The sequence below is a fragment of the Budorcas taxicolor genome, chromosome 22 (assembly GCF_023091745.1).
Source record: "Budorcas taxicolor isolate Tak-1 chromosome 22, Takin1.1, whole genome shotgun sequence".
Taxonomy (NCBI): domain Eukaryota; kingdom Metazoa; phylum Chordata; class Mammalia; order Artiodactyla; family Bovidae; genus Budorcas; species Budorcas taxicolor.
Genome location: NC_068931.1, coordinates 6,361,247 through 6,505,425, shown reverse-complemented (window position 1 = coordinate 6,505,425; position 144,179 = coordinate 6,361,247).

Here is a 144,179-nt window from a genome sequence, read left to right as displayed (position 1 = left end):
AAGTTCTTTGATTGCCTTTTCTCTTGGTTCCAATAGCACATTCCTCCTTTCTATCTGAAACCTCAAAGGAATGGTCTTTACATTCCTCATTTATACCAACATTCTGTTTACAGTCACTCAAGTATTCTTTAGAAGATAAACAGCTGTCCTCTTTTCCTTCTGAACTCTCAACAGAATCACCCTTAACAGACTATTGATGACAATGTAGGCTTTCCCAGTATGTACCTATAAACTCTTCCATCATCTACCCATGACCCAGTTCCAAAGTCACGTCTATCTGTTTGGTATTTGTTATAGCAGCATCTCACTCTTGGTACCAATTTCTTATAAGTCCATTAGTAGTACTATATCAAACTACCATAGGTTGGGTAGCTTATATTTGTGCTGTGTTGTGCTTAGTTGCTCAGCCTTGTCTGACTGTTTGTGATGCCATGGACTATAGCCTGTTAGGCTACTCTGTTCATGAGATTTCCTGGGATTTTCTTGGATTTCCTCCTCCAGAGCATTTTCCTGACCCAGGGATCGAACTTGTGTCTCCTGTATTGGCAGGTGGATTATTTACCTGCTGAGCCGTCACAAAGCCCAGGTAATTTAAATAAGAAACATTTATTTCTTACAATTCTGAAGTCTAGTCAACTCAAGATGAGATTTAGTGTCTGATGAGAACTGCTTCCTGGTTCATAGACAGCTATGTCCTCCCTGTGTCCTCACTTGGCAGGAGGGATGAGCCAGCCCTCTGGAATCTCCTTTCTCAGGGCACTAATTTCATTCATGAGGAGTCTCAGTTCCCAAAGTCTTCTCTTCCAAAACCAATCAAATTGAGTATTAGGATTTCTAGATATGTATTGGGAGCCAGGGCAGTACAAACCTGCACTCCAAAGTAGTATCTTTTATCATGTTGAGAAAGTTCTGTAAGGCACTAAAAATAAAGAAGTTGTGTAAGAAATATTCCAAGCTCTTTATTTTGGTACCAATGGGAAGGTTTACTAACCAAGATGAAGACTACAATGGTAATATATTTTAAGTAAATTTTACTTAAAAATTAAGATTCCCTGGTGGCTCAGCAGTAAAGAAGCCATCTGCCAAAGCAGAATATGTGGGTTCTATCCCTGGGTTGGGAAGATTCCCTGGAGAAGGAAATGGCAAACCACTCTGGCAGGAAGGAAATTTCTTGCCTGGGAAATCCCATGTACAGGGGAACCTGGCAGTCTACAGTCCATGGAATTGCAGAACCAACTGAGCAACTAAACAGCAACAACATCTTTAAAGTACTAGACGTTTTAGTGACATTGATTACAAATTTGTCCATCTCTTAGAATTACATCTCTCCATCTCCTTCTGCCCTTTACCTTACTCAGTCTTACTCATGACCAGAAAAGAGCTCAAAAGTAATATTTTCCTGGCTGTTACATTGAATGTGGCATGCCTACAGACAGAGGGGAAAAAAAAAACACACTAATGTGAGTTTCGAGTGAGCCCTCTCTTTATGTCAGCACTTAAACTACTGAATTGCAAATGGAATTCCAGGCAAGATGTGATACCTCTATTTTCATTTAACAAGATTTCTTTAATACTCATGAGATTCATAAGAAATTGGATATTATCCGAAGAGCAAGGATTTCTAATAATGGCCCAGGTATTATGAGGATTAGAAGAATCTGAAGGAACAATCCCTTAGCTCATGAAGAAAATGATAAAGGATAAAAGGTACCATTAACTATTCAGTGATGTGGGACATTCACTGTATGTACAGCTGCATTAAATTAAAAGTCACTTACTTGATTATAAGCTATTTTCTTTAGTTGACTATTTTGCACCTACATAAACAATTTTGTAAATCACTAAGGGCCTATGTATTGAGTTAAGTTTTAATGTAGTCATAATCTTTATTGGAAAATATTATTTAATATGTTTTCCTATAATTGCCCCTTATTCATTTTTAAAGAATTTCACTAAAGACTTGTGTGTTAGGGCTTCCCTAGTAGCTCAGATGGTAAAGAATCTACCTGCAATGCAGGAGACCTGGGCACAATCCCTTGGTAGGAAGATCCCCTGGAGAAGGACATGACTACCCAACTCCAGTATTCTAACCCAGGAAAGTCAAATCTTTGGTCAAAACTTTATTTGCAGAGATATATTTGAAAAAATATATATTTATCATTGTCAGTGGGAAATGGGAAGTTTTAACTAGGTCATCCAAAAATCTCTTCAAGGTTTCCCCAGTTGCCTTTCTTAGGGAAGTGCCTTAAGCTGGTGGATGAAAACCTAAATTACTCATCATTCTTGTAATTTGACCAATTCTACTTAAAAATGCCAGTTATTTATTTTGCCTGGTTTTTGAAGGAATAGTTTCTCTGAATAACCACCGTTTCCCTGTGTAATTAATTACCCCTCAACTCCAAAGTCTGTGGGTGGAAAGAGATACTTCTGACACTGCAACATTATTATCTTTCTCCACAGAACACCCAAGAGCTCTACCAGATGAGCCAAGATGGCTGAAGACCTGTGTGTTCTTCATTTTCAGAAGACAGTTGCTCAGTCTGTCTTGGCACTTGAGGTTTGCATTCATTTCACTGCCACTCTAGAAGAATAACACAAAGCCTGGTGTGGAGAAGTATTGAAAGGACGAAGGAACATCAACTGCTAACCAGTAAGGTCCCATCAACTGCTAACCAGGTAAGGTGCCTAGGCAGGTCGGTGGGATATGCCAGGCATTACTGAATAGCCCAGAAGTCTCTGGATTCTGGGTGTATTGTGTTCTTTGTTTCAGAGGAAAACATCATTTCAGTGTTTCTCCGGGAGACACACAAATCTCCAGTTTGCCTTATGGGCAACAATACATGAAAAGCATCATGCTCTTTTCAGAAAGTTCTACACACTAACACACTGGAAACGTGTCAAAGCAGAAGTATGATAGCTTGCCCTAGATCATTAAATTCAGTAGTTAGATGGAAACACTTCCCCTCTCCCACATTAGCTCCTCATTCTCTATTTGATATAGGAAAATTGGACATCCAACAAATTAAATGTGTTCTCAGAGTCACAAAACTAGTAAATGGCACAGCTGGCTTACTAAGCAGTATAGAAGTTGGTTATTAACTGTTGGAGTCACCATATCACAACTGCCTCAAAGACACTGGAAAATTTTTCTCTACGTGGATTCTAAATGCATGTGTGTTTCAGTTTCAGTGCAACACTAAGTAAAAAAAAAACAAGGTACAAGAAAAATCAACTGAAAACAGTGATCAAAAGTATCTCTCTCTTTATACATAGACAGATAAATCTATAGAGACTAATATCTATCTTAGATCTAACAATAGATACTAAGCACATTCTTAAGACTATACATAAGTTCTATAATTTCAACTTGTTCTAATTCATGCTGAAAATTCTTATCCATCCATTGCAAATTGGTTGAGCTTTTTAGAATGCCTTAACTCTGTCCATTTTATTCAAATTCTAGGCTTCTATTTTAAATTCCCTATTTTCAAGGTAATAGAATAAGATATTAGAAATTCTAATATTCGCTGAAATGTTTTTCAAGGCATGAAAATCAAATCTGAAAAGAAATTGTTCTTAATTTATTTTCTCAATCTTTTCAGTATAGGTGATAAAGCTATGAACTTGTTTGCCAGGTATTGGAAGGCTGAAAAAAGTGTTGAATAGTAGCACAGAATCCAAATTAAGGTATGAAGAGGATAATAATTAACTATAAAACCACTTAGGAGAGACTCTTCCCAGCAGTATCAAAGTGTTACATAGAAACAGCAGCACATTTGAGCCCAAACTGCCGTCATTAGCATATATTAAAAAGAAACGTTCTCACCTGCACTCTCCTTAGTTTAATAACCAGTTCAGTATGCACAACATAAAGACAAAAAAAGTAGCTAAATTCAGAAAATACATTCTGCTCAAGACTCTCTGCATTTTCCAGTTTGCAAATATCTCAGAGACTAATGAATCTGGAGATAGAGAAAAACCTGTAGTTATGAGCGAGTAAGCCTAGGTTGAAGGAAAACAGCTAAAATTAAAATCCCAGGAATTTCAACGAGTTTATCAGCAGTCTCTGGATAGTATGAGGGAATAAGGCTTCCTTCTTTTGCACCCCTCAACACAGCTATAAGTTTTCTGAATGCACCACATCACAGGTTACTAAGATGGGCTATCTGCTTATCAATACATGAGGGGAGAGTCTTCGAACTGTAAGGAGAATATAGTCTCTCCTCTGGAATCATCTCAATTTATCAGTTATGTTATCTTCTGAATAGATATTTTGCATTGATCCTGAGAAAGCCATTCTAGTATCAATCTTCGAAGAATACAACTGGTATCATTGCTTTATGAAGAGATACAAACCAATAAAAGCAACTTTAAAGAGTACAGATTCTTTAATGGCTTTTTATTTTTTCCTTTTCAGAAGGTTTTCTTCAGTGATACACTGGCTAGTTTTAAACAAGTCATGGAATGCTATCCACATCTTTCCTAACCCACAGTCAAATAAAAATACATACTGCCCTCAGGGTTCAACTAATCTTAAAACAATCTCAACAGTGTGGGGAGAAAAGGTTACTAAAAACAGAAATATGGCAATCTTTTTTACAAATGCCTTACATTGTGAAAGCTAATATGTAATAAATACCAGTAAGCAGCTTTGACTTTCTACTTCTGTCTACCTGGTCAGTGTGGCTAAATCAACCTTGTCCCTGTGGAGAAAAACAACTCTGAAGTTATATTTTACTCATACTCAGGAGTATATTGATGTGGATTCCAAATGGAGAGAAGTCGGTTTTACTAGAATCTTTATGTTTTGGTTTATTATCCCCCTTTTGCTAAGCACAAGCACTTTAAATTATATTTCCTTTCAAGTTGGATAAAAGCAGTTAACATAACCTCATACACTTCTTATCAAGTGAACTTAATTACAATCTCAATTTTAATAAGATATTTTTCCTTCTTGCTTTTCACTCAATCTGAGGTGCCCCTGATCAAATATGACATATACTCCTACCATCTTTAATACACTCTACTGTCACTGTTAAACACCTTTTTTATCTTTCTTAATCACCTCAGTTCAGTTTAGTCACTCAGTCGTGTCCGACTCTTGGCGACCCCATGAACTGCAGCACGCCAAGCCAACCTGTCCATCGCCAACTCCCGGAGTTTACTCAAACTCATGTCCATTGAGTCAGTGATGCCATCCAGCCATCTCATCCTCTGTCATCCCCTTCTCTTCCCATCTTCAATCTTTCCCAGCATCAGATTCTTTTCCAATGAGTCAGCTCTTCACATCAGGTGGCCAAAGGATTGGCATTTCAGCTTCAACATCAGTCCTTCCAATGAATATTCAGGACTGATTTCCTTTGGATGGACTGGTTGGATCTCCTTGCAGTTCAAGGGACTCTCAAGAGTCTTCTCCAAAACCACAGTTCAAAAGTATCAATTCTTCGGTACTCAGCTTTCTTCACAGTCCAACTCTCAAATCCATACATGACCACTGGAAAAAACAGCCTTGACTAGACGGACCTTTGCTGGCAAAGCAATGACTCTGATTTTTAATATGCTGTCTAGGTTGGTCATAAACTACCTTCCAAAGAGTAAGTGTCTTTTAATTTCATGGCTGCAGTCACCATCTGCAGTGATTTTGGAGCCCAAATAAAGTCTGCCACTGTTCTCACTGTTTCTCCATCTATTTGCCATGAAGTGATGGGATCGGATGCCATGATCTTTGTTTTCTGAATGTTGAGCCAGCTTTTTCACTCTCCTCTTTTACTTTCATCATGAGACTTTTTAGTTCTTCACTTTCTGCCATTAAGTGTGTTGCCATCTGCGTATCTGAGGTTATTGACATTTCTCCTAGCAATCTTGATTCCAGCTTGTGCTTCATCCATCCCAGCATTTCTCATGATGTACTCTGCATGTAAGTTAAATAATCAGGGTGACAATATACTGCCTTGACATACTCCTTTTCCTATTTGGAAACAGTCTGTTGTTTCATGTCCAGTTCTAACTGTTGCTTCCTGACCTGCATATAGGTTTCCCAAGAGGCAGGTCAGGTGGCCTGGTTATCCCATCTCTTTCAGAATTTTCCACAGTTTATTGTGATCCACACAGTCAAAGGCTTTGGCATAGTCAATAAAGAAGAAATAGATGTTTTTCTGAAACTCTGTTGCTTCTTCGATGATCCAATGGATTTTGGCAATTTGTTCTCTGGTTCCCCTGCCTTTTCTAAAATCATCTTGAACATCTTAATCACCTAGGAGTAGGTAATAGGTATTTTTTACTTAATATTCCCAGTAATTAGCACCTTCTTTGCACATAATATTAAACGGAGCTTTAAAAATAAACGCTTGAGTGAGCTTATTAATTGGTATTTTTAAACATTAACTTCTCGAGATTATTTATTACCTTGCACAGTACATTTAAGACAATTACACTATTGGGAGTGAAATGTATATAGCAAAGGCTTCAGTGACAAAAGCAAACATTTATGCACAAACTACTTTGCTTTCTCAGAAATTATTTAATTGCACTTTAATTTTCTGAATAATATCCTGGTCACCAATAAATCACAAATTCATAAGGACATACTGTATTCTAAAATAATTCCAACAAATAAATGTTAAAGGTGTTCTTACTGTTGTGTTTTTTGAATGAGTTAAATTACTAAAATAAAGCTTTAACTGAAGTGAAAAACTAAAATGATAAAACATAGAATAATAAATAATAAAAAACATAGAGCTGCAAAAGATAAAATATAACTAGCTGCACATTCAACTGTAGATAGTTATATGCAAAAGGACAAATCAAAACAAAGGATCATATGATGAAAACATCACTGCCAGTGGTTTATAGGACTTTGTAATTAACATTGAGCAAAGGGCTACAGGGACCAGACTTATCCTACCACAGCCAATGAAGCAATAAGCTATGCACAGAATAGAGAGACTGATATTTAATTCTGTGGCAAATCTTATCTGTATTTTTATGTATCATTGTATATAATCTTACATATATGATAAACATTTTATTGTATGCCTATATTTGCACTTCTATTTGATATGTAGAAATATTTTGTGTGTGTGTTTAGCTGAGGACAGATAACAATGAATGACCACAAACATACTCTGTTATTGTTAAAAGTTGTAATTCAGTTATTTCAGTTAGCAAGAAACAAAGCTCTTTATGTACAAAGAATGAGTGCTGAAGAGGCAGCAGATACGGTGCATAATGATGTATCAATATACTCATCAGTATCAGTTCAGTTCAGTCTCTCAGTCGTGTCCGACTCTTTGCGACCCCATGAATCACAGCACACCAGGCCTCCCTGTCCATCACCAAATCCCGAGGTTCACTCAGACTCATGTCCATCGAGTCAGTGATGCCATCTAGCCATCTCATCCTATGTTGTCCCCTCCTCCTCCTGCCCCCAATCCCTCCCAGCATCAGGATCTTTTCCAATGAGTCAACTCTTCTCATGAGGTGGCCAAAGTAGTGGAGTTTCAGTTTTAGCATCATTCCTTCCAAAGAAATCCCAGGGTTGATCTTCTTCAGAATGGATTGGTTGGATCTCCTTGCAGTCCAAGGGACTCTCAAGAGTCTCCAACACTACAGTTCAAACACGTCAATTCTTCGGCACTCAACTTGCTTCACAGTCCAACTCCCAAATCCATACACGACTACTGGAAAAATCATAGCCTTGACTAGACGGACCTTAGTTGGCAAAGTAATGTCTCCGCTTTTGAATATGCTATCTAGGTTGGTCATAACTTTTCCTCCAAGGAGTAAGCGTCTTTTAATTTCATGGCTGCAGTCACCAATCTGCAGTGATTTTGGAGCCCCCCAAAAATAAAGTCTGACACTGTTTCCACTGTTTCCCATCTATTTCCCATGAAGTTATGGGACCAGATGCCATGATCTTTGTTTTCTGAATGTTGAGCTTTAAGCCAGATTTTTCACTCTCCTCTTTCACTTTCATCAAGAGGCTTTTTACTTACTCTTCACTTTTTGTCATAAGGGTGGTGTCATCTGCATATCTGAGGTTATTGATATTTCTCCCAGCAATCTTGATTCCAGCTTGTTTCTTCCAGTCCAGCATTTCTCATGATGTACTCTGCATATAAGTTACATAAGCAGGGTGACAACATACAGCCTTGACGTACTCCTTTTCCTATTTGGAACCAGTCTGTTGTTCCATGTCCAGTTCTAACTGTTGCTTCCTGACCAGCATACAGATTTCTCAAGAGGCAGGTCAGGTGGTCTGGTATTCCTATCACTCTCAGAATTTTCCACAGTTTATTGTGATCCACACAGTCAAAGGCTTTGGCATAGTCAATAAAGCAGAAATAGATGTTTTTCTGGAACTCTCTTGCTTTTTCCATGATCTAGCAGATGTTGGCAAGTTGATCTCTGGTTCCTCTTCCTTTTCTAAAATCAGCTTGAACATCAAGAAGTTCACTGTTCACGCATTGCTGAAGCCTGGCTTGGAGAGTTTTGAGCATTACTTTACTAGCGTGTGAGATGAGTGCAATTGTTCGGTAGTTTGAGCATTCTTTGGCATTGCATTTCTTTGGGATTGGAATGAAAACTGACCTTTTCCAGCCCTGTGGCAACTGCTGAGTTTTCCAAATTTGCTGGCATATTGAGTGTAGCACTTTCACAGTATCATCCTTCAGGATTTGAAAGAGCTCAACTGGAATTCCATCACCTCCACTAGCTTTGTTCGTAGTGATGCTTTCTAAGGCCCACTTGACTTCACAATTAAGGATGTCTGGCTCTAGATGAGTGACCACACCATCGTGATTATCCATGTTGTGAAGATCTTTTTTGTACAGTTCTTCTGTGTATTCTTGCCACCTCTTCTTAATATCTTTTTCTTCTGTTAAGTCCAGACCATTTCTGTCCTTTATTGAGCCCATCTTTGCATGAAATGTTCCCTTGGTATCTCTAATTTTCTTGAAGAGATCTCTAGTCTTTCCCCATTCTGTTGTTTTCCCCTATTTCTTTGCATTGATTGCTGAAGAAGGCTTCCTTGTCTCTTTTTGCTATTCTTTGCAACTCTGTATTCAGATGCTTATATCTTTCCTTTTCTCCTTTGCTTTTTGCCTCTCTTCTTTTCACAGCTATTTGTATGGCCTCCCCAGACAGCTGTTTTGCTTTTTTGCATTTCTTTTCCATGGGGATGGCCTTGATCCCTGTCTCCTGTACAATGTCACGAACCTCATTCCATAGTTCATCAGGCACTCTATCTATCAGATCTAGGCCCTTAAATCTATTTCTCACTTCCACTGTATAATCAGAAGGGGTTTGATTTAGGTCATACCTGAATGGTCTAGTGGTTTTCCCTACTTTCTTAAATTTATGTCTGAATTTGGTAATAAGGAGTTCATGATCTGAGCCACAGTCAGCTCCTGGTGTTGTTTTTGCTGACTGTATAGAGCTTCTCCATCTTTGGCTGCAAAGAATATAATCAATTGGATTTCGGTGTTGACCATCTGTTGATGTCCATGTGTAGAGTCTTCTCTTGTGTTGTTGGAAGAGGGTGTTTGCTATGGCCAGTGCATTTTCTTGGCAAAACTCTATTAGTTTTGCCCTGCTTCATTCCACATTCCAAGGTCAAATTTGCCTGTTACTTCAGGTGTTTCTTGACTTCCTGCTTTTGCATTCCAGTCCCCTATAATGAAAAGGACATCTTTCTTGGGTGTTAGTTCTAAAAGGTCTTGTATTTCTTGATAGAACCGTTCAACTTCAGTTTCTTCAGCGTTACTGGTTGGGGCATAGACTTGGATAACTGTGATATTGAATGGTTTGCCTTGGAGACAAACAGAGATCATTCTGTCATTTTTGAGATTGCATTCAAGTACTGCATTTCAGACTCTTTTGTTGACCATGATAGTTACTCCATTTCTTCTGAGGGATTCCTGCCTGCAGTAGTAGATATAATGGTCATCTGAATTAAATTCACCCATTCCAGTCCATTTTAGTTCGCTGATTTCTAGAATGTTGACGTTCACTCTTGCCATCTGTTTGACCACTTCCAATTTGCCTTGATTCATGGACCTGACCTCCAGGTTCCTATGCAATATTGCTCTTTAAGCATCGGACCGTTCTATCACCAGTCATATCCACAGTGGGGTATTGTTTTTGCTTTGGCTCCATCCCTTTATTCTTTCTGGACTTATTTCTCCACTGATCTCCAGTAGCATATTGGGCACCTACTGACCTGGGGAGTTCGTCTTTCAGTATCCTATCATTTTGCCTTTCATACTGTTCATGGGGTTCTCAAGGGAAGAATACTGAAGTGGTTTGCCATTCCCTTCTCCAGTGGACCACATTCTGTCAGACTTCTCTACCATGACTCGCCTGTCTTGGGTTGCCCCACAGGCATGGCTTAGTTTCTTTAAGTTATACAAGGCTGTGGTCCTAATGTGATTAGATTGACTAGTTTTCTGTGAGTATGGTTTCAGTATGATTTCATCTGCCCTCTGATGCCCTCTTGCAACACCTACCATCTTATTTGGGTTTCTCTTACCTTGGGTGTGGGATATCTCTTCACAGCTGCTCCAGCAAAGTACAGCTGCTGCTCCTTACCTTGGATGAGGGCTATCTCCTTACCGCCGCCCTTCCTGATTTTCAATGTGAGATAGCTCCTCTAGGCCCTCCTGCGCCCATGAAGCCACTGCTCCTTGCACATGGGGTAGCTCCCAGCCACCCCCGACCTTGGATGCGGGGTGGCTCCTCCCGGCCGCTGCTCCTGACCTTGGTCGCTGGGTAGCTCCTCTCGGCTGTTCCTGCGCCATCGCAGCCTGGCACTCTCGGCCACTGCCCCTGACCTCGGACGCAGGGTAACTCCTCTTGGCTGCTGCCCTTCCGGCATGGGGTCCTCCTGGCCTCTGCCCCTGACCTTGGACGTGGGGTAGCTCCTCTCAGCCGTGCTTGGTTCACCGGTCGCAGCCGCCTGCGCTTAGTGCGCTAGTCGCAGCAGCCGACTGCGCTTAGGAACTACTGTAATTTACTATCATCAGGTAAATCATGTTTGAAGAAATCCTCATTTTTCAAATCCTTTACAGTTGGGTCCATGCTTCCTTTGTGCATGCTGTGACTGTATTTCAGAATGTATTCTCAATAATATTTGAAACAAAAATCATGATTGGTTTTAGACCTATGACAGCTAATAGCTAAAATGAGCTAGAACTTTCTAAGTTCCTACAATAGAATCTCAGTTGCTATTATTATATAATCATCTGATTATAGTTTTATCACTATCAATATTCTTGAAATTAGGTACTACTAAGGTTCTGGAAGTATTTCAAAGTGATTTGTAATCCACCTTACATTGTGAAACAGCTGAGTCCTAATACAGCTGAAGGAATTTTAAATGATCTTTATGCAACCCTCACATTTAGGAACAATAGAAGTATGCATCCATCTCATAGAATAAAACTATTTTGACATTTTAATAATTGAATGTCTATATTTCTTTAAGGATTAAGGTAAGGTTAAATTTCATGAACACCTTATATAAAAAGCCATTTTTCCCTTCATATCTGATAAGGGCAGGAGGCCTGTGTAGTCATTCAGAACATCCCCTGCTTTGAGTTTAATGCCTGAGAAACAGCAATCTCACTACTGGGCATATACCCGGAGAAAAATCATAATTCAGAAAGATGCATGTACCCCAATATTCAGTGTAGCACTATCACAATAGTCAGGGTATGGCAACAACTTCGATGTCCATCCACAGATGAATGGATAAAGAAGATGTGGTCCATATATACAGTAGAATGTTACTCAGCCATAAAAAGGAACAAAACTGGGTCATTTGTAGTGATTTGGATAAACCTAGAATTTTTCATACAGAGTGAAGTGAGTCAGAAAAAGAAAAACAAATATCATACATTAAGGCTCAGACTGTAAAGAATCTGCCTTCAATGGAGGAGCCACGAGTTTGATCCCGGGGTCAGGAAGTTTCCTTGGAGAAGGGAATGGCAACCCACTCCAGATTCTTGCCTGGGAAACCCTATGGACAGAAGAGACTGGCGGGCTACACCCTATGGGATTACAAAGAGTCAGACATAACTGAGTGACTCACATTCATATATATATATATAATATTATATGTGTGTGTGTGTGTTTGTGCACACATATAAAATCTAGAAAAAAATGGTACTGATGTTCCTAGTTGCAGGGCAGGATTGGAGAAGCACACACAGAGAATGGGCTTGTGGACATAGCTGGGGAAAGAGGGGTGGGCTGAATTGAGGGAGTAGCTTCGACCTATATACACAGCCATGTGTATAGGTAGCAGGAGGCTGCTGTAGCATGCAGGGAGCTCAGCTCGGTGCTCTGTGATGCTCCAGCAGGGTGGGAAGCAGGGTGCCGGAGGCCCAAGAGGGCGGGGACCCATGGATACGTGGAGCTGACTCCCTTTGTCCTACTGCAGAAACTGACCCAACGTTGTAAAGCAATTATACTCCAACTAAAAATATATTAAGATGCCCTGGGCCACTGTCTCAAGCTCTGGAGGTGAGATCTAGTGGCACAGAGAAGCATCGTCTCATGCATGGACTCCGTGCTGCAGTCCCCCAGGGTGGTTCCTAGCGCCCCTCTCTGCTCCCTGGCTCCCAGTTTTCACCTGCCTTCCCCTCCTCTGCTTGACCCTCTTAACCACACCCATCTGCCATGTCTGGATGGAAGCAACCGGGTACCTGAGGGTTGGTGGACTCACGTTGTCTTCTGGCTGGACCTTGGACCCAGACAAGTTGGGTCTTGGATGTGCTCTGTATCGGAGGCAGGACAATGGTACCTGTCCCTGCCCCCGTGTGATGATGTTACAGACATCCAAGGAGATGATCTCATGGGCCTGCCTCCATCCCTGATACAGGGACTGAGCATTTCCACTGTGACTGTTGCCATCCCATGGGGTCCTGAGTCTACCCTGTGTTGGGAACATTGACCTCCTAGCTCTTGCCTGGGTTCTATATTATCATTTTGCTCTTGATTCTGCAAAATGTGTTGCTCGCTCCAACCCCATGTGAGAATAATGTGCAGTATAAAGTACAGGCATATAAAATCCTACCCGCACACTTGGAAGCATATTATGTTCTTATGGTGGGGGCGGGCATCAATTTTTGTTCAACTAACATGAAGCAAGATATTTTAAGGGTGTAGAAGATGTTTGACCAACTACTTAAGGAGGCAGAGAAAATGAGAAGAGTTAACTGAGCAGAGAAGATGAAATTTGAATTAGGCCTCTTAAACGATGAGTGAAGGTCGATAGGCAGAAATGAAACAGAAAAAAGTTATTCTAGATATTGGGAGCAAAGTGAGAATAACTAAGGAAGAGAGTGATTGAACAATATGTAATTTGTCCATGGAGTTGGAATTCAGAGCATCTGAAAGTGGGAGAAGATAAAACTTGGCAATTGTAGAAAGAAGGGATTATCATGTTGTTAGACTCTAGAATTTTTCATGAATAATAGTGACTATCAAATATTTTAGAGACATGAAGCTTATTTTAAAAGCAAAGATTTCAAAGCTGGAATATAACTGTTGGTCAAATTTCCCAACAGCATGGACATATTTCAGGTCGATTTCTTGTTACAAAACACTGAACCAGCGTTTTTCCCCTGAATATCAACCTCTTGGGAGCCTCAGGCCGAACAAATAGAACACAAATAGAATTTAGCAGATGAACTCTCTCTGGTCCATGGTAACTTTGAAATCAGGGAAACTCCTTCCTAGAAGTGAGATATACCAGACACGTTACTCTGTAGAAAGAATGCTACTCATTAGGGATTATCTTATATATACATATTTCTTAAATCAGTTAAGCTCTTCACTGTTTAAGTGGACTAAATTTTTAAGTATTATATACTTGATCCCTGGTGAATCTCGATGTAGGGGTTTTCATACACAATGGTTGCAAAGCAAACACTCAAACATTAAAATCACTAAGCGTATTTAACATGACAGCCACATGGTAATGAAGGGACAATAAAGCCTACCCTAATTACAGACAGTGACACAGGAATCCTGTGATTTATGAACTCAGTGACACTTAGATAGATCAGATTATTAATCAGTATTTAGATAATTGCTATTTAGATTCTGCTTAGCATTTCTTTAGAAATTTAGATTCTTAGTGGTAGTGTTTCTAAAGCTTATGGAGAGTTCTGAGGTATCCTCCATGTTCAGGAAGTCATTTGCTGTGTATGTGTTGTGTTTGTGTTTTATTTGTCCCTGCTGCTGCTGTTGCTAAGTCGCTTCAGTCGTGTCCATCTCTGTGCGACCCCATAGACGGCAGCCCACCAGCCTCCCCCATCCCTGGGATTCTCCAGGCAAGAACACTGGAGCGGGTTGCCATTTCCCTCTCCAATGCATGAAAGTGAAAAGTGAAAGTGAGGTCGCTCAGTTGTGTCTGACTCTCAGCAAGCCGACCCTCTCTGCTGCCTACCAGGCTCCTCTGTCCACAGGCTTTCCAGGCCAGAGTACTGGAATGGTATTTGTGTCTACCAGTATGCAAATGACAACACAAATAAGGAGTTATGGAAATAACTGGCTATTAGAAGACCAAAGAGAGCTCCTAGGTATATTCATTCAAGGTATTTCCTTCAACACAATGACTCCTTGAGTTAAAATGCAGATACTGACAAATGTCACATTGATTTTTAATGACAGTAAGCTTCATTTCTCAGTATAATCAGAGGACTTACTGTGTCGGAAAAATCCAGTAAGCACAATTCATTGACTCAAAATATTGATATAGATGCATGTGGTGTTACTTTATGAAACTATAAAATTTTAAAACAGTTGAATCATTCAAGCCTAAAAGAAGCCACGTACTAACTAGACTCTTGGCTCTTGGTTATCACATCTGGAGAAGTGGCTTAAGTCATAGGAAATAATTCAGATGATATAGAAATCTGACTTGGTATAAAACAGAATGGTTTCATTTGAGGCAGAAAATTCTCCCATAGATTCTGCTATTAAAATCTTCAAACATCACTTAAGCACTCTACCTAAGGAGTTATTTTACAGAGCACCTTAAAGGAAGCTATGACACTGTACAGTTCATTTATGTTCAAGAAAAAGGCAAATCAACCAGAACCTTAATTTGTGCATTCTGGCTCCCCGGGGTGGCTTGAGAAGCAGTTTTCTCTACCTGAAATACTCTTGTAGCTACCAAGATTTGATAAGGAAACCACTCTCTGGTCCAAGTGAGCAGTGTTTCAATCCTGGTAACTGGAGATTTATTACACAAATTAGGGTGTCTTTGGGGCTTCTCTGGTGGCCCAGATGGTAAAGAATCTGCCTACAATGCCGGAGACCTGGGTTCGATCCCTGGGTGGGGAAGATCCCCTGGAGAAGAGAATGGTAACCCACTCTACTATTCTTGCATGGAAAATTCCAAGGACAAAGGAACCTGGTGGGCTACAGTCCATGGGGTGTCAAAGAATCAGACACAACTGAGTGGCTAATTTTCTGGGTTTTTTTTTAAGGGTGTCTTTGAGCATAAGCAAAGGGAGAATATATTCAGACACTGTAAGTGTCTATAAAAAGACACTTTTGTAAAACTCAAGAATTTTGGCTTATGGTGGGATGACATCAAACTTAATGTCCTACACCCCCAAAGCTGGTATTCCCGATGATTTGCCAACTGCAAGTGTTGCCTGAAAATGAGTTCAGAGGATGGTGCCTTCTCTGTGTCTTCTGTTTGCCAAATCTCCTCTGAATCCCTCTCATTGGCAGACTCCGACCTAGAATTTTACTGGCAATGAGATATTGGGAGATGTTCTTCCTGGATTTCTCCCTGAGGAGTCAAAGAGACTCTCATAGGCGTGTTTTGAAAGCTCAGGTAAACCGAACCCAACCATCGTGTTGCTAACTCCACACCCATAGATGACATTCTAAAGAAGTTTAAACTGCTGGGCAATTAAAAATTCCATTCTGCATCTGCCTACCACGAAGAACGTTTTTCTCATAAAACCAAATTTGTACTCCTCCAAGCCATGATATCTTCCTCTGAGTCAACATTCTTTTTCTGGCTCAGCTACATGGTCTCTTTTGAATATCCAGGAATCTTTAGCAGTGCTTTGCAGAAAAGAATAGAGGAAGGTGATTAGGAAAACTGATTAGAATACAGTGTGGCTTAAATATGCTATCTACTTATAAATAAATATTTGTATGTATATGTGTGCACATAACTGCACGTGCCTGGAGGCATGCGTGTCTGGATAAAGGGAGCAAAACACACATAATGATTGCAATTCGGGAGTTCTCATATCTGAAACTTCCCTTGTGGTCATAGTTGGTTGGTGTATCTTATTTTCTCTCTACAGTCAACATTCCCTTAGTTTCAGAAAGTCATTCAGTGGACAATATTTCACCATTCTGCAGACTGACCTCAAAACTTTTGCTCCTGAATAGTCTACGTCCTTCTTGTTCCTACCTGTGTTAGTGTGTTGAAGTCTTCTAGCAAAATTTATAGTTAAGTATCAGGGTATCCTGGTGGCTCAGATGGTAAAGTGTCTGCCTACAATGTGGGAAACCCGAGTTCAATCCTTGGGTCAGGAAGATCCTCTGGAGAAGGAAATGGCAACCCACTCCAGTACTCTTGCCTGCAAAATCTTACAGATGGAGGAGCGTGGTAGGCGACAGTCTCTGGGGTCTCAAAGAGTCAGACACGACTGAGTGACTTCACTAGTGAATTTACTAGTGAACTATAGGGGTATCATGAGAACCCCACTCATCTTCTTAATGATATAATCAAGCACTTCAGTCTATACCGTAATCCCTCTCATTTTTACTTTTGATAAAACAGCATGAGGAGCCCAAAGGGTCAGTTAGCAGTGTTATCTTCTAAGGCTGCTGTATTATTTTGTGACCCCCAAGCAAAGCATTTCTTCTCCAGTCACCAGGTGGCTGGCCCAGCAAATAAAGATAAAAGCAATATTTTGCAAGTGGGAATGAGGGTTTGTTATAACAGAAGGAGCTATCCCTCCACCCTTTAATGTGCAAGGCCACGTACTCAGACTATAGGGAAAATGGCCCTGTACATGGATCTCAGGGAGAAAGCATATACATCAACTTGTAAGTCAACTCCTAAGACCTGCAAGTTGTCATCAGCGCATGGTGAATGGATCAGGGGTGACATGATTTAGAAGAAGGCTATATTATATGTCCAAGAGGAAGGGCTATCATGAGATGAGTTGTGAGTTGAGATAAATAAAATGGACACACTGAAGCCTAGAAAGAAAACAGAGGGAAAATAGGGAAGAGATTGTGTCTTGGACAACTGATATCCGGGGAGAGGAAAGGCAAGAGGTTATGGTAGGTTTGTTGAATGAAACTGATGCTTTTGTTCAGTGCCTGTTTACTGCAGGTGGTGACACCCTGTAGTCAGACACTAGCTTTTCATTCCTGATTATGTTCACACTCAAAAGTGGACCATTCCACCATTTAATTTTCCCCAGTACATAAATACATAATAGAAATTTCCAATGAAATATCATAAGTATTTCACAAAAAATACACTCCCCCTTTCACAGCTAGAAATAGTCTCTCTTAAAGCAAAGAGATCTAAAGTAAGGTGGTAGGACAGTCTTCTGTTCTACATGGTCGGAAGGGCCTTTTAACAACTGCAATTTATATTTCAGGAATTCAAAAATACTAAAATCTAAGTGAAGGTTTTCTGACTAAATCATAATCATTTTAAAGGGAAAATATAGAAATTCTCTATTACAGCATCCTGAGTATAATAGTGAACATAATATATCTTATACAAAAATGAGTCAGAAATAAAATGCAGAAAATTTCTTCTTAATTTATGAAGTTGATCTGAGTTTTTAAAGGACTCTACTGAGATGCTGTACTTATTAAGTGACATAAATGAGACTTGATTCCTATCACTGTAATATTTCAGAATCCATAAAATTGGCAATTCCGTCCATTCTGAAGGAGATCAGCCCTGGGATTTCTTTGCAAGGAATGATGCTAAGGCTGAAACTCCAGTACTTTGGCCACCTCATGCGAAGAGTTGACTCATTGGAAAAGACTCTGATGCTGGGAGGGATTGGGGGGAAGAGGAGAAGGGGACGACAGAGGATGAGATGGCTGGATGGCATCACTGACTCGATGGACGCAAGTCTGAGTGAACTCTGGGAGTTGGTGATGGACAGGGAGGCCTAGTGTGCTGCGATTCATGGGGTCACAAAGAGTCAGACATAACTGAGAGACTGAACTGAACTGATTTCAGTGTATATATTTATGTGTGCATGCTAAGTCATTTCAGTTGTGTCTGACTCTTTGCAACCTCATGGACAATAGTCTGCCAGGCTCCTCTGTCCATGGGGATTCTCCAGGCAATAAAACTGGAGTGGGTTGCTGTGACCTGCTCCAGTATGTGTGTGTATACACACACACATGCATATGTGTCATTCTGGATACCATTTTTAAGCCAATAAATTAGTTTCACATCCAATTTTGTTTAAACTGTTTAGTTTAAAATTCAACATTGATCTTAGTGTATTTTAAGGAGAGGAACATATTGTGAGACATTTTTAAGACTCATCAATTGTGGAGAAATATCATCTTAAAGTCAACTGGTTGACCTGAAATGGTATGACCCTTTCTAGAACAAAGGACAAAGAAACTGGCAGGACAAGTAACTCAACAGGAGAAACTTACATAGAAGCCTTCTTTCTCTCTTCATCACAACATGAACATATACCAACAAAACAGTGCAAATGTTAGGTAAAAATCTCTGCCTTCTTGTAAGTGGTACAAAGACTATTATTCTGCCATGCAGATACAGCCAACTCTGTCGGTAAACTAGAGAGCTTAATTTTCCTACAAAACAGTATCTAAATATACAGGTAAGCTTAACAAGAATAGGGTAAGTACAAGTCACCTTAGATACCATATCCATTTCTATCCTAGAAACCTACACTTTGGAGTAATAAAGATAATTTTTAACTACTAAAATTGCCTAATGATATTACTCTTTTTTAAGGCAATGTGATTTTGGCCACTCCAATTAGTGATGCTCATTTTGTGGATCTAGTTAATTTATTCTCTTACAAGAATACTGTTCAAGTGTTTCCCAGGAGGACACTGCTGGACTGTGATGGTGAGGTGGGGCTAATAACAGAGCTGGTCTGTGTGTAAGGCTGCAAGAGCATCTCCTCACATTTCTCATCCTTCTCAGGATAGAGAAGCATACATACGAGTGTATATAGTACAGAAAATGAGCCAAGACCTACTCTACAGCAAGAGAACTACAAACAGTATTTTGTGATAACTTATAAGGCTACCCACTCCAGTATTATTGGGCTTCCCTGGTGGTTCAGATGGTAAGGAATCTGCCTGCAATGCAGGAGACCTAGGTTCAACCCCTGGGTTGGGAAGATCCCCTGGAAGAGGGCATGGCAACCACTCCAGTATTTTTGCCTGAACAATCCTGATGGACAGAGGAGCCTGGTGGGCTCCAGTCCAGGGAGTCGCAAAGAGCCAGACATTACTGAGCAAATAAGGACATGAGAGAAAATAGTCTCTAAAGGCAAACTGTGCTGCAGTCCATGGGGTATCAAAGAATTGGACACGACTGAGTGAACAACAATATATGTTGACTGTGTGTGTGTATATATTTACACACACACACATAACTGAATCACTTTGCTGTACACCTGAAACTAACACAATGTCAGAAATTAGCTACACTTCAGTAAAAGGAAAGCAACAGTAACTATATAAATTAGTCTTTCCAAAAATTAATTCTGCTGACTGACAGCATTTAGCTATCTGAAAAGTGTAAGACAATTGATTGTGCATGTTTCACGTGTGCTCAGTCATGTCCAACTTTTTGTGACCCTGTGTATTGTAGCCCCCCAGGCTTCTCTGTCCATGGGATTCTCCAGGCAAGAACACCAGAGTGGGTTGCCATTTCCTCCAACAGGGGATTGTCCCAAGCCAGGGACTGAACCTCCATCTCCTGCATTGGCAGGCAGATTCTTTACCATTAAGCCATTACAGAGCAGTTATTTAAGAAAAAGTTTCTATTAATTTCTTTTCATTATTTAGTATATTTTTATCGTGGTAAAAATATAGAGAATGCCACCACTATCTATATCTAATCTATTTCTATTTCTATGAATTTGTATATTATTGACATTCCATCTACGTGGACTCACAAAATATTTATCTTTTTGTGTCTGTCATATTTCACTTAGCATAATGTTTTCAAGGTTCTTTGGTTATATAGTTTTCAGAAATTCATTGCTTTTTATGGCTGAATTAGTCTATTGTATGTAAATGTCACATTTTGTTTAATCATCATCTGTTAATGGCCACTTGGGTTTTTCTACCTTTGGGTTATTGTGAATAATGCTGCTGTAAATGTTGGCATATGTGTGTGTGTTAGCATCCGTGTTTTCAACTATTTGTCTATGTATCTAAAAGTCAATTTGCTGAGTCATATGGTAACTCTATATTAACTTGAAGAACTGCCAAACTGCTTTTCACAATTTCTATACCATTTTTACTGTTTCATTTTCATGAATGCTCAAAATTCCTATAAGAGGCATAAAATTAAGACAAAACCAATCCTAGTTCTTAATATTTTATTATTAGAATTAACAACATAATACACATGGGAATTCACACTATGTGTCAGGTTTAGCTACCTCAGGATTGATAAAATGAGGTCATTATTGACAGAAATCTATGATTTGGTTATTTTCACAACAGCATAAAGAGTTAAAAAGAGTGAATCATAACCAATTTCCTTGCTGGAGCATACTTACACATTTACAGAAAAGAGAGCAAGAAAAGAATAAACTAGAGATGCAATGGTTATTCTAGCAGAATATTTCCTGTAGTAAATACTTCATTAACTTTTACTAGAAGAAAAATTAAATTTGGCATGTAAGTGTTTAAAGTGTGTGCAGAATTCAAAACAACAGAACAGAAAAATTGAATCCAATACAGAGGGGCATGAAAAACTTATTAAAATGTAAAAGGAGAGCAATGTCAGATAGGAAAATGCATATTATTTCTAGTGAAATAGAGAAATTTCTAAAAACACACACAGAAACACAATTAACTTACAATTAATCTTAAGTTACATTCAGGAAAAACATTTCATAAACATTCTGCATGACTCATAACTCCACACATACCTGTAACTTTCATAAACTGAGGAGATTATTGAAATTCAACTCATTTGGGATTTTAAGACAAACTCAATGATAGGTTGTGAAGTCACACCTTCATAGTGACATGCTCACACATGAAGACTAGAGATATAGTGAATTGTTCCTTCAACAGCATGAGAATCTCTCAAATGTACATACACATGTAAGTACACATATACCCATACATATGCATATACATATAACATTACACATACATATAAGTACACATATACACATAATACATGCATGTGTATGTATATATATATATATATATATATATATATATATATATACACACACACACACAATACACATATACATATATCGCAGGGATGGGGGAGCCTGGTGGGCTGCCATTTATGGGGTCGCCCAAAGTCGGACACAACTGAAGCGACTTAGCAGCAGCAGCAGCAGCATATACACACATCCAAGAGATGCTAGAGAAACAGGTTCTTAGTCTTTTTGTCTTTGCTGCTGGGGTGATAGATCCAGTTCTAAGTGACAGACAGCCATAGATGAATGTCTCTTGTAACCACTTCAGTCATCTTGCAAAGGCTCTGTCTGAATCACTGTGCAGAAAACCATCTACTCCCCAAATGCATTCAACCAGATGGAATTCTACTATGATTTGACTGAACATGTTCTTCAGAAGGCAGAACTAATTAAATATATCATGTTTTCTGACATCAGAAAAGGCATTCTACCCAGTGGACCAGGTGGCGGGGGGAGACCTATTGCATATAAAGTCTTGATCTAAATAACTGTCAAAAATGCAATAAAATCTCCACCAAAAGAAATGGTGGCGATAAATAGAGATTTCTTTCTTTTCTGGCCAGGTCAATATTGTAAATAGTGAAAATAAAATATGGTGGTTTTTCCTTGCTATGGGAGCTTTACAGCTTTATAATACTGGAATTGGGCCTTTGTGCACCTGTTTAGAAAAACCTTTGTTCTCACTCTACATGTTAAATATATAATTTGCAGACGGTTGTTTTTGATTTGATCTCTATTTCACATCAGAAAATAAGACATTTACTAAATCAAAAATATTAGACAAGTATTCTTGACCTGCTCTGATTTTTCTATATTCTATTATTGAGTTGATTCTAACTTATGATTACAGTTGTCACTGCATTCAAGATCAATATTAACAACCATAATTTACCGTTAAATTTTTTTCACCTTGTCAGCTTGATGTCACTCAGTATCTCAAAGGATAATGCATGCTTTCTCCCTAAACCATCATTTCTTTCTTTCTTGCGTTTGTTTGTGCAATTATTTTTTCCAACTATTTCATATTCTTTATAGGACTTCCCTGGTGGCTTCAGATGGTAAAGCGTCTATTTACAATGTGGGAGACCCGGGTTAGAGCCCTGGGTTGGGAAGATCCCCTGGAGAAGGAAATGGCAATCCACTCCAGTACTATAGCCTGGAAAATAACATGGACAGAGGAGACTGGTAGGCTACAGTCTATGGGGTCGCAAAGAGTCGGACACGACTGAGCTCAGTATCTCAAAGGATAACTCATGCTTTCTCCCTAAACCGTCATTTCTTTCTTTCTTGCATTTGTTTGTACAATTACTTTTTCCAACTGTTTCATATTCTTCATTGGTAATATACAAATAATCCCAACTTCTGCTAATAATGCCTTATATGTGAACAAGAAATTAAAAACAGATGATGATTTTTAAAAAGAGTTTAAAGTATTTCCTAACTCAAATATAAGATTCCTTGTTCATTTCTCTATAATAACCTTCTTTTTTCTCCCTATCCTGTTATTTACCTGAGGCCAGAGTCTTACCAATTGTTCTTCTGGTTCTGTTTTTTATACCTCCTTCCAGCCTACAAAACCATTAACATATTTATCATCCTAAAATTATAATATATCCAAATAGTGAAGGACAGGGAAACCTGGTATGCTGCAGTCCATGGGGTCACAAAAAGTTGGGCCTGACTTAGCAACTGAACAACAATGCTGTATCATACTAAAACTCTTCAAACAGTTTCACAGATATCTACGGGATTAATCTTTAAAAAGTACCATCTGATTCTCTATTTTCTGTTCCCTTATTACACTCATTTATTATGATTCCTCTTTAAAACAAGTTGGTTTCCCTCCTAAAAGTCATATATATACAGTGAGTCCAAATTATTCACTCCTCTTTCTAACCAGGCTGTTCTCCCATATAACTTCCCATGTCTCATCTGCAAAAAATCTCCTTTGAATTTCTATAGTATGAACCATTTACCCCATTATTTTGGTGGTTACTCATTTATCTTTTCACATAAAATTATTGTCATATTAAAAATTGTGTTTTCATAGCTTCAATCATGTCTTGGACTGTTTGTCTTTCAATTAGCGCTAACAGTTTGATAACAAGTTCATGTATGTATAGTTGAGCTCCTAAACTGAATTTAGGTATGAATTCACTGCATGGTAAATAGTGACCAAAACCGGACTGACGCTGAGAGGAAAAATGCATGCCCTACTTTTTCTCTAAAGCAGAATCATTCTTCCATATATGAGAGTTGGGATAGAAAATGTGAACTCTTAAAGCAGATTTACTAACTCATATGGAACATGCTTCCATGGGGAGGCCTTCGAAATCCCCAAAATAGCACATTCATAACATCCCTTCACAAATATCCTTGCAGTCTCAACAGACATTTCTGAGCCCCTTATTGCATCTTGGTGCCTGAAAGATTCACAAGCCGCGTGGAAATGTGCTTGAAAACTTCCTGATATTAATGTTTTTGCTTGGTATAGACTTTGATGACATTATAAGAACTGTATTATATTAGCTTGATATGAAAATAACAAAATACAATGCTAATGCAACTTGATGAATGAGCACTAAACTCCCCGTATTGTATTAACAGTAGATTAAGGAGACAATAAAACAACAATACAATGTGATGGATGAGATCCATGTTATTATCCACACTTAGGTGTAGAAAAAGAAAGTGCTTTCGTGTGTTGCACTTTAAGGTGACTTATGTTACATGCTATCACTGTATCAAAGTGTACTTGTGATTGCTGATTTTCTGCTCTGTACACTGATTATTTAGCCTGAAGTTATGGTAAATGAAGCTATATTGCCTACTTCCCTTTTAAAATGGCATAGATAGGTGTACTCTATTGCTGTTTAAGATGCCTTCAAGGGATAGATTTTGGGAGCATCCTCACCCCTAGCCTTGCTTCCTACCACCATTCGGAATTTCTTACAATTCTGATAACTGGTAAGAAGGTTTCTTGGTAACCTTGAAGTCTCAGTCGTCTGTGTCAGAAAACTCAAAGAGATGACTGTCTTAGCAAATTCTGTTTGAGTCAAAATGAATAAAAATAAACCTCATAGAATCATTTATCTTTCCAACTCTGATTGGCTATTCCTTCTGAGTTTCTCTTAAATTGAAAATATCCCACAGACACTTAATTTCAAAGGCCTCATATCAATCTTTGACTTAGCCCTTTTGCACTACCCACAGACTCAATTATTTTCTGATAACCTTGTAGTTTGTTGTTCTCCTTCAGTTGCTAATTTGTGTCTGACTCTGTGACCTTATGCGCTGGAGCATGCCAGGCTTCCTTGTCCTGTGCTATCTCCTGAAGTTTGCTCAAATTCATGTCCACTGAGTTGCTGAGGCTATCCAACCATCTCATCCTCTGCCACCCTCTTCTTCTTTTAACCTTGTGAAAGTCAAGGTCTCTCAGTCATGTCTGACTCTTTGTGACCCATCGAATTCTCCTGGCCAGAATACTGGAGTGGGTAGCCTTTCCCTTCTCCAGGAGATCTTCCCTACCTGGGGATCAAATCCAGGTCTCCAACATTGCAGGTGGACTCTTTACCAACTGAACCACAAGGGAAGCCCAGGAATACTGGAGTGGGTAGCCTATCCCTTCTCCAGCAGATCTTCCTGACCAGGAATCGAACCAGGGTCTCCTGCACTGCAGGTGGGTTCTTTACCAACTGAGCTATCAGGGAAGCCCTTTTAACCTTGTAATACCTTTCAAATTTATCTTTCTGTCTAATTCCAAAGTATTGTACTTATTTTTCAGTCCCCCAATTATGGCCTTGAAAATGTGTTCCCTACATCCACTTCATATCCAATCAAACATTCTTTTCCCAAATTAGTATCTTTTAAACAGCTTCAAGTATAATTGATACTAAAATAAAAAAACTTCACACATTCAGCATGTACAGTTTGATTTGGACGTGCCTGGAAACTGATGAGGAAACCATCTTCACCAACACTTAATTTCTTTTAATAGTACCCTTCCTGAAGTTAAGATGATACCTCATTTTAGTTTTGATTTGTGTTTCCTTGATGATTAATGATATTGAGAAGCATCTTTTCATATACCTGGTGGCCATTTGCATGTCCTCTTTGGAAAGGGATCAGTTCAAGTCCCTTCCTCAATTTTAAAATTGGGTTATTCTTGCTTTTGAGTGATAGGAGTTCATTAGATATTATGGAAAATTTAATTCCTTATAATATACATATATATGTAATATACATACAAATTATATATTGTATTATTTGCAAATATTAACTTCCCATTCTGTTGTCTGTTTCCTTTGCTGTGCAGAAGCTTTTCAGTTTACTGCAGCCCTGCTTGTCTATATTTCCTTTTGTTGCTTGTTCTTTTTGTGTCCTATCAAACAAATCATTGCCAAGATCAGTTTGTCTAGGTGTTCTACAGTTTTGGCTTACTGAAGGGTGAAAACTTGAGAGCATTTCTCCTCTAAGAGAAGGTAAAACAATGATGCCCACTCCTGCCACTGATGTTCTAGACAGCATTAGAAGCCCTTGCCAGAACAGTTGGACAAAAAAAAAAAAAGAAAGAAAGAAAGAAAGCCCATCCACATCAGAAAGGAGGAAGTGAAATTACCTCTGTTAGCAGGAGACATGGTCCTAGATGCAGAAACACCTAAGGACCCTACAAAAAATTGTTAGAACTAATGAACTCAGTAATGCTGCAAGATGCAAAATATCAGATAAAAATCAGTTACATTTCTACCTGCCATATTTACCTTTAAATGTGTATTTGTGATACAGTCACATTATTGCTCAACTACTGAGTGGATTCACTTGATCACCAAGTCAGGTACAAATGACAGGTCGCAAGACTCAACACCCTCCACCATATTGCCCAGATCATATTTCAAGATTTTTTTTTAACCCTCTTAAAGCATTATTCAGACAATTTTAAAAAGTTGTTTGCAATATATAACCTAGTTTTTCATGTTATCACCTACAGTTTAAAAGACTTTCCCTAGTAGTTTTCACCTCTGGAAATATTGTTAACTTTCAAGCCTCATTCAAATAGCCAATTTTTAATTCTCCCTCTTTCACAGGCTAACATATTATAAATGTTTCTTTTGTCACTTAGAATGTTCTTTCTCATCTTCTGCCTGTTTACTTGTCTTAGTGGTATCCGTTGGTATTGTCAGCTACCAAATTTTAAATTATTTAATGGTAAGAGTGTAGTAAGAGCCTGACAATCAGCTTTTTGGATTGTAATGTAAGTACCTGGTATCAAGCCTCTGATCGCCTAGGCTTCAACTTTCAAGACATCCATCTCCAATAAACACTTTATCAGCTACACAACTCCATAAGGAGCCAGGCTGCCCACCCATGAAGTTCTTTTTCTTTAAGAAAGTCCAGGTTCACTTAGACAAACTGACCATTTGATTGACAGTGTGTTGTACCCTTTTGAGCTTTAATTCTTACTCTTATGTTTAAAATTCACCAATGGCAACTGAATTCATGAAGCCCCAGACAACCCACCCTCAACCCCAACTGACATGGAACCCCAAATCTTCTCTTTCACTGTATCACTGATGCACTAAAATTGCTGTTGTAAATATCATCAACATACAAACTCAGGTTGTTTCTCCAGGGCAAGATTAGCTAACAAACCCTACACCACCTGCTCAGAGAATCATAAACCAGAGACATTCTGACCACCTAAACTGCAATTAAGAAATGCCACAAAACAGTTAATCCCAAATTCTTTGTCCTTCCCCTTTAAAAGAACCTTTAATGGAAAGACCAAGTTGGAATGTATCTGAGGCTGACTGACATCCTGCAAAAAACCCTTGCTTTGCTGCAGTCACCCACTGTCAGAGTTTGACTTTCAGTGCACAGACAGTGAAACCCTTGCTTAAAAACAGTATCTTTGGTTAATTTTTAAATATTTAAAGGGAGGATAATTGCTTTACAATGTTGTGTTGGGCTCTGTCCTATATCAACGTGAATCAGTCATAGATATTATGTTCTTGCCTCTTGAACTTTTCTCCCACCTCATACCCCATCCCACGCTCCTTTAGGTTGTCACAGAGCACAAAGTTGAACTCCCTGTGTTACAAGCAATGTCTCACACTCTGTCTATTAATATTTTACATATGGTAATGCATATATTTCAATGCTACTCTCTCAATTTGACCTACGCTCCTTTGCCCCACTGTGTCTGTAAGTCTTTTCTCTGTGTCTAAGTCTCCATTTCTGCCCTGCCAATACATTAATCATACCATTTTCCTAGATTATATATATATATATATTAATATACAATATTTATTTTTATCTTTCTGATTTACTTCATTCTAAATAGCAGGCTCTGGGTTCATCTACCCCACTAGAACTGACTCAAATCATTCCTTTTTGTGGTTGAGTAATATTCCATTGTATATCAGTACCATAACTTCTTTATCTATTCATCTGTGGACAGATATCTAGGTTGATTGCATGTCCTGGCTATCATGAATAGTACTGCAGTGAACACTGGGGTACATATGTCTTCTGAAACTATGGTTTTCTTAGAGTATATGCTCAGAATTAGGATTACTGGGTCATATGGGACTTAATTAAATTTAAAATGTTTTGCACAGTAAAGGAAACCATAAACAAGATGAGAAACAGCCCTCAGAATGGGAGAAAATAATTGCAAATGAAACAACTGACAAAGGATTTATATCTAAACTATACCAGCAGCTCATGAATCTCAATATCAGAAAAACAAATAACCCATTCAAAAAAAAATGGGCAGAACACCTAAGCAGACATTTTTCAAAGAAGACATTCAGATGGCTAATAAACACATGAAAAAATGCTCAACATCACTTATTATTAAGGAAATGCAAATCAAACCTATGAGGAGGTATCACCTTCCACGGGTCAGAATGGCCATCATCAAAAAAAATCTACAAATGCTGGAGAGGATGTGGAGAAAAGGGAACCCTCTTGCACTGTTGGTAGGAATGTAAATTGATACAGCCACTATTGAGAATAGTTCAGAGGTTTCTTAAGAAACTAAGAATAGAACTACAATATGACCCAGCAATGCCACTCTCATACCCTGAGAAAAACCATAATTTAAAAAGACCCTGTGTACCCCAATATTCATTACAGCACTATTTACAATAGCCAGGACATGGAAGCAACCTAAACGTCCTTTGACAAAGCATGGATAAAGATGATTCAGTACATATATATAATAAATATTACTCAGCCATAAAAAGGAGCAAAACTGAGTTGTTTGTAGAGATGTGGATGAACCTATAGTCTGTCATACAGTGTGAAGTGAGTCAGAGTGAGGAAAAAGTAGCATATATTAATGTGCATGGAATCTAGAAAAATGGTACAGATGGACCTATTTGCAGGGCAGGAAGAGAGATGCAGACATAGAGAATAGACATGGGGTACCAGTGGGGCAGGGGAGGTTGGATGTATTAAGAGAACAGCATGGACACACATACATGACCAGGCTTCCAGATGGCAAAGAACCTGCCTGCCATTGCAGGAGACATAGAGGTGCAGGTTCAACCTCTGGGTCAGGAAGATCCCCTGGAAGAGGCCATGGCAAACCACTCCAGTATTCTTGCCTAGAAAAGCCCATGGACAGAAGAGCTTGGCAGGCTACAATCCATAGAGTTGCAAAGAGTCAGACACGACTGAAGTGATAGCACGCACTCACCCATGCATATATGTACTACCATGTGTGAAATAGACAGCTAGTGGGAAGCTGCTGTATAACACAGGGAGCTCAGCTTGGTGCTCTGTAAAGACATAGTGGGGTGGCACAGGGGGCTAGGCTCACAATGGAGGGTGTATATACATATGTGCATGGGAGGCTGCGATGGCTCACAAGTACGGCCAAGAGGAGCTACCCCACGTCCGAGGTCAGGGGCAAAAGCCGGGAGGACCCCATACCGGAGGGGCTGTGGCCAAGAGGAGCTACCCCACCTCCAAGGTCAGGGGCAGCGGCCCAGAGTGCCAGGCTGTGATGGCGTAGCCTGCCCAAGGCCAGGGATGGCAGCCGAGAGGAGCAACACCACGTCCAAAGAGTGGTGGCTGCGTGGGTGTAGGAGGGCCTATAGGAGCTGCTCCACGTTCAAGGTCAGGAGGGGCAGTGGTGAGGAGATACCCCTTGTCCAAGGTGTGCTTTGCTGGAGCAGCCCTGAAGAGATATCCCACGTCCAAGGTAAGAGAAACCCAAGTAAGATGGTGGTGTTGAGAGAGGACATAGGAGGGCAGACACACTGAAACCATAATCACAGAAAACTAGCCAATCTGATCACAAGGACCACACCCTTGTCTAACTCAATGAAACTAAGCCATGTTGTGTGGGGCCACCCAAGACGGACGGGTCATGGTGGAGAGGTCTGACAGAATGTGGTCCACTGGAGAATGGAATGGCAAACCACTTCAGTATTCTTGCCTTGAGAACCCCATGAACCGTATGAAAAGGAAAAATGATAGGATACCAAAAGAGGAACTCCCCAGGTCGGTAGGTGCCCAATATGCTACTGGAGGTCAGTGGAGAAATAACTCCAGAAAGAATGAAGGGATGGAGGCAAAGCAAAAACAATATCCAGTTGTGGATGTGACTGGTGATAGAAGCAAGGTCCAATGCTGTAAAGAGCAATATTGCATAGGAACCTGGAATGTTAGGTCCATGAATCACGGCAAATTGGAAGTGGTCAAACAGGAGATGGCAGGAGTGAACGTTGACATTCTAGGAATCAGCAAACTAAAATGGACTGGAATGGGTGAATTTAATTCAGATGACCATTATATCTACTACTGTGGGCAGGAATCCCTCAGAAGAAATGGATTAGCCATCATGGTCAACAAAAGAGTTCGAAATACAATACTTGGATCCAATCTCAAAAACAATAGAATGATCTCTGTTCATTTCCAAGGCAAACCATTCAATATCACAGTAATCCAAGTCTATGCCCCAACCAGTAATGCTGAAGAAGCTGAATTTGTACGGTTCTATGAAGACTTACAAGACCTTTTAGAATTAACACCCAAAAAAGATGTCCTTTTCATTAAAGGGGACTGGAATGCAAAAGTTTCTTTTTGGAATGCAAAAAGAACAACCTGGAGTAACAGGCAACTTTGGCCTTGGAATACGGAATGAAGCACAGCAAAGGCTAAGAGAGTCTTGCCAAGAGAACGCACTGGTCATAGCAAACACCGTCTTCCAACAACACAAGAGAAGACTCTACACATGGACATCAACAGATGGTCAAACCGAAATCAGATTGATTATATTCTTTGCAGCCAAAGACGGAGAAGTTCTATACAGTCAGCAAAAATGAGACTGGGAGCTGACTGTGGCTCAGATCATGAGCTCCTTATTACCAAATTCAGACTTAAATTGAGGAAAGTAGCGAAAATCCCTAGACCATTCAGGTATGACCTAAATCAAATCCCTTATGATTATACAACGGAAGTGAGAAATAGATTTAAGGGACTAGATCTGATAGACAGAGTGCCTGAAGAACTATGGACTGAGATTCGCGATATTGTACAGGAGACAGGGATCAAGACCATCCCCATGGGATGGAAATGTAAGAAAACAAAATGGCTATCTGGGGAGGGCTTACGAATAGCTCTGAAAAGAAAAGAAGTAAAAACCAAAGAAGAAAATGAAAGATATAAGCTTCTGAATGCAGAGTTTCCAAAGAATAGCAAGGAGAGATAAGAAAGCCTTCCTCAGCCATCAATGCAAAGAAATAGAGGAAAACAACAGAATGGGAAAGACTAGAGATCTCTTCAAGAAAATCAGAGATACCAAGGGAACATTTCATGCAAAGATGGGCTCGATAAAGGACAGAAATGGTAGGGACCTAACAGAAGCAGAAGATATTAAGAAGAGGTTGCAAGAATACACAGAAGAACTGTACAAAAAAGATCTTCACGACCAAGATAATCACGATGGTATGAGCACTCACCTAGAGCCAGACATCCTTAATTGTGAAGTCAAGTGGGCCTTAGAAAGCATCACTACGAACAAAGCTAGTGGAGGTGATGGAATTCCAGTTGAGCTATTTCAAATCTTGAAAGCTGATGCTGTGAAAGTGCTGCACTCAATATGCGAGCAAATTTGGAAAACTGAGCAGTGGCCACAGGACTGGAAAAGGTCAGTTTCATTCCAATCCCAAAGAAAGGCAATGCCAAAGAATGCTCAAACTACCGCACAGTTGCACTCATATCACATGCTGGTAAGTTCAGTCAGTTCAGTCGCTCAGTCGTGTCCGACTCTTTGCGACCCCATGAATTGCAGCACGCCAGGCCTCCCTGTACATCACCAACTCCCGGAGTTCACTCAGACTCATGTCCATTGAGTCATGCTGGTAAAGTAATGCTCAAAATTCTCCAAGCCTGGCTTCAGCAATATGTGAACCGTGAACTTCAAGATGTTCAAGCTGGTTTTAGAAAAGGCAGAGGAACCAGAGATCAAATTGCCAACATCTGCTGGATCATGGAAAAAGCATCTATTTCCGCTTTATTGACTATGCCAATTCTTTGACTGTGTGGATCACAATAAACTGTGGAAAATTCTGAAAGAGATGGGAATACCAGACCACCTGACCTGCCTCTTGAGAAACCTATATGCAGGTCAGAAAGCAACAGTTAGAACTGGACATAGAACAATGGACTGGTTCCAAATAGGAAAAGGAGTACGTCAAGACTGTATATTGTCACCCTGCTTACTTAACTTCTATGCAGAGTATATCATGAGAAACGCTGGGCTGGAAGAAGCACAAGCTGGAATCAAGATTGCCAGGAGTAATATCAGTAACTTCAGATATTCAGATGACACCACTGTTATGCCAGAAAGTGAAGAAGAACTAAGAAGCCTCTTGATGAAAATGAAAGAGGAGAGGGAAAAAGCTGGCTTAAAGCTCAACATTCAGAAAACAAAGATCATGGCATCTTGTCCCATCACTTCATGGGAAATAGATGAGGAAACAGTGGAAACAGTGTCAGACTTTATTTTGGGGGGCTCCAAAATCACTGCAGATGGTGACCGCAGCCATGAAATTAAAAGACGCTTACTCCTTGGAAGAAAAATTATGACCAACCTAGATAGCATAATGAAAAGCAGACATTACTTTGTCAACAAAGGTCCGTCTAGTCAAGGCTATGGTTTTTCCAGTGGTCATGTATGGATGTGAGAGTTGGACTGTGAAGAAAGCTGAGCGCCAAAGAATTGATGCGTTCGAACTGTGGTGTTGGAGAAGACTCTTGAGAGTCCCTTGGGCTGCAAGGAGAGCCAACCAGCCCATTCATAAAAGAGATCAGCCCTGGGATTTCTTTGGAAGGAGTGGTGCTAAAGTTTTTACTCCAGTACTTTGGCCACCTCATGCGAAGGGTTGACTCACTGGAAAAGACTCTGATGCTGGGAGGGACTGGGGACAGGAGGAGAAGGGAACAACCCAGGATGAGATGGCTAGATGGCATCACTGACTCAATGGACGTGAGTTTGAGTGAAATCCAGGAGTTGGTGATGGACTGGAGGCCTGGCGTGCTGCAATTCATGGGGTCCACAAGAGTCGGACACAACTGAGAGACTGAACTGAACTGAACTGATACATATAGCTGAGTCACACTGTTGTATAGCAGAAACTAATCTTTAAAAAGCCAATATGTAGTTCCACCATTTATCCTTTTCCCTCTTCCATAGACACACATGCCTTTATCATGAGGATGCTCCTTTGACCAGAATTTCATAAGAAAGACATGTTTGTCTTATCTACAACCAACCCACAGCTGATAGATAGCATGATTAATGAAATAAATGTGTGTTTTGCTAAACTCTTGGGGTTTGTGAATTGATACCACAGCACCAACTGGCAAAAAAAGGAGTGATGAGGTATGTATTAACCATTATAAAGTGAGTCTAATTTGGTCATGAAATCTACTCTCAAAACACTGTGGATTTATTAATTTCTCACAGAAATACAGGCTTGATCCACTTATCCTCAGTGAATAGAACAGATCAGTGTAACCATTTTTCCCCCTGGGAGTCAACCATTGAATCTATAATGGCTTAAGAACCTCAGATCAATTTCCACAGACTCTTACAGACTTCTCTCATTTTTCTCTAGCTAACTTCTTGGGAGAATTTTTTTTAATGAATCATAATAATCTAGTCAATGATGAACCTGATAATGGTGTAATTTTCCCCTTCTTCTCAATCTGAGTATTTCTTATGACAGCAGCTTTATTGAAAATATTTCCATCATGAAAGTTTTTCTTCTTGCATGACGACTCACTTAATTGTGCTTAGAAAAACCTGACAGTGAATTCATTGTCAGATGACACCTTCCAGATGTGTCGTTACTGTGAGAATTTTCACTCACCCCACAGTTTCACAGTCCAAGGAAGGATGGTTATATGTTTGGAGTCCAGAAATAGTTATATCATTTTGCTTATTCCAAAAAGCTTCACATCTCATGGAAGGTATTTGTTAAATTGTGTATTTATTACATGAATGGAAAATAGAAACCTGCAACTATGCCTGTATCAAATGTTGGCATGTTGTAAAAATATGTTTAGAATATCTGTCTCACTCCTTTTGCTTTTCCTATAAGCCATTTTGTTTCCAGGTTTTCCTGCATTACATTCAGGCTTTTCCTGTGTTTGCAAAAATTTGTCTTTTTTTTTTTTTTTTTTACTTTATTTTGCTTTACAATACTTTATTGGTTTTGCCAAACATTGACATGAATCAGCCACGGGTGTATATGAGTTCCCAATCCTGAACCCCGCTCCCAACCTCCCACCCCATATCATCTCTCTGGATCATCCCTGTGCACCAGCCCCAAGCATCCTGTATCCTGTATCGAACATAGACTGGAGATTTGTTTCTTACCTGATAGTATACATGTTTCAATGCCATTCTCCCAAATCATCCCACCCTCTCCCTCTCCCACAGAGTCTAAAAGTCCGTTCTATACACCTGTGTCTCTTTTGCTGTCTTGCATAGAGGGTTATCATTACCATCCTTATAAATTCCATATATATGTGTTAATATACTGTATTGGTGTTTTTCTTTCTGGCTTACTTCACTCTGTATAATAGGCTCCAGTTTCATCCATCTCATTAGAACAGATTCAAATGTATTCTTTTTAATGGCTGAGTAATACTCCATTGTGTATATGTACCACAGCTTTCATATCCATTCATCTGCTGATGGACATCTACATTGCTTCCATGTCCTGGCTATTATAAACAGTGTTGTGATGAACATTGGGGTATACGTGTCTCTTTCAATTCTGGTTCCCTCGGTGTGTATGCCCAGCAGTGGGATTGCTGGGTCATAAGGCAGTTCTATTTGCAATTTTTTAACGAATCACCACACTGTTCTCCATAGTGGCTGTACTAGTTTGCATTCCCACCAACAGTGTAGGAGGGTTCCTTTTTCTCCACACCCTCTCCAGAATTTATTGCTTGTAGACTTTTGGATTGCTGCCATTCTGACTGGTGTGAAATGGTACCTCATTGTGGTTTTGATTTGCATCTCTGATAATGAGTGATATTGAGCATCTTTTCATGTGTTTGTTAGCCATCCACATGTTTTCCTTGGAGAAATGTCTATTTAGTTCTTTGGCCCATTTTTTGATTGGGTCATTTATTTTTCTGGAATTGAGCTGCATAAGTTGCTTGTATATTTTTGAAATTAGTTGTTTGTCAGTTGCTTCATTTGCTATTATCTTCCCCCATTCTGAAGGCTATCTTTTCACCTTGCTTATAGTTTCCTTTGTTGTGCAGAAGCTTTTAATTTTAATTAGATCCCATTTGTTTATTTTTGCTTTTATTTCCAGTATTCTGGGAGGTGGATCATAGAGGATCCAGCTGTGATTAACGTCAGAGAGGGTTTTGCCTATGTTCTACTCTAGGAGTTTTATAGTTTCTGGTCTTAGGTTTAGATCTTTAATCCATTTTAAGTTTATTTTTGTGTATGGTGTTAGAAAGTGATCTAGTTTCATTCTTCTACAAGTGATTGACCAGTTTCCCCAGCACCACTTGTTAAAGAGATTGTCTTTAATCCATTGTATATTCTTGCCTCCTTTGTCAAAGATAAGTTGTCCATAGGTGTGTGGATTTATCTCTGGGCTTTCTATTTTGTTCCATTGATCTATATTTCTGTCTTTGTGCCAGTACCATACTGTCTTGATGAGTGTGGCTTTGTAGTAGAGCCTGAAGTCAGTCAGGTTGATTCCTCCAGTTCCATTCTTCTTTCTCAAGATTTTTTGGCTATTCAAGGTTTTTTGTATTTCCATACAAATTGTGAGATAATTTGTTCTAGCTCTGTGAAAAATACCGCTGGTAGCTTGATAGAGATTGCATTGAATCTGTAGATTGCTTTGGGTCGTATTCTCATTTTCACTATATTGATCTTTCCGATCCATGAACATGGTATATTTCTCCATCTATTAGTGTCTCCTTTGATTTCTTTCATCAATGTTTTATAATTTTCTATATACAGGTCTTTAGTTTCTTTAGGTATGTATATTCCTAAGTATTTTATTCTTTTCGTTGCAATGGTGAATGTAATTGTTTCCTTAATTTCTTTTCTACTTTCTCATTATTAGTGTATAGGAATGCAAGGGATTTCTGTGTGTTGATTTTATATCCTGCCACTTTACTATATTCATTGATTAGCTCTAGTAATTTTCTGGTAGAGTCTTTAGGGTTTTCCATGTAAAGGATTATGTCATCTGCAAACAGTGAGAGTTTTACTTCTTCTTTTCCAATTTGGATTCCTTTTATTTCTTTTTCTGCTCTGATTGCTGTGGCCAAAACTTCCAGAACTATGTTGAATAGTAGCGGTGAAAGTGGGCACTCTTGTCTTGTTCCTGACTTTAGGGGAAATGCTTTCAGTTTTTCACCATTGAGGATAATGTTTGCTGTGGGTTTGTCATATATAGCTTTTATTATGTTGAGGTATGTTCCTTCTATTCCTGCTTTCTGGAGAGTTTTAATCATAAATGGATGTTGAATTTTGTCAAAGGCCTTCTCTGCATCTATTGAGATAATCATATGGCTTTTATTTTTCAATTTGTTAATGTGGTGAATTACATTGATTGATTTGTGGATATTGAAGAATCCTTGCATCCCTGGGATAAAGCCCACTTGGTCATGATGTATGATCTTTTTAATGTGTTGTTGGATTCTGATTACTAGAATATTGTTAAGGATTTTTGTATCTATGTTCATCAGTGATATTGGCCTGTAGTTTTCATTTTTTGTGGCATCCTTGTCAGGTTTTGGTATTAGGGTGATGGTGGTCTCATAGAATGAGTTTGGAAGTTTACCTTCCTCTGCAATTTTCTGAAAGAGTTCGAGTAGGATAGGTGTTAGCTTTTCTCTAAATTTTTGGTAGAATTAAGCTGTGAAGCCGTCTGGACCTGGGCTTTTGTTTGCTGGAAGATTTCTGATTACAGTTTCAATTTCCGTGCTTATAATGGGTCTGTGAAGGTTTTCTATTTCTTCCTGGTTCAGTTTTGGAAAGTTGTACTTTTCTAAGAATTTGTCCATTTTTTCCATGTTGTCCATTTTATTGGCATATAATTGCTGATAGTAGTCTTTTATGATCCTTTGTATTTCTGTGTTGTCTGTTGTGATCTCCATTTTCATTTCTAATTTTATTGATTTGATTTTTCTCCCTTTGTTTCTTGATGAGTCCGGCTAATGGTTTGTCAATTTTATTTATCCTTTCAAAGAACCAGCTTTTGGCTTTGTTGATTTTTGCTATGATCTCTTTTGGGTTTTTTTGCATTTATTTCTGCCCTAATTTTTAAGATTTCTTTCCTTCTACTAACCCTGGGGTTCTCCATTTCTTCCTTTTCTGGTTGCTTTAGGTGTAGAGTTAGGTTATTCATTTGACTTTTTCTTGTTTCTTGAGGTATGCCTGTATTGCTATGAACTTTCCTCTCAGCACTGCTTTTATAGTGTCCCACAGGTTTAGGGTTGTTGTGTTTTCTTTTTCATTCATTTCTATGCATATTTTGATTTCTTTTTTGATTTCTTCTGTGATTTGTTGGTTATTCAGAAGCGTGTTGTTCAGCCTCCATATGCTGGAATTTTTAATAGTTTTTCTCCTGTAATTGAGATCTAATCTTAACGCATTATGGTCAGAAAAGATGCTTGGAATGATTTCAGGTTTTTTTCTTGAATTCACCAAGGCTAGATTTATGGCCCAGGATGTGATCTATCCTGGAGACGTTTCTGTGTGCGCTTGAGAAAAAGGTGAATTTCATTGTTTTGGGGTGAAATGTCCTATAGATATCAATTGGGTCTAACTGGTCTATTGTTTCATTTAAAGTTTTTGTGTCCTTGTTAATTTTCTGTTTAGTTGATCTGTCCATAGGTGTGAGTGGGGTATTGAAGTCCCCCACTATTATTGCGTTATTGTTAATTTCCCCTTTCATACTTGTTAGCATTTGTCTTACATATTGTGGTGCTATGTTGGGTGCACATATAATTGTTATATTTTCTTCTTGGATTGATCCTTAATCATTATGTAGTGGCCTTCTTTGTCTCTTTTCACAGCCTTTGTTTGAAAGTCTATTTTATCTGATATGAGTATTGCTACTCCTACTTTCTTTTGGTCTCTATTTGTGTGGAATATCTTTTTCCAGCCCTTCACTTTCAGTCTGTATGTCCCTTGTTTTGAGGTGGGCCTCTTGTAGGCAGCATATTTAGGGGTTTTGTTTTTGTATCCATTCAGCCAGTCTTTGTCTTTTGGTTGGGGCATTCAACCTATTTAAGTTTAAGGTAATTATTGATAAGTATGATCCCATTGCCATTTACTTTATTGTTTGGGGTTTGGGTTTATACATCCTTTTTGTGTTTCCTGTCTATAGAAGATCCTTTAGCATTAGTGGGAGAGCTGGTTTGGTGGTGCTGAATTCTCTCAGCTTTTGCTTGTCTGTAAAGCTTTTGATTTCTCCTTCATATTTGAATGAGATTCTTGCTGGGTACAGTAATCTGGGCTGTAGGTTATTTTCTTTCATCACTTTAAGTATGTCTTGCCATTCCCTCCTGGCCTGAAGTGTTTCTATTGAAACATCTGCAGTTATCCTTACGGGAATCCCCTTGTGTGTTATTTGTTGTTTTTCCCTTGCTGCTTTTAATATTTGTTCTTTGTGTTTGATCTTTGTTAATTTGATTAATATGTGTCTTGGGGTGTTTTGCCTTGGGTTTATCCTGTTTGGAACTCTGTGGATTTCTTGGACTTGGGTGATTATTTCCTTCCCCATTTTAGGGAAGTTTTCAACTATTATCTCCCCAAGTATTTTCTCATGGACTTTCTTTTTGTCTTCTTCTTCTGGGACTCCTATAATTCGAATGTTGGAGCATTTCATATTCTCCTGGAGGTCTCTGCAATTGTCCTCATTTCTTTTAATTCATTTTTCTTTTTTCTTCTCTGATTCATTTATTTCTACCATTCTATCTTCTATTTCACTAATCCTATCTTCTGCCTCCAATATTCTACTATTTGTTGCCTCCAGAGTGTTTCTGATCTCATTTATTGCATTATTCATTATATATTGACTCTTTTTTATTTCTTCTAGGTCCTTGTTAAACCTTTCTTGCATCTTCTCAATCCTTATCTCCAGGCTCTTTATCTGTGATTCCATTTTGATTTCAAGATTTTAGATCATTTTCACTATCATTATTTGAAATTCTTTCTCAGGTAGATTCCCTATGTCTTCCTCTTTTGTTTGGTTTTGTGGGCTCTCCTCCTGTTCCTTTACCTGCTGGGTATTCCTCTGTCTCTTCATCTTGGTTATATTGCTGCGTTTGGGGTGGCCTTTCTGTATTCTGGGAATTTGTGGAGTTCTCTTTATTATGGAGTTTCCTCGCTGTGGGTGGGGTTGAATCCATGGCTTGTCAAGGTTTCTTGGTTAGGGAAGCTTGTGTCGGAGTTCTGATGGGTAGGGCTGGATTTCTTCTCTCTGTTTTTGAAGACAATGATCTGCTTTTCTGGGTGCCTGAAGTCCTCTGCCAGCATTCAGAAGTTGTTTTGTAGAATTTACTCAGCGTTGAAATGTTCTTTTGATGAAGTTGTGGGGGGAAAAGTGGTCTCCCCATCCTATTTCTCCACCATCGTCTGAATTACCCCCAAAATTTGTCTTTTAAAAATATCAGTTCATATATATAAACGGTGCTGCTGTGAACATTCAGATGTATATAACTTTTTGAACTATGGTTTATTCTACTTAGTGCACTGCAGTGACCTGAATAGTAAGGAAGACCAAAAGGGAGGGGATAGATATGTAGAGAGATGATATATAGATATGATTCATTTTGCTGCATAGTAGAAACTAACAATATTGTAAAGCAGCTATACTCCAATAAAAAATAATTAAAACTAAAATGTCCCTTCAGAGATTCATAAATTTTTGGCCAAATGATGGCACTTTTATATAGTTTTCTTAAGAAACTCAAAACATTTTCAAATTGTCCCATCAGTTGACCCACATGAATGAAAGACAGTTAATCTACCTTTTAAAAGGAAGGTAAAATTATCCACCCTGAAACACATGTGACTAAGGAAATAGGAATAAATCAAAACATAATCTCCGTTTTCATCACTATCAAGTATAACTCTCCACAATCAAGAGAAGTTCATGTGCAGGACATCTGAATGCCCCCTTACTTGAGCCCTATCACTTTGGCTCAGCATCACACACAGCCTGTGTCAGTCTGCTCTCCCCTTCTCTCTTCTTTTGAGGTATCTCTCCTAACTTCCACAGAAGGAGAGAAGAGAGGCAAGGCCATCCCTGGCTGTCCTCTAGGAAGCTGTGGCTTTAATATTAGCTTTTGTTCAGGATACAAAAATTATTATTAATTTCAGAGATATGAGTGAAAACAATTGGGTGGGTTTGTTTGAAAATCAACAGGTTCCCTGCAAGGTGTATATCTGGTGACTCAGACAGTAAAGAATCTGCCTGCAATGTAGGAGACACAAGTTTGACCCCTAGATTGGAAAGATCCCCTGGAGAAAGGGCATGGCAACCCACTCCAGTATTCTTGCCTGGAGAATCCCATGGACAGAGGAGCCTGGCGAGATACAGTCCATGGGTCACAAAGAGTCAGACATGACTGAGCAACTAGCACACACACCGAAACACACACAAACAAGTTGCACCATATTAATCAAAACATTAGTGCATCCCTCATCTTGAATCTAGGCTTCCCAAGTGGTGTTTGTGGTAAAGAATGCAAGAGATGCAAGAGATGTGGGTTTGATCCCTGGGTTGGGAAGGTCTCCTGGAGAAGGAAATGGCTACCCATTCCAGTGTTCCTGCCTGGAGAGTTCCATGGACAGAGGATCCTAGAGGGCTACAGTCCATGGGGTCACAAAGAGTCAGACATGACTGAAGCGACTTAGTATGCACACAGGCATCTTGAGTCCACCAAGATGCCCAGATGTTGTGGAGGAATCACTAATGCTGGATGATTTGATGGAATCAAACAAAAACTTCTGGCACAATGCCAAGCCCTGCCTACCCTGTCTTTGACTTTAGCATCTTACTGAAATCCTACTTCCTGCTGACTTTTTCTTTCTTTCTCTCTCTTTTTTTTTTTTTTTTCATTTTATTTTCTAAATGGGTCTTCTCTCTTCTTTTTTCTCTGGCATGTTTAAAACAAAATATTTTCCTGAAACAAGTTGCAGACCAAATGTATTGTTTCTAGAGTATTGTGATTAGTGTACAAGTTGCTATTGAAAATTTTGAGGAATAGGTGGAATGGAAAAGTACATCATTCCCTGAAAGAATGTATACATTTGTAGAAATGTATATAGGTTTAAAATTTGTGTACACACATGTAAATATATATATTGTTGCTTTTTAATTCTTGGACACAAAGAGTTGTGTTCAAATCTTTGTGACCCCATGGACTGGAACACACCAAGCTCCTCTGTTCTTCACTATCACCCCAAGTTTGCTCAGATTCATGTCCTTTAAGTCAGTGATGCTATCTAACCATCTTATCCTCTGTTGCCCCTTTTCCTTTTGCCTTCAATTTTTCCCAGCATTAGGTCTTTTCCAGTGAGTTGGCTCTTCGCATCAGGTGACCAAAGTACTGGAGTTTCAGCTTCAGTTCTTCCAGTAAATATTCAGGGTTGATTTCCATTAGGATTGACGGTTTTGATCTCCCTGCTGTCCAAGGGATCCTTAAAAATGTTCTCTAGCCCCAAAATTCGAAAACATCAATTACTCAGCACTCAGCCTTCTTTTTTGATATTAAGTTAGAGGATAAAATAGGAAAAGGAGTACGTCAAGGCTGTGTATTGTCACCCTGATTATTTAACTTATATGCAGAGAACATCATGAGAAATGCTGGACTGGATGAAGTACAAGCTGGAATCAAGATTGCCGGGAGAAATATCAATAACTTCAGATATGCAGATGACACCACCCTAATGGCAGAAAGTGAAGAACTAAAGAGCCTCTTGATGAAAGTGAAAGAGGAGAATAAAAAAGTTGGCTTAAAGCTCAACATTCAGAAAACGAAGATCATGGCATCCGGTCCCATCACTTCATGGCAAATAGATGGTGAAACAGTGGAAACAGTAGCTGACTTTACTTTTTGGGCTCCAAAATCACTGCAGATGGTGATTGCAGCCATCAAATTAAAAGATGCTTACTCCTTGGAAGGAAAGTTATGACCAACCTAGATAGCATATTGAAAAGCAGAGACATTGTCAACAAAGGTCCGTATAGTCAAGGCTATGGTTTTTCCAGTGGTCATGTATGGATGTGAGAGTTGGACTATAAAGAAAGCTGAGCACCCAAGAATTGATGCTTTTGAAGTGCAGTGTTGGAGAAGACTCTTGAGAGTCCCTTGGACTGCAAGGCGATCCAACCAGTCCATCCTGAAGGAGATCAGTCCTGGGTGTTCCTTGGAAGCACTGATGTTGAAACTGAAACTCCAACACTTTGGCCACCTCATGCGAAGAGCTGACTCATTGGAAAAGACCCTGATGCTAGGAAAGATTGAGGGCAGGAGGAGAAGGGGAGGACAGAGGATGAGATTGTTGGATGGCATTACCGACTCGATGGACATGGTTTTGGATGGACTACGAAAGTTGGTGATGGACAGGGAGGCCTGGTGTGCTGCGGTTCATGGGGTCACAAAGTCAGACACAACTGAGCGACTGCACTGACTGAACTGAACTAAAGGATGATTACAATATTGCGATGGTTTCTGCCATACACAAACGTGAATCAGCCAAAGGTACACATATGTCCCATGAACTCTGTAAACAGTATGAAAATGCAAACATGAATATTATGTGTGTTTATTTACCATTCTCCTGTTTACTCGTTCACTTTCCACCTACCCTACTCTCGTGACTTTCATAAGAATATTTTGTCCATGTTCAGTTTCAGAGAATATCAAGGGAGAAATCAAGACCAGCACCCCGTACTGCCTGAAGTAAATTCTGGTAGTTGTGTTTTACAATATATGCAAATACAGAATCCCTACATTTCCTTTAGGTAAAGATCAGGGTGTAGCATACACTTTGCTTTCCTAGCCCAAATACTTTTTCTTTCCTATTTCTAAGAGTTTGGGAAAAATTATTTTGTAAGATCTTTAGTACTGTTTCCTGAATCCTCTAAATGAGAGTTAAGCCATGATAACTAAGTGAGTTGCAACCAAGGCCCTCTGGGGTTGTGTTTCCAAATGGGCTTGGTTAAAAATAACAGCTCCATTACTAGCTAATCCATATAGAAATTGTGGGGATTTGGTGTCCAATTCAAATAATGCTGCCTATATCTGAATCTTCTTCTGAAATGCTGGCAAATAATTAGAGATTGGAAGATTTCATGAGTGACAGCTGTGGACAGAACCTTAGTTCAAATTTTCATGAATGAGACCAGAATAGAATGAATTATTCTGCCCTGATTTGTCTGTTGTTTTCTAGGTTGTCCCTGCATCAGAGCCATCCTTGGAAGTGATCCCACTTCCCTGTTTGCAGGGATCAATACCCAAGCTATATGCATATGTCCACAAAGGCTTACAGAAAACTGTATCATTTCTCCAGTCTTGAAATGCTCGTCAAAATTCTGTATGCAGAACTACATGTGTTCTAAGTTTCCACAAACTGTAAATTCACTGCAAGTATTTTTTGATGCATTTGAGTCACTCATTGAATACTCTGGATTATGGGGATGAGTGATGTAATATAAAAACAGCTTTCTTCTATCCCAGGCCACATCCCTACCATCCTCCAAGGAAATCCTCCTCATATTCTAGTCTATTGTAGCCTATCCTTCTATCTGAAGCAATTTAAAAAGAATTTGTGTCACAAGAAGTTTCTATTTTTCTAAAAGTATCTCTGACAGATGTACTTCCCTGTTCTTACAGAATAAAGTTGTTCCAGCACTGATGTAACCTTACATAGCTTTTTCCTTCCTATTTTTTTTTCTTTTCATAGTTCTTCAATTATGTCAAAACACAAATTAGTTGTATTCAACTGAATCTCACTCATCAACCTGCAAGATCATCAGACTGCAAATACTATCATAAGATTGTTGTACCAAGCCCCAGAGTATGGCATTCTTGGTGTCCACTGGTGATGAAAAAGCATGGAGAAGGTAGGGTTACACAGAGAGCAAGTGACAGTATTGCATACACCTTTGGCCCTAATTTTCATCTTTATTTTCTCCTTAGTTTTTGCCTCCTAGACTGTTGTATCACAGGGAAACTACACTTAAATGTATCAGCTAAAATAATTATTTCTCTCTTTTTAACTTATGTTTAAATCATGAACCTAAAACAATCAACTCTGGTGTTTTCTGATAGGTATTTCTTGAATGTCTTATAGACAGCTCTGAACAAGCCACCCTCGATCCATGTGACTCAGGTCACTAAGTGAATTGGTTCACTTCAGTGAAATGGTACCATCCCTAATCCTATTAATGAATTCCTCTGCAGGATGTAGTGAAAAATGCTCTGCTGGCGAAGATAAACACTGGTTCTTTGGTGATACTTCAGATGCTGGCAGTTCAGGTGTGCAGTGCTCATTTCTAGGTCTGAAGCATAGAAACGGATGGCTCTGTTTCTCCTGAAGTGTACTCCCATGGATTCCAAAGATCTAGGGAAAATTTAATATATTTCTTTCTCATTCCCCTTTCTGTACAAGATAAAGAAAATGATTGACATTCAAGATATCGATAGTTTGTTTTCATTAAAGTATAATGATACCCTTATGACAGTTATTTCTTTTTTGTTTCTCAGTTGTAGTACATTGGACTTCCCTGGTGGCTCAGAGTGTAAAAAAATCTGCCTGCAATGCAGGAAACCTGGATTTGATCCCTGGGTTGGAAAGATGCCCTGGAGAAGGGAATGGCTACCCACTCCAGTATTTTTGTCTTGAGAATTCCATAGACAGAGGGAGCCTGGTGGACTATTGCCAAGAACTGGACACGACTGAGTGACTAACACACTTCTTGTAGCACAGTGCATAGAGGACAAAGAAGATTAATAATGATAGAATGTTTTATGAATATGAAAAATGTCATACTAAAGTTTATTTCCACCTACAAAAGTTTTGATAGCCAATGAGAAGAAAATAAATTAATTGTGATTGTCATTTTGGCAAGAAGTACTGGGGAGAGTAATCTTCAGGTGACTTGAGCATAAATGCTTTCATGTATATAGTTTTAGAGTTGTTTAGAATGATATTCTATAATGTGTAGTATTTCTTAAAGAAGAAAAAAGAAAACTGAAAAAGAAAAAATATATATATTAAAAGATTTTTTTTCATGTTAGCAGTGAGGCAATTTTAACCTTAAGGAAGTTAGTTTTAATTTTCATAAAATTATTTTCTATACAGATGGATAGATTTATGTATTTTATCTATCTGTGTCTCTATTGTTGTGCCTCAAAATAAAATTGGCTTTAGGTTATCCATATTTCATGGAAATATTTATTAATCTTCATTTCATCCACCCATTTAATAAACCAGTTCTAGAAATAGTATTTTTGGTGAATAGTGATTGCTAATGTTCAGGAAAGAAAATTTTAGGTGGTTTTCTTTTACTTACTGGTGACAGGACCCTGATGGTGTAGAATTTGGTACTAAGAGTAGGGCTCTGAAAATGACAGCTACTTGGCAGGAAATAGAGAAGGAACTAACATCACCTAACTAACTAACTTAATGGGGAAGCTGGTTAGACTTAAGGTTATACAGTACTTGGGTAAATGATAATGATTTATATACATCAATGATTAATATTGATTTATGGGTACAGTTTACAAATGGAGAGGAACAGAACTTTTGGGTCATTTGGATATTTTAATGTAAAGAAAATACAATATTGAAACTTGGAGAATTAGTGGGGGATAAGGTTGACACAAATTTAAAGTGCAGCCTCTCTGAGCACCTTCTGCTTGGCATTCTTTGCCAGATAAATGAACCTGACCCAAGGGAAGTGACTGTCCCACTCAGCCTGCCCTGAGGGCCTGGGGCAAGCACAAACACAGAGCACTGCGGCCAGGACAGTGGATTTCCACACAGAAATTCACGTTGAAGTCAGCATTTTGGTTGGGGCTGTTAGCTGAGAATTGATTGATAGAAAAAAAAAAAAAAGAGAGAGAAAAAGAAGAACAAACATCTCTTACGCATTCAGTTCAGTTGTTCAGTCATGTACAGCTCTTCCCGACGTTATGGACTGCAGCACGCCAGGCTTCCCTGTCCATCACCAATGCCCAGAGCTTTATGCACACGTAAAGAAGAGGTAAACTTGTCTAATGAAAACTCCTAGCCAAAAATCAATTTCTAGGTTGTAGTGCTCCCAGTGTTCTTGCCTGGAGAATTCCAGGGATGGCAGAGCCTGGTGGGCTGCCGTCTCTGGGGTCGCACAGAGTCGGACATGACTGAAGCGACTTAGCAGCAGCAACAGCAATGCTCCCACCAAGAAAAACTGAACTGCTAAAAACTTGTTTTAGGCTGAACTAATTGTCAGAAAACAGCTTTCCCAGTAATTATCTCTGATTTGACCATTTAGGACAGGCAAGGAGAAACTTCTCAAATGGTGAAGCCAAGAACTATGGATGATATGGAGATTCAATCAGAAAACAGAAAATATGCAAATAGGTCAAGAAAAAAAAATGGCAAAACAAAATCCCTCATCCCTTTTTTATAGTGATCTTCATTGTTTCATTCCATTAGGAGTATTTTCTAAATCTATTATACATTTCAGATCAGGAGTTGGGAAAATATGGCCCATCTGCCAAATATGGCCTGTCTCCTGTTTATGTAAATAAAGTTTTATTGAAACACAGTCACACACATTTACTTATTCTTTATGACTGCTTTCGTGTTACAATTGCAAAGCTAAGTTTTAGTGACTGAGATCCTATAACCCACGGGTTTAAAGATATTAAATATCTGGCCCTTCCCTGGTGACTCAAGATAGTGTTTGTTATGAGGTCAAGGATCAGAAACCTTTCTCTTATGTAAATATTTTAGGCTTTACAAACCAAATGCAATCTCTTTTGCATAATCTTTTAAACATCCTTTGTAAATGTGGGAAACATTCTTTGTTCTAGGGTTACACAAAAGGCTTCCCTGGTAGCTCAGCTGGTAAAGAATATGCCTGCAATGCAGGAGACCCTGGTTTTATTCCTGGGTTGGGAAGTTCCCCTGAAGGGATAGGCTACCTACTCCAGTATTCTTTGGTTTCCCTGGTGGCTCAGATGGGGAAGAATTCTCCTGCATTGTGGAAGACCTGGATTCAATCCCTGGGTTGGAAAGATCCCCTGCAGGAGGGTATGGCAACCCACTCCAGTATTCTTGCCTGGAGAATCCCCATGGACAGAGGTGCCTGGCGGGCTACTGTCCATGGGGTTGCAAAGATTAGGACGTGACTGAGTTACAAAGAATAGCACAGGGCTACACAATACCAGGCTGCAAACAGAATTTGCCCTTGTGAGCTGTAGTTTGCTGACTCCTTGTTCTAGATGGTGCTTCCTCCTATGCTGGGGGATCAGCCAGCTCTAGAAGTTGTTCCCTCAGCTGTATCATCTGGATTCTCTTTCTGATGATCACTTATCTTCCCTAAGTCTTGCCTGGGCTTTTCAAGTAGTAGTTGCAAGACAGAGCAGAAGTGTCCACAGCCGTGTGGCCTAGATTCAGAGGTGGAATGCTGAAAAGTCAGCCACGTTCTTTGGCCAAAGCATGTTATAAGGGAAGCCAGGATTTGAGAGCCAGGAAACAGACACCAACTCTTCATAAGAGCAGCTGTGCCTATTTAAAAATAACCATTTTTGCAACTTCTTCACCATCATGCTTATCCTATTCCCTTACTTTCACTCTATGTTGGTTAACCTATCTTTTAGGTACGTACTACAGATACCTCTATCAAGGTGTAATGAGAAGGACTTGAACAGAAGTGAGAGTTTCTGGGCTTAGATCTGGATGCAATAGCAGGACAAAGATTTACCACATGGAAGACTGAGAGTGCCTTTTCTACAAGCATAACAAGCATTGTTAACAGGAAGAAGAGAGTGAGTGGGTGTTTGGTATTCACTGGTGTAGTCCCTACAAGTCTCTGCTATTGATATTTGACATCTAAATTCAAACCCCAATCTCCTGCATTCTTTCTTTCCAGTACTACAGGGTATTAGCTCAGGTACCCACATTTCTCTATGACAGCCAGTACTTAAGGAAAGGCTACACTTGGCTCAGTCTCCAGGGGTTGGATACAGGTTGGTCCAAGCTGGTTAAAGTACCCACACAGCTCTGCTAGTGATATGTTAAGGTTAAGGCATATGGGACAATTCTGGATGGTGATACAGACATGATGTTCATGGGAGTGATTCTACAACTCTCAAGATGAGAAAGAAAGAGAGAATCTCATCTTCTCTGGATTTTGCTTTTCTGAATATAGCACCCTAAACCACTATAGCCATCTTTCCACCTCATTGAAATTTAGACTGAAACATTGCCAACAAACTGAGAACAGCATAGCTGAAATGTTAAAAAGTAATCTGTGAGTGCAAAATCACCTCAGTCACGTCCGACTCTCTGCAACCCTATGGACTGTAGCATGCCAGGCTCTTCTGTCCATGAGATTCTCCAGGCAAGAATACTGGAGTGGGTTACCATGCCCTCGTCCTTATGTCTCCTCCATTAGCAGGCTGGTTCTTCAAAACTAACGCCACTTGGGAAGCCCCAAAAGTAATCCGAGTCTTAATGATAACACTGAGCTGTGCAGCTATACAGGTACTTCAGTCTGTTCTCCTGCAATTATATAAAAAACTACAGTCCCTGATTACCTAAGGAATTCTGTTTGTTTTCACACTCAAATTCAAATTATTTTAACTGAATCACCTTACTAAAAGCAGAAAAATGACAACAGCAACAAACAACAAAAACCAAATGTAAAGGGAGTCTCATCTGTAAATATCAGGGCTTCTCTGGTGGCTCAGCTGGTAAAGAATCCGCCTACAATGCAGGAGCCCTGGGTTCAATCCTTGGGTTGGAAAGATCCCCTGGAGAAGGGAAAGGCCACCCACTCTAGTATTCTGCCCTGGAAAATTCCATGGACTCTATAGTCCATGGGGTTGCAAAGAGATGGGCACGACTGAACGAATTTCACTTTCTAAAGAGAGAAAAGTGTGTTAAAAATGAATGGAGTGTGGGATCCCATCCCTTCCTGGATTGGGTTGAGGTGGGTAAAGAGAAACATAGAAGAGTCTAGAAAGAATTCTAATTCATGATTTCACCACGACAATCAAGACCAACGTCTATTTAAGAGTTTTCATGGAAGTTAATTGGCGATAGTAGGTGGTGCAGGGGGATGGAGAGATGGAGCTTGCAAAGAAAACTGCCCGAATCTTAGAGACACAAAACACACACAGCATCTCTGGAACAAGGCGGCTTTTACAATTAAGACAAACTTGACAGTCAAAATCAGGCTATCTCAAAATATAACTGGATGATGAATAATCTGAGTCAAGGTCTCCCCCTGTCCTCACTCGGCAAGGCCAGGTTTAGAGTGAGGCATCATCTCATGGGATAGTCAGGCCTGCTCAGCTGGTAGGGTAGGAGCAGTGCAGGGACAGGGCATCAGGAAGACCCTGCAAGGCAGTTCAGATGGAGAGCTGTCACCACAATGGGCCTTCGGAGAATGCCTATTGTGTGCATAGGTGAATGCCACTGTGTCCAACACAAAGACCAAGGAACAGAGCTATGCCACAGATACACCAGAAAGTCCATTCGGTGGACTCTGACACCATTTGAAAATACTTTAAAATGGGATTGAAGGTCATACTTTAATTTAAACCAGTTATATGTTGTAGTGTTTAATATTTTTATGGACATTTATATGTCCCTAATTTCCACAGTGAATTCTGTGAGAATAGAATATGTTTTCCATGGAAGGAAAGGAAATGGACAGGTCTTGAAGAAGATCCTTATGAGTGTGCAAATTTCCCCACTTCTTCATGAGGAAGGAGGGGAATTTTATACAGGATTTATTGTGAAAAGTCAAATTAAAAAATAAAATTGATGATAGAGTAGTATTTCATATGATTTATTTTGGAAAAGATTATAGCAAAAAATGTATTAATTAAAATACCCCCAAAACACTTAAGAAAAAAGCAACAGAACATTATTTGATAAAACCAAGGGCATCTAGCCAGTACAATGTAATATCAAAATGAAAAATGTAGAAAGCATGGACCCCCGGAAAAAGTAGGAATGTCTAAAATCAATAAGTTTTGCCATGTTGTAACAAAGATATTCTATTGATTTTTCGAACTTCAGCCTGTGTTCATTTGGAAAGTTGCTATAGACTATATATTTATCAAGATTGATTAATATGTATGTTATGTAATATTCAATTGTCAAGCTATCCAGCCAAATTATTTGAAACTGCAGTGATCAGATGTGTGTCAGTCTTGTACTTAATGTGACAACTGTTTGTCCTCAGAGAACTGCTACGAAATCTTCATATTACACAGCATTTTACTACCAATAGAACATAAACAACACTCACCAACACACATAAAGACTACTTCTTAGATGATTTTAAAACATGATCAAATTTTGTTTTCCAGAAAACTTTGACATAATCATAAATCTTTATAAAAATCTTGAGTTAGACAACACATTATTTGCTATACTAAGTCTTTGTTCCAGTTTAATAGGGTATTTAGAGAACAGTGTTTCTGCTTATGTGATCATACAAAACTAGTAGTTTCATTAAATAATCTGAAAGTGTAAGGAAAAAAATAAAGTTAATAGATTTACATGACCACTGGGCCATGTCAAAAATATTATATCTCACATAATTTGGTTTAAAAGTCGTGCGTGCGTGCTAGGTTGCTGCAGTCGTGTCCATCTCTTTGTGACCCTGTGGACTGTAGCCCACACAGCTCCTCTGTCCATGGGGATTGTCCAGGCAAGAATACTGGAGTGGGTTGCATTTCCTCCTCCAGGGGATCTTCCTGACCCAGGGATTGAACTAGCGTGTCTCTCATATCTCCCACATTGGCAGGCCACCTGAAAGTGAAAGTCGCTCAGTCACATCCGACTCTTAGCGACCCCATGGACTACACAGTCCATAGAATTCTCCAGGCCAGAATACTGCAGTGGGCAGCCTTTCCCTTCTCCAGGGGGTCTTCCCAACCCAGGGATTGTACCCAGGTCTCCCATATTACAGGCAGATTCTTCACCAGTTGAGCCGCAAGAACAAGAATAATATTGCTGTGTGTAGCCTCTCTCTTCTGCAACATTAAAATTAGCTAAAAGAACACACTAATATTCATAAAATTATATCGCATTACTTTTTCATGAATATTTTGTCATTTGTGTTATGGGACATGTAAACTAATAGAACTACATAAACTAAATTTAAGTATTACTAGTTCTTGATCTTTTACACATTTTATGATTGCCCTTTATAAGATTCTTAATTTTGACTAACTTCTCAGAAGTCTAGATTTAAATCTTCAGGTAACATTGTATAAACCTTGCTATTGGAGAACATTTGGAATCAGTAAATACTTCTAGAGTCATCAGTATGTTTATGTTTTGTGTGTATTTTTATTCTGTTAAGAGTTAGAGAGAAGTATAGTTCTTTATTTCCATTCATAGGTAACTTTTTTTCCCCCCATATTACATACTTGTATGTTTGTTTCTTCTTTCTACCCTTGCACCATATATATTTTTTTAATGCTATGTCCACATTCTTTCCACTTACTTGCTTGACACTGGAGTCTCTTCAGTTTTGTATACTACAGGGAATTTTTTTCCATAAATTTTTGTCAGTTACTTTATTTCATATTTCATCTGTGATCACAGTCATTAGTGGAATGGATCTAGTATCATGTATAGTTTTCAGTTATGTCAAGCAACCTGAGTTCATACTAATGTCACCAAATCTCTATGTATACCATCTATACCGTGTTTATTATTCTAACCTCACTCCTGCTTATCTGTACCCTCCTATAAGATAGACATCTTAGTCTCAGCTCCTGTTATTCTTTAGTTTTTCAATTCTAGTACACATGCATATGGATTCAGAATTAACAGAACTAATGTTACTGTAGAAAACGACATCACCTGCCTAGGCACTGGGCTTTTGTAAAATTCTCTTACCTTTAATCTTACAAAACTCACTCATTTCCAAAGTTACCTTTACATAAACAACTTTTAACCCCATTCCCTGCCTAGCATATGTTATATGTTAGTATTTGTAACACTGGTATGATTTTCACAGTCTGTATTTTGTCCTATGAGCCCCCAACCTCTTCCACGCTTTTATTTGCATTCTGTGAGATTGCCTCTTTATGGCATAAAGTTTTGTGAATTTTAACAAATGCATAAAATTTCTCAACTGGGAAATAATAATATAAATGAATCTGTAATCTTTGCTTTCCAAATTATTGCTGTGTTAGGAAGATTAAAAATATCATACTAATTGTCATTTGCCACATTGTAACTATCCATGGGGAGGGTCTCTGTTATATATTTCATATTTACAAGATAATCAAATATAACTATAAAAATAAGAAAATTGTTAAGTGATGTAAAATGTGTGCTCATGGGAAAAAAATATTAAAAATCTTTGTTTACTGTCTGCTTTCTTGAGTTTGAAAAATAAAGTTTTAAAAATTGAATCAGATATACTGTGTGCATGAAATGTCATATAATATGAAAGTGAAAAAAAAATCCAAATTCAATTTTGTCTATTTTAAAAACATATTCTGGTGATTATTATCTCAAGAAAATCATTGTGAAATAGTCACTCTTTTCAGTAACTTTGGGAGATTGGGATTGATATACATACACTATAAAATAGATAACTAATGAGAATCTATGGTGTAGCACAGTGAACTCTACTCAATGCTCTGTGGTGACCTAAACAGGGAAGAAATTCAAAAAAGAGGGGTATGTGTATACATATAGCTGATTCACTTTGCTGGGCAGCAGAAACTAAGACAATACTGTAAAGCAACTATACTCCAATAAAAAGTTAAAGAATATAAAGTCACTGTTTTTTTTCCCCAAAATAGCACATATAACCTAATTATTATACTCGTGAAAGTTTATGTAATATACTTGTAAATAAAAGTGATCCTTTCTATCACTTGGTTTTAATAATTTTTCAGAAGTGAAATTGATCTTGGCATTTACATTCAGAGTTATTGGCATTGTGTCCTAGAATAGCATTGCCTTAAAAGATGAATCATGCACCATTTTTCTGCTGTGCTTATTGATTACCCTTCAGCATATAAAGAGCTTGTAAGGTTAAAAAGCGTTTAAAGATTTATTACCTGTATTGATCTACTTTTTTTGGTGGTGTTGAAAGCAAATATAATTCTGTTACAGCAAAAGATACAGTAAACTTTACTGCTTAAATACCCAAATTTAGCAACTTAAGGAGTGTTTTCAACAGGAAATAAAATGTACTGTTTCTATTTGTTACCTAGATTCTTATTTCATTCTCGAGGTATGTCACCCTTCTGGTGTTTACTTTATTATTGATTTAACAAAAACTAAGCAAATCTCAACTCCATCCCATGGCATGCTTCCTTTATTATGGATATTATTAGGTCAACTCTCCCCAAACATGATATGGATAATTTCTTAGAATGTGACCAGAAACACTAATTCTATCCACTTCATCTATATACATCTAGCTATGTGTTTATTTTCCTGTACTTTATCTGAATCTCTATGTCTATATATGATTACCTAGTAAAAATTTATTGTTAGATATATGCATATATTTTATCATATTTATCACATGTAATCATGCTGATGTCATGTACACATTTATTATATGTATACAGGAGGTGTGTATATGATAAAATATATGCATTTATATATGTCCCACATACATATGTGTGTATGTCACTTACACATATACACACTTATGTATACATTTCAAATGTTTTTTGCATAAGACACATGACTTTACATGTGCTAGATTACTGTAGATTTTTTTTAATTTAAATTTATTTTAATTAGAGGCTAATTACTTCACGATATTACATTGGTTTTGCCATACATCAACATGAATCCTCCATGGGTGTACACGTGTTCCCCATCCTGAACCTTCCTCCCACCTCCCTCCCCATAACATCCCTCCAGGTTATCCCAGTGCACCAGCGTGATCATCCTGTATCATGCATTGAACCTGGACTGACAATTCATTTAACATATGATAATATACATGTTTCAATGCCACTCTCCCAAATCATCCCACCCTCGCCCTCTCCTACAGAGTCCAAAAGGCTGTTCTATACATCTGTGTCTCTTTCACTGTCTCACATACAGGGTTATCATTCAGTTCAGTTCAGTCACTCAGGCGTGTCCGACTCTGTGACCCCATGAATTGCAGCACGCCAGGCCTCCCTGTTCATCACCAAATCCTGAGGTTCACTCAGACTCATGTCCATTGAGTCCGTGATGCCATCCAGCCATCTCATCCTCGGTCGTCCCCTTCTCCTCCTGCCCCCAATCCCTCCCAGCATCAGAGTCTTTTCCAGTGAGTCAACTCTTCACATGAGGTGGCCAAAGTACTGGAGTTTCAGCTTTAGCATCATTCCTTCCAAAGAAATCCCAGGGCTGATCTCCTTCAGAATGGACTGGTTGGATCTCCTTGCAACATTATAATTACCTTCTTTCTAAATTCCACATATATGTGTTAGTATACTGTATTGGTGTTTTACTTTCTGGCTTATTTCATTCTGTATAATAGGCTCCAGTTTCATCCACCCCATTAGAATTGATTCAAATGTATTCTTTTGAATGGCTGAGTAATGATTATGTACCATGGCTTTCTTATCCACTCCTCTGATGATGGACATCTAGGTTGATTCCATGTCATGGCTATTATAAACAATGTTGTGATGAACATTGGGGTGCATGTGTCTCTTTCAATTCTGGTTTCCTTGGTGTGTATGCCCAGCAGTGGGATTGCTGGGTTGTATGGCAGTTCTATTTCCAGTTTTTTAAGGAGTCTCCACACTGTTCTTCATAGTGGCTGTACTAGATTGCATTCCCACCAACAGTGTAAGAGGGTTCCCTTTTCTCCACACACTCTCCAGCATTTATTGCTTGTAGCCTTTTGGATCACAGCCATTCTGACTGGAGTGAAATGGTACCTCATTGTGGTTTTGATTTGCGTTTCTCTGATAATGAGTGATGTTGAGCATCTTTGCGTGCGTTTGTTAGCCATCTGTATGTCTTCTTTGGAGAAATGTCTATTTAGTTCTTTGGCCCATTTTTTGATTGGGTCTTTTATTTTTCTGGAATTGAGCTGCAGGAGTTGCTTATATATTTTTGAGATTAATTCTTGGTCTGTTGCTTAATTTGTTATTATTTTCTCCCATTCAGAAGGCTGTCTTTTCACCTTGCTTATAGTTTCCTTTGTTGTGCAGAAGCTTTTAATTTTAATTAGGTCCCATTTGTTCATTTTTGCTTTTATTTCCAGTATTCTTGGAGGTGGGTCATAGAGGATCTTGTTGTGATTTATGTTGGAGAGTGTTTCGCATATGTTCTCCTCTAGGAATTTTATAGTTTCTGGTCTTACGTTTAGATCTTTAATCCATTTTGAGTTTATTCTTGTGTATGGTGTTAAAAAGTGTTCTAGTTGCATTCTTTTACAGGTTGTTGACCAGCTTTCCCAGCACCACTTGTTAAAGAGATTGTCTTTTCTCCATTGTATATTCTTGCCTCCTTTCTCAAAGATAAGGTGTCCATAGGTGTATGGATTTATCTCTGTGCTTTCTATTTTGTTCCATTGATCTGTATTTCTGTCTTTGTGCCAGTACCATACTGTCTTGATGACTGTGGCTTTGTAGCAGAGCCTGAAATCAGGGATTTCTGTGTGTTGATTTTATATCCTGCAACTTTACTAAATTCATTGATTAGCTCTAGCAATTTTCTGATGGAGTCTTTAGGGTTTTCTATGTACAGGATCATGTCATCTGCAAACAGTGAGAGGTTTACTTCAAATTTTCCAATCTGGATTCCTTTTATTTCTTTTTCTGCTCTGATTGCTGTGGCCAAAACTTCCAAAACTATGTTTAATAGTAGTGGTAAGAGTGGGCACCCTTGCCTTGTTCCTGACTTTAGGGGAAATGCTTTCAATTTTTCCCCATTGAAGATAATGTTTGCTGTGGGTTTGTCATATATAGCTTTTATTATGTTGAGGTATGTTCTTTCTGTTCCTGCTTTCTGGAGAGTTTTGATCATAAATGGATGTTGAATTTTGTCAAAGGCTTTCTGTGCATCTATTGAGATAATCATATGGCTTTTATTTTTCAATTTGTTAATGTGATGTATTACATTGATTGATTTGCAGATATTGAAGAATCCTTACATCTCTGGGATAAAGCCCACTAGGTCATGATGTGTGATGTTTTTAATATGTTTTTGGATTCTGATTGCTAGAATTTTGCTAAGGATTTTTGCATCTATGTTCATCAGTGATATTGGCCTGTAGTTTTCTTTCTCTGTGGCATCTTTGTCAGGTTTTGATATTAGGGTGATAGTGGTCTCATAGAATGAGTTTGGAAGTTTACCTTCCTCTGCAATTTTCTGGAAGAGTTTGCATAGGCTCACTGTTAGCTCTTCTCTAAATTTTTGATAGAATTCAGCTGTGAAGCCGTCTGGACCTGGGCTTTTGTTTGCTGGAAGTTTTCTGATTACAGTTTCAATTTCCGTGCTTGTGATGGGTCTGTGAAGATTTTCTATTTCTTCCTGGTTCAGTTTTGGAAAGTTGTACTTTTCTAAGAATTTGTCCATTTCTTCCACGTTGTCCATTTTATTGGCATATAATTGCTGATAGTAGTCTCTTATGATTCTTTGTATTTCTGTGTTGTCTGTTGTGATCTCTCCATTTTCATTTCTAATTTTATTGATTTGATTTTTCTCTTTGTTTCTTGTTGAGTCTGGCTAATGGTTTGTCAATTTTATTTATCCTTTCAAAGAACCAGCTTTTGGCTTTGTTGATTTTTGCTATGGTCTCTTTTGTTTCTTTTGCATTTATTTCTGCCCTAATTTTTAAGTTTCTCTCCTTCTACTAATCCTGGGGTTCATAATTTCTTCCTTTTCTAGTTGCTTTAGGTGTAGAGTTAGGTTATGTATTTGACTTTTTTCTTGTTTCTTGAGGTATGTGTGTATAGCTATGAACTTTCCCCTTAGCACTGCTTTTACAGTGTCCCACAGGTTTGGGGTTGTTGTGTTTTCATTTTCATTCATTTCTATGCATATTTTTATTTCTTTTTTGATTTCTTTTGTGATTTGTTGGTTGTTCAGCAGCTTGTTTTTCAGCTTCCATATTTTGGAATTTTTAATAGTTTTTCTCCTGTAACTGAGATCTAATCTTACTGCATTGTGGTCAGAAAAGATGCTTGGGATGATTTCAGTTTTTTTGAATTCACCAAGGCTAGATTTATGGCCCAGAATGTGATCTATCATGGAGAAGGTTCTGTGTGCGCTTAAGCAAAGGTGAAATTCATTGTTTCGGGGTGAAATGTCCTATAGATATCAATTAGGTCTAACTGGTCTACTGTATCATTTCAAGTTTTTGTTTCCTTGTTAATTTTGTTTAGTTGATCTATCCATAGATGTGAGTGGGGTATTAAATTCTCCCACTATTATTGCGTTACTGTTAATTTCCCTTTTCATACTTGTTAGCATTTGTCTTACATATTGTGGTGCTCCTGTGTTGGATGTATATATATTTATAATTGTTATATCTTCTTCTTGGATTGATCCTTTGATCATTATGTAGTGGCCTTCTTTGTCTCTTTTCACAGCCTTTGTTTTAAAGTCTATTTTGACGGATATATGTATTGCTACCCCTGCTATCTTTTGGTCTCTATTTGCATGAAATATCTTTTTCAAGCCCTTCACTTTCAGTCTGCATGGGTCCCTTGTTTTGAGGTGGGCCTCTTTTAGACAAGATATACAGGGGTCTTGTTTTTGTATCCATTCAGCATATCTTTGTCTTATAGACTATGCCAAAGACTTTGACCATGTGGATAACAATAAACTATGGAAAATTCTGAGAGAAATGGGAATACCAGACCACCTAACCTGCCTCTTGAGAAATCTGTATGCAGGTCAGGAAGCAACAGTTAGAACTGGACATGGAACAACAGACTGGTTCCAAATAGGAAAAGGAGTACGTCAAGGCTATATATTGCCACCCTGGTTATTTAACTTCTATGCAGAGTACATCATGAGAAATGCTGGGCTGGAATAAACACAAGCTGGAATCAAGATTGCTGGGAGAAATATCAATAACCTCAGATATGCAGATGACACCACCCTTATGGCAGAGAGTGAAGAGGAACTAAAAAGCCTCTTGATGAAAGTAAAAGAGGAGAGTGAAAAAGTTGGCTTAAAGCTCAACATTCAGAAAACGAAGATCATGACATCCGGTCCCATTACTCCATGGGAAATAGATGCAGAAACAGTGGAAACAGTGTCAGACTTTATTTTGGGGGGCTCCAAAATTACTGCAGATGGTGATTGCAGCCATGAAATTAAAAGACGCTTACTCCTTAGAAGAAAAGTTATGACCAACCTAGATAGTATATTCAAAAGCAGAGACATTACTTTGACGACTAAGGTCCGTCTAGTCAAGGCTATGGTTTTTCCTGTGGTCATGTATGGATGTGAGAGTTGGACTGTGAAGAAGGCTGAGCGCCGAAGAATTGATGCTTTTCAACTGTGGTGTTGGAGACTCTTAAGAGTCCCTTGGACTGCAAGCAGATCCAACCAGTCCATTCTGAAGGAGATCAACCCTGGGATTTCTTTGGAAGGAATGATGCTGAAGCTGAAACTCCAGTACTTTGGCCACCTCATGAGAAGAGTTGACTCATTGGAAAAGACTCTGATGCTGGGAGAGATTGGCGGCAGGAGGAGAAGGGGACGACAGAGGATGAGATGGCTGGAGGGCATCACGGACTCGATGGACGTGAGTCTGAGTGAACTCCAGGAGATGGTGATGAACAGGGAGACCTGACGTGCTACGATTCATGGCGTCACAAAGAGTCGGACACGCCTGAGCGACTGAACTGAACTGAACTGAACTGAAACTGGGGCATTCAATCTATTTACATTTAAGATAATTGTTGATAAGTAGGATCCCATTGCCATTTACTTTATTGTTTGGGATTTGGGTTTATACTCCCTTTTTGTTTTTCCTGTCTATAGAAGATCCTTTAGCATTTGTTGGAGAGCTGGTTTGGTGGTGCTGAATTCTCACAGCTTTTGCTTGTCTGTAACGGTTTTGATTTCTCCTTCATATTTGAATGAGATCCTTGCTGGGTACAATAATCTGGGCTGTAGGTTATTTTCTTTCATCAGTTTAAGTATGTCCTGCCATTCCCTCCTGGCTTGAAGAGTTTCTATTGAAAGATCAGCTGTTATGCTTATGGGAATACCCTTGTATGTTATTTGTTGTTTTTCCCTTGCTGCTTTTAATATTTGTTCTTTGTGTTTGATCTTTGTTAATTTGATTAATATGTGTCTTGGGGTGTTTCACCTTGGGTTTATCCTGTTTGGGACTCTCTGGGTTTCTTGGACTTGGGTGATTATTTCCTTCCCCACTTTAGGGAAGTTTTCAACAATTATCTCCTCAAGTATTTTCTCATGGTTGTTCTTTTTGTCTTCTTCTTATGGAAATCCTTTGATTTGAATGTTGGGGCTTTTAACATTGTCCCAGAAGTCTCTGAGATTGTCCTCATTTCTTTTAATTCATTTTTCTTTTTTCCTCTCTGATCTGTCACACGAGTGTATGTTTCTCGGTTCTTTGTCTCGTCACAACAAAGATTTGGAGCAACGGACATTAAAGCCCTCTGTGTGTCACAGCTCTTGGGTCTTGGACAAACCGTGTTATAGCTTTTAGGCAAATCAGTGTTACAGCTCTATTTTATTTAGAAGATAGCAGGACAATCCATCCTCAAAGTGTGAGGGTATGCCAACACAAAACTTGAAGAGAAGAGAGTGGAGGAGCATGTGGGGGAGGGAGAGAGAAAGAGAGAGGGAGAGAGAGAGGGAGGGAGAGAGAGAGAGAGAGAAAGAGCGCATGCATACGGGAGAGAGAGAGAGAGCACTTAGGCTCCTCCTTTTATATGTTTTTTTCCTCCACCTGGGCCTGCCCTATGGAAATTGGGCTTAGCCAGGAGTGCTGTTTGTTCTACCTGAAGTTTTCACTCTGGTCCTCAGACCTTCCTTTGTTCTATATTCGTGGGCTTTTCCCTTCCTTGTCTTTTAAGTTCAGTTCAGTTCAGTCACTCAGTCATGTCCGACTCTTTGCAACCCCATGAATCAGAGCATGCCAGGCCTTCCTGTCCATCACCATCTCCCGGAATTCACTCAGACTCAAGTCCATCGAGTCAGTGATGCCATCCAACCATCTCATCCTCTGTCGTCCTCTTCTCCTCCTGCCCCCAATCCCTCCAAGCATCAGAGTCTTTTCCAATGAGTCAACTCTTTTTGCATGAGGTGGCCAAAGTACTGGAGTTTTGTTGGCACAACTCTATTAGTCTTTGCCCTGCTTCATTCTGCATCTCAAGGCCAAATTTGCCTGTTACTCCAGGTGTTTCTTGACTTCCTACTTTTGCATTCCAGTCCCCTATAATGAAAAGGACATCTTTTTTGGGTGTTAGCTCTAAAAAGTCTTGTAGGTCTTCATAGAACCGTTTAACTTCAGCTTCTTCAGCGCTACTGGTTGGGGAATAGACTTGGATTACCGTGATATTGAATGGTTTGCCTTGGAGACGAACAGAGATCATTCTGTCGTTTTTGAGATTGCATCCAAGTACTGCATTTCGGACCCTTTTGTTGACCATGATGGCTACTCCATTTCTTCTGAGGGATTCCTGCCCGCAGTAGTAGATATAATGGTCATCTGAGTTTAATTCACCCATTCCAGTCCATTTTAGTTAGCTGATTCCTAGAATGTCAACGTTCACTTTTGCCATTTCTTGTTTGACCACTTCCAATTTGCCTTGATTCATGGACCTAACATTCCAGGTTCCTATGCAATATTGCTCTTTACCACATTGGACATTGCTTCTATCACCAGTCACATCCACAGCTGGGTATGGTTTTTGCTTTGGCTCCATCCCTTCATTCTTTCTAGAGTTATTTCTCTAGTGATCTGCAGTAGCATATTGGGCACCTAGTGACCTAGGGAGTTCCTCTTTCAGTATCCTATCATTTTGCCTTTTCATACTGTTCATGAGGTTCTCAAGGCAAGAATACTGAAGTGGTTTGCCATTCTCTTCTCCAGTGGACCACATTCTGTCTTTAGCCCCCACCATTTTGGACTCCTTTTCCCTATTCTACCTACCTAACAGATTCATTTATTTCTAACTATCTTCTACCTCTCTAATCCTATCTTCTGCCTCCATTGTTCTACCATTTGTTCCCTCCAGAGTGTTTTTGATATCGTTTATTGTATTATTCTATATATATGGACTCTTTTTTATTTCTTCAAGGTCCTTGTTAAACCTTTCTTGCATCTTCTCAATCCTTGTCTCCAGGTTATTTATCTGTGATTCCATTTTGTTTTCAAGATTTTGGATCATTTTCACTATCACTATTAGGAATTCTTTATCAGATAGATTCCCTATCTCTTCCTCTTTTGTTTGGTTTGGTGGGCATTTATCCTGTTCCTTTACCTGCTGGGTATTCCTCTGTCTCTTCATTTTGTTTATATTCTGTGTTTGGGGTGGCCTTTCTGTATTCTGGCAGTTTGTGGAGTTCTCTTCACTGTGGAGTTTCCTTGCTGTGGGTGGGGTTGTACAGGTGACTTGTCAAAGTTTCCTTGTTAGGGAAGCTTGTGTCAGTATTCTGGTGGGTGGAGCTGGATTTCTTCTTTCTGGAGTGCAATGAAGTAATGAGTTATAGGATGTCAGTGGATTTGGAGTGACTTTGGGCAGCCTGTATATTGAAGCTCAGGGCTATGTTCCTGTGTTGCTGGAGAATTTGTGTGGTATGTCTTGCTCTGGAACTTGTTGGCCCTTGGGTGGTGCTTGGTTTCAGTGTAGGTATGGAGGCATTTGATGAGCTCCTGTAGATTAATGTTCCCTGGAGTCAGGAGTTCTCTGGTGTTCACAGGATTTGGACTTAAGCCTCCTGCTTCTGGTTTTGAGTCTTATTTTTACAGTAGCATCAAGACTTCTCCATCTATACAGCACTGATGATAAAACATCTAGGTTAAAGATGAGAAGTTTCTCCACAGTGAGGGACACCCAGAGAGGTTCACAGAGTTACGTGGAGAAGAGAAGAGGGAGGAGGGAGATAGAGGTGACCAGGATGAGATGAGGTGGAATCAAAAGAGGAGAGAGCAAGCTAGCCAGTAATCACTTCCTATATGTGTTTCACAGTCTGCACCACTCAGAGATGTTCATGGAGTTACAGAGAGAAGAGAAGAGGGAGGAAGGAGACAGAGGTGGCCAGGAGGATAAAGGGGGAATCAAAAGGAGAGAGACAGATCCAGCCAGTAATCAGTTCCCCAAGTGTTCTCCACAGTCCAGAACACATAAAGAGATTCACAGAGTTAGGTAGAGAAGAGAAGAGGGAGGGAGGAGATAGAGGCCACCTGGTGGAGAAAAAGGATAGTCCAAAGGAGGAGAGAGCAATCAGGCCAGTAATATCACTCCCAAGTAAAAATGGGTACTGAAAATTGGGTTCTTAAAGGTACAAAATTGACAACAAATACCAAAAAGCAAAGATTAAAAATGCAGAGTAGAGGTTGGATTTTCAAAAATACAATATTAAAGAAAAAAAGTCACAAAAATTATAATATATTTATATGTATATATATTTATGAAGTTTGCTTTAAAAATAGGGTCTCTCTTTTTTTTGCAAAGTAATAGTAGGTTATAAAAATGTAAAGTAAAGTATTAATAGAGGACTTAAAAATAAAAAATTTTAAATTAAAGATGATAGCAAAAATATTAAAAAATATATCTAGGACTTTCTCTGGTGTTGTTGTGGGCAGTTTGGCGATAGTTCATTTTCGGATAGTTCCTTGATCTGGCTTATATTTCTCAAGATCTATAGGCCCCTTCCTTGGAGAAGGCAATGGCACCCCACTCCAGTACTCTTGCCTGGGAAATCCCATGGACAGAGGAGCCTGGTGGGCTGCAGTCCGTGGGGTTGCACAGAGTCAGACATGACTGCAGTGGCTTAGCAGCAGCAGCAGCAGCAGCAGCAGCAGCAGAGGCCCCTTCCTATGTAGTTGGTACTAACTACAGTGTTTTAATCTATTGCACCTGTCACTTCCAAGGAGGTTCCCTCTGTTTTAGCTTCTTCTGCTTGCTAGTTTCTTCAGTGTCTAATTTCTGCCCTAGCACAAGGTGGCGGTGGTGGACACTTTTTTAGGCTCACTTGTTTAGTCATACTGTGGGGAGAGAGGGATGCTGCAAACAAATAACACTGGCGTGTGCTCACAGTGTCTCAGCCAAACAGGGTTTGCCCCCACTCACAGCGTGTGTGCTTTCCCTGTCTACACTGCCTTAGGCTCTAGGTTGCTCTGCCAGAAACTGTTGAGGCCAGCCCTGGATTGTATGCACTTCCCAGGTCTAAGCCACTCAGGTTCAGGTACTCGGGTAGTCCTCAGAGGCGCAGACTCGGTTGGGCCTGCGTTTTGTGCCCTTCCCAGGTCTGAGCAGCTCACGTGACCAGGTGTTTGATGAGTGTGGTCGCTGCTACTTATCGCCTCCCCCATCCCTGCCACTCGATTTTCTGGGTGTACAATGGGCGCACCTTCTCAGGTGGATGTTGACTGCCCAGAATTCCAAGAAGTCTTGGTTAGCAACAAAGCCTGCTTGGAGTTTGGTAGATAATGCTTCTCTGGGGCCGCAGTTGCCGCCTTCCAGCTCTGGCTGCCCTCACCTGCCTGGAGGGGGAAGGGCGGGTCTTCAGCTGGCCAGCTCTGCTCAGTGCTTTGTTCCGTGAGTGGGCCTGGTGGTATCTTGCTGCTGCTAAGTCGCTTCAGTCGTGTCCGACTCTGTGCGACCCCATAGACGGCAGCCCACCAGGCTCCCCGGTCCCTGGGATTCTCCAGGCAAGAACACTGGAGTGGGTTGCCGTTGCCTTCTCCAATGCATGAAAGTGAAAAGTGAAAGTGAAGTCGCTCAGTCGTGCCCAACTCTTAGCGACCCCATGGACTGTAGCCTACGAGGCTCCTCCATCCATGGGATTTTCCAGGTAAGAGTACTGGAGTGGGTTGCCATTGGTGGTGTCTTAAGTTAGGGCTTTTCACGTGGTAGCTATCCCACAGTCTGGTTTGCTATCCCAAGTTAGTTCCCACAGATTGCCTTCGGGGCATTCAGGCCGGGTCCTTACTCTAAGCAATGCAGCCCGAGCCTCCCTACCCAGCCCCCACTTGCTAGTGGTGGATGCAGGTGTCTGCGCTGCTTCTCCACTGGGGGAGTTACTGCTGGGCACGTAATCTGTGGGTTTTAATTATTTATTTATTTCTCCTCCCAGTTATGTTGCCCTCTGTGGTTCCAAAGCTCACAGACTCGGCAGTGAGAGTGTTTCCTGGTGTTTGGAAACTTCTCTTTTTTTCAAGCTCCCTTCCCGGAATGGATCTCTGTCCCTACCTCTTTTGTCTCTTTTTATCTTTTATATTTTTTCCTACCTCCTTTCGAAGACAATGGGCTTCTTTTCTGGGTGCCTGATGTCCTCTGCCAGCATTCAGAAGTTGTTTTGTGGAATTTACTCAGCGTTCAAATGTTCTTTTGATGAATTTGTGGGGGGGGAAGTGGTCTCCCCATCCTATTCCTCTGCCATCTTAGCTCTCATCCCTACTGTAGATTTTTAATGTGGTGTTCTAAAATATCTTTCTATTTCTAGCTTGTATTTTTTATGTGAATGTCAAATGAGACCACAGTCATTACTTGATATTAGAAGATGCACAAAGAGAACTGAGAAACCACTGAAAGATGCACAAAGAGAATTCAGAGACCATTACTCCATAGCTCTGGGCAAAAGACAAATGGAAAATTGACATAATCTGTTATATTAGCATATTTGGGCATGTAAACTACTCCACCCTTTAGTTTTTCTACAGTTTTTAATATAATGTTTCCATACCATATGTATTAAACAGGCCAAGAACAGTGTTTTAATCAGGAAAGTGAACATTTTCTGTAGATGATTATAGTTGACATTGCATCAGGGTCTATCAGAAAAGTTATGTAAGGACCAAAGTACATCTATGCAAGCACAGTTGGATGTTGTTTCACAGACTTGCAGTGTCTAATCTACCAAGTGTTACTAGCCTTTTATAAAATAAGCCCATTACTTATATTCCACATGGTAATATCATAATCATGGATTGATGAACTTTATTATTGCCCACTCTCCCATAACTAATGCTGATATAGACAAGAGCAAAATTGTTCAAAATTATCTGAATTCAACAACAAAAGGAACAGAGAAAAGGTTTCCAATGTCACTTATGTAAATGTATGCCTAACAGGAAAACTTGAATACTGCTAAAAAAAAAAAGTCATAACATGTAGATTAAAAGAATTACAAATCAAAACATACATCTGTCTAGTCAGAAACTGACAGATGTGGGAAAGAAACATCAGTATTTCTAGATTGCATCTTAAAATGCTCAACCATAGGGAATTCCCTGGCTGTCCAGTGGTTAGGACTCCATGCCTTCACTGCCAAGGGTGCAGGTTCAATCCCTGGTCAGGGAACTAAGATCCCACAAGCCATGCTATATGGCAAAAAAAAAAAAAAAGCATCATACCATATGAGATTGCTACTTTTTAACTCTGAAACTAGGAGTTCCCCACCTCTGACATTTTTTAATGTTCTTTAAAAGGTCATATAAATATAACTTCATATTTCAGACTAAGTACAGACAACTAGTTGTATCAAAAGTATTATTTGATACAGATGGCTAATAAATGCAGGGAAAGATGCTCAGTGTAGCTCATTATTCAGTTCAGTTCAGTTCAGTCGCTCAGTCATGTCAAAATTACAATGAGTATCATCTCCATCTGGTCAGAGTCACCATCATCAAAATCTACAAACAATAAATGCTTGAGAGTGTGTAGAGAAAAGGGAAACCCTCTTACACTGTTGGTGGGAATGGACATCAGTACAAACACTGTGGTGAACGGTATGGAGATTCCTTTAAAAATTAGAAATAAAACTACCATGCAACCCAACAATCTCACTACTTAGCATATACCCTAAGGAAATCATAATTGAAAAAGACACGTGTACCCCAATGTTCATTGCAGCACTATTTACAATAACTAGGACATGGAAGCAACCTAGATGTCCATCAACAGATGAATGGATAAGGAAGTTGTGGTACATATACACAATGGAATATCACTCGGCTATTAAAAAAAAAAAAAAGAGCACATTTGAGTCAGTTCTAATGAGGGGGATGAAGCTAGAGCTATTATGCAGCATGAAGTACGTCAGAAAGAGAAAGACAATACCGTATACTAACCCATATATATGAAATCTAGAAAGATAACATTGACAATCCTATATTCAGGGCAGCAAAAAGAGACACAGGCTTAAAGAGCAGACTTTTGGGCACAGTGAGGGAAGGGGAGGGTGAGATGATTTGAGGGAATAACACTGAAACATATACATTGCCATTTGTAACTAGATAGCCAGTGGGAGTTTGATGCATGATGCAGGGAACCCAAAGCCAGTGCTCTGTGGCAGTCCAGAGGAACACAGTGGGGAAAGAGGTGGGCTTAAGAGGGAGGGACTCATGTGTACCTATGGCCAGTTCATGTTGATGTATGGCAAAAACTATCACACTACTGTAAAATAATCCTTTGACTAAAAAATAAATTTTTTAAAATGGGGAAAAATGTAATGATTTCACTACTTCTCACCTACCTAGGGAGAAGGCAATGGCACCCCACTCCAGTATTCTTGCCTGGAAAATCCCATGGATGGTGGAGCCTCGTAGGCTGCAGTCCATGGGGTCACTAAGAGTCAGACACGACTGAGCGACTTCACTTTCACTTTTCACTTTCATACACTGGAGAAGGCAATGGCAACCCACTCCAGTGTTCTTGCCTGGAGAATCCCAGGGATGGCGGAGCCTGGTGGGCTGCCATCTATGGGGTCGCACAGAGTTGGACACGACTGAAGTGACTTGCAGCAGCAGCAGTGGCACCTACCCAGGACACACATTCCTGTGCTCCTTTGTATCCCCAAGACATGTGGTCTGCAGCCTTCCCTCCTTCTCTCTATCGAGACCATCTCCCTACCCAGACCATTTCATGACGAGCAATTTGATGTAATTAAAAAACCCAACCCTTGTCATCCCACCTTACCTATCTTTGCTGTTCCTATGAACAGACCAGCATGTCCACTTCCTCTTTGCCTGCTTCTAAAACACCAGAATTTGGGAAATATGACCCCCTCCTTTTTTTTACTACAAAGTAATACAACTTCATAGATTAATCCAGAATTAATCGACCTAACATGTGATGCTCTATTAATATGTCTATTTCTAATTAATTCTCCTTCTGGTTTTTCAGTGCTTCACTTCCAAACATTACCCCAGAGCTGCTTCCTCATCTCTTCAGCCCTGTTAAGCCTTGAGGTCCAGGCTTGCTTTCCTCCCTTGACTTTCCAACGCAGTGGAAAGGAATCCACCTGGCGACACAGGAGACACAGGTTTGATCCCCGGGTAAGGAAGATCTTCTGGAGAAGGGCATGACAACCCACTCCAGTATTCTTGCCTGGGAAATCCCAAGGACAGAGGAGCCTGGAGGCCTACAGTCCACGAGGTCATGAAAGAGTTGGACCCAATTTAGGACTAAACAGCAACATAGAAGTACATCGATATCTCACATGTAGACACAGGCCTGCAGGCATGGGCTCATGTGAGCATTTTAGTTCTCCCAGTTCTTCAAAGCTGTGCCCATTATTTCTCCTTTCCCTCATATTTTCACTTCTTCCTCTTTCCTGGGTCCATCCTTTGCTAATAATCCCTACCTTTCCTCCTAACATTGAATGAATGCATGTGTGCTCAATTGTGTCCAATTCTTTGTAACCTTTTGGACTGTAGCCCACCAAGCTTCTCTGTCCATGGGATTTTCCAGGCAAGAATACTGGAGTGAGTTGCTATTTCATCCTCCAGGGGACCTCCCCAACCCAGGGATCAAAAATGAGTCTCCTGTGTCTCCTGCATTGCAGGTAGGTTCTTTACCCTCTTTACCATCAGGAAAGCCCCCTTCCAAAATTAAAGCAATGAAAAAATAACATCTTCCAAAATGGTGTTACCCTATTTCACTGCTACCCTTTGTTATCAAGGGCTTCCCTCATAGCTTAGTTGGTAAAGAACCCACCTGCAATGCAGGAGACCCCAGTTCAGTTCCTGGGTTGGGAAGATCCCCTGGAGAAGGGAAAGGCTACCCACTCCAGTATTCTGGCCTGGAGAATTCCATGGACTGTATAGTCCATGGGGGTCACAAACAGTGGGACAGGACTGAGTGACTTTCACTTTGTTATCAAACTTCAAATGTCTTTATTGTTTCTTTAATATTCTTTCTGTAATTCCTGGTGAGAGTCTTCTCATCATGATGTACAGAATTATAGCATCATGATTATCATTTTATCACTGCAAATTATTTTTATTTTTTTATTTTTTTTTGGCCAACCAACAAGACATGCAGAGTCTTAATTCTACAACCAGTGATCAAATCCATGACCTCTGCAGTGAAAGCATGGAGTCTTTACCACTGAACTACAAATTCTTATGTGTATCTGCAATATCTTCTTGGTAACTTTCTACAGTATCGAGAAACTTTGACTATTCCTTCCAAGCACTCTTCCTTATTTGCTTTTGTCACTTAGACTATTTGGTTTTCCTTAATGTATTAATTGTGTTTTTCAATCATGCCTTCTTCTCTTCCCAGTCTTTCTAAATGTAAATGCATTGGGAAATCTGTCATTATTATTCATAATTGTCTAGCAGTTTTCTCATAAATTCAGTAATCATCTGTTTTAGAATAACCAACAGAGTTTTATTCACCTGTAGTTTCTCTTGTTGTGATTCAGACCTACTGGATCAGAAAATCTGGAGCTGTACCCTCGATTCTCAGCTTCTAGCTAGCACTCTTAGTGATCATTCTATATCCTACAGGTTGAAAATTATTGCTGTATATACTACCCCTTTGATAATCTCATTTAATTCTATAATTTAGTGTCACCTCTATAATGCTATTTCTAAAATGATATCCACAATCCTGACCTTACTTCTGAAGTCTTGTAACATGTTTTCAAATACCTGCTTGATATCATCATGTAGAGTTTCTGCAATAACCCCTTAATGTTAAATATACTCAAATGTCCCCATTAGAGATACTATTGAATTGATACAAATTTAATTGATGATTAATGTAGATATATTTCCAATGAATGTGACTGTGACAGTTGGATGACTGGACAAGTAAATAGCTGTGTTAATTTACTGACCTTGACCTCAACATAAATCAACTTTTTTTTATGATAATATCTTCCAATTTAGTTTAGCAGAATTTTCTTTTAATCTTAAAAATACGTGGATAGTGGGTTTTATATATATTACACATTCCAATAATTAATAAGAACTCAGAGTCCTTGAGTGTCTCTGGTGTCTTTGCACATTTATAAGTATGCATGAGGTTTCCATTTGATTTATGGGATTGGAATACTTTTTAATACTCATAAAATAGTAACATTTTAAAATGGGGATTTAGTCAGTTAAGCCCTTGATCACTTGAAAAAACATCTTTACATGTTGTTATGTTTTGAATTTCCTGAATCTGATACTCAAGCAACACACGTTGTAAATTAAACAGCAACTTGCCCCAGGATGCACAGTGCTGAATTCATATTTTCTTGCATAGTTTCATTAAATTGGAAGTGAGTCCAACACTTTCATAAACTTTTAGTGCATTTAGTAGTCTGATAGATAAAACAGTTATTTTAAATTATCATAACTGAGAATGGATGTACTTTGAACCTCACTATCAAAATTTTATAAACAGATGTGACATTCATCTGCCCATTGTATTAAAGAGAGAAATTTAAGGAAATTTTGCACACTAAAATTATAACCTAAAAATGTTTATGATAAAGAAAACCTTTGAACATTTTCATGCTATTTAATATTCTATTACAAGGTCATTACGCTGGAAATGCTTTAGAATTAAAAAGACAGTGTATACACCTCTCTCTTCCAGTTACATAACCTTGATTAATACTTTGAAACTAAAAGGGAGGGAAATTTTGTATCTCATAGTACTGTCATTCAAGTCATTCAGTAAGATAATTTACAAAGCACAGATTTATGCACTATTTCCATGCAAAAACAAACTGTGCACAAACAATCTCTCTAATATTGAGCTGCTGCAGCCTAATTATATGTAATAAGACTGTGATTGGTATGACACCATGTCTTATAGAGGAATTTATATAGTTTTATTAGAAATTATTAGCTTGGCCAAAGTGTTTGTTCAGGTTTTTCCATAAGACGTTATGGTTTATATACTCCAAATATAAGCCAAGTTCAAAAATACACATCCATTGATTAAATTGTTCTATATTCCACTATATAACTATTATTACAAAAGGCCTATTCTACATGTTGGGCTGTCGTTCTTGGTGCAGTAACTTCATAGACATCAATATGCTTTAATTAATACTTCAGTTTAAACAGAGACACCTGCCAGAGGTAATCTAATCTATTTATCTAAGGAGAGGATATAACCTCTTTTCATTCTGATATATATAGAAAAAGATCCTGCTCATGAACTGCTGATAAAATTTGCATCTTAATTAACAAGAGATAGAATACCCCTTTCTCTGGACTTGCTAGAGAAAAATGAATTTTAAAAAATGCACTTCCATTTGAGACCAAATAGTGCTGAAAAGTAGTTTCATATGATTCCAAATAACCATCATCTGATAATTCCTACATTGCTAATGTGATGGTTTCTGAAGTCGTGTTTGACTCTTTGCAACCCCATGGACTGTAGCCCACTAGGCTCGACTGTCCATGGGATTTCCCAGGCAAGAACACTGGAATGGGTTGCCATTTCCTCCTCAGGGGAACTTCCTGAGTCAGAGTCGAACCCAGGTCTCCTGCTTGGTAGGTAGGGTTCCTTACCACTGACCCATCTGGGAAGCCCCTGATCTGAGGTATAAGAGGAAGTTTATTTATTGTGTATGTATGGGAAAAACAGTAACTTGGAGAAAGAAATTCTTGCAAGTCTAATAGTGAATAAATGAATTGACATCTCAAAACCAGGCAATAAACCAATCAAAGCAGTACATGCTGTTCTAGTTTTTCAAAAGAAGCCATGAGTACCACTGGGAGGCTGTGGTAGCTAAACAGGTGTTAGTGCTCAGTCCTATCTGACTCTCTGAGCCCCGTAGACCACCAGGCTCCTCTGTCCATTGTATTCTCCAGGAAGAACACTGGAGTGGGTTGCCATTCCCTTCTCCAGGGGATCTTCCACACCTAAAGATCGAACCCGGGTCTCTCACATTGCAGACAGATTCTTTACTGTTTGAACCACCAGGGAAGTTAAACAAAGCCCCCTCCAAAAGATGTCCATGTTGAGTACCTGTAAAATGCTACTTGACATGGAAAAGGGGACTTTGCAGGTGTGACTGAGTTAAGGATCTTAAGAAGAACTATGACTATAAAATCAGAGGTCACACTCAAAGAGACCAACATTTAGAACTGCTATGCTCTTGGGTTGAAGACAGAGCAAGGAGCCAAGAGGCAACAAAGCCAGGAGGCCCTAGGAGTTGAAAGGTATAAGGGAATGAATTTTCCCCTTCAGCCTCCAGGAGGAATTCAGCCCTGCTGATACCTTGAGCTTAGCTCAGAGATATGTTGTCAGAATTTCAGCTGTTAGGACGATACGATAATAAATTCCTGCTGTTGCAAGCCACTCAATTTGTGGTAATTTGTTACAACAACCCTGGGAAACTAATACAATTGTTCTGTCTATAGACCATCACCTGAAAAATAAAATTTGATGTAGAATAGAATGGCTCAACTTCTTCATTCATTTATACAAACATATAGTCACTTGGACAGCAAGGAGATCAAACTAGTCAATCCTAAAGGAAATCAACCCTGAATATCCATTGGAAGGACTGACGCTAAAGCTTTAATACTTTGGTCACTTGATCTGAGGAGTTGACCCATTGGAAAAGACCCTGATGCTGGGGAAGATTGAAGAAAAAGGAGAAGTAGGTGACAGAGGATGAGAAGGTTGGATGGTATCACTGACTCAATGGGCATAAGTTTGAACAAACTCAAGGAGATGGTAAAGGACAGGGAGGCCTGGCATGCTGCAGTCCCTGGGGTCACAAGGAGTTGGACAAAACTTAGCAACTGAGCCACAATAGTCAGTAAAAGCACACAATTTGCTGGGGATGTTGTGGGGATGTTGTTGTTGTTGGTTAATTGCATTACCTGTAACATACTTATGGGAACACAGAAGTAGAGATAAACTTCACTATTACTTTTCTTTATTGGTTTACATTAACGTATTACCACTATGTCTTGCGTTGTCATGCATGCTACGATACCTTCCTCTGAAAAGTTGTAGGAAGCTGTATTTTTAGTCACAATAAAAATATGTCCTTCTCTGATCTTATATACTATAAAGTATGATTTGATTTTTACTTAAGGGCATCACTGCCCTATCTAATAATGGAACAACTCATGTCCCAGATCTAGTGAAGAAACACTGTCAAGGGAGTTTTGAAGATTTGCTGTTTTGTTTCCGTGAGATACTAACTACAAAATCTTTGAAACTTCCGTTTTAAAGTCTGTTTCCTCATCTGCAACATTAGAAAACAAGACAGCTTCTGTATGACACTTCACACGTTTATGATATGAAACGCACACCTAACAGACCTGGAAGGAACTTCAGTGTGCTTATTTCCTTTCCCCAAGAAGAGTACCCTACATTTATATAAAATCTTCCCAACGCAGGGATAGAACCTGGGTCTCCATCACTGAGGGCAGATTCTTTACCATCTGAGACACGAGGGAAGCCCCATAAGTAAGGATATGAAAAATTTAGCCATTAGCCCTTCAATTCAGTACAATAGCACTTCCTTTGGAAGGAACAAATGTAGAGCAACTCAGGTTATGATTCAATGGAAAAGAAGCTGACCTTAAAAACTCCTTAGAACAAGAACTATTTGAAATGTGAACCAGAAAACATTGACAAGTTCTTAATGTATAAGAAGCTATGCACTTTATTTTCATTTTGGGTTGCTTATTTGAAGATAGGTAGGTAGATAGATAGGGCTTTCCTGGTAGGTCAGCTGACAAAGCTGATCTACCTGCAATTCAGGAGACCCCAGTTCAATTCCTGGGTTGGGAAGATCCCCTGAAGAAGGGATAGGCTATCCACTCCACTACACTTGGGCTTTCCTCTTGGTTCAGACAATAAAAAGTCTGCTTGCAATGCAGGAGACCTGGGTCAGGAAGATCCCCTGGAGGAGGGCATGGCAACCCACTCCAGTATTCTTGCTTGGATAATCCCTTGGACAGAGGAGCCTGGCAGGTTACAGTCCAAGGGGTCGCAAAGAGTCAGACACAACTGAGCACTGTCACTTACAGGTAGGATAGATAGATAGGTAGGTAGATAAATGCACATGGGGGTGGGTATGTTTTTACTGCAGAAATAAATAAGCCCAGATCCAAATTTCGGAGAAGGTGATGGCACCCCACCCCAGTACTCTTGCCTGGAAAATCCCATGGACGGAGGAGCCTGGAAGGCTGCAGTCCATGGGATCACTAAGAGTCTGACATGACTGAGTGACTTCACTTTCAATTTTCATTTTCATGCATTGGAGAAGGCAATGGCAACCCGCTCCAGTGTTCTTGCATGGAGAATCCCAGGGACAGAGGAGCCTGGTGAGCTGCCATCTATGGGGTTGAATGGTTGTTGTTGAATTACGACTCCGGGATTCTTGGCCCCCGGAGGAGAAAAACTCAATCCGGGGCCAGAGAAGAGGCTTGATCACTCAGAGCTTTTGTGTAACAAAGTTTTATTAAAGTATAAAGGAGATAGAGAAAGCTTCTGACGTAGGCATCAGAAGGGGGCAGAAAGAGTAGTCCCCTGCTAGTCTTTAGCTGGATGTTATATAGTCACCAGCAGTCTGTTAATGAAAGAAAGGAATGTCTCAAAACTTAGAATGGCACCAGGCCCCTCACCCATAAGATGTATTTGGGGATAACCTTAGCTCCAAATGGTTTATCTTGGGCCATAAAATGATTAACTTGAATCTTGAAGAAGGGCAGATCACCATACAAATAGTTTCATTTACATAGATTAGAGGAAAAATATCAGAGTATAACATAATGGTTTATCAAGTAGGTTCCCAAAAGGTGGAACTGACTTGAAGACAGAGTTTGGTGTAAATGCATAGTACATTAGCATAGCTTAAGATAAACATTTCCATAAGAAAAAGGCATTGGTTAACTTCAGGTAAAACCAGGCGTCATTATGGCAACACAGAATTTTAAGAGAAATCTCCTTTTAAATTTGTATAGAGAAGGAAAAAATATCGCTAGTTCGTTTCCTCCTGCCGCTTAAGAGAGATAAAATGTCTGACAATTGCAGGCTATTTCCTCCGTTTGGAGACCCCTGGCCTTCCTGCCTGTTACCCTCTCTGGGTCACACAGAGTCAGACACCACTAAAGCGACGCAGCAGCAGATCCAAATTTGGTGGAGCTCATTCATTCCTCTTTCTCTTTCTCTCTCATTTATGTTGATGTAAGACCAAAGCTAACTACTAACTGTTGAACCTCAGGCACATCATTTTTCTGGGCTTAGTCTCACAGTACTTATCTGTTAACAGAAAATGTGAGCAATTAAAACAAGAAGGTACAATGGAAGGGGGGAAATGTCAAGCTGCTGTGAGAGCAGTTCCTGAGGATAAAGAAAGGCTTCTCGAGGGAGGGGAAGTTGAGGCTCACACCTGAGGGATAGTTACAGGGATGAGAAGTCAGCCAGGCAAAGTGGCAGGAGAAGGGATGGGAGACAAAAGAAGAGAGTGATGCTGCACAGCCCACAAGGGACGAGAGAACTGGCTGCGCCCTTGGAGATGAGTGTTACTCAGCTTGTTTGGGGGATTCCCAGGTGGCACTAGTGGTAAAGAACCAGCCAGCCAATGCAGGAGACATAAGAGTTGCAGGTTCAATCCCTGGGTCGAGAAGATCCCCTGTAGGAGGGCATGGCAACCCACTCCAGAAGTCTTGCCTGGAGAATCCCATGGACAGAGGAGCCTGGTGGGCTACAGTCCATGGGGTCGCAGAGAGTCAGACACGACTGAGGAGACTGAACACACATATATGCACCTTGTTTGGAGTGTAGATCGTGGGAGGAATGGAAATGATGGAATTGGAAGAAACAGGAATGAAAGAAGTGTCAAGAACAGACGTCCTTTGACAACAAACTCGTTCCCTTTAGCTGAGTCCCTCCACTTTCTCCTCCCATGTGTTCTGGTAATGCCATTTCCCCTGCCATCAGTGCTCACTCCTACTCAGAGACACCGGCGCTGTCAGCCCACCAGCACATCCAGGGGCTGTGCTCTAGGGGAACTGGGGACCAGACTGACCGGCAATTAGTACTAGATGCTTTTAATCCCCTAGAAATTTTAAGGAAAAGAAACATAACTCTATCTGGTTGTTATGAAAACATGCACTTATATTTCAGAAACAAACTTTCAGGCCAGGTCATTAAGAAAAAACATACCAAGGCATTATGTGCTTTTCTAAGTGAAATGTATTATCAGACTCCACGTTTATTATGACCTGTATTGTATATCTTGGGCATCTCTTGTGGATCAGACAGTAGGGAATCCACCTACAATGTGCAGACCAAGGATCAGTTCCTGGGTTGAGAAGATCCCCTGGAGAAGGGGCTAGAAACCCACTCCAGTATTCTTGCCTGGAGAAGTCAATGGGCAAAGGAGTCTGGTGGGCTACAGTCCATGGGGTCATAAAGAGTCAGACAAGACCGAGTGACTAACAGTATCAGTGTAGTAGTGTCATGTGTCTCATATCCTCAGTACTTGTTTCAATCCATTTAAGTTACGAAAGTGCTATAAAGTTATGAGAAAGAATTTCAGTAATAAATAAAAATATTATATGATCATGTCCTCTGAATCATTTTTCTTGTCTATTTATTACTTTCATTTCTTAATGGAAAATAGACCTGCATTCGAACTGAAATGTTTTACACATGGAATGCATTTGATAAAAGTCACAACCTATTATATGAATTAAAGGATTGCAAATACATGTATTTGTATTCTGACTTCTCTATAGAACATAAAAATATCCATACTTGGTATTCTCCATATGATCCATGTTCAATTCAGAAGCTAATATCAAGATATATCAGTAATATTGCAGACTAAAATTTCTAATATTTTATATGTTGAAAGTGATTTATTTATAACTAATTATATACAGGTGGCCTGGGAAGGTACTGAATCAACTGGCTTGACAAGAAAATGACTTATTTGAGAAAAAGTTGGCTTGAAAAAATGAATAATTCAAAGAGAAAAACGCATTTTTCTCTATGAATTAGCCTCATTACTAAGGGATACCTCTTAGAAACCTGTAACAAGAGAGATTACTATTTTTCTGTCTTGTCTTAAATAAAAAATTATAAAACATAGTGTATAAAAATGTATGGAAATTCTTTTAAAAAATTATCATCACACCAATTGGTTTCCATGAAAAGTAGAGAGGATGAGAAAGTACGATTCCGCAATCTATGCATCTGACTTTTTTTATAATCATGAAAAGAACAACTTTAAAATACCATTTTCTGCTCATTAATAATATTCAGAAGTGAGAGATAAAATGTGCATATATTCTCCAAAAGGATTTTGCCCTTTTATGATAGAGGTGTTAAAATTGAATATTTGTGTGCTGGAATTCCACAGGGCTTCATATGCTTTGGGAAAATAGGACACTAGGTTTATTTTAGCCATCCTTTTTCAAAAGGATTCCCAGTACTTCTTTAACATTTTAATAATGAATAGCATTCCATAACACATTTCATCATGTTCTGTTATATTCCACAGAAAAAATCACTTACAGGAGACATTTACTATTGTCCTGCTTAGTTGATAGAGATTTTTTGCTCTCATTTACATATAAGTGTTGCATGTTTGAACACAGATCCCTGACTTTTGAATATACGTAAATGTGTATGTGAATGATGACAGACGTCCCTGAAAGAAAGTGTTAGTCTATCAGTTATGTCCGACTCTTTGTGACCCCATGAATGGTGGCCCACCAGGCTACTATCCATGGGATTCTCCAGGCAAGAATATTGGTATGGTTGCCATTTCCTTCTCCAAGGGATCTTCCTGACCCAGGGATCAAACCTGGGTCTCCTGCATAGCAAGAAGAGTTGTTACCATCTGAGCCACCAGGGAAGCCCAGATGTCCCTGGCACCTCTCCCTACCCATGAGAACTGTCAGTGTGTTCCAGAGACTTCTGGCTGCCGGTCTCTGTGGCTGCCATGAAAAGTACCATGCCCACGTGGCCACAGCCTGGATAAAGACGTTCTGCAAGCTGTCTTCATACAATAACTCTAGGAAGTTGGTGTATAAACCCTTCAGCCCATTGTGTAAAATAATGATACAGACATCTGTTTTAGATGAATTTCAGAATTCCCCCATAGTACTAAGCTGCAAGCACTCACAGTGTTTCTTGTCTTCATAAAACACCATGTAAAGTATTATTCCCAGGATAATTTCCCATGTGTCTATCAGTGCTGCCTGCCCCTTGCAGACAAAACACGCAGTGGCTCAGGGTCAGCTGCTGGGGAACACAAAATGAACACCTCATGTGTGTCTTTTGACTACACCTCATGAATAAGAGACTATCAATATAGATACACATTATTTCATATAACACACACACATATATATATAAACATATGTTTGTATGTTTATAAACATATAAACACATATGTTAATCACAGGGTGTCTCTGCTTGTGTGTGTATATATATATACCAGAGGTTTCCATAAACCGTCTCAGTTTACCATTTAATAGTGCCTTTCCCTGGTTCTCAGCTATATCCTCACGTTTGGATTTTCATATGTATGTGGTTTTTCTTGCCTCTCCTTACCCAAAATTATGCATGTATGAAAAGACACACATGTAATATCCATTACTTATAAAACAGACAATACACTCTAGTTGTATACTCTAGTTTGATATCTATAAATATGTGTGTGTATGTATATATTGGTGATGGTGTTGTTTAATTTCTAGGTCATGTCTGTTTTTTTGTGACCACATGGACTGTAGCTGCCAGGCTCCCTTGTCCCCTTGCCTTTCCAGGCAAGAATACTGGAGTGAATTGCCAATTCCTTCTCCATCACTTCAGTTTAGTTCAGTCACTCAGTCGTGTCCAACTCTGTGCACCCCTATGGATTGCAGCACGCCAGGCTTCCCTGTCCATCATCAACTCTTGGAGTTTACTCAAACTCACGTCCATGGCGTCAATGATGCCATCCAACCATCACATCCTCTGTCGTCCCCTTTTCCTACTGCCTTCAATCTTTCCCAGCATCAGGGTCTTTTCCAATGAGTCAGTTCTTCACATCGGGTGGCCAAAGTATTGGCGTTAGAGCTTAGCATCAGTCCTTCCAATGAACATTCAAGACTGATTTTTTAGGATAGACTGGTTGGATCTCCTTGCAGTCCAAGGGACTCTCAAGAGTCTTCTCCAACACTACAGTTCAAAAGCATCAGTTCTTCAGCACTCAGCTTTCTTGACAGTCCAACTCTCAAGTCCATACAAGACTACTGGAAAAACCATAGCTTTGACTAGATGGAACTTTGTTGGCAAAGTAATGTCTCTGCTTTTTAATATACTGTCTAGGTTGATCATAACTTTCCCTCCAAGGAGCAAGTGTCTTTTAATTTCATGGCTGCAGTCACCATCTGCAGTGATTTTGGACTCCAAGAAAATAAAGTCTGTCAGTTTCCATTGTTTCCCCATCTATTTGCCGTGAAGTGATGGGACCAGATGCCATGATCTTCGTTTTCTGAATGTTGAGCTTTAAGCCAACTTTTTCACTCTCCTCTTTCACTTTCATTAAGAGGCTCTTTAGTTCTTCACTTTCTGCCATAAGGGTGGTGTTGCATATCTTCATATCTGAGGTTATTGATATTTCTCCTGGCAATCTTCATTCCAGCTTGTGCTTCATCCAGCCCAGCATTTCTCATGATGTACTCGGCATATAAGTTAAATAAGCAGGGTGACAATATACAGCTTTGATGTACTCCTTTCCCAATTTGGAACCAGTCTGTTGTTCCCTGTCCAGTTCTAACTGTTGCTTCTTGACCTATATACAGATTTCTCAGAAGGCATGTCAGGTGTTCTGGTATTCCCATCTCTTTAATAATTTTCCACAGTTTGTTGTGATCCCCACAGTCAAATGCTTTGGCATAGTCAATAAAGCAAAAGTAGATGTTTTTCTGGAACTCTCTCGCTTTTTTGATGATCCAATGGATGTTGGCAATTTGATCTCTGGTTCCTCTGCCTTTTCTAAATCCAGCTTGAATATCTGGAATTTCATGGTTCACGTTCTGTTGAAGCCTGGCTTTGAGAATTTTGAGTATTACTTTACTAGCGTGTGAGATGACTGCAATTATGTGGTAGTTTGAACATTCTTTGGCATTGCCTTGGCAACCCACTCCAGTACTCTTCCCTGGAAAATTCCATGGACAGAGGAGCCTAGTAGGTTACAGTCCATGGAGTTGCAAAGAGTCGGACATGACTGAAAAACTTCGCTTTGTTCAAGATTGGAATGAAAACTGACATTTTACAGTCCTGTGGCCACTGCTGAGTTTTCCAGATTTGTTGGCATATTGAGTGAAGCACTTTAACAGCATCATCTTTTAGGATTTGAAATAGCTCAACTGTAAATCCATCATGTCCACTAACTTTGTTCATAGTGATGCTCCTAAGGGCCAACTGACTTTGCATTCCTGGGTGCCCGGCTCTAGGTGAATGATCACACCAGCGTGGTATCTGGGTCGTGAAGATAATTTTGTACAGTTCTTCTGTGTATTCTTGCCACCTCTTAATATCTTCTGCTTCTGTTAGGTCCATACCATTTCTGTCCTTTATTGAGCCCATCTCTGCATGAAATATTCCCTTGGTATCTCTAATTTTCTTGAAGAGATCTCTAGTCTTTCCCATTCTATTGTTTTCCTGTATGTATTTGCATTGATCCCTGAGGAAGGCTTTCTTATCTCTCCTTGCTATTCTTTGGAACTCTGCATTCAAATGGGTATATCTTTCCTTTTCTCCTTTGCCTTTTGGTTCTCTTCTTTTCTCAGCTATTTGTAAGGGCTCCTAAAACAACCATTTTGCCTTTTTTGCATTTCTTTTTCTTGGGGATGGTCTTGATCCCTGCTTCCTATACAATGTCATGAATCTCCATCCATTGTTCTTCAGGCACTCTGTTTATCAGATCTAATCCCTTGACTCTATTTCTCACTTACAACTGTGTAATACAAAGGGATTTGATTTAGGTCATACCTGAATGGTCTAGTGGTTTTCCCTACTTTCTTCAATTTAAGTCTGAATTTGGCAATAAGGCATTCATGATCTGAGCCAGTCAGCTCCTGGCCTTGTTTTTGCTGACTGTATAGAGCTTCTCCAACTTTGGCTGCAAAGAATATAATCAATCTTATTTTTGTATTGACCATCTGGTGATGTCCATGTATAGATTCTTCCCTTATGTTGTTGGAAGAGGGTTTGCTATGACCAGTGCATTCTCTTAGCAAAACTTCTATCTATGCTTAAGTAGGCATAAATAACCTACATTCATCATGGTTCATATAAATTTTTATACTATGTTCAATGTTATCCAGTCCAAAATAAATAATTGTGAATTTTAGTCACTTGAATTTATGCTTGCTAAGCATACTGTCTATAGCTACTGGCAAAGATTAGGGGAAAAGTTGTAAAAACAAACTTAACAATTCATCTACTTTTAAGGATAAGACAGTTGATACTTTGTGAAACCATTCAAAATTTTATAACTATCATGGCATTAAATTTAAACATAAAGAAATCATATTTTTCCATCAATAGGGCTATTATAATATGGATATATATGTAGAGTGGGAATATTTTCTGAAGGAAATATATATTTCTATTTTGATAAATCAACATGGTATGAAAGACCTGGACATTTTCTTAAATATATTTATCATATTTTTATAATCATAATGAATTCATATATTTAAATCACTTCATTTTTGTTTTCCCAACATCCCAACGTAAGATTCTTCACATTCAAGTTAAAAAGGAAAAAATTATCTTGCACTGAAAGAAGCTAATTGCTTATTACTAAAGACTTGTTTGTTCTTTATCAGAGCAAATTTTTTGTTTATATAGACTTACATGAGGTAAGTCTGTATGTATATTATTTAGACTGTGACTTATTTGTTGATACTTTAAATATTGAAATGAATTATCACATAAAATGCATTGCGCTTGGCAAATTGGATAATTTACTGTCCCAGAAACTAGTAATTTAAGATTTTAGAAAGCAGGGACGACTATTGAGTAAATATCATATTATTTTAAGCTGCAAAGAACATATTTCAAGTTTTATTTTTTATGACTACTTATGGAGAAGGGGACAACAATAATGATATGGTTGGATGGCATCACCAATTCAATGGACATGAGTTTGAGTAAACTCTGGGAGTTGGTGATGGACAGCGAAGCCTGGTGTGCTACAGTCCATGGGGTTGCAAAGAGTCAGACACGACTGAGCGACTGAACTGAACTGATTTTTATAACGTACATTTTCTAGATCAGTCTTAATTGACCTTCTTATATTCAGTTCCTTTCATAAAGCATTTAACATTCTCTTGTTTTGAATAGTATGGAGTTTCCTTAAAAAAAACACTAAATATAGAATTACCATATGATTCAGCAATCTCACTCCTGGACATATATCCAGAGAAAAGCATAATTCATAAAGACACACACCCCAATATTCACTGCAACCCTACTTACAATACCAAGATATGGAAGCAACCTAAATGTCCATCGAAACAGGAATGGATACAGAAGAAGTGATACATGTATACAATAAAATATTACTCGGCCATAAGGAAATAACACTGTATTTTTTGCAAAATAATATTTGCAAAATAATACCATTTGCAGCAACATGAATGGACCTAGAGATTTTCATACTGAGCAATATAAGTCAGAGAAAGACAAATATCATATACTATCATTTTTCAGTGCAATCTAAAAAATAATGGTTCAAATGAAGTTATTTACAAAACAAACAGTCACAGATATAGAAAACAACCTATGAGTAATGGTGGGGGAGGGGAGGGGAGGACTACATTGGGAGATTTACTATATAGAAAACAAACAACTAATAAAATCCTGCTGTATAGCACAGGAAACTCTCCTCAATACTCTGAAATGGCCTATATGGGAAAATAATCTAAAAAAGTAACTACATGTGTGACTGATTCACTGTACAGCAGAAACTAACATACCATTGTAAGCCAACTATTCTCAAATTAAAAGTTTAAGTTTTTATCTAAAAACAAAAATACATCACCCCTAAAATGACACAGATTTATGAGGTTATATGAGAAGCATGTAACATAGGCCTAACATTGGACCTCTGTCCTTTTGTTTAATTCACTAACATGAAGCAGGTTAAACCCAGAAGAAACACTTGCTCCATTTTTTCAAACACAGAATTGCTTGGGATATTTGGAATGTGCAGGAAAACCTTGGGGATCATGCATCTGTATAGAACCAAATTCCTAATTTGATACCATTTACTTTTGATGCTTTTGAACTGTGGTGTTGGAGAAGACTCTTGAGAGTCCCTTGGACTGCAAGAAGTTCCAACCAGTCCATTCTGAAGGAGATCAGCCCTGGGATTTCTTTGCAAGGAATGATGCTAAAGCTGAAACTCCAGTACTTTGGCCACCTCATGTGAAGAGTTGATTCATTGGAAAAGACTTTGATGCTGGGAGGGATTGGGGGCAGGAGGAGAAGGGGACGACCGAGGATGAGATGGCTGGATGGCATCATTGACTCGATGGACGCAACTATGAGTGAATTCCAGGAGTTGGTGATGGATAGGGAGGCCTGGCGTGCTGCAATTCATGGGGTCGCAAAGAGTCGGACATGACTGAGCGACTGAACTGAACTGAATTTTATGCTAAGTAACCTGTAAAATGTTGAAAAAAATGCTGTTTGAAATGTTTCCATGCCTGCCTTTCATGCTCTTGGGAGTCCTTATATAAGCAGCTTCCAAATTTCACAAGTTTTTTGAGTTCAAGCACACCAGGAAGAACATTTAATCTCTGATGCAAAAAACAGGAAATGCACTTTCAAAGAAAAGAATGAATCATTTTTTCCCATATCTATAGGAAACAGGTAATTTTGTGTTTCCTGATAATTAGAGTTGAATAATGCCAATTTCAAAATGCTTTAACATGTTATAAACATCACTGTCTTTGTAAAACTCTCAGGAAGTGGTCGAGGGCAATTTATGTCCATTCAGAGTGTAGGTGATGATTGGCAAAGGTATTATTCCACAAAAACTAAATGCAGATTTTATTTTACCTGTCTCTGGAAAATGTTAATACATGGCTTTTCAGCCCCTAGGAGGGAATTGCAGGGGTTAGAGATAGGGAGTGAGAACTGTGGCTATCTCAAATCCTGCCCACTGTCTGCAAGTATTCCCTTTGGGCGGTGGTTGCATTTCTACTGAAGGCCAGCAGGGGGTGCCTCCCCCACCACCCGAGCGCTCCTTAACTTCCCTGCACTGTTCCTGTTGCCATTCAGACCAAGGCATGGCAGGACTCTCTTCTGTATTAGTCCTTGATTCCCTAGCTAAACCTTGTTTCCGTCATTCCTGTTCAAACTCTGCAAGGATCTCTTAAAATCGGCTTGTTTTGTGAATTACTTTTAAAATTGCATTTAGCAAACATAAGGAATACATTCTCTGCATGGAAACAGAATGCAAGAAACTCCTGCGTATGTTGTCAACTACATATTGGCATTTGCCATCTACTTCTACAGGGACTTCCCTGGTGGCTCAGTGGTCAGGAATCCGCTTACAATGCAGGAGACATGGGTTCGATCCCTGGGTCAGGAAGATCCCCTGGAGAAGGAAAAGGCAACCCACTCGCATATTCTCGCCTGGGAAATCCCATGAACAGAGGATCCTGGCAGCTACAGTGCATGGGATCGCAAGAGTCAGACACGTCTGGGCGGCAGCACACCTGCCTCTACAAGGGTGAAATCATGTGCTTTCGTAGCTGCTGCCTTATATCCCCTGAAAGGCGTTCATGTCAGAGGTCAGACATGAGGCAGTCTCTGCTCTGGGAGAAACTGGCAGAACAGGTCTTCAGATAGTTACATATTTTCAGGAGCTGATTTTATAAGCTCAATTCTTGTATCTTCTCATATCTAAAAAAGTACCAAAATTCTTCATGGTGATGACTGCTCCCCACAACTAGCAGAAACCTTCTGCAAAAAATATCTGCTTGACTGCAAGAATTCTCCCTTCACCTAAAACACATAGATACTGACCTTCCCTCATATCCTTTTGAAGCAGTTTCTCAGAGCTATCTGAGGTACTGTCTCCTGGGCTATAGTCCTCATTTTGCCCCCAATAAAACTTAACTCACAACTCTAACATTGTGCATTTTTAAGTCAACAATAAAGAAAAGTAAACCAAATGACATATAATTTATGTAAAAATGTTTTCAAACTGATCTTGCAGAAAAACATGTTTGTAGAAATTCTTTGTCTTGCCCACTTCCCTTACACAATTCTGCTTCACTTACCGCCTTTCCACAGCAATGATTTCAAAAGGAAACTGTAGATAATCTCTCATTTTGAACTAAATCCTTTTAAACTGATTTAGAAAGTTTATTTTTGGAACCCACATGTTGAATAGCTCTGCATCTCTGAGATGTTACAGTATAAAAACCTTTGTTCAACTTTGAAATCTGTGTTAGTTTATTAATTACTGTGGACTCATTTTAAACTGTTTCACTAACTCTCAAGGGACTTTAATTCACAACTCATTTACAAGACATTCCACATTAATGACACTTTTGGGGAGCTTATATATGCTTCATCACTCTTGTCTTCCTAGTTTAGAATATCTTTGAATTAAATTTTCACCTCTTTATTAGGTATAAACATGTGAATTTTTGAGTTTTCTTTAGAATTAGACGGTATTTGATAAAATGTTTTCATTCTGAGTGATAAACTCATCAAAGTCATTTCTTACAAATTAATTAATTTGTTGACTAAGTTTTTAAAAGTTAAAAAGGGAAACGTTCTCAAAGGCAAAATTAATAGCCTTTATTTAGGCAAGTTCTTTGGCAAGTTTAACAACAGGCAAATATTGAACAAGGAAAGGAAATTTTATTGCTGACATATACAAGTGAGAATGACATTGAAAACAGTCAATACTTCTTAGCCATGTTTTATCTGGAAAATATGATAAACTCCTAGTGCCTAATTTATGTCCCCATTTATACTACAGAAAAGACTCATGTGATAGGAATTTTAAATGGCAGCAGAATGTAATATGAACACTGATTTGAGAAAATCAGTTTGATTGTTAGATAGTTGGGAATTGTGTAATAGCTAAGAGTCCACAGGATGATAATTTAAATCATTTTACCAAGATGTTAGTGTTTATATTTTTAATGTTTTTATATCTTTCAGCAATATGTAAATTACTGAGTTATTCTCTGCTTCTCTCATTAATTGTATGCAGATAACAAGATATTTAAAATCTTGTATATTTTAGAGAGGTCTATTGGTATTAAACTGGCCCATTTACCTTTTATTTTCCATCCTTATATTTTTGGTTTAGTCTATTTTTGTATTGATGCAAATCATTTTACTACAGATAGTTGAATTTGTTTTTAAAAATCCATTAACCCTTTCTTTACATTTTATTTTTCAGCCCATAACATAAAAATTAACTTTTGACCTACACACCTATGCTCAATTAATCTCTGACAAAGGAGGCAAGAATATACAATGGGGAAAAGATATTCTCTTCAGCAAGTGGTGTTGGGAAAGCTGAGCTGTATGTTTATCAATGAAGTCAGAACACGTCCTCTTACCATACACAAAAATAAACTCAAACACAAGACATAATATCATAAAATTTCTAGAAGATAATATAGGCAAAACATTCTCTGATGTAAACTGTGCCAACGCATTCTTAGGTCAGTCTCCGAAAGCAATAGAAATAAGAACAAAAACAAACAAATGGAACTTAATCAAACGTACGTTTCCCAATATAGGAAACCACAAACAAAACAAAATGGCAGCCTAGAAATGGGAGAAAATATTTGCAAATGGTTCAACAAGGGGTTAATTTCCAAACTGTACAGGCAGTTCCTACAACTCAACAACAAAAATAGGAAAAGGAGTATATCAAGGCTGTATATTGTCACCCTGCTTATTTAACTTATGTGCCAAGTACATCATGAGAAACGCTGGGCTGGATGAAACACAAGCTGGAATCAAGATTGCTGGGAGAAATATCAATACCTCAGATGTACAAATGACACCACCCTAATGGCAGAAAGTGAAGAACTAAAGAACCTCTTGATGAAAGGGAAAGAGTAGAGTGCAAAAATTGGCTTGGAACTCAACATTTAGAAAACTAAGATCATGGCATCCAGTCCCAATACTTCATGGCAAATAGATGGGGAAACAGTGGAAACAGTGACAGATTTTATTTTTCTGGGCTCCAAAATCACTGCAGATGGCAACTGCAGCCATGAAATTAAAAGACGCTTACTCCTTGGAAGCAAGGTTATGACCTAGACAGCATATTAAAAAGCAGAGACATTACTTTGCCAATAAAGGTCCATCTAGTCAAGGCTATGGTTTTTCTAGTAGTCAGGTATGGATGTGAAAGTTGGGCTATAAAGAAAGCTGAGTACTGAAGAACTGATGCTTTTGAACTGTTGTGTTAGAGAAGATTCTTGAGAGTCCCCAGGACTGCAAGGAGATCCAACTAGTCCATCCAAAAGGAGATCAGTCCTGGGTGTTCTTTGGAAGGACTGATGCTGAAGCTGAAACTCCAATACTTTGGCCACCTCATGCGAAGAACTGACTCACTGGAAAAGACCCTGATGCTGGGAAAGATTGAAGGCAGGAGGAGAAGGGGATGACAGAGGATGAGATGGTTGGATGGCATTACCGACTCAATGGACACGAGTTTGGGTAAACTCTGGGAGTTGGTGATGGACAGGGAGGCCTGGTGTTCTGCACTTCATGGGGTCACAAAGAGTCAGACACAACTGAGCAACTGAACTGAACAACAAAAAAGCAAACAACTCAATTGAAAAATGGACAGAGACCTAAACAGACATTTCTCTGAAGAAGAAATACAGGTGACTTTGTAGGCACATGAAAAGATCTTCAGTGTTGCTAATTATTAGGTAAATACATACCCAAAGTATAATGAGGCACCATGTCCTCCTTGTTAGGGTAGCCATTATTCAAAAGTCTACAAACAAGAAATTCTGGAGGAGTAGAGAAAAAGAAGCCCTTCTACAGTGTTGGTGGGAAGGTAAGTTCCTACAGCCACTGTGGAAAACAGTATGGAGCTTCCTCAGAAAACTAAAAACAGAACTAGTGGTCCAGCAATCCCACTCCTGGGCATATATCCAGACAAAATCATAATTCAAAAAGGTACATACACCCCTATGCTCATAGAAGCACAATTCACAATAGCCAAGACCTGAAAATAACCGAAATGTCCATCAACAGATGAATGAAAAAAGAAGATGTGGCACTTATATACAGTGGACTACTACTCGGTCATAAAAAAGAACATAAAAATGCCATTTGCAGCAATGTGGCTGCAACTAGAAGTTATCATACTAAGTGAAGTAAGTCAGAAAGACAAATACCACATGATATCACTTATATGTGGAATTGTTAATACAATACAAATGAACCTGTCTATGACAGAAACAGAATCACAGACATGCAGAAGAGACTGATGGCTCCCAGGAGAGAAGGGTTGCAGAGGGAAGGTTGGGAGTCTGGGATTAGAAGATGCAAAGTTACATGCAGAATGGATAAACAACAAGGTCCTATTGTATAGCACTGGGAACTACATTCGATATCCTTTGATAAACCATACTGGAAAAGGATTTGAAGAAGAATGTATGTGTATCACTGAGTCACTTTGCTGTACAGCAGTAATTTATACAACATTGAAAATCAACTATACTTGAATAAAAAATGAAAAAAAGATTAAGCAACTTTAAAAATAATTATCATTTATATGTGGAATTGATAATACAACACAAATGCAATACAAGGAGTTATTAGAATAGTATACATTTTTACAGGTGAATAATTTTAAACACTTTTTTTTTTACTTTAGATTTGTGTTTTATTTTAAATCCCCTAGACCTCTTTTCTCCCACATGAAAATTCTTGATTCTTTTTTTTCTCTTTTTATTTATTTACTTTACAATACTGTATTGGTTTTGCCATAATTTGACATGAATCCACAACGGGTATACATGAATTCCCAATTCTGAACCCCTCTCCCACCTCTCTCCCCATATCATATCTCTGGGTCATCCCAGTGCACCAGCCCTAAGCCTCCTGTACCTGTATCAAACCTGGACTGGTGATTCGTTTCTTACATGATAGTATATATGTTTCAATGCCATCCTCCCAAATCATCCCACCCTCTCCCTCTCCCACGGAATCCAAAAGTCTGTTCTATACATCTGTGTCTCTTTTGCTGTCTCGCATAGAGGGTTATCATTACCATCTTTCTAAATTCCATATATATATATGTGTTAGTATACTGTATTGGTGTTTTTCTTTCTGGCTTACTTCACTCTGTATAATAGGCTCCAGGTTCATCCACCTCATTAGAACAGATTCAAATGTATTCTTTTTAATGGCTGAGTAATACTCCATTGTGTATATGTACCACAGCTTTCTTATCCATTCGTCTGCTGATGGACATCTAGGTTGTCTCCATGTCCTGGCTATTATAAACAGTGCTGCGATGAACATGGGGGTACACATGTCTCTTTCAATTCTGGTTTCCTCAGTGTGTATGCCCAGCAGTGGGATTGCAAAGGCTGTGAAAAGAGACAAAGAAGGCCACTACATAATGATCAAAGGATCAATCCAAGAAGAAGATATAACAATTATAAATATATATACACCCAACATAGGAGCACCACAATATGTAAGACAATGCTAACAAGTATGAAAGGGGAAATTAACAATAACACAATAATAGTGGGAGACTTTAATACCTCCCTCACACCTGTGGACAGATCAACTAAACAGAAAATTAACAAAGAAACACAAACTTTATTTTTTTTAATTTTTATTTTTATTTTGCTTTGCAATATTTTATTGGTTTTGCCATACATTGACATGAATCAGCCATGGGTGTATATGAGTTCCCAATCCTGAACCCCCCTACCACCTCTCACCCCATATCATCTCTCTGGATCATCCCAGTGTACCAGCCCCAAGCATCCTGTATCCTGCATCAAACCTGGACTGGTGATTCATTTCATATATGATACTATACATGTTTCAATGCCATTCTCCCAAATCATCCCACCCTCTCCCTCTCCCACAGAGTCCAAAAGTCCGTTCTAAACATCTGTGTCTCTTTTGCTGTCTCGCATACAAGGTTATCATTACCATCTTTCTAAATTCCATACATATGTGTTAGTATACTGTGTTGGTGTTTTTCTTTCTGGCTTACTTCACTCTGTATAATAGGCTCCAGTTTCATTCACCTCATTAGAACTGATTCAAATGTATTTTATAATGGTTGAGTAATACTCCATTGTGTATATGTACCACAGCTTTCTTATCCATTCATCTGCTGATGGACATCTAGGTTGTTTCCATGTCCTGGCTATTATAAACAGTGCTGTGATGAACATTGGGGTACACGTGTCTCTTTCAATTCTGGCAAAGAAACACAAACTTAAAATGATACAATAGACCAGTTAGACCTAATTGATATCTATAGGACATTTCACCCCAAAACAATGAATTTCACCTTTTTCTCAAGTGCTCATGGAAGCTTCTCCAGGATAGATCACATCCTGGGTCATAAATCTAGCTTTGATAAAATAAAAAAAATTTGAAATCATTCCAAGCATCTTTTCTGACCATAATGCATTAATATTAGATCTCAACTACAGGAGAAAAACTAGCAAAAATTCCAACATATGGAGGCTGAACAACATGCTTCTGAATAACCAACAAATCACAGAAGAAATCAAAATATGCATAGAAATGAATGAAAATGAAACACAACAACCCAAAATCTGTGGGACACTGTAAAAGCAGTGCCAAGGGGAAAGTTCATAGCAATACAGGCATACCTCAAGAAACAAGAAAAAAGTCAAGTAAATAACCTAACTCTACACCTAAAGCAACTAGAAAAGGAAGAAATGGAGAACCCCAGGGTTAGTAGAAGGAAAGAAATCTTAAAAATTAGGGCAGAAATAAATGCAAAAGAAACAAAAGAGACCATAGCAAAAATCAACAAAGTCAAAAGCTGGTTCTTTGAAAAGATAAATAAAATTAACAAACCATTAGCCAGACTCATCAAGAAACAAAGGGAGAAAAATCAAATCAATAAAATTAGAAATGAAAATGGAGAGATCACAACAGACAACACAGAAATACAAAGGATCATAAGAGACTACTATCAGCAATCATATGCCAATAAAATGAAACACTTTAAATGACAGCTATTAATGGCCTATAAACTTGAATGTGATTTACATTATTCCATAGCGAAATAAATGATGTATATGGCTATGTAGTTTTAAACGGTATATTGAAACAATATCTTAAAATGCTTTATTTGGGAATTATTACACTTACATTATTTTTAAACCTAGAGAAGAATATCATTATACTTAACAGCTAGAAGCAATCTGCTTATGGAGGAGCTGAAAATTGAAGAGTTAATAAGAAATATTCTAGCTCATGTAGCACTGTGCAATATTAATGTGAGGGTCTAATTGCTGTTATATGATTATAATGTTGCTATTATTTTAGGTTGAGATAAAGCAGACTGATGACAGCTATGCAAATAACCAATATTACAGTAATGTCTCTTCAGTTCAGTCACTCAGGCACGATTGACTCTGCGACCCCATGAACCACAGCATGCCAGGCCTTCCTGTCCATCACCAAATCCTGGAGTCCACCCAAACCCATGTCCATCGAATCGGTGATGCCATCCAACCATCTCAACCTCTATTGTCCCCTTCTCCTCCTGCCCTCAATCTTTCCCAGCATCAGGGTCTTATCAAATGAGTCACTTAGTTTAGTAATTTATAATAAGTGACCAAATCAATTAATTCATAAAAGGTAGGCAATTAACATTTTCCCTTGCATTCTTTTATGGTAGAAAATACAAATTTTAATTCTTTATTTATATATAAAAATATTGATTTCTTCATGATTTATTAAATTAACATAGTTAATTATAAACACTAAAAGATAACATTTCAAATTATCATGCCTTGCTTATTTCTAAAACAAAATCTCATTATTTTCTTAAATTTTTGTATCAATTAATTTATCCTCTATGAAGCACATTTTTTCATGTTTGGGAACACATGTAAGAATTAAAGATTTTAAAATTAAAAAAATATATAAAAAAATAAATTTAAAAAAAAATAAAAATAAAAAAGTAACAGCATAGGTTGGTGTTTGACCTTTCATAGAAACTATTAAAACTACCTAACAATGCTTCTGGATACTGCTTCTTTGATGGCTCTTGAAAAAGAATTTCTTTTCATTTAAAATTCATTTGTCTCCTTGGTCACATCCTATAAACTTTCTGGGAGTGAAAACTGCAAAATGTCATCTATAATTGCTTGTTAAACATCCTTGGATTTATTTAATAATTCTAAAAATGCATCTCTTTTATGTTCCATTCTCGGGGTTATAATTGGCATGATTATTATGAATTAAGAACAGCGATAGTATACTCAATTGCTGTAGATTATTCACAAGTCAACACCTGGGTGATCTGAGCTGCCTAGTTAAAAATAACTATCACAAACATGTGAAAATAATCAAATTTATGAAGTGAATATATCTGTCAACAACAATCCTACTGCCAAGGGGTGATAAAACTTCTCACCTTGAGTGATTCAGAAGAAAGTATGCTCAATTGCAAACCAGAAAAGAAAGTGTTTTCATAGTTAGAAGAATCCTTTAATTTTTGTCGTCTGATCTGTGGGAATGAAATACTTCATTTTATAAAAAAGCAAAAATTAAGGAAAAAAATTTAAAAGGAAAAATACCTTTAGAATATATGCTAAGGATGTGGAGAGTCTCAAAATCAAATCCTTAGTTTATATATATTACTCTTTATGGATTGAAATTTGTTTTAGATCTGGAAATGCAGCATTCTATACTGCAACTGGAATTACAAGTAACTATAGGGATATGATTCAGAATAGTAGAAAAACTGTTGAAACCAAATATGGAATATAAAATTTACTGCATAAACATTCAAGATGTTTTATTCTAATCAGGAAAAATAACTATATATTCTGATAAACTTAATCTTTCATTTTCCCTCCAAAAGTTTTTACAGGCAAGTCTCTCAGAATTTGTTCTACCATACTGTGCAGTTAAAATTATTCTTTACTCCTCTTCTTGGAAGTACCCTTCAGGAATTATTGCCAAGCAAGTTTTTGATTAAATATTAAATGTAAATGATTTTGTCATAAAAAAGTAACATCAGTAAGTGTGTTGTGGATTTTAATGATGACTTTCTACTTAAAAGATATTTAAATGGTGTTACCGAGAGTTCAGTGAAAAACTACATCTCTGTCTTATACAACTGCTGCAGTCCTTCAAATATGTATCCCAACTCAAGCCTTCTAAAACACAGACTCATCTCTATTTCTCCATATTCAAGGAGTTGTGAGTTCTTCAAGGTGATTGGCTAGGAGTTCTGTGTACACCTTGACTCTCAGCATCACTGGTATCGTCAGAGTCTCTTGCCATCTCTCTGCCTCATGCCAGCTTGGATGTGGAACTTAAACTCCTTCCTGTGCACTCCCACATGGGGTTCACAACCATGATAAACAAACACCACATTGGCCAAAGCTGAGGGTCAGATATCACTGCCCCGTAAACTCCTAAGGCAGTCCCAAGTAGGACTCAGAGTCACAGCAAAAATATGCCTGACATTTAATTTGACATCAAAGTTCAGCTCATGCCATTGTTTCCCTCCAAACTCAAGTTCAAGGTCACCTGTTACTGTGCACTGACAGATTAAACAGCTCTGTTCAGAGAAGGACCGCCAGTGAGTCCAAGGCTGGCTCCTGCAGGATCCCTGCTGGTTCTTTTCTCTTTTCTTGATGCATGAACTGGCATTGGACAAGAAATGAGAAAGAAACAAGACAAAGTGAAGGTAGAGACATGGTGTGAAGAGGAGAAAATGCTCTTGTATTCACTGTGCGACAGAAGCTGTGCTCAGCACTGCTGCTGCTGCCTCTAAGTTGCTTCAGTCATGTCCGACTCTGTGTGACCCCAGAGACAGCAGCCCACCAGGCTCCCCTGTCCCTGGGATTCTCCAGGCAAGAACACTGGAGTGGGTTGCCATTTCCTTTTCCAATGCATGAAAGTGAAAAGTTAAAGTGAAGTCGCTCAGTCGTGTCGGACTCCTAGCGACCCCATGGACTGCAGCCTACCAGGCTCCTCTGTCCATGGGATTTTCCAGGCAAGAGTCCTGGAGTGGGGTGCCATTGCCTTCTCCAGTGCTCAGCACTAGACACCCATTATTTTACCTAACCGTGATCCTATGAGATTGGGTTTATTCTTCTTACTATTAGGAGAAAATTCAAGTTCTTAGAGGGTAAATTTCTTACAGTAAATTTCTTATAGTAACCAGAAGTCAATAACAATAGATTTTTATAAACAAGTCTACTGCTAAAATCCATAGTGTTTTTTAACTACTGCTTGATTAATTCAAGTTTTCTGAAAACTAAATGCAATAAAATAAATCCATATATATTTATCCTAATAACATGGATTGTGATCTAAATTCTAAATAATTTCATATATTACATTAGGAAAAATATATTTTAACCTATTTTCTTATGATTATTCTCCTGAACTCCAGGAGTTATTAAAGTTTAAAATACAATGTGTATCTTTCTAAAAGATTTTATTAACTTAGATGCTATAAATGACTCATATCATGCAGCTTAAAATATTAGAGGGGAATTATCTTTGATGATATTGTGTAGTATCCCATGGAGTATCAGCAAGTGAGAAATTGACATTTAGTAGACGGTGTATCATACTGAAATTGCAGTTTGCTCCAATATTTGTATTGCTGATTCCTTAGTTAACATATTATATAATTCATTGAGCTTAGTATTCAGGTCATCCCAACATGCCATTAATTAAGACCACATGCTTGCAATTTTAGGATCAGAGGGTGTACTTTAGTCTAAAAAATATTACAGCAATGTACAGTCAGTCTTTTTTAATAAAGTAGAAATGACCATCAGGTAAACGGTATAAAATCCAAGCCTAACTAGATAAATGAAAAATATCTAAGTCTAAATTAGGGAACATAACCTGGACTATTAATAGAAAAGTAGAAGTCAGGCAATAAACAACTAGCATAGAATAAGATTAGCATGGCCATTTCTAGGTTAAATTCCTCTTAAACATTTTGTCCTTGCTGATACCTCCTGCTTTTCCAGTGTCACTGTAGATATATGGTACTTATCTATTTAAATCTTACAATGACGTGGTTGCCATTTAAGTTCTGAAAGACCATTCACCTCTGGAAAAATTCAGCTCTTTCTGGGTGTAGGACAGAGGTCATTAGCTTCTAAAGGTCCCCCATCTCTACATTTTTTCCTCTAAAGTTCAGAGAAAACTGTCACTTTTTTCTTTTAAGGTCTTCACCTGATTAATCTAGGTCCACTCAGGATAATCTTTCAATTAACTCAAAAGCAACTGTTTTGGAGCACTGACTACATCTAAAAATATCTCTTCACCTCTGGCATGTAACTGATCTCTTTACAGGGTAGAGTCCTGTCAAAGAAAAGGTGGTTATGCAGGGGTGCCATCTTGAGAGTTATCTTTGGATTCTACCTACAACAGCTCCCTACTTAACCATGAGATAGCATTGTACGTACTAAAAGAATTATGTTTCTTTAGCTACCAAATAGGCTTAGTAATCACAATGGCTGCATTGGTCAGGATAAGCCAGGTTAAGCCACATTATTTAAAAAGAAAAAGAAAAGCCCAATGAATTGGCACAGCAAATAGTTCTCTTTGTACTCACTGTGTCTGTTGTGAATATTGAGGTCACTCTCCACATACATATCATGAACCTAGCATGACAGATTTCAGTATCTTATAGATACATTATATGTCTTTCCTTTTCTGCATTCCCTGCATACAATCAATTGATAATTCTTACTGGTTTTATCTCCTGGCTATCTCTCCCTTTCACATTCTTCAATGTATTAAAATCACCCACAAATTATTCTTACTTATCTTCTCCTGACTCCTACAGTCTGTTTTCACAAGCAGCTATTCAGAACTCTCTAAAGACTTCCCATTTCACTTAGGGTAAGGGTCAGCATCATGGGGTCATGCTTCTAGAACAGCAGTGTCAGGAGCTCTGCCATCCTTCTCAAGAAAAACATGGTAACTGGTGCACTGATAACTGCTTGAATCTGTCTGCGATGCAGGAGACCTGGGTTCAATCCCTGGGTGGGGAAGATCCTCTGGAGAAGGAAACAGCAACCTGTTCCAGTATTCCCACTGGAGAATCCCATAGACACAGGTGCTTGATGGGCTGCAGTCTGTGGGGTCGCGATGAGTCGGACACGATTGAGTGACTAACGACATCTCTGGAAATCATCCTAAAGGCGCAGAACAAATGAAGAAATCATTTTTCAGGAAACGCCTCTAAATCTTGGTAGGGAGCAGGTTCCTGCTCCTTCAGCTCAGCTGAAGGCAGTCCTCCTGGGGCAGGTGTGACCAGGAAGCTGAGGGACACTCCACTCAGCCCCCAGTCCTGGCATACCATCCTCCTGGGAAGGGCAGCCACGAGGGTTTCTCCATCAGCCCAGCATCAAGTGCAGAGTCTCCATTCCTAGCAGCCACATCTAGGAGAGGAGCTCCCTTCCTCCACAGCTTAAACTGGTAGAGCAGAGGCTGAGAATAGTGAGGCCTTGATTACGTTCACCTCATAAGCACAGAAAGGATTCTCAACATTTCCCATCAGTGAAAGGAAAATGAAAAGCAGAAGGCTACCGTAAAAATGCTGATGATAAGAAATACTGTTATGGATGTGGAGCAATGGGAACACTTATTCACTAATTGTAGAACTGTAAAATGCTACAGCTGCTTTGAAAATAGCCTGATAGTTCCTCGAAAGATTAAATACATGAAACTACAACTCAACCCTAGGTATATACTCAAATTGGAAAGTGAAATGGAAAGTCGCTCAGTCCTATCTGACTCTTTGCAAGACCATGGACTGTGTAGAACTGGAATTCTCCACACCAGAATACTGGAGTGGGTAGCCTTTCCCTTCTCCAGGGGATCTTCCCAACCCGGGGACTGAACGCAGGTCTTCTGCCTTGCTGGTGGATTCTTTACTAGCTGATCCACAAGAGAAGCCCAAGAATACTTGAGTGGGTAGCCTATCTCTTCTCCAGGGAATCTTCCTGACCCAGGAATTCAACTGGGGTCTCCTGCATTGCAGGCAGATTCTTTACTAGCTGAGCTACCAGGGAAGTGCAAATTGGGTGTCCACACAAAAGCATGGATGTTCATAAGCAGCAATATTTCCTAATAGCCCAAAAATAATAATCCAAGATGGCCATCAGCTGATGAGTAAATAAAACAATTGTGATATACCTACTAATATATGGGCTTCACAGGTGGCTCAGTAGTAAAGACTCTGCCTGCCAATAACAGAGCCACTCAGTTTTGACCACTGGATTGGGAAGATCCTCTGAAGGAGGAAATGGCAACCCACTCCAGTATTCTGGCCAGAACAGTCCCATGGACAGAGGAACGTGGAGGGTTACAGTCCATGGGTCAACAAAGATTAGGAGGTGACTGAGCACAGACACATACACTTATATGGAGATTGGTATTCAGCCATGAAAGGGAATAAAGAAATGTACCATGAATCCATGCTACGAGATGGATAAACCTTGAAAACATCATCACTCAGAATGAAAGAGCCACACACAAGAATACACATAGTATGACTTCATTAATATGAAGAGTCTGCTATAGGCAGAGCTGTAGAGACAGGAAGGAGGCTTTGGTTGGCAGAGTGGGAGCAGGGAGCTTGAGGACTGACTGCTGATAAGTACAGGGTTTCTTAAGAGAGTGAAGAACGTGGTATGAAATTAATTTCATGATGATTAAACTGCATATTTAAAATAGGTGAATTGAAAAGTGAATTATATCTCAATAAAGCTTTTTTTAATGTAAATATTCTTAAATTAGCTTATTTAGATCCACATGATCTTTACCTGCTTTACAACCTGATTTTTTACTACTTGCTCCCAAACTCACTTCTTTCAAATCACACTGACCTCTTTTCTCTTCCTTGTCACAACTCTCACCCTGGGATCTTTGCATAGAATGCTTCACCATCCAGGAATGCTCCTCAAGTAATTCATGGCTAATTCCCCAGATGACCATCTCAGTGATGACTATTCTGACTTCTTTATGTAACTTAACAATCGGAACTCACCTGTACAGTCTCGTCGGCTCTGGCCCCAGTTCTGGGTCTTTCTTGCCAGCTCTTACTGTCATCTACTGCCTGATCACAGATTCATTTACTATGATTATTCTCTTTCTCTTCCCAGGGACCTTTGGCTGGGGGGCTCTAAGAGTTCATGCCCAGCATAGTCATCCAATTTAATGACAGATCATTATTCTAAGCTGGGATGTTAGTATCTCCCTGCTGGTCAACAGTTGCTGACCTGCTATTTTCACCTCCGGTATTCCTTATGATTCATACCCAGCGTCCATCCCCTCCATACATTTCTACCACATAGAGAAGGATCTTTCTAAACCAAATATGTGATCCCATACCTCCTTAAGTAAACATCTGTAACCACTTTCCTTTGCAACCAGAATAACATCAAACTATTAAATTTATTTCAATATCTTTTCCTTCATTTCTAGGCTCATTTTTCATCAGAGCCCCCTTTTCAATTCCATATTCAAACCACACTGAACATTTTTATTCTCCTTGAGTAAATCTATTTTTCTTGCTGACACATCTCATGGGATGAATTTTTTTCTCTGCTTGTACTTGATTAATTCCTACTATGTTTCACATCATGACCATTTTGCTCCCAAACACTTGTCTTTATATAGTCCAGGTAAGCTATGGTATACATCTTAGAACATTTCTCTGCATTAAACTGGTTTTTCAGTGAACCTGCATGTTTTTAAAATAGTGAGTGAATCTCAAAGACTGATATTCACTACACATGGTATACTCAACTATGAATTCATAGCACATAGCGCATAGTATTCACTCCACATATATTTATTTGCCCTTTTATATAAAATTGTGTTGGCTAAAATATTTGGTTCTGTGAAACATTTGTCTTATTATTATAGCAGACATTCTCTGATTTCTAATTAAACTGTTTCTTTGTATTTTGGGGGTGATGGAGTCTGTCCATGAACAACAGCTATGGACATAACTTCCAGATTTGGACAATTACAAATGTTGCCAGGAGTTTCTTTTGGAATTATTAAAAAATGTGCATCTCTTCTTCAACTGGCATTGCTAGCTTAGAGGCTCATATTTATCATACACACAGAAAACTTTTTGAAGAATTAAACCACTGCAGGCACCACTGCAATGTGGCAGTGGGTAGGGTGATGGTTAACTTTTTAATACCAAAGACCCAACCATTCCAATCATCTGTATGCACTTTCCAGATATTTTGTACATACATACATACCAATGGACATGGGGAAGGATGTTCAAAACAGCTTTCATGGCACTTGGAAATAACCCAGTCATCCATCAAAATGAGAAAGCATGATTATGCATTTGAAGAATGGAATATTATACATTATGGAAAATAAGTGAACAACAGAAATACTCAAGGCACTAACTCTGGGACATAACACTCTTTTCAGAAATCATTATTCATAGAATTATGATTGGGTCAAGAATTTTAAAAATCACTATCTGTACATATATAGACAGACACTATCTGTACATATATATCTGTACATACATAGATAAGCTGCTGTACATATAGATAAAAATATATTTCAGTGAACATACTTTCTGAGAAAGTGCAGTATTTATCGCTTATTTTGCATCATGGGCTTCCCTGGTGGCTCAGATGGTAAAGAATCCACCTGTGATGCAAGAGACCCAGGTTCAATTCCTGGGTCAGGAAGATTCCTTGGAGAAGAGAATGAGTATCCACTCCAGTGTTCTATCTGAAGAATCCCATGGAGAAAGGAGCCTGGTGGACTACAAACATGAACATTAAAATACATATTAGGGATGTCATTAAACATTATTTCTTATCTACTATTTCTATGTGTATTTTGGAAAAAAATCAAATATTTCATCCAAAAATAAGTATTATTAACTTATTAAACTATCCATTGGACAGATGCTAATACTTTGCAGGACTGAAAATCATTTTTTTCAAAAATGATATTATTTGAATAAAGTTTCTAAAATCTTACTAGGAAATCTTTTTGTGTGTGTTTTATATATTTTTTAAATTATCCATTATCTTCTTTCCACAGCTACTAACTCTTGAAGCACCAATTTTTCCATGGAGTAAAAAGGGTTACTGTTGATGAAGAAAGTGATTGATAATATAGAGTAATTTTCATTTTAAAACAAAACAAAAAGTATTGCCAGATGCTCTATCTCTCTTTCTTCCTCTTTGTTGGCAGTCATCCTTTTATCATTATCATATAATTTGTTTGGGGGCTGAGAAAAGGATTGAAAAGAACATTGTTCTCCAAGAATAATATTTGTCTTTCTTACAGATTTTCAAAAAGCTGCATGTCTGTGTATGTATATTAATCAGAGCTGTAGCCAACTCACTTTTTCTACTTTTCAATTTTGCATTTACATGTGGATAACATTGCACCCACTCCAAAATGAATGGAGAAAAGATGAGCAAAATGAGATGAGACACAGCAAAGTAAAAAAGCAAGATTAAGATAGACAAACAGAAGAAAGACAATAAAAAAGACAGAAGGTGAGGGAAACATCACCCACAAAGATGGAGTGCTTACAGAATGGAATAAAAAGCCCTGTAAGTAGAAGTGAAGTTGGCTCATATCTATCAGGGTTCTGGCAAAAGAACACTGTCTCTCTCTTAGGCACATGAGCAACAATTCTCTAACAGCTCCTCCTAAAGCCCTGCCTTATCTTCCATTTAGCCAGTTTCTAAAGGAAGTTGGATGCACTACTGAAACTCTTCCTAAATTAGTTGTAAAGTACTAGTTGCTACCCGTTACAAGCTTCTATAGGGCTTTCCTGATGACTCAGACTGCAAAACTGTCTGTAAAACCTCCACCTGCGATGCAAGAGGCCTGGGTTTGATCCCTGGGTCGGGAAGATCCCTGGAGCACGGAATGGCTACCCACCCCAGTGTTCTTGCCTGCAGAATTCCATCCACCAAAGAGCCTGGCAGGCCACAGTACATGGAATTGCAAAGAGTCGGACATGACTGCGCGACTAACACATGCACACACATAAGAACATATCCAATGATTTTCCTTAGGATATTAAGAAATAATAAAAAAGAAACAATAAATTACCATATAAATTGCTTCAGACTTTAAACTGCATTTTAAGTTTGCTATCATTTATGCCAGTGAAAGAGAAAGCTGACTTGTATTTCAAAATATAATAGACTTTAAAAAGGTATGATAGCTATTTAATTAAATAAAAAGATGTAAGAATTATTTTTAGTGAATGATTCGTTTCTTATTATCCTTAGAATCTCAGGGCTAATTTCAAAAGAAATCTATTAACATATAAAGCAGCTTCCTACTCTCACAACCACATAGAGCTATTTAATCTCACTCTTTGCATATTGTTTATACTAGCTTTGGATATAATTAAACCAATTTGTTTCCCCTAAATGGTTCAAGTTTAAATCTTTTGGCGATGTCCTTTCCATTATGTCCGCTGAATATCTATCTCCTCAATTAAGCCAACATGGTATTACTTTTGCCTAACCAACCATAACAAATGTTCACAATCCATGAGTATTACTTTTCCACATCAACACTCTTGCCATTCTTATAGCTCAGGGGTGTATTTGCATCACTGTTATTCATGCTTTGTATCAATCCTACTGTATTACAACCATTTTATAGCAAAAATTGGCATTCATCACTACGTTCCAAAAGTTTAACTGTAAAACACTTTAGAACATTTATGAATATATAAAATAATTTGTACAGCAAAGGAACCATTGATAAAATGAAGGCAATCAACAGAACAGGAGACAATGAAGCAACCCACAAGAGATTAATCACTAAAATATACAAATAACTCACACAACTCAATACAAAAACAAACAAAAAAATGGGCAGATGGTCTAAACAGACATTTCTCCAAAGAAGACATACAGATTAACAAAAAGCACATGAAAAGATGATCAACATTACTAACTATTCAGTTACTCAATCATATCCGACTCTGCAACCCCATGGACTGCAGCATGTCAGGCCTCTCTGTCCATAACCAGATCCAGGGGATTATACAAACTCATGTCCATCAGGTCAGAGATGCTATCCAACCATCTCATCTTCTACCATCCCCTTCTTCTCCTGCCTTCAATCTTCCCCAGCATCAGGGTCTTTTCAGTGAGTCAGTTCTTTGCATCAGGTGGCCAAAGTATTGGAGTTTCAGCCTCAGCATTAGTCCTTCCAATGAATATTCAGTACTGATTTCCTTTAGGATGGGGTTGTTGGATCTCCTTGCTGTCAGAGGGACTCTCAAGAGTCTTCTCCAACATCACAGTTCAAAAGCATCAATTCTTTGGTGCTCAGCTGTCTTTATAGTCCAACTCTGACATCCATACATGACGACGGGGAAAACCATAGCATTGACTCGACGGACCTTTGTTGACAAAGTAATGTCTCTGCTTTTTAATATGTTGTCTAGGTTGGTCATAACTTTCCTTCTAAGGAGCAAGCATCTTTTAATTTCATGGCTGCAGTCAGCATCTGCAGTAATTTTGGAGACCAAGAAAATGAAGTTTGTCATTGTTTCCTTTGTTTCCCCATCTATTTGCCATGAAGTGATGGGACTGGATGCCATGATCTTAGTTTTCTGAATGTTGAGATTTAAGCCAGCTTTTTCACTCTCCTCTTTCACTTTCATCAAGAGGCTCTTCACTTTCTGCCATAAGGGTGTTGTCATCTGCATATCTGAGGTTATTGATATTTCTCCTGGCAATCTTGATTCCAGCTTGTGCTTCATGCAGCCCAGCATTTCCCATGATGTACTCTGCATATAAATTAAATAAGCAGGGTGACAATATACAGCCTTGGTGTACTCCTTTCCCAATTTGGAACGGGGCTGTCATTCCATATCCAGTTCTAACTGTTGCTTCTTGACTTGCATACAGATTTCTCAGGAGGCAGGTCAGGTGGTCTGGTATTCCTATCACTTTAAGAATTTTCCACAATTTGCTGTCATCCACATAGTCAAAGACTTTGGCGTAGTCAGTAAAGCAGAAGTAGATGTAACACTAAGAGAGAAATGCAAATCAAAACTTCAAAGAGATGGCCTCACACTGATCAGAACATCTGTCATCAAAACTTTTATAAACAATAAATGTTGGATAGGGTCTGGAGAAAAGGGAAACCTCCTATACTGTTGGTGGAAATACAAACTTTTACAACCATTATATACAACAGTATGAAAATTCCTTAAAAAACTAAAAATAGAACTACCATACTATCCAGCAATTCCACAAGTGGGCATATATCCAACGAAAATCATAATTTGAAGAGATACATGCACCCCAATGTTCATAGCAGCACTATTTACAAGAGCCAAGACATGGAAGCAACCTAAATACCTGTCAGCAGATAAATGGATAAATAAGATGCACTACATGTATACTGAGTACTTAATAGAATAATATTCAGCCACAAAAATAATATGCCATTTACACCTACTTGGGTGGCCCTAAAGATTATCATACTAAGTGAAGTAAGTCAAAGACAAATATCAAATGATATCACATATGTGGAATCTAAAAAAAAAATGTACAAATGAACTTGCTTACAAATATAGAAACGGAGTCACAGACTTAAGAAAACAAACTTATGTGGGGAAAGGTGCAGGAAGGGATAAATTAGTAGTTTGGGGTTAACATATACACGCTACCTAGAAAATAATAAACAAAGACCTACTATATAGAACAAGGAAATCAACTCAATATTCTGTAACATAATTAGAAAAGAATCTGAAAAAAAAGGATATATGCATATATATAACTGAATCATTTTGCTGTGCATCCTAGAATGTGTAGTCAACTGGGCCTTAGCAGGCATCTCTACAAACAAGCTAATGGAGGTGATGGAATCCCAGCTGAGCTATTTCAAATCCTAAAAGATGATGCAGTGAAAGTGCAACACTCAATATGCTAGCAAATTTGGGAAACTAGCAGTGGACACAGAACTGAAAAAGGTCAGTTTTCATTCCAGTCCCAAAGAAAGGCAGTGCCAAGGAATGCTCAAACTACTGCACAATTGCACTCATCTCACATGCAAGGAAAATAATGCTAAAAATTCTCCAAGTCAGGCTTCAATAATACCTGAACCATGAACTTCCAGATGTTCAAACTGGTTTTAGAAAAGGCAGAGGAACCAGAGATCAAATTGCCAACATCTGCTGGATCATCAAAAAAGCTAGAGAGTTCCAGAAAAACTTCTACTTCTGCTTTATTGATTATGCCAAAGCCTTTGACTGTGTGGACCACAACAAACTGTAAAATTTTTAAAGAGATAGGAGTACCAGACCACCTGATCTGCCTCCTGAGAAATCTGTATGCAGGTCAGGAAGCAACAGTTAGCACTGGACATGGAACAACAGACTGGTTCCGAATTGGGAAAGGAGTACATCAAGGCGGTCTATTGTCACCCAGCTTATTTAACATATATGCAGAGTACGTCATGAGAAATACTGGGCTGGAGGAAGGAAAAGTTGGGATCAAGACTGCTGGGAGCAATATCAATAACCTCAGATATGCAGATAACACCACCCTAATGGCAGAAAGTGAAGAACTAAAGAGCCTCTTGATGAAAGTGAAAGAGGAGAGTGAAAAAGTTGGCTTAAAGCTCAACATTCAGAAAACTAAGATCATGGCATCTGGTCCCATCACTTCATGGCAAATAGATGGGGAAACAGTGGAAATAGTGGCAGACTTTATTTTTGGGGGTGCTCCAAAATCACTGTATATGATGAATGCAGCCATGAAATTAAAAGATGCTTACTCCTTGGAAGGAAGGTTATGACCTAGACAGCATACTAAAAAGCAGAGACATTACTTTGCCAACAAAGGTCCATCTAGCTAAGGCTATGGTTTTCCCAGTAGTCATATAGGGATGTGAGAGTTGGACTATAAAGAAAGCTGAGCGCCAAAGAATTGATGCTTTTGAACTGTGGTATTGGAGAAGACTCTTGATAGTCGCTTGGACTGCAAGGAGATCCAACCAGTCCATCCCAATGGAGATCAGTCCTGAGTGTTCTTTGGAAAGACTGATGTTGAAGCTGAAACTCCAATATTTTGGCCACCTGATGCAAAGAATTGACTCAATGGAAAAGATCCTGATGCTGGGAAAGATTGAAGGCAGCAGGAGCAGGGGATGACAGAGGATGAGATGGTTGGATGGTAGCACCGACTCAGTGGACATGGGGTTTGAGTAAACTCCGGGAGTTGATGATTGACAAGGAGGCCTGGCATGCTGCAGTCCATGGGGTCACAAAGAGTCAGACATGATTGAATGACTGAACTGAACTGATCACAGTATTTTAAATTAACTATACCCAAATATAAAAAAAATAAATTTAAAACAGTAAAAAGACGTCTTGAATGTAAAAAAGGAAAAAAAAAAAAAAAACCCTCACAAGCTGACGCCACTTCACACTTATTGAATATCTAAAACTAAATGTCTTATGATACAAATGCTGTAGAATTCATGTGCAACTAAACTCTTAAAATAGGTTATTGGGAATACAAAATGATAGTCAGTTAGAAAGTTTTGAAGGTTCTTAAATATTTAAACATAGATTCACCAGTCTCACTCCTAGACATTTACCCAACAGAAATTAAAACATATGTTCATACATAAAAACTGTACTTTTTTTTAGTTCTCCATGCATAATCTCCCTGAAATAGGAACAACCCACTGACACCTGACAACTCCACTGACAACTCCTTGGATCAAAACGTGTCAGTGTATCAAAACGTGATTCATCTTTATGATGTAATACTATATCCAAAGATAATATCAAGCTACACATACAACAACATAGACACATTTCAGATGCAAAATGCTAGGGGAAAATGTCAGATTAAAATGACCACAAACTATATGCTTCCAATTATATTTTAGAAAAGGCCAAATTTCATGAGCAGAAAATAGGCCAATGTTTTTCTAGATCTAGGGGAAAAGGGAAGTGGCAAATACAAAGGGGCATGAGACAGCTTTGGGGGTATAAAAACGTTCCTTATCTTGACTATGTGGTGGTCACATGGTAGTTTGTAACAACCTAGGGAACTAAACATTAAAGCGAATCTGACTTTATGTGAATTAAGAAATTTAATTTTCAATGAAACAATTTTAATTTAAAATTAAAAAATAAAGCAACTTTAATACTCACCCCTAACCTTACCATTGAATGAACAACAACATGGTAGGAGAAAGTTAGAGGAAAAGTCATAACTTCAGGAGAAATTATTTCAATACTCAATCTAGGCTCTTTGTTGCCTTGTTTATCTGTGTGTTTAATCATACATATATACATAGATTACTTGATAATAGAGTCTCAATATAATGAGCCAGGAATGAGATGATGCACCAGGATGCATTTTTAAGTGAAAGAGCTCTGATTTCTCCTAGACATATTAGGCGATTCCTCTCACCGTAATCAACCACGAAACTAGGCAACATAGATAACAGGCTTTAGCTATGGCTAATATAAGCCCAGATCAGCATTGTTTGGAAGAATTTTACTCAGTCTGCCTCATAACAATCTCCTAACGAGGTGTAGAGAGGTTGGGTTGGATGACCAGAGCACAGGAGCTGCTGCTGAGAAGATAAGGCAAAAATCAAGGTTCAGATCCACTGGAGTATGTGTGGTGCTTAGTTAGTTAGTTAGTTCAGTCACTCAGTCATGTCCGACTTTGTGACCCCATGAATCGCAGCACACCAGGCCTCCCTGTCCATCATCATCTCCCAGAGTTCACTCAGACTCACGTCCATCGAGTCAGTGATGCCCTCAAGCCATCTCATCCTCTGTCATCCCCTTTTCTTCCTGCCCCCAATCCCTCCCAGCATCAAAGTCTTTTCCAATGAGTCAACTCTTTGCGTGAGGTGGCCAAAGTACTGGAGCTTCAGCTTTAGCATCATTACTTCCAAAGAATACCCAGGGCTGATCTCCTATATGAATGGACTCGTTGGATCTCCTTGCAGTCCAAGGGACTCTCCAGAGTCTTCTCCAACACCACAGTTCAAAAGCATCAATTCTTCGGTATTCAGCTTTCTTCACAGTCCAACTCTCACTTCCATACATGACCACTGGAAAAACCATACCCTTGACTAGACGGACCTTTGTTGGCAAAGTAATGTCTCTGCTTTTGAATATGCTATCTAGGTTGGTCATATGCAGTCACCACCTGCAGTGATTTTGGAGCCCCCCAAAATAAAGTCTGACACTGTTTCCCCATCTATTTCCCATGAAGTGATGGGACCAGATGCCATGATCTTTGTTTTCTGAATGTTTAGCTTTAAGCCAACTTTTTCACTCTCCTCTTTCACTTTCATCAAGAGGCTATTTAGTTGCTCTTCACTTTCCGCTATAAGGCTGGTGTCATCAGCATATCTGAGGTTATTGATATTTCTCCCAGCAATCTTGATTGCAGCTTGTGTTTCTTCCAGTCCAGCGTTTCTCATGATGTACTCTGCATAGAAGTAACATAAGCAGGGTGACAATATACAGCCTTTATGTACTCCTTTTCCTACTTGAAACCAGTCTGTTTTTCCATGTCCAGTTCTAACTGTTGCTGCATATAGGATTCTCAAGAGGCAGGTTAGGTGGTCTGGTATTCCCATCTCTTTCAGAATTTTCCACAGTTTATTGTGATCCACACAGTCAAAGGCTTTGGCATAGTCAATGAAGCAGAAATAGATGTTTTTTTTTTTCTGGAATTCTCTTGCCTTTTCGATGTTCCAGCGGATGTTGGCAATTTGACCTCTGGCCCCTCTGCCTTTTCTAAAACCAGCTTGAACATCTGGAAGTTCATGGTTCATGTATTGCTGAAGCCTGGCTTGGAGAATTTTGAGCATTACTTTACTAGCATGTGAGATGAGTGCAATTGTGCAGTAGTTTGAGCATTCTTTAGCATTGCCTTTCTTTGGGATTGGAATGAAAACTGACCTTTTCCAGTCCTGTGGCCACTGCTGAGTTCTCCAAATTTGCTGGCATATTGAGTGCAGCACTTTTACAGCAATAGCTATAGAAAAAGAATCTGGGCAGGGGGATTTCCCTTAAATTCTTGGCTACAGGCTAAGAGCAGAACCTCTGAGAACTCATCAGGCAGCACCTAACAAGCATCCAAACAGAGTGAGGATGCTTGAAATTGAACATCACTGGTTAAGCCACTTGTCAGTGGATGCTGGTTCCCTGGACCTTCCTTATTGAAAAGATGCTCCTTACTATAATACATCATTGATGCCTTGACACACACCTGGAACACTGGGCTGCTGTATTCATAATTAAAGCTGAGAAATTTCAAATGACAGTGGCACCCCACTCCAATACTCTTGCCTAGAAAATCCCATGGACGGAGGAGCCTGGTAGGCTGCAGTCCATGGGGTCGCTAAGAAAACTTTCACTTTTCACTTTCATGCATTGGAGAAGGAAATGGCAACCCACTCCAGTGTTCTTGCCTGGAGAATCCCAGGGATGGGGGAGCCTGGTGGGCTGCCCTCTATGGGTTTGCACAGAGTCAAACACGACTGAAGCGACTTAGCAGCATCACTCTATTTAAAATATTAAAATAGACTGACTAGAAGCGCAAACAACACAATTTTATGAAAATAACTGTTTTCCAAAACAAAGCTTAATAGTGGAATTGTTTTATATTTTTGCAAATAATTTAAATGTCCAGCTAAATAGAAGTCAGCTGGATTCTCAGAACTGCCTTCTTTATCTACTCTGATCAGATATATTCTTTGGTAGAAGTATCTGATGAAAAATCTGGCTTCACACAGCTGTGTGGTTTTAAAGGGAGAAATATTCTTCTCCTTCCCTATTATCTTTGCATATTCTTCTTTGGCTCTACATTCCAAATGGAAAATCTTTTTTTTTCCCCTCTAATAGAGACTATCTGCAGAGGGCAAGTTCTGACCATATCAATGAATTGATATTTTCCCCATGGCTGGTTCTGTAACATGAGTAAGCATCGCTCATTTATAAAACATAGTTTCAGTTAATTATGGAGATCTTGCAAACGTTGACACATTTCATTATACAATGTTAAAACAAACTACATTCTCAATGGATCTTAAAATGAGAAGCATTTTAAGTTTTGGAAAAATGCCACATCTCTGGTTGAAGACTAAAGTTTTCCCAAACATCCTCTCCCTTTTTTGTTCCAAATAACTCAAATTATGTAATTAAAAGCAAATACTGTCAGTTTTTTCTTTGGAGTGACAGACCCGATTCACTTGATTCATTGTTTAGAAACTCTCTGCAAAATACACGAGTTTGAATAGATGTAATTTGTCTTTCAGTCATTCTTAAGTTGTCTCGTGGTCCATGAAAATGGCATGCCTGGTTCAGTTTTAAACTTAGTCTCTTCGTGCTTTCCCTCTAAAAACGTCGCTTTTCAGAATTCAGTGCAACTGCTCTACACTTCATATTTTGCAATACCAAAAATTCATAATCATATTCAAAGTCTCAGGATTTAATAAAACTAGTAACTTGGGCTGCTTGATCCAGGACATTCATAAATAAAATTGTCTTTGTAAAAAAATTCAAGTGTACAGATTTGAAACATACTTACTAGCACACTTTGGTGCCACTAGTTTAACTGATCTTAAGGTAGTATCTGATCAACCATTGATTTTGCATATTTTTTGTAAATGTCAACATTAGGAAAAGAGCGAAAAAAATTTTACACACATTATGTTTATGAAAATGAGTTTACATTTACAGATGCCCTGAAAGCATATTTGGAGAAGGAAATGGCAACCCACCCTGGTATTGCCTGGAGAATCCCATGGAGTAACAAAGGGTCTGACATGCCTGAGTGACAAACACTTCATGTCACAGTATATTAGAGACCTCAAAAGTCAGCAGACTGCATATGAGAACAGATTCATTAAAAAAACTACTTAAGGGAGGCGGTCCTAACATGGCAGAGGAATAGGACGGAGAGACCACTTTCTCCCCCACAAATTCATCAAAAGAACATTTGAATGCTGAGCAAATTCCACACAACAACTTCTGAATGCTGGCAGAGGACATCAGGCACCCAGAAAAGCAGCCCATTGTCTTCGAAAGGAGGTAGGACAAAATATAAAATATAAAAAGAGAGACAAAAGAGGTAGGGACAGAGATCTGTCCCAGGAAGGGAGTCTTTAAAAAGAGAGAAGTTTCCAAATGCCAGGAAACACTCTCTCAGGAGGGTCTGTGGCAAGCCTTGGAATCTCAGAGGCCAAAACAATGGAGAGGAAAAATAAATAAATAATTACACCCCACAGATTACCTACCTAACAGCAACTCCCAGCTGTGCATCCGGGCTGTTGCACCACTGGGAGTTGCTGTTAGGCACGTAATCTGTGGGCTTTAATTATTTATTTATTTTTCTTCCCGGTTGTTTTGCCCTCTGAGATTCCAAGGCTCGCCGTTGTGGCTCAGGCGGTAAAGCGTCTGCTACAGTGTGGGAGACCCGGGTTCAATCCTTGGGCTGGGAAATTTCCCTAGAGAAGGAAATGGCAACCAACTCCAGTATTCTTGCCTGAAAAATCCCATGGGTGGAGGAGCCCAGTAGGCTACAGTCCATGGGGTTGCAAAGAGTCGGACACGACTGAGCCACTTCACTTCACTTCAAGACACCACTAGGCATGCTCACAGAACAAAGGACTGAGCAGAGCTAGCTGGCTGCGGACCAGCCCATCCCCCACAGGAGACAGGCAGGTGAGGGCAGCCATAGCCAGAAGGGGGCAATCATGGCCCCAGAGAGGCATCCTATAACAAACTTCAAGCAGACTTCCTTGCTGAGACTTCCTGGGATTCTGGATGGTCAACATCCACTGGCAGGGTCTCAGCCAGAGATCAGCTTCCCAGAAGAGACACAAGGCACGCCAGTTGTACACCCAGAAAACCTAGCAGCTGGGATGGAGGAGGGGATAAGTCACAGCCTTCAACTGGGGGTGACTACACTTGCCAAGGAACTGGTCACCTGAGCTGCTCGGACCTGGGATGGGTGCAAAATGCAGGCCTAACCAAGTCTGCACCATTGTGGAGTACCAGAGAACCTGAACCTGAATGGCTTAGACTTGGGAAGTGCATGCAAACCAGGGCGTGCAGCAGACAGTTCCCATCAGAGCAACCTAGAGTCTGAGCAGTGTAGACTTGGAAAGCACACATGCTGTGAGTGGGGGCAAACCCAATGTGGCTGAATCACTGTGAACACATGCCAGTAATATTTGTTTGCAGTGTTCCTCCCTCCCCAAAGCAGGACTGAACAAGCGAGCCTAAAAAAAAAAAAAAAATTGACCACCACCGCACTTCTTGTGTCAGGGCAGAAATTAGATACTGAAGAGACCAGGAAACAGAAGGAGCTAAAATAAGCAGAGAGAACTGCTTGGGAAGTGACAGGTGCAATAGATTAAAACCATGTAGTTAGCACTGACTACATAGGAAGAGGCCTATAGATGTGAAAAGTACAAGCGGGACCAAGGAACTATCTGAAAATGAACTGACCCCACACTGTCTGCAACAGCTCCAGAGAAAGTCTTAGATATATTTTTACTATTATCATTTTTTTAATTAAAAATGAATTATTTACTTTATTTTATTTAATCATTTGTTATTTTTAAGTCCACATCACTCCCTTAATTTTCATTTTTATAACCCACAATTACCTTGCAAAAAAAGAAAGACCATATTTTTAAAGCAAACTTCATATATATATTTTATAATTTCTGTGACTTTGTGTTTGTTTTGTTTTGTGGTTGTTGTTGCTGTTGTTGTTTTAATATTGTATTTTTGGGGTGGCTCAGATGGTAAAGCATCTGCCTGCAATGTGGAAGCCCCGGGTTCAATCCCTGGGTCGGGAAGATCCCCTGGAGAAAGCAATGGCAATCCACTCCAGCTCTCTTGCCTGGAAAATCCCATGGATGGAGGAGCCTGATAGGCTACAGTCCATGGGGCCACAAAGAGTCGGACACGACTGAGCGACTTCACTCACTCACACAACCTCTACTCAAGATTTTTAATCTTTGCTTTTTTGGTATTTGTTATCAACTTTCTGCCTTTAAAAATCCAATCTTCAGTACCCATTTTTACTTGGGAGTGAGATCACTGGCCTCATTGCTCTTTCCCTCTTTTGATTCTCCTTTTTCTCTACCAGGTTGCCTCTATCTCCCCACTCCTCCGTTTCTTCTCTACCCAACTCAGTGAACCTCTTTGTGTGTTGAGGACTGTGGAGAACACTTAGGAACTAATTACTGGCTGGATCTGTCTCTCTCCTTTTGAGTCCCCCTTTTATCCTCCTGGCCACCTCTGTCTCTTTCCTCCCTCTTCTCTTCTCTGTGTAACTCCGTGAACATCTTTGAGGGATCCAGATTGTGGAGAGCACATAGGGAAGTGATTACTGGCTAGCTGCTTTCTCCCTGTTTAATTCCCCCTCTTCTCTTCCTGGTCACTTCTACCTCCCTTTTCCTTCTTCTCTTCTCCATGTAACTCTGTGTACCTCTCTGGGTGTCCCTCACTGTGGAGAAACTATTCTTCATTAACCTAGATGTTTTATCATCAGTGTTGTATAGGTGGAGAAGTCTTGAGGCTACTGTAAAAATAAGACTGAAAACCAAAGGCAGGTGGCTTAAGTCCAAATCCTGAGAACACCAGAGAACTTCTGAATCCAGGGAACATTAATTGATGGGAGCTCATCAAACGCCTCCATACTTACACTGAAACCAAGTACCACCGAAGGGCCAACAAGTTCCAGAGCAAGACATACCATGCAAATTGTCCAGCAACACAGGAACATAACCCTGAGCCTCTATACACAGGCTGACCAAAGTCACACCAAACTCACTGGCTTCTCAAAACTTATTACTAGACATGCCATTGCACTCCAGAAAGACAAAATCCAGCTCCACCCACCAGAACACCAATGCAAGCTTTCCTAACCAGGAAACCTTGACAAGCCACCCGTCCGATCCCACCCACAGCGAGAAACCTCCCCGATAAAGAGGAACTACCAACTGCTAGAATACAGAAAGGCCACCTCAAACACAGCAATATAAACAAGATGAAAAGTCAGAGAAATACCCAGTAGGTAAAGGAACAGGATAAATGCCCACCAAACCAAACAAAAGAGGAAGAGATAGGGAATCTATCTGATAAAGGATTCCAAATAATGATAGTGAAAATGATCCAAAATCTTGAAAACAAATTGGAGTTACAGACAAATAGCCTCAAGACAGGGATCGAGAAGATGTGAAAAAGGTTTAACAAGGACCTAGAAGAAATAAAAAAGAGTCAATATATATTGAATAATGCAATAAATGAAATCAAAAACACTCTGGAGGGAAACAACAGAAGAATAACGGAGGCAGAAGATAGGATAAGTGAGGTAGAAGATAGATTGGTAGAAATAGATGAAACAGAGAGGAAAAAAGAAAAACGAATGAAAAGAAATGAGGACAACCTCAGAGACCTCTGGGACAATGTTAAACACCCCAACAATCGAATCATAGAAGTCCCAGAAGAAGAAGACAAAAAGAAAGTCCATGAGAAAGTACTTGAGGAGATAATAGTTGAAAACTTCCCTAAAATGGGGAAGGAAATAATCACCCAAGTCCAAGAAACCCAGAGAGTCCCAAATAGGATAAACTGAAGGTGAAAAAACCCAAGACATATTAGTCAAATTAACAAAGATCAAACACAAAGAACAAATATTAAAAGCAGCAAGGGAAAAACAACAAATAACATACAAAGGGATTCCCATAAGGATAACAACTGATCTTTCAATGGAAACTCTTCAAGCCAGGACAGAATGGCAGGACATACTTAAAGTGATGAAAGAAAATAATCTACAGCCCAGATTACTGTACCCAGCAAGGAACTCATTCAAATATGAAGGAGAAAATCAAAAGCTTTACAGACAAGCAAAAGCTGAGAGAATTCAGCACCACCAAACCAGCTCTCCAACAAATGCTAAAGGATCTTCTCTACACATGAAACACAGAAAGGGTGTATAAACTCAAACCCAAAACAATAAAGTAAATGGCAATGGGATCATACTTGTCAATAATTACCTTAAACGTAAATGGGTTGAATGCCCCAACCAAAAGACAAAGACTGGCTGAATGGATACAAAAACAAGACCCCCAAATATGTTGTCTACAAGAGACCTACCTCAAAACAAGGGACACATGCAGACTGAAAGTGAAGGGTTGGAAAAAGATATTCCATGCAAATAGACACCAAAAGAAAGCAGGAGTAACAATACTCATATCAGATAAAATAGACTTTAAAACAAAGACTGTGAAAAGAGATAAAGAAGGACACTACATAATGATCAAAGGATCAATCCAAGAAGAAGATATAACAATTATAAATATATATGCACCCAATATAGGAGCACCACAATATGTAAGACAAATGCTAACAGGTATGAAAGGGGAAATTAACAATAACACAATAATACTGGGAGACTTTAATATCCCATTCACACCTATGGATAGATCAACTGAACAGAAAATTAACAAGGAAACACAAACTTTAAACAATATAATAGACCAGTAAGACCTAATTTATATCTATAGGACATTTCACCCCAAAACAATGAATTTCACCTCTTTCTCAAGGACACACGGAACCTTCTCCAGGATACATCACATCCTGGGCCATAAATCTAGACTCAGTAAATTTTAAAAAAAAAAAAATTGAAATCATTCCAAGCAGCTTTTCTGACCATAATGCAGTAAGATTAGATCTCAATTACAGGAGAAAAGCTATTAAAAAATCCCAACATATGGAGGCTGAACAACACGCTTCTGAATAATCAACAAATCACAGATGAAATCAAAAAAGAAATCAAAATATGCATAGAAACGAATGAAAAGGAAAACACAGCAACTCAAAACCTATGGGACACTATAAAAGCAGTGCTGAAGAGAAGGTTCACAGCAATACAGGCATACCTCAAGAAACAAGAAAAGAGTCAAATAACCTAATTCTACACCTAAAGGAACTAGAAAAGGAAGAAATTGTGAACCCCAGGGTTAGTAGAAGGAAATAAATCTTAAAAATTAGGGCAGAAATAAATGCAAAAGAAACAAAATAGACCATAGCAAAAATCAACAAAACCAAAAGCTGGTTCTTTGAGAAGATAAATAAAATTGACAAACCATTAGCCAGACTCATCAAGAAACAAAGGGACAAAAATCAAATCAGCAAAATTAGAAATGAAAATGGAGAGATTACAACAGACAACACAGAAATACAAAAGATCGTAAGAGACTATTATCAGCAACTATATGCAAATAAAATTGACAACTTAGAAGAAATGGACAAATTCTTAGAAAAGTACAACTTTCCAAAACTGAACCAGGAAGAAATAGAAAATATTCACAGACTCATCACAAGCACAGAAATTGAAACGGTAATCAGAAATCTTCCATCAAACAAAAGCTCAGGTCCAGACGGCTTCACAGCTGAATTCTACCAAAAACTTAGAGAAGAGGTAACATCTATCATACTCAACCTCTTCCAGAAAATTGCAGAGGAAAGTAAACTTCCAAACTCATTCTATGAGGCCACCATCACCCTAATACCAACACCTGACAAAGATGCCACAAAAAAAGAAAACTACAAGCCAATATTACTGATGAACATAGATGCAAAAATCCTTTACAAAATTCTAGCAAACAGAATCAAACAACATATTACAAAGATCATACATCATGACCAAGTGGGCTTTATCCCAGAGATGCAAGGATTCTTCAAAATCCGCAAATCAATCAATGTAATACTCCACATTAAAAAATTGAAAGATAAAAGCCACATGATTATCTCAATAGATGCAGAGAATGCCTTTGACAAAATTCAACATCCATTTATGATAAAAAAAAAAAAAAAAAACTCTCCAGAAAGCAGGAACAGAAGGAACATACCTCAACATAATAAAAACTATATATGACAAACCCACAGCAAACATTATCCTCAATGGTGAAAAATTGAAAGCATTTCCCCTAAAATCAAGAACAAGACAAGGGTGCCCACTCTCACCACTACTATTAAACATAGTTTTGGAAGTTTTGGCCACAGCAATCAGAGCAGAAAAATAAATCCAGATTGGAAAAGAAATAAAACTCTCACTGTTTGCAGATGACATAATCCTGTACATAGAAAGCCCTAAAGACTCCACCAGAAAATTACTAGAGCTAATCAATGAATATAGTAAAGTTGCAGGATATAAAATCAACACACAGAAATCTCCTGCATTCCTATACACTGACAATGAGAAAACAGAAAGAGATATTAAGGAAACAATTCACCATTGCAATGCAAGAAATAAAATACTTAGGAATATATCTACATAAAGAAATAAAAACCTATATATAGAAAACTATAAAACACTGGTGAAGGAAAGCAAAGAGGACACTAATTGATTAGAAATATACCATGTTCATGAATCAGAATAATCAATATAGTGAAAATGAGTATACACTCAAAGCAATCTATAGATTCAATGCAATCCCTATCAAGCTATCAACGGTATTTTTCCAGAACTAGAACAAATAATTTCACAATTTGTATGGAAATGCAAAAAACCTCGAATAGCCAAAGCAATCTTGAGAAAGAAGAATGGAGCTGGAGGAATCAACCTGCCCGACTTCAGGCTCTACTACAAAGCTACAGTCATCCAGACAGTATTTTACTGGCACAAAGACAGAAATATAGATCAATGGAACAAAATAGAAAGCCCAGAGATAAATCCACATACCTATGGACACCTTATCTTTGAGACAGGAGGCAAGAATATACAATGGAGAAAAGACAATCTCTTTAACAAGTGGTGCTGGGAAAACTGGTCAACCACTTGTAAAAGAATGCAACTAGAACACAATACACAAAAATAAACTCAAAATGGATTAAAGATCTAAACATAAGACCAGAAACTATAAAACTCCTAGAGGCGAACATAGGCAAAACACTCTCCAACATGCATCACAGCAGGATCCTCTATGACCCACCTCCCAGAATATTGGAAATAAAAGCAAAAATAAACAAATGGGACCTAATTAAAATTAAAAGCTTCTGCACAACAAAGGAAACTATAAGCAAGGTGAAAAGACAGCCTTCAGAATGGGAGAAAATAATAGGAAAAGAGGCAACGGACAAAGAATTAATCTCAAAAATATACAAGCAACTCCTGCAGCTCAATTCCAGAAAAATAAATGACCCAATCAAAGGGCCAAAGAACTAAACAGACATTTCTCCATAGAAGATATACAGATGGCTAACAAACACATGAAAAGTTGCTCAACATCATTCATTATCAGAGAAATGCAAATCAAAACCACAATGAGGTACCATTTCACACCAGTCAGCATGGCTGCTATCCAAAAGTCTACAATCAATAAATGCTGAAGAGGGTGTGGAGAAAAGGGAACCCTCTTACACTGTTGGTGGGAATGCACACTAATACAAACACTATGGAGAACAGTGTGGAGATTCCTTTAAAACCTGGAAATAGAACTGCCTTATGACCCAGCAATCCCACTGCTGGGCATATACACCAAGGAAACCAGAATTGAAAGACACACATTTACCCCAATGTTCATCGCAGCACTGTTTATAATAGCCAGGACATGGAAGCAACCTAGAGCCTGAAGTCAGGCAGGTTGATTCCTCCAGTTCCATTCTTCTTTCTCAAGATTGCTTTGGCTATTCGAGGTTTTTTATACTTCCACACAAATTGTGAAATTATTTGTTCTAGCTCTGTGAAAAATACCGTTGGTAGTTTGATAGGTATTGCATTGAATCTATAGATTGCTCTGGGTAGTATACTCATTTTCACTATATTGATTTTTCTGATCCATGAACATGGTATATTTCTCCATCTATTAGTGTCCTCTTTGATTTCTTTCACCAGTGTTTATAGCTTTCTCTATAATAGCCAGAACATGGCAGCAACCTAGATGTCCATCAGCAGATGAATGGATAAGAAAGCTGTGGTACATATGCACAATGGAGTATTACTCAGCCATTAAAAAGAATACATTTGAATCAGTTCTAATGAGGTGGATGAAACTAGAGCCTATTATACAGATTGAAGCCAGAAAGAAAACACCAATACAATATACTAAGGCATATATATGGAATTTAGAAAGATGGTAACGATAACCCTGTATGCAAGACAGCAAAAGAGACATAGATGTATAGAACAGTCTTTTGGACTCTGTGGGAGAGGGCGAGGGTGGGATGATTTGGGAGAATGGCATTGAAACATGTATAATATCATATATGAAACAAATCGCCTGTCCAGGTTCGATGCATGATACTGAATACTTGGGGCTGGTGCACTGAGACGACCCAGAGGGATGGTATGGGGCGAGAGGAGGGAGGGGGGTTCAGGATGGGGAACACGTGTATACCTGTGGCAGATTCATGTTGATGTATGGCAAAACCAATACAATATTGTTAAGGAATTGACCTCCAAATAAAAAAAATAAATTTATACTTAAAAAGTGAAAATAAATAAAAGCTTACAGAATTTAATTTCTCTAAGGAGCCATCATTTATGTTTGATTAAAGTATTCCTGTATTTAGGAAACATAATTATAGATAGATGAGACATGGATAGGGATCTTGTAAAAAGAATGGCATCATATTGCTTGCTATTATTGGCAAAAGTTGTATTTTCATATTTTAGCATGACAAAAAGTGTATTTCTCAAGTATTAAATTGCTTTTTACTATAATCTTTCACCTTGAAGTCAATCCACAATACATGCTTTATCACAAATCAAATGATTATATATTTTCAGGTGTCTTGCTGAGCTCTTTATTCTTTTACTTTTTCTCTATTTCTGTCCCATTATAATGGCTTCAAAATTATTACTGATATTTATCCGAGAATCTCTTCATCCTTCCTGATTCTAGGACAATATATTGGTTATTTTTATCCCTTGTCCCTTTGTACACATTTTTGTCAAACATAACCAAAATAATTTTTGGTTTTCTATAGATTTTATGGATTAAGAAATATTGATATCTGTATGATACAGTCTTATTCATGAAGCTGTTATATGCCTCCAACAACTTATGTTTGTAATATATACTCCATAAAATTTTATAATTTTCCTCAACATAAAATATACATTTTGTTGTAATTTATAACTACTCTCAATATTAACTAATTTCTGGATATTGAAAAAGAAACTTAAAAATGTATTCATCTACTTGTTTACAGTGTATGAAAATGTAAACAAGAAAACTGATTTTTTAAAATACAGAAAAGTTAAAGAACTTTTCTGATTTTAATTACTGATCTCTAAATTTTGCTGGGTTTCTGCATAATCATATTAATGTAAATAAGTTTTCAGCTTTCTATTTAATCCCTTTTCTTATATTGATTCATTGAACATATACCCATAAATATGTTTGATGAAGGACTTGCTTTTAATATCACACTACCAATTATTAATAATGCTTCCTATAATTTTGATTTTATATATCTTCACTTATTATAAAAGTAATGAGTGTCCAATACATAAACTTCAACAATGCAATAAAAAACAAGAGGACTGTGTTAATGGTTAGGTACTCTTGAATTGAGTAAGGACAATTGAATTAACTTGATATTTTCTTTATTTTATATCATAAAATGCTTTTTTCCTAATTGATCTGAATTAGATTTCTCATAACCTTTTTTGAAGTATAGCTTATTTATAATATATTAGTTTCAGGTGTACAACATAGTGATTCAGTATTTTTATAGTTTATACTCCATTTAAAGTTATTACAAGGTAATGGCTCTATTTCTCTGTTATTACATCTCATTTCATTCCTGCTCTAATTTATGCCTGCCTTTTCTTTTTCTTTCTAAATTTTATGACAGATTAGTCATTCTTACCAGTGGTTTTGTGAAGCAGGTTTTATATTGTGAGATTATGGTCTTTCCCAGGTAAGTTCTACCTTATGTTTGTTGGATTTACTTAACCTTTTCAATCTAAATTCTGTAGGTTCTTGGTTCACTAATTTTTTGGCTACTTATTTCAAGGCAACTATTATTACCACGTTAGAATCCAAACTGTTTTAGCTGTATTCTTTATATTTTTTCTAAATCCTAATTATATTAAAAGGAAAACTATAATTATTATATATTAACAAACATTTTGTTTCATTTCTTAATCTCCTGCCATATAGATTTTTTTTTTTTTTTTTGAAAAATGGATTCCTAGTTTCTTTGGTCTGTAAATCACCAATCTTTGAAAAGTATAAATTTTTTTGTAATTCTGTAAGAGATTTTAAGAATGACCACAAAATATTCTATTTGTATGCATTGTATAAAATGTGTAACCTTGTATTTTATATTTTTATGTGTTTAGTGCTATTTTGTATTTGATCATTAAATTACTATAGGATTTATATTAATATATCTCTATGAATTATGGATTTACCTATTTTTCCTTTTCATATTTATATAATAAAGCTCAATTATTAGGGGACATATAAGTTTGAAATTGCTTTAACTTATGAATTTAATTTTTTAATGAAGTGATTATTTCATTTATCTCTAGTGATGCTGCCTTGAATAAATGTTATTTTGTCTGATAATTTACTCACATAAGATAGAACTACATGTTAATATTGCATCAGAATCTAATGAATAACAGCTGGTGATAGACAGAATGCCATTAATATATTTTGCTTAAAATGTAGTCCTGATTAACTGTTAAAATAAATGACTATTATATTATGGGATAGGACTTTGAGACATTTTACACAGACTAGTATCTCTAATTTACTAGGTAGTCTAATTTTTCCCTTTAATGTACTATATTGTTACTGTCATCTATACACAGTTGAATTTCTCTTTTTTATAAATTCTAATTATATTCTGTAAACTACTTTTATTTATTTAAATATCCATTGGACATTGTGCATGTTTTCTTTTACAATAGAGTATATTATTTTTCTAAAATTGCTTCTTTTTAGCATCATGTTTTCAGTTTATTATTTATCTTCCAAGATCTACACACTGATGATTTTTTAGCTTCCTTTACACATTTATATGGTATTCAAACTCCAAACTCATTTGTAATAAGGATGTATCCTTTTCCTACCTATTCTATTCAGTTTCCTCTCACCATTTAGAGATGGCTCCATAGAACAGGATGAAGGATTTCCTGACTTAAGGTAAATGAGTGTTCAACAACTACAATTCACATCCTTAAGTCAGAAAACCCGTGAATAGGCATAGAAATTATTATTTATTGTCCACAGTCATAGACTCGAAGTCAGCTTTCCCTTAACTCTTATTTCCCTCTGCATCTTTTTGCAGAATCTATTGATCACATAAAAGCAGCAGTCTTTGCTAACAAGAAAATTTCTATACTAAGGGTCCTGTAGAAAATGCAGATTTCAAAGCAAGTAGTTCTCAGTCTCAGACTGGAAACTAATAAAATTGCATATATTTAGTTATAAATAAAATCATTTTCAAACAAAATATGTTGAGAAGTTAAAATAAATACTTTTAACTTTGTGAGTGCATAAGGTTTTTTCAAATATAAAGTAATTCTACAAGAAACAATAATTCAACTAACAGCTTTTTGATTGAAATATTCAATAGTCGAATTTGTATGTAGCAATATGGTTTCATTTTGTTGTTGTTGTTGTTTCCTTTTAAAACCCTCAAAAAAATAAGTTCTAATTTCTGCATATTTGAGTATCTATGTAAGCATCTATTTAATTTATATGGCATTAACTCTGGTTCCTGAAACCTATGTTTGCATTTTCTTAGAAAGGGAAGCTAATTGTGATACTGTTTCAGCATCATATATTTTCTGTCAAAAATCATTGATTTGTGAATCTTTAAAGGAACTTAGTTTCTTCCTGAAGCTTTTTGGTATTAGATAAAGTATTTTTATCTGAACTAATTCACCATATTTGTTGCCTCCTGATTCCTGGGAAGGTAGGTATACTTTTATTAATCTGAAGTGCAGAGAAAACTCCTTACATCAACTTCATATTTTTATGCTCAAGATCACTGTCCATGCCTGGCTCCTTTTGTGCTAAATGTTTGGTTGAGAATTTATTTTCCTTTTTTGGATCTCTGAGCCCACCTTCCACCAAGACACAGTTATAAATTTTATGTTATTTACACACCCATTTGCCATTTAGAATCCCAAGCAAAATGTCACAGGATACAATTTCATAGGTATGGAGTCATCTTCTGAGCATGAATAAGAATTCTCATGTTTAAATATCTTTGACTTATTTTAACATGCAGGGTGGGTGGTGGTGGTGTTACTTAGTATACTTAGGCTGAGGTCCAAGGAAAAATAAATGAAAATTACTTACTCTTGGGTTCAAAGACTATGGCACAATTTTTGAAAGTTTGTGTAAAATACCAATTGACCCCAGTTATGTTTCATTTAAAGACAATTCTTCAGGAAGAGAAAAGATAAGAGAAATGTTAACGAAGGATAAGAGTAGGAAATGATGGAAAAAATTCAAAATAGTAAATTGTAAAATAATTATTGAACAAATGCTTTTAGATGAAATTATTAGGCCTACTTAGGAATTCCCTGGTGGCTCAGAGGGTAAAGTGTCTGCCTACAATTCGGGAGACCCGGGTTTGATCTCTGGGTAAGTAAGATCCTTTGGAGAAGCAAATGGCAACCCACTCCAGTAATCTTGCCAGGAAAATCCCATGGATGGAGGAGCCTGGCAGGTTATAGTCCATGGGGATGCAAAGAGTCGAACATGACTGAGTGACTTCACTCACTCACTGATGATTATATTAGATACGATTAGGGGATATGGTGGTGGTGCTGCTGCTGCTAAGTCGCTTCAGTCATGTCCGACTCTGTGTGACCCCAGAGACGGCAGCCTACCAGGCTCTCCTGTTCCTGGGATTCTCCAGGCAAGAATACTGGAGTGGCTTGCCATTTCCTTCTCCAATGCATGAAAGTGAAAAGTGAAAGTAAAGTTTCTCAGTCGCGTCCTACTCTTAGCGACCCCATGGACTGCAGCCTACCAGGCTGCTCCGTCCATGGGATTTTCCAGGCAAGAGTACTGGAGTGGGTTGCCATTGCCTTCTCCGTTAGGGGAAACAAGTGATAAAAAATAATTCAAAGGTGTTAACTACTTCGAACTGTGACAGTAAACACCATTCCCTGGTGGCTCAGATGGTAAAGAATATGTCTGCAGTGCAGGAGACCTGGGTTTGATTCCTGGGTCAGGAAGATACCTTGGAGAAGGGCATGGCTACCCACTCCAGTATTCTTGCCTGGAGAATCCCATGGACAGACGAGCCAGAAGGGCTACAGTCACAAAAAAAATCAGACATGAGTGAGCAACAATACCACACATGTCAATTTGCTTTGGGGAACATTATCATCTTCTCCTTCTAATTTTGCCTTTAAATCTTTACTTTTAGAAGAAATGGAGCAGCCATCATGGTCAACAAAGGAGTCCGAAATACAGTACTTGGATGCAATCTCAAAAACGACAGAAAGATCTCTGTTCGTCTCCAAGGCAAACCATTCAATAACACAGTAATCCAAATCTATGCCCCAACCAGTAATGCTGAAGAAGCTGAAATTGAATGGTTCCATTAAGACCTACAAGACCTTTTAGAACTAACACCCAAAAAAGATGTCCTTTTCATTATAGGAGACTGGAATGCAAAAGTAGGAAGTCAAGAAACACCTGAAGTAATAGGCAAACTAGGCCATGGAATACAGAATGAAGCAGGGCAAAGGCTAATAGACTCTTGCCAAGAGAATGCACTGGTCATAGCAAACACCTTCTTCCGAAAACACAAGAGAAGACTCTACACATGGACATCACCAGATGGTCAACATCGAAATAGATTGATTATATTCTTTGCAGCCAAAGATGGAGAACCTCTATACAGTGAGCAAAAACAAGACCAGGAGGTGACTGTGGCTCAGATCATGAGCTCCTTATTGCCAAATTCAGACTTATATTGAAGAAAGTAGGGAAAACCGCTAGACCATTCAGGTATGACCTAAATCTAATCCCTTCTGATTATACAGTGGAAGTGAGAAATAGATTTAAGGGCCTAGATCTGATAGAGTGCCTGATGAACTATGGACGGAGGTTCCTGACATTGTACAGGAGACAGGGATGAAGACCATCCCCATGGAATGGAAATGCAAAAAAGAAAAATGGCCATCTGGGAAGGCCTTACAAATAGCTGTGAAAAGAAGAGAGGCAAAAAGCAAAGGAGAAAAGGAAAGATGTAAACATTTGAATGCAGATTTCCAAAGAATAGCAAGGAGAGATAAGAAATCCTTCCTCAGCAATCAATGCAAAGAAATAGAGGAAAACAACAGAATGGGAAAGACTAGATATCTCTTCAAGAAATTAGAGATACCAAGGGAACATTTCATGCAAAGATGGGCTCGATAAAGGATAGAAACGGTATGGAGCTAACAGAAGCAGAAGATATTAAGAAGAGGTGGCAAGAATACACAGAAAAACTGTACAAAAAAGATCTTCAAGACCAAGATAATCACGATGATATGATCACTCACCTAGAGCCAGATATCCTGGAATATGCAGTCAAGTGGGCCTTAGAAAGCATCACTATGAACAAAGCTAGTGGAGGTGATGGAATCCAGTGGAGCTATTTCAAAGCCTGAAAGATGATGCTGTGAAAGTGCTGCACTCAATATGCCAGCAAATTTTGAAAACTCAGCAGTGGCCACAGGACTGGAAACGTCAATTTTCATTCCAATCCCAAAGAAAGGCAATGCCAAAGAATGCGCAAACTATCGCACAGCTGCGCTCATCTTACACCCTAGTAAAGTAATGCTCAAAATTCTCGAAGCCAGGCCTCAGCACTATGTGAACCATGAACATCCAGGTGTTCAAGCTGGTGCTAGAAAAGGCAGAGGAACCAGAGATCAAATTGCCAACATCCGCTGGATCATCAAAAAAGCAAGAGAGTTCCAGAAAACATCTATTTCTGCTTTATTGACTATACCAAAGACTTTGACTGTGTGCATCACAATAAACTGTAGAAAATTCTGAGAGAGATGGGAATACCAGACCACCTGACCTGCCTCTTGAGAAATTTGTATGCAGGTCAGGAAGCAACAGTTAGAACAGAACATGGAACAACAGACTAGTTCCAAATAGGAAAAGGAGTACGTCAAGTATTGTCACCCTGCTTATTTAACTTCTATGCAGAGTACATCATGAGAAACGCTGGGCTGGAAGAAGCACAAGCTGGAATCAAGATTGCCGGGAGAAATATCAATAACCTCAGATATGCAGATGATATCACCCTTATGGCAGAAAGTGAAGAGGAAATAAAAAGCCTCTTGATGAAAGTGAAAGTGGAGAGCGAAAAAGTTGGCTTAAAGCTCAACATTCAGAAAACTAAAATCATGGCATCTGGTCCCATCACTTCATGGGAAATAAATGGGAAACAGTGGAAACAGTGTCAGACTTTATTTTTTGGGGCTCCAAAATCACTGCAGATGGTGACTGCAGCCATGAAATTAAAAGATGCTTACTCCTTGGAAGGAAAGTTATGACCAACCTAGATAGCATATTGAAAAGCAGAGACATTACTTTGCCAACAAAGGCCCGTCTAGTCAAGGCTATGATTTTTCCTGTGGTCATGTACAGATGTGAGAGTTGGATTGTGAAGAGAGCTGAGCCCCGAAGAATTGATGCTTTTGAACTGTGGTGTTGGATAAGGCTCTTGAGAGTCCCTTGGACTTCAAGGAGATCCAACCAGTCCATTTAAAGGAGATCAGCCCTGGGTGTTCTTTGGAAGGAATGATGCTAATTTGGCCACCTCATGTGAAGAGTTGACTCATTGGAAAAGACTCTGATGCTGGGAGGGATTGAGGGCAGGAGGAAAAGGGGACGACCAAGGATGAGATGACTGGATGGCCTCACCGACTCGATGCACGTGAGTTTGAGTGAACTCCAGGGGTTGGTAATGGACAGGGGGGCCTGGTGTGCTGCGATTCATGGGGTTGCAAAGAGTCAGACATGACTTAGCAACTGAACTGAAGCCTTTAATTTTATGTGCAGAGAAAACACTTATCCATTTTGTTTTCTGGTTTTTAAAGATTTTTGTAGCATATGATCCCAGAGGAGTACCCTCCATCCACAATACCTTCTTCCTGTGATAAATATTTGATCATACTTGAGATGGAAGAATTAGCTCACCTCAAAACACATGAAGATTTAATTAGAACACTGGGTCCAATATAGACAACACAGTATCAATCTCCACTGACCAAGGAGGCCTCGATATTTCTCCTCAGCTTGACTGAACTTTATACAGGCTTCTTTCTGCCTAAAGGTCCCTGACCTTCCTGACCCACTGGCCACTGAGTCCAGATGACCTATCACACCTGTTTCCACTGTTGTCTTAGAGGCTGTTCATTAGCAAACTTGGAATCCTGTATTCTCTCTCTGCCCTTTTGTGATGTGAATCTTCTCTAATGCCAACTGCTAAATTCATAATCCAGGAATATTGCTATCAAGGATCTGGGAGCCATCTCTTTGAAATACTGGATTTGCCTAAAAGTTCATTCAGGTTTTTCAAAAGGAACCTTTGGGCCAACCCAATATAATCATGAAGACAGTGTCCATCCCCCAGTTTCTCTGGGCGGGTTGGAACCTAACTTCCTTGGAAGTCTGATTCCAAGTTTCAAAACTATCTCCTGTCATGAGGAAGTAAAAGCCAGTTAGAAAATACAAATGGACTACAGTCACCCAGATTTTTTTCTCCAGTTTCCTTCCATATTGCTGTCCTGTCCTGCAATTTTGAGGAATCAAGGTATTGGCTGTTCTTTAATTTACACTTGGCTTAATTTTTAGAAATTTCAGTATGCTTGTGTATTTCAGTTAGATGTTGCAGTAAAGCTAACAACATCTGAGCTCAGCTTACCATAATACTGTTTATCAATGATTAATCTATAGTTTTACTGGGTCCTGATTCCAGTATCATCTGGGATCATTCACCTGCCTGAGGGTAGTTGTGTGGATGTGACTGGATTCTTTCACTTGATCTAGTTGCTTGGGATTGGCTCACAGTCATCTAGTGAAGGATGGAAATGACTCATCCATTTTCCATGGAATTTCACATTTCTATAAGTAGTCCAGTAATGAGAAGCTTTATAGACCATCCAAAGATGTTCTCATGGCTACCAAACAGAATGAAGAGTAAGCCATGAGCACACTCATGAAAAAAAGGCAGCCCAAAATGTGTGTTTGTTTAATCCGGAGATTAAACCATTTGGAAATATTGCTTTGGTCAAAGAAAGTTAAATAATGATCATAAAGCAAGTCCAGTGGACTAGAACATTATGGAGAAAAACCATACACAGAGGAAAGTCATTCATTATCAACTCATAGATTAATCTTCCAACATGGTAATCACTCGGCTTCCTGAACTCTTTTAAATAACTTGTTTCATCTGACTTCGCCTAATTACAATCAAAATTAAGTGTCAAAGAGGAAAAACTACTAGAAACAATCCATCCATTCAAGTACAATCCAATGAGAGAACAAAAATCTAGCTTTTTAATCTATGCCAATATAAATATTAAGTCTGTATCCCAATTAAAATTACATTCAGTTCAGTTCAGTTGCTCAGTCATGTCCGACTCTTTGCGACCCCATTACTTATGGCAGGCCAGGCCTCCTTGTCCATCACCATCTCCCGGAGTTCATTCAGACTCACGTTCATCAAGCCAGTGATGCCATCCAGCCATCTCATCCTCAGTCGTCCCCTTCTCCTCCTGCCCCCAGTCCATCCCAGCGTCAGAGTCTTTTCCAATGAGTCAACTCTTTGCATGAGGTGGCCAAAGTACTGGAGTTTCAGCTTTAGCATCATTCCTTCCAAAGAAATCCCAGGGCTGATCTCCTTCAGAATGGACTGGTTGGATATGCTTGCAGTCCAAGGGACTCTCAAGAGTCTTCTCCAACACCACAGTTCAAAAGCATCAATTCTTCGGCACTCAGCCTTCTTCACAGTCCAACTCTCACATCCATACATGACCACTGGAAAAACCATAGCCTTGACTAGACGGACCTTAGTCAGCAAAGTGACGTCTCTGCTTTTGAATATGCTATCTAGGTTGGTCATAAATTTTCTTCCAAGGAGTAAGTGTTTTTTAATTTCATGGCTGCAGTCACCATCTGCAGTGATTTTGGAGCCCCCCAAAACTAAAGTCTGACACTGTTTCTACTGTTTCCCCATCTATTTCCCATGAAGTGATGGGACCGGATGCCATGATCTTCGTTTACTGAATGTTGAGCTTTAAGCCAACTTTTGCACTCTCCTCTTTCACTTTCATCAAGAGGCTTTTTAGCTCTGATTCACTTTCTGCCACAAGGGTGGTGTCATCTGCATATCTCAGGTTACTGATATTTCTCCTGGCAATCTTGATTCCAGCTTGTGTTTCTTCAGCCCAGCGTTTCTCATGATGTACTCTGCATAGAAGTTAAACAAGCAGGGTGACAACATACAGCCTTGATGTACTCCTTTTCCTATTTGGAACCAGTCTGTTGTTCCATGTCCAGTTCTAACTGTTGCTTCCTGACCTACATACAGATTTCTCAAGAGGCAGGTTAGGTGGTCTGGTATTCCCATCTCTTGCAGAATTTTCCACAGTTTATTGTGATCCACACAGTCAAAGGCTTTGGCATAGTCAATAAAGCAGAAATAGATGTCTTTCTGGAACTCTCTTCCTTTTTTGATGATCCAGCGGATGTTGACAACTTGATCTCTGGTTCCTCTGCCTTTTCTAACACCAGCTTGAACATCAGGGAGTTCATGGTTCACGTATTGCTGAAGCCTGGCTTGGAGAATTTTGAGCATTACTTTACTAGCATGTGAGATGAGTGCAATTGTGTGGTAGTTTGAGCATTCTTTGGCATTGCCTTTCTTTGGGATTGGAATGAAAACTGACCTTTTCCTGTCCTGTGACCACTGCTGAGTTTTCCAAATTTGCTGGCATATTGAGTGCAGCACTTTCACAGCATCATCTTTCAGGATTTGAAACAGCTCCACTGGATTCCATCACCTCCACTAGCTTTGTTTGTAGTGATGCTTTCCAAGGCCCACTTGACTTCACATTCCAGGATGTCTGGCTCCAGATTAGTGATCACATCATCATAATTATCTGGGTCGTGAAGATCATTTTTGTACAGTTCTTCCGTGTATTCTTGCCACCTCTTCTTAATATCTTTTGCTTCTGTTAGATCCATACCATTTCTGTCCTTTATTGAGCCCATCTTTGCATGAAATGTTCCCTTGGTATCTCTAATTTTCTTGAAGAGATCTCTAGTCTTTCCTATTCTGTTGTTTGCTTCAATTTCTTTGCATTGATCGCTGAAGAAGGCTCTCTTATCTCTTCTTGCTATTCTTTGGAACTCTGCATTCAGATGCTTATATCTTTCCTTTTCTCCTTTGCTTTTCACCTCTCTTCTTTTCACAGCTATTTGTAAGGCCTCCCAAAACAGCCATTTTGCTTTTTTGCATTTTTTTTTCCCACGGGGAAGGTCTTGATCCCTGTCTCCTGTACAATGTCATGAACCTCATTCCATAGTTCATCAGGCACTCTATCTATCAGATCTAGGCCCTTAAATCTGACAGAATGTGGTCCACTGGAGAAGGGAATGGCAACTACTTCAGTATTCTTGCCTTGAGAACCCCATGAACAGTATGAAAAGGCAAAATGATAGGATACTGAAAGAGGAACTCCCCAGGTCATTAGGTGCCCAATATGCTACTGGAGATCAGTGGAGAAATAACTCCAGACAGAATGAAGGGATGGAGCCAAAGAAAAAACAATACCAAGTTGTGGATGTGACTGGTGATAGAAGCAAGATCCAATGCTATAAAGAGCAATATCACAAGGAACCTGGAATGTCAGGTCCATGAATCAAGGCAAAATGGGAGTGGTCAAACAAGAGATGGCAAGGGTGAACATCGACATTCTTGGAATCAGCGAACTAAAATGGACTGGGATGGGTGAATTTAATTCAGATGATCATTATATCTACTCCTGAGGGCAGGAATCCCTCAGAAGAAATGGAGTAGCCATCATGGTCAACAAAAGTGTCTGAAATGCAGTACTTGGATGCAATCTCAAAAACGACAGAATGATCTCTGTTCGTCTCCAAGGCCAAGCATTCAATATCAGTTATCCAAGTCTATGCCCCAACCAGTAACACTGAAGAAACTGAAGTTGAACAGTTTTATGAAGACCTACAAGACCTTTTAGAACTAACACCCGAAAAAGATGTCCTTTTCATTCTAGGGGACTGGAATGCAAAAGGAGGAAGTCAAGAAACACCTGGAGTAACGGGCAAATTTGGCCTTGGAATGTGGAATGAAGCAGAGCAAAGACTAACAGAGTTTTGCCAAGAAAATGCACTGGTCATAGCAAACACCCTCTTCCAACAACACAAGAGAAGACTCTACACATGGACATCACCAGATGGTCAACATTGAAATCAGATTGATTATATTCTTTGCAGCCAAAGATGGAGAAGCTCTATACAGTCAACAAAAACAAGACCAGGAGGTGACTGTGGCTCAGATCATGAACTCCTTATTGCCAAATACAGACTCAAATTGAAGAAAGTAGGGAAAACCGCTAGACCATTCAGGTAGGACCTAAAATTACATTACTCTTCACTATAGAACAGTGTCAATAAATGGAGAATAGAAAGTCTTGCCCACTCCCTTTTCCAACAAGGACATAAAAGATGATTTTTATATAATCATCACTTTCAGTTCATTTCTGAAAATACTCCACTAATGTGGATTTCAAACTCTAGTAAAAAGAACTAATTAGATAAAAGTATATGTTGATATGGGCTTCCCAGGTGGCTCAGTGGTAAAGAATCTGCCTGTCAATGCAAGAGCCACAGGAAATGCAGATTGGATCCCTATGTTGGGAAGATCCCCTGGAGGAGGTCATGGCCACCTACTCCAGTAATCTTGCCAGGACAATCCCATGGACAGAGGAGCCTGGCAGGCTGAAATCCATGGGATGGCAAAGAGTCAGACACAACTTAGTGACTGAACAACACCACCATATTGGCATGTATTAATACTTTGATATTTGAGAATAGGTCTTACTTGTGACCCTATTCCAATACTGCAGATACTGCATTGGAGGAGTCATACTACTATGAAGGAATTTGACTTGCTTCTGTTTTCAGACACTCAAGGCATTTCCTTGACACAAGTCATCACCAGTTTTCTGCAGGGGGCTCTGTCTCAGAGCTTGATTTCTTTCCATCAATTACATCTCTGCTCAAATGTCATCTGTCCACACATACCCCTCCCAGGATGCCCAGTAAAGTTTTAACTCCATGGTTTTCATTTTTGTTTTGTTTTGTTTGTTTAATTCACAACACAATAATTCTAACACATGATTGGTTCAGTTCAGTTGCTCAGTCGTGTCCAACTCTTTGCAACCCCATGAATTACAGCACGCCAGGCCTCCTTGTCCATCACCAACTCCCAGAGGTCACTCAGACTCACGTCCATCAAGTCAGTGATGCCATCCAGCCATCTCATCCTCAGTCGTCCCCTTCTCCTCCTGCCCCCAATCCCTCCTAGCATCAGAGTCTTTTCCAATGAGTCAACTCTTCGCATGAGGTGGCTAAAGTACTGGAGTTTCAGCTTTAGCATCATTCCTTCCAAAGAAATCCCAGGGCTGATCTCCTTCAGAATGGACTGGTTGGATATGCTTGCAGTCCAAGGGACTCTCAAGAGTCTTCTCCAACACCACAGTTCAAAAGCATCAGTTATTCGGCACTCAGCCTTCTTCACAGTCCAACTCTCACATCCATACATGACCACAGGAAAAACCATAGCCGTGACTAGTCAGACCTTGGTCTACAAAGTAATGTCGCTGCTTTTGAATATGCTATCTAGGTTGGTCATAACTTTTCTTTCAAGGAGTAAGTGTCTTTTAATTTCATGGCTGCAATCACCATCTGCAGTGATTTTGGAGCCCAGAAAAATATAGTCTGACACTGTTTCCACTGTTTCCCCATCTATTTCCCATGAAGTGATGGGACCGGATGCCATGATCTTCGTTTTCTGAATGTTGAGCTTTAAGCCAACTTTTTCGCTCTCCTCTTTCACTTTCATCAAGAGGCTATTTAGTTCCTCTTCACTTTCTGCCAGGTTAGGTTACTTTTTTAACTTAACTCCATTCTATCCCATTCAACTGCAAGCTGTATGAAGGCAGGGTTATTGTTTGTCCTGTTATTGCTTATTGACTGAAACAGAGGATGATAAACTGTAGGGAACTGGGGCACCACTGTGATTTGGTGCTTAAATAAAGGCTCATTTTGACTCAGTTAAATCTTACTGTGTATAAAATAGCTAACTTGTCAGAACCTACTGTATAGCACAGAAAACCATACTCAGTACTTTGTGATGACCTAAATGGGAAATCCAAAAAAGAGATATTCACTTTGCTGTACAGCAGAAAACAACAAACACTGTAAAGCAAGTATATTGCAATTAGTTTTTGTTTTTAAATTCTATTGTAATCCTCAGGATCAGTTTCTTAAAAATCAAGTAAAGGCAGCACTTTATTGGGCCTGAACTTGTACTTTATATTTTTGATGATCAAGACTATTACGTAATTTAAATCATTTACTGGTTACAAAACTTAATATAAGGTACCTAGTATGAAGATATATCAAAGAAAAGAGGCGTTAAACATATATTAACAGATGGAAACATATAGAAAAAGTGGCATAAGGGAGCAAATAAATAATGCTGAGGACCAACAGTCATAAAAGCAGAAATTTAAAATCAATTTTGTAAAACACAGATTACTTGTTACACGTACAAGTAACTAGTTTAGTCATTTGCATTTTAAAATTACCCAAATGTTTTCTATGTGTAAAGGAGTCATTGAAATGATTTAATACCGATTAGCCAATGTATAATATCTGTATCAATCAGTAGATAGCCTCTTTGATTAAAAACTGGATGTTGGATTTTTCTTTGTGCATATGTGAGAGAGAGAAAGAGAAAGAAAGCAATGTGAAAAGAAATAAACTGGTCCTTAGCTAATAAGGCATATTTTTTATAGAGAGAAACTGAATTTTCCAATTAAATGATTCATTTAAGAGTTATAACCTATTTCTAGTATGACAGTTGATTGGGGTGTATAAAGACAATCTAAAAAATAATGTTGAAAAGCAGTATATCACAATTAGTTCACTGAATTTAAATCAAAGTTTACTACTGAGTGATTAAATTTTACAAACCTGTGACTTTTTATTCAATTTTTTAATTACACTAATTACATAGGCTCTATATTTTGATGACAAAATTAACACAACAGAACTTATTCTATCAACTTTCAGTTTAGCTACTGTAAATTGTTTACTCATTAATTGAATTTTAATGGATTCAGGAAGGGCGAATCTAGTTCACCACACTTGTCTCCTCACCATTTCCTGTTAAATGCATAATCTTCAACTTTGCAGCTTCTAGCTGCCCAGAACCAAAGGTACTTGCTTTTATTTTATCCCTGGTTTAGATGTTACAGCATAAAACTAGACTCATATACAAATCAATTAACAAATTATTTAATATAGATTTTTCCCTACTTACAACAACTATATCATTAATATATGATCAACTCTAAGAGTTTGCAGTTTAGAAAATAAATATATACCTTGATCACCACTAGTTGATGACTTAATGAACATCAAATAAATAAGAAGGTATACCTATAAGTATTGGTGAAATTGCTTTTTGAATTTTGGTGTGATAATCTAACTACATACAGTGGCATATATAGACATAAATTTGACCTTTAATTTCTACAAATGCTAATATTTAATCAATTTGCCTAGATCTCTGTTTATGAAGTTAGATTTCTTGTAATGTTCATGAAATTTATTATTCACAAATGTCATAAAAAATTTTCAGATAGGAGGCAAAATTAAAGTTGTACAAATCAAGAATAGAGATTGGCCTCAGGGAACAGTGACTGCCTTAAAATTGAAGAAAAACAGTAAATGATAAAAAAAAACAACTGTTGTATATTATCATAGTTGTGCACAATATATTTATGTGCTCTGAAAGAAACATTTTTAAAATAATTTTTACTGGAAATTTAGAGTTTTCTTAAAGGAGCCAACTTTATATCATTTATTTTATGATACTAGAAAAATAGGCTAATGGCAAGAAAATTTAGAAAATCTAAAGCAATTAATTTCTAGGAATTATGTTATTTATTAAACATTTTTATGAAGTAATGAGAATACATTTGCAACTAATATGAGATTCTGAATTTGGTTAGTTGTATCTTTAAAAGTAATACCTCAAGTAAAAGAAACTATCATAAAATTTTGTGCCCAACTCTAAACAGCATGAAGTTCAAAAAATATTTCTTTGGCAGGAAGATTGTTAGGAACAGTACAAAAAATTGTGCAGTTTCCAGGAAAATTAAATTTAGGAAGCATTTGTATAACTAAAATTTACAGGAAAATAGTATTGCTTTGCTATTTTGCATTTGTCATAGTACACCTATTTTTCTATGTTAAGTAGATCCTCAACATATTAACATAAAACAGAGTAAATTGACACTATCCAAAAAAGTTTCGTAAGTGAGAAACCAGTAAGTCATCCTTTATACTGACCTTTGTAACCTGTAACTAGCTCAGCAGTGCCCAGCTCTGTGCATTTATCAATGTTAGCTCAGTTGCTGAAGAATCAGCTGCAACACAGGAGACCCCGGTTGGATTCCTGGGTTGGGAAGATCCACAGGAGAAGGGATAGGCTACCCGCTCCAGGATTCTGGCCTGGAGAATTGAATTGACTCTATCCGTGCGGTCACAAAAAGTCAGACACGACTGAGCGACTTTCACTTTCACTGTTAGCAAGATGGTCTTTCTGTCTCTACTTCAAACTTTGCCTTCTAATCCGCCACCATCTTTTACAAGTATTAAGCTGCAGCTTCTTATTTGATTTGGCCACGTTCAGCCACCCACTCTACTTCCAATCCTCTCTCCAGAGTGTCACCTGAATTACAACATTAACCACAACCCTATTCCTTCCCGATATAAAACTAAAAGCTCCCACATCTTGCAGGTCTCATCTTTCCAATCTCATGAATCTTATTCTAGGCTCTTGAGTGCACATTGCTCCTTCCTGCCTTTGCTAAAAGTTGATTGCCCACCTCTGGGCAGAAAGAGGGTAAAAGATGTAGTTTTCAACAATTAAATTCCGGACATTTTACTGTCTACAAACACTGGCCTCACTCTTGACTTATGGTCTCTGAGTGGGAAGACCCTTTAATTGGGATATTTAGTTTGCTTTTGGAGAAGGAAATGGCAACCCACTCTAGTGTTCTTGCCCGGAGAATCCAAGGGACGGGGGAGCCTGGTGGGCTGCCGTCTATGGGGTCTCACAGAGTCAGGCACAACTGAAGCGACTTTGCAGCAGCAGCAGCAGCAGTTTGCATTACTCTTAGAATTAGGAGGAACACAAAGTAACTGTGCTTTTTGAAATAAAATATTGTCAAGCCTAGGGTTTCCCCTCCATTAACACTGATCACACCATGAGTCTTCAACAGCCCTTTACTCTCTTGTAGCTGAGATGTGTCATTGACAATTTGAAACTGCGATGGTTTGGTCAACCTGTTTTATTTTTTTTACACAGTTTACACTGAGACACACAAAAATTAGAGGACTTTTTCAATATGTAAGATAAGAAAAGCTAATGTTACAGTGATAATCAAAACCTGAATGTGGGACAATGGCAGCTACCTAAATCAAACATAAAAGAACTGTGGACTGTTAATAGCATTGAATAGATAAAACTAATCTTAATTTTTCCCCCATGTCTACCTAATTAGATAGTTGATTCTTATCTCTTTCAATTAATACTGAGGATTGGTCTCAGGTTCATAATAACTCTGTGACTTTCTAATTTCCAGGAAAAAAATCAGTATCTAAAGAAAATTAACTGCCCAATAAATTGGAACAAAGATGATTTCATCTGACTCTGCAACATTTGTGGGCCTCACTGCCTTACTGCTCCATTGTTAACTATTGGCTTAATCTAACAAACTTCTGCTCTGTAAGAAAAGATCGGGGATGACTTTCCTTTCTGACAGCTTAAGTGTTATATTTGAGCTCCTAAGATGTACAAGGACTGGTGTGTATGAGGAGGGGGCAGTTAGAAGGCTAGACTTTAATACCTCAGCTGGGACCAGGATCTCTGGCATCTGGGAACTGAATACAGAGCTGGCACATTTTCCTGGATTGTTTGTCTAATATATAAATTGGATACAGTGAAGTTGGTATTTATTCTTCCTGATTTGGGGGATCAGTAGAGCCTCTTGGTGGATGTTATCAAAAATCTCCTTCATTTCTGTTGAAACAGAGCAGATACATCAGCGCATCAGCTAATCTACTTCTGGTTGAGAGTAGATGCTTTTCTTTTCAGGAGGCCAAAAGTATTAGTATAATAGCAACATGAGTATCATCAGTGGCTCTCTATCTAAATCCTTCAGGAACATAAACTCTTCCAACGCAACATGACAGGAACTAGAAGAGGCTGAACACAGATACCGTGCTTTTTATGGGCCTCACTGCCTTACCTTTTTCCTGGACAATGTTTTACCACTGTAATTTGTAAATTTAAATCTTGTATTTATTTTAATTTTTAACATACTTTTATATTGATGATATGGTAAGTGAAAGCATTTTCTTACTTTATTTTTAGGTATTTTTGAAATACTCGTGTATTTTCCTCAGTATTGCTTTGGCAGCTCTGGGTCTTCTACGGTTCCATGTAAATTTTAGGATTATTTGTTCCAATTCTGTTTAAAAAAATGTCGTGGATAATCTGATGAGGATTGCATTAAATCCATAGATTGCTTTGGGTAGTAGGGCACTTTATACATTATTAATTCTTCCAATCAAAGGACATGGGATATTTTTTTAATTTCTATGAATTATTCTTTACCTCCTTGGTGAAGTTTATTCTTAAGTATTTTATTTTTTGAGGCAATTATAAAAGGGATTGTTTACAATCCTTTTCTGATATTTTACTGTGAGTGTATCATGCTTATGTTAAAGTGTGTTAATGTGTATTATTCAATATAGAAAAAATGTCAAGAGGCACAGCCATCCTTCAGGGAAGAAATTGCAATTGGGTTATTCAGGTACAAAATATGCCCTATTTATTATCTTCATTTTTAAAAAAATCTTAATCTATTAACATAGTCAACTTTTATACAACAATTTCAATTTTTACTTGGTGATATCATTAAAATAATTCTATTTAACTTTATGCCCTGGTTGTGTCAAACCAGTAAGACATATGCAGAAAAACATAGGCATGTCTTGAGTGTAATTTTTTAAAATTCAAGATTACCTACATTCAGTCTTTATGTTTATACAGAAAGTAATATTTTCAAAAGGCCTCAGAAATAAGTGTTCTATCACTGTTAAGTATAACAGATAGTTTAGGAATCTTATTACAAAACAAATCCCTCTTTCTTTGCTGTCTGACAGACAGCCAACCATGTATAAATTACAATAATTCAGTCATCATGACCTTTTCAAGTAACTTCTAAAAGACATTCAATGTTAAAAAAAATACCTGAGAATACCTCAGAATAGAAAACCTAGAAAAGGTATATGAGATGAAAATGTGAAGTAATATTTTTAAATAATATTATGGCAAATGGGAAAGCTCACCATTAAAGGCAAACATACACTAAAGATAGGAAATCATCTGCACACAAATGTGATAACGCAACCAGCAATCATGAGAAGAGGAGAGTACAAATGCCAGACAATGGAAATGCATTTGAAGTTAAGAGACTGGCAACTTAAAAAATCTTTATATATACTTTATATATAAATTGCTATATCAAAACCTCACGGTAACCACAAATCTGCAATAGGTACACACACAAAAAGAAAAAGCAATCCAAACACAGAAAACAATAGAAAAGATCAATGAAACTAAAAGCTGGTTCTTTGATCAACTTTAATCCAGACTGATCAAGAAGAAAGGGAGAGGACTCAAATTGATAAAAGTAGAGCTGAAAAATGAGAACTCACAAAGGACAGAGCAGAAATACAAATGGACCCATAAGAGATTTAGTACAAGCAACCACATGTTGATAAAATGGACAACCTAGAAGAAATAGACATTCTTAGAAAGGAACAATCTTGTGAGACTGAGCCAGAAAGAAATAGAAAATATGAACAAGCCAATCACAAGTACTGAAATGGAAACTGTGATTTAAAAAACTTCCAATAAACAAATTCCAGGACCAGATGGCTTCACAGATGAATTCTATGAAACATTCATTTTTTAAGTGTGATGCAAAAGTAGTTTATTATGATATCATTTATGTAAAGTTAGGTAATATTTACAGTAGAAATGATCAGCTACATCCATGGGAATCTAGCATGTCACATAAAGGAGTAAATATTTTGATAAAGTAATACTTCAGTTGTAGTGCACAGCTGATCAGAAATTTTGTTTTTTAAAAAAGAGCTTCAAACTAAATGGTAAAATCTGACAATTTTATATTGTCAGAGCTATCAAACATTTAGGCAAGAGTTAATATCTATCCTTTAGAAACTTCCAAAAATTGCAGAGGAACATTCCAAAGTCATTATCTGAGGCCACCATCACCCTGTGATACCAAAGTCAGACAAAGATACCACAAAAAAAGAAAATTACAGACCAATATCGTTAATGAACACAGATGTAACAATCTTCAACAAAATACTGGCAAACTGAATCCAACAATACATTAAAAGGATTAAACACCATGATCAAGTGGGATTCATCCCAGGGATGCATGGATTTTTCAATATCCATAAATCAGTGTGTTACATCACGTTTTTAAAATGAAGAATAAAACCATATGATCATTTCAATATATGCAGAAAAATCTTGTGAAAAGATTTAATACTCATTTATGATAAAAGCTCTCTAGAACAATGTCATAAAGGAAAAATACCTCAACATAAGGCCATATATGACCAACCCACACCTAACATCTTATTCATGTGAAAACCTGAAAGCATTTCCTCAAGATCAAAGCAAGACAAGGATGTCCACTCTCACCACTTTTATTCAAAGTAATTTTGGAAGTCCTAGCTCCCATCAGAGAAGAAATAAAAAGAATCTAAATTGGAAAAGTAAAACTGTCACTACTTGCAGATGACGTGATACCACACATAAAAATCCTAAAGATGCTACCAGAGAAATACTAGAGTCATCAGTGAATTCGGTAATGTGGCAGGATACAAAATTAATATGAGGAAATCTCTTGCATTTCTATATTCTGACAACAAAAGAGTAGGAAGAGAAATTAACATATTATTGACCAGGGAATTTTTGCAGAAACTAATACCTATAACCAGAGATGTGTTAGGTAAATGAATATTGAAATAACATTCAGGTTATTCAAGTAACAAAAGACATATTCATATGTCTCCAGTCAATAATGCATTAAGGAAACAGTCCAATTTACCATCAAAAAGAATAAAATACCTAGGAAAACTCTACCTAAGGAGGCAAAAGACCTATACTCTGAAAACTATAAGATGCTGATGAAAGAAATTGAAGAGGACACAAACAGATGGAAAGATATACCATGTTCTTGGATTGGCAGAATCAGTATCATCAAAATGATTATTCTACCTAAGGCAATCTACAGATTTATTGCAATTCCTAATAAGTTACTAATAGCAATTTTCATAAAACCAGAAAATGGATAGGATATATAGAGAGGGGGAACCCTTCTACCCTATTGGTGGGAACAAAAACTGGTACAAACAGTATGGCGAGCAGTATGGATGTTCCTTATAAATTGAAAAACAGAGCTACCATATGACCCAGCAATCCCACTCCTGGACATAAACCTAAAGAAAACCTTAGTTTGGAGAGTTATATGTATCCCAATGTTCATTGCACCACTGTTTACTGCAGTCAAGACATGGAAGTTATCTAAATGCTCATGGGCAGAGCAATGGATAAAGACAGTGTGATACACACATGCACCATGGAATATTATTCAGCCACAAAAATCACATGGATGAACCTAGACATAACATACTAAATCAAAGACAAATATCATGTGATGCCACTTATATGTGGAATCCAAAGAAATGATATAAATGAACTTGTTTACAAAACCAAAATAGACTCTCAGATTCATGTTGATGTTTGGCAGAAACCAACACAATTGTCTAAAGAAATTATCCTTCAATTAAAAAACAAAAAAAGAAACTTATGGTTAAGAAAGGGGAAAGTAGGGAAGGGATAACTTAGAAATTCAGCATTAACATATACACACTACTATAAATAAAATAATCAACAAAGACCTACTGGGTAACAAAAGGAACTCTACTCAATAGTCCATAACAATCAATAGGGGAATAAAATTTGAAAAAGAATGAATATATATATATATATATATATATATATATATATATATATTATATATATATAATGGTGGCTCCCCAGGTGACACAGTGGTAAAGAATCCACCTGCTAATGCAGGAGACGCAAGAGAGGCGGGTTCAATCCCTGGATCAGAAAGATGCCTGGAGGAGGAAATGGCAACCCACTCTAGTACTCTTGCCTGGGAAATCCCAGAGACAGAGGAGCCTGGCGGGCTATAGTCCATAGGGTCACAAAGAATGTGACACAGCTGGCCGACTGAACACACACACATACATACGTATAACTGAACCATTTGTTGTAAACCTGAAACTAATACAACATTGTAAATCAAGTAATACAAAATAAAAATTAAATTTAAAATAAAATTTAGCAAGTTAACAAAAGTATTAATAACTCAGTACCCATCCAATGTTTTTATATCTCACCTTCTAAACTGCTTTCTGACAAGGTATTTGGATGTGGACAAGCCTGGGTGAGGTGCCAAGCCAGATAGGGCATGTGTGGTGCTGGGAGGCATGGATTTAGGGACACCCCATGAAGAGTGGACCAGCAGAGGTGACAGTGGAGACACAGATGGGCAACCCCAAGACAGGGATTTGGAATCAGAAAAAGTCAAAGTTAGTAATAGGAAAAAGTCAGACCTCAGAAGTGAGGGGTTTTTTTGGGGGGGGGGGGAAGTGTTGGTTTTTGCCTTTTAGAACTCCACATCTTTAATTTTTTTAAGTATAATAATTTGATTGTAAGTTGGTTATGTAGGGGAACAATATTTGCCACTGTAGAATGTCTCTTTTGGTTTATGGATTATTTCAAGCTGAAAACAATCAAGGTCCAAAAAAACTCAGGAAACATCTTTGATTTTCTAAAAATTAAGTGAAGTGCAGGTTACTGGAATTGAGCCAGCATCAGAGCTTCTGCCAGGGCTGTGGGGTGGGTGTGGTGGGGAAGCCCAGCAGGGCCTGTGGATCTGAGTCCACTGTATCCCATGCTCTCTGTCCAGCCTGGGAAACATGTATTTATCAGAACATTTGCTTTTCCTTCTCCATGTAAATTGCCTTCCTTCCTTCAAAGTCCCTACGCCACTCCCCGCAAGGCCCTCAGACCTTATCTGTCTTTACATGAAGACATTTTAGGTGAGAAGTTCAGCCATTTTGGTGAATTACTCAGTTTTGCTAGGTCTCTCCCATGCATATATCATTTTTTAAAGTTTCATTGTTTCCTGTTATTCTGGTATCAATTCAGTTCTTAGATCGGCCAGAGAAACCCAGAAGAGTACGGGAAAATGTCTTTCTCCAACAAGTCACACTTAACAAAGTGAATAAACTTATAAATGAATCTTCTTTCATCTTCCCTTAAGTTTTGAGACACATATACATGCACCTGAAATTTTACTAAGATTCCTGAAGTTTCTGTGTGGAATTGAGTTTGAAGTAAAACTATCAGCATCTATAGTTATGAGCTCAGAAACACAGAGATCCTGGAAAAAACAAGGTAAAGCTACAACTGTCATTCATGAGGACTAGACAAGACTCATATTGGAAAGCAAGGAAAAATAAATTCTTGGGGCCTCAATGATTGAGCAGTGCACTAGAAGGATCCCACAGGGATCAGCTCTGCAGACAGGAAGTGGACTCCAGGTTTCCTGCAGTGTAAGCAATTTCCTGGTTATTCCATGACTAATCTGCTCTTGTGTGTGTGTGTAAGCTGCTCAGTCATGTGTCCAGTCATATAGTCCAAACCCCATGAACTGTAGCCCACCAGGCTCCTCTGCCCATGGAATTTTCAGGGCAAGAATATGGGAGTGGGTAGCCATTTCTTCCTCCAGGGGATCTTTTCCATCCAGGGATGGAACCCAGGTTTCTTGCCTTGCAGGCAGATTCTTTACCACCTGAGTCAACAGGGAAGCCCTAAACTGTCTTGAGGGGAAGCAGAAAATTCTATGCTCAATGACAGCAGAGAGGAGCCAGGAAGGAAGCACCCTGAATGCTTCCCCTACTTGTGCTAACACTGAATTTGTAATTCCCTTCCACCCCCCTCATGGCTGGTTACAGTGTAGGAGCCAGTGGGGCTCAGTCAGAGTCCTCAGATGACCCCACCTCCTCCAAAGGGAACTCAGACTCCAGTCCGTTTCTTCTCAGACAAATCAAAACCTTCCTAAAATTAAGTTTCTGGAAGAACTTAATTAGTTCATTGTGCTTTCACTACAAAATTTTTTTCTTGATCTCTCAGCGAACCAAATGGAAAAATAAGTTTGACGAGAACAACTCACACTAGAGAACTGAAACCATCCCAATGGTCCAAAAGGGCGTTGAAAAGAACGAGTCTCTGTGCTGGGGCAAAAGCATTCAGCATTTTCCAGATAAGCTTTTTTTCCATTTCTATTGGAATTTCAGGAGGGAAGATGAACCTCACTTGCCCTTCACAAAAATAAATTTTGTTTTTAATGTCTTCAGTGAAATAAAACTGTCTAAGGAGTGTTTACAGGGGACCATTAGCGCTAGCAAGTTCCCGCCGTTGGGAGGCAGGGGGAATCTTGAGCTCTACCACACCTCTTGCCCTCTCCCCCCAACTCCTGCTCCCCGCCATGGCCTCTGGGTGCATCACCCATCTGCCTTCTAGTTTCCACATTTAGGAAGAAGAGCGTGAAGGCTTCCATTTTCTATTCCAAAGATGTAAATCCCTGGTTTTCCACTTCATTGCTGACCAGTCTATAGGAGCTGAGAGCAAACACCTTCATGAATGCACCCGCCCCACTCCAAGGCTCATGAAGGAGTCTGTGAACCTGGGGAGCTTTGGTCTACTTTCTCACACTCAGTTTTGGATCAATTCACTCTTTCGATAAACATTTCTTGACTGTCTGCTGTGCAGAGCTCTATACTGGTAACTGTTCCCCAGAAGTGTTTAGAGTCTGGGGGTGAAAATACAAGTTAAGAGACAACACAGTACACTAGTGACAAATGTTTTTAAAAGTTTCGGAAGAGTGAGGACTCTTGGAACTCAGACTTTTTTAGGGTTTCCAGAAAGGTTTCTGAGGGAAGTGATGTCTAAGCTGAAATTTGAAAGTAAAGAGGAATTAGCCACCCACTGGAAATGATGTGGGAGACTCTCCAGGTTAGCTGAAGCTTTCTGTGGTTGACTCTGGCTGGGACATAGAATTCAGTGCACAGAAGCTGAGATGAGAGTAAAGAAAAGGTTCCAAATGACAGAGAGCCATTTAGCCAACAGCAAAATTCAATGAACAGCAAAGAAAGAGTGTCCCTTCTCCAAATAAAAACACGAGAAGGGCACTAAATCCAGGAGGGTTGCAGTGTCATAGAACTTAGGGAAAGCACATGTCAAGATTGTGAGAAAATTATTAACGACAGGTATGAAGAATTAAAGATTTTAAAATTAAAAAAAAATAAAAATAAAATAAAAATAAAAAAAAAAAAAAAAAAAAAAAAAGAGAGACCAAATGCGTTACAGGGCATCAGCCAGACCATAAATAAGACAGAACGCTAGCCCACGAAATGCAGCGGCCAGCGCTGAAGCCAAACCCAGCTTCTGCAACAGGCTCTGTAGGTCCAGGACTCCGTCAGTCCTGAAAAGCCCAACAGCTTTCTTACATTTTATTAATTCCCTCACTTCCAATGTGAACCAACCAGAAAAAAGCAAATCTGCTCCCCTAACCAATCACATAGGATACCCTGGTTCCTGGTTCCCCCACGGTCAATTTCCCTGTGCCCCCAGTGTCCCACCAAGACACACCTGAAGCCTCACTACTCCCCTATCTGCCCTTGAGTCTCCATCAAACACAAGAGATGGCGGTGGACTGTTTG